This window comes from Dermacentor variabilis, chromosome 3, assembly GCF_050947875.1.
Source record: "Dermacentor variabilis isolate Ectoservices chromosome 3, ASM5094787v1, whole genome shotgun sequence".
In the NCBI taxonomy this organism is placed as follows: Eukaryota; Metazoa; Arthropoda; class Arachnida; order Ixodida; family Ixodidae; genus Dermacentor; species Dermacentor variabilis.
The window spans coordinates 111298811-111442989 of NC_134570.1; the positions used below are offsets into that span (position 1 = coordinate 111298811).

At 46.1% G+C, this 144179-nt stretch overlaps 2 protein-coding genes across 4 annotated transcripts; both read right to left on the reverse strand.

Moving 5' to 3' along the window:
- Positions 1-31379: 31379 nt before the first annotated feature.
- On the reverse strand, positions 31380-75677 carry LOC142576178 (clotting factor C-like). Of its 3 annotated transcripts, XM_075686177.1 has the most exons (18): positions 75625-75677; positions 75249-75517; positions 74105-74265; positions 70675-70835; positions 69184-69279; positions 67201-67365; positions 64584-64796; positions 63521-63590; positions 62363-62557; positions 61000-61061; positions 60362-60529; positions 49795-50004; positions 48748-48939; positions 48030-48105; positions 45876-46075; positions 42855-43144; positions 36308-36475; positions 31380-34762 (listed from the first exon to the last, which is right to left on the reverse strand). In XM_075686177.1, exons 3-18 carry the CDS (start codon positions 74254-74256, stop codon positions 34409-34411), a joined length of 2772 nt encoding a protein of 923 aa, XP_075542292.1. In that variant the 5' UTR covers positions 74257-74265; positions 75249-75517; positions 75625-75677; the 3' UTR covers positions 31380-34408. The 3 variants fall into 3 exon arrangements, with proteins under 3 accessions (XP_075542292.1, XP_075542293.1, XP_075542291.1); XM_075686178.1 differs by having other exon boundaries at positions 75261-75670; XM_075686176.1 differs by having other exon boundaries at positions 75249-75670.
- Positions 75678-77670: 1993 nt separating this feature from the next.
- LOC142574684 (calpain-A-like) lies at positions 77671-103234 on the reverse strand. The gene is made up of 11 exons (XM_075683717.1): positions 102922-103234; positions 96756-96899; positions 95641-95772; positions 93773-93966; positions 92182-92350; positions 91477-91649; positions 89311-89488; positions 88178-88301; positions 86776-86906; positions 81326-81534; positions 77671-77782 (listed from the first exon to the last, which is right to left on the reverse strand). Exons 1-11 carry the CDS (start codon positions 103204-103206, stop codon positions 77770-77772), a joined length of 1752 nt encoding a protein of 583 aa, XP_075539832.1. The 5' UTR covers positions 103207-103234; the 3' UTR covers positions 77671-77769.
- Between the last annotated feature and the right edge of the window lie 40945 nt (positions 103235-144179).

Below are 144179 nucleotides of genomic sequence, written 5' to 3' on the forward strand. Positions count from 1 at the left end.
GAGCTTTAGTTTTGCTTGGCACATGATACGTTTCAACGACACGTGATATGCTAGGACATTTGAGCATGCGCGTCGTCTACCGCGAAATTATTTGGCGGTGAGCAGACCACGCGGCGCGGATGACCACATCTCGACGGGCACTCAACCTTCCTATTCTATTGGCTATGAAGTTCCGCAGCTTCTACAGTGCTGCAAACTCTCTGATGAAATACTGCCTCACCTACAGTTCTAGCGCTTCGGCTTTCCACATCGCCGCAGGATCACGTGGTCGAATGCCAGCACGTGCGCTCTCAGAGACAAGCCTCGCGTCAGTATTCGTTCGGCGCACGGATGCCGGGCGTCGACCCCTCAAAGCCCAGGAACATGTCCCTGCCGCAGCCGGAAATCAGGCGCACCATTTTCAAAAAGCTCAGACCCAAGCACCGAGGTGAGAGGATTGAGCAATTGTGGCCCAATGCTGCTGTGCCCGACGTAACTGTTGGAATCCTTTACTTACTCGTGCAACCGGCAACGAAAACGTACGACTCTATAGGTCGCGCGCGAATAGCTCGAACGCTGTCGGTCATATGAGGATGCGCAAGATCACGAGGGATGCGCGAATACTATGTTAAGAGATCGAATGAAACACTAATCGAATAGTGACAGAAGCAAACAGAATTGTGTATTCCGTGCTTTTTGAATGCGTTTCTAGTAACGGAGGGTAACTTTCTACGTTGTGCGAAATTATCGCCGCGTCCGAGCATACTGCCAAACGTTACAAAGCTTTCGCAATTATTTTGCGCAGTATGAAGCGTCGTTTATTAAAAGCCCAAATGGAGCGTTAGGTGCAGACAACCGGTTCACTCGCATACTCACTGGTGGCTGCACATGGTAGTGGTTTAGCCGGAAAAGTCTGGCTTCTTTAGTGAGGTAGCGTGCTCCACGACGTACAACTTCTCTCGAGGTTTCCTGTCCTCTATGGCTGCTGGGATGAAATCTTTATCACACTTTAAGTGGCTCCAGTTTGACTGCTCGATCGCGCACAGTTGGCGTTGATAGATTCAAAAACTATTCGACAAATATTTGTAATTACAAATAGCGACACTTCGATTCTGAGACCGAGCTGAATAGGGCGATGTCCCATTTGTTATTCTAAGGTTTCAAATATTCGCACACTTGAACAATATATACGCCTTCGGAAAACGAACTAATAAAAGGCATGAGGCGAAACAGGCGTATTTGCTCAACTATAACGCGCACTTTTCTTCCCCGCAATAATTAGCTTAAAAAGAGACATGGGCGTCGAAACCGAGTATGAAACGGAAAGCGCAGAAGTGCCAAGTTATGATTGGTATTAAACATTGCAATACAAATCGCAAGTAGGCTGCCGCTGTGAGATATTGAGCCCGTTACGCAAATTCGCTTGGTTGTCGTGGTCTCCAAGGCTCTTAGGAAAAGCGGTGCCCTAATTTTAACGGACGGCACCAAAAGTGAGATGCTGCTGTGGGCTGTCAATGGTGAGGATGAGGCCCTATGGCGAATGATGCTTGGCTCACAATGGCTCGAATGTAATTTTCTTTTCAAATGACCAAGATTGCTATTTCTATCTTAGAATGAACGGTTGATTCATTTGCACTTGCGCATGTTGCAATCAAAGTTATTACGTTTTCTTTGAATGTTTAGAGCAAAAGTCGTGTACTCATTACAGTACAGGGCGGGTTAGAAATTAATGAAAGTCGCTGGTTCATGCAACAGGACTACTTGAATCACGTGTGAAATAAGTAACAACGTAAAAGTAAGACAAGAGCGGCACTAAGTCATATTCATGCTATTTGCGTTCGTGGTATGGCCAAGGCATTTCACAGCAATTCCCAACGTCGTTTCTTTTTTGTTTTTCTTTTCGTTTTTTTTTTCCGTGAGCAGCCTTCATGCAATGTAGGCAACTGTTCTAATAGGATCACACCTAATGAATCACTCGCCATCATCACTTGTATTATCCTGTCTTGGTACCCTTTCTCTTGCTGTATATATATATATATACATGATGGACCACGGGTTATCTATTATAAGCCTAACCTGACTTGTACATCTTCATTTCTTCCTTATAACTTCTGCTGTAATAGGAGTTACTCGCGTTTACCATTTACTTCATACGGCTGCCTTACTATTTCTTTACGTCAGCAATCCTGCATATAAAAATTGATAAGCAATTAAGAGCAATCATGAGGCAAGCGTTACATTACCCGCTTCTTATTTGGGAAAGGCAAAGTTATAATGTCACAGTGGTGCCGACTTATAGCCTGAAATAAAAGCAAATATTGAAGATTAAGCCGGCCGTAGAACACATGGTTTAAACAAATTCAAAGGCGTCTCACATGTCTAGGTAGTCCCGCTAGGTACCGTGGCTTGTTTCTCAAGTCATAGCTTAAGCAAAAAAAAAGAAAACATATTTATGCGTCCGCGTAGGTTGTCCCACAAATGATGATAAATATGCTTACTACTATTTCTACATGTGCGTGAGCTTCCTCCTTTTTGTGCAAAGATGACCAAACTGACGTTGTACACATTTCTCTACAAAAACACGTCTAAGATAACAAATGCGCTGACGACGCTGACGCAGAGGGCTCGGCACCCTCGCTGCTGGAACACTCGCTGATAGCCCCTCTGACAATCCTGCCCGAGATGGCGAGTGCCCCTCCTCCAATGGCGGCGACGATACGAGACGCTGGCAGTACCGTGTCGCCCAGAAGCGGGGCACCTACTGGCAGTGGGCCCACAAGCACTTCGCCCACGAGTGGTGCGTCTACGGACGGCGCCCCTACGAGCGGTGCACCTACAAGCAGCAGTCCGACTACGAGAAGTACGGCTACTAGCGGTGGGCCTGCCGGCAGTGCCCATCCAAGCGATGCACCTGCAAGCGCTTGGCTTACAAGGGTCGGGCGTACTGACGGTGCCTCTACTAGCGCTGCCCCTACTGCCGGTGCACCTACCAGCGGTGCGTCGGAAGCAGAATATTTTTTTTTTATTGCGAGGAAGGGATAAACAAAAATTTCCCGTTGATTCACGGGCCACGGATACTGTTGTGCGTAAAGTCGCGACGTCTCGACTCCAGGGCTTCCTGCACATTCGCACAAGAAAGAAAACAGAAAAATAAAAGAAAATGAAAAAGAAAATTTTTGCATGGAGTTCGGCCTAAAGCGTGAAGTAGAGAGTATAATTGTTTGCACATTCGCTGAAAACCACTGTCTTGTATCGCGAAACTGTGTTCAAACTAGCTGGTTGGTAAAGACTGAACGTTGTAGAGCTGAACAATTTGCACTGTTTGGGGTGTATCTCTATCCCGCAGCGATAATCCTGATCTGCCTTGCTAGCGTTTCTTTTGATGCGCAGCTCTTGGGCGCCCATTCCTGCTGCGAGCATCGGCGTCGGCGCTGTAACTGAGTGAACAACCACAGCGAAAGAAGAAAGAGCGAACGCGGAGCGGGACATGAAATACGCAAGCCGCGAACGGGGAGACCGATGAGAGCGGCCCCTTCAGTGACGTGCGCGCGGGGAACTGCTGTCACGCATACCGCCCGACAACTCGATGCGTACTAGTATCTGGTCTCAGACACCACCGCTCGTTTTCTATTGTCGTCTGCTCGCGTCAGATCTCGATCCCGCTTGTTTGGTTTGCTAGGTTTGGTCCCGTTCCCGCTTGTTCCGATTGTCATGTTTTGCATTGTTTATTATTTGATTGCATGCGAGACACGAATAGCGTAGCACTTTCTGGAAGCCACGTGGCACCATCGATCACAATGGAAAGTTCGACGAGTCACGTGTGAAATTCGGCGCGCTTGACCCGCAGATCAGATTTTCAACGATCGCCGACTCTGATACATGTCCCTCTCAAATTATTTGCCACAATATATCGCGTAATGAAAATACGTATAGAGTTGCGCTTAAATTTCGCGTTACGGAGTATCGTAATCACCGGGTTTTTTTTTTTCTTCTGAAAGCTCACCACTTGCTACTTTCCTTTCAAGGCTGTCATGTCACGCGAATAACGCGCACGCTGTTCATGCCCTCGAGATACCGTGTGTGGCGTTAAAAAAAGAAATCGCTCGCAAGGCAGATGACCAGTATCGTTGCAGGAAAAATGCGCCCGAAATGTTGTAAACTTTTCTTAGAGTGTATGCGTGCAATTTCAAAGATCCCGGGCTGACTTCGAGAGGTCGCGTGGCGAACTCTCAGTGCAGAAGTACTTTTCGAATGCGTTGGTGAGTGAGTGAAAACTTCATTCGAGAACAAGCCGAAGGTGGCGGTTGGCCACGCTACGCAGCCAGGAGCCCTTGGGCCCTGGCGGCCGCCTCAGCCCTGTGGATGACGCGGACCTGGAGGTCTGGGTCGGAGCTGAGCAACGCGGCTTCCCGCCGCTCAGGATTAGATATTGGAATCCCCGAAGAAGTATCCTTAGGGCAAGCTCATAACATATGAAAAAAGATCAGCTTTCTTCTCACAGTGATCACACTTGTTGGAGCATGGTTCGTGATACTAATGGGAAAAGTCTATGAGGTTCGGATAGGTATTCATTTGGAGTTTATTCCAATCTACTTCTGGTTTTTGCAGAGGGATGTATGCGATGATGGGTAGGGGGCCCAGTCTAGGCAGTAGTTTCACGTTATTTTCGGGTAGGAGACCATATGGTCCCTTGCCTGTCGTATAGTGTCTGCTGAGCCGTGACTTGTTTCACGAACCTCTTAATAAATAATTATCTTGTTGTGATTACATTACATTAGCCAAAGGTCCGGTGTAGAGTTATTTTATCTGCGTGTCCTTGTTACACTGCATTGACACAGTGGGTGCAGCAGACCCCGAGCGCCAACATTCGACACCATCGGCGCCGATGCCATCGTCCGTGCAACAGGCCACGCCCATGACCTCCCCGCCTACGGTCACGCCCGTGATCGTGCCCATGAACGCTCCGTCGCCCTTCAGCGAGAATTCGCGGGTGACTCCGAGACCCTCGGCGGTGCTCCTCAGCGACACCTCTCTGCCCACGTCACCGCTAAAAACGGTCTTCAAGCCGTTCGGCTCTAAATCACGCATTGATGGTGGCATCGTCTCGGAGATCGACGTGCATTTGGCCGGTGCGTGGCGCCCGCTTCGTCGGGGCATTTATGTTTCCCGAACTGCGTATCGCAAACACTGTGGGATATCTGCTACAGATTCATCTGCAGATCAAGTTTAGCAGAGCACGATGATGGGCTGGATGGTGCACAGCTGTAGATGTTTGCGTCACGGAGAATTAGGGGAGAAAGAAGACAAAGGCAGAGAGAGCGCCAACTCGCCACTCCAGCATTGTCAGCTGAAGTTCACGATGTTTTTCGAAATGAATAAAGGGAGAAACAGCAAGCGCCAGCGCAACGAACACATAGCACCAGGCTCCAACTTACTATCGCGCTTCCATTTTGACAAAACCTCTCTTTGCAGCAAGTGATAGGTTTGGCTCACTTAGAGCAGTTATAAAGCTGTCATTAATAAAGGCAAAATGAGACATCCACCCAAACGTAGCTAAGTGCTACAAAGGAAACCCACACGGGTTCTTCGAAAGAAAAGCTTCGCAGTTGAAGAAAACTCGTCCTGGTCCGGGACTTTGCTACAAAGAAATTCGTCCTGGTCCCGGACCCAGAAGAATTTTTCTTCAACTGCGAAGCGTTTCTTTCGAGGGACCTGTATGGGCTTCCTTTATAGCACTTAGCTACGTTTTGGTGGATGTCTACTTTTCCCTTTAATTACTTTTCTCCACCTACCGGGTTTCCGCAGAACTATTGCGTCAAAGCTATTAGTTTGTCTCAAGTTTAGCAGTACCCTGGGAGAACTTGAAAACGTGAAGTCGCCTTTCATTGCAGAAATGCAGGAAAGAAATACAAACGACGTTCCTAAATTAAATGTGAACTGATTCAGTGCTTTAGGTAACTGGCTGTCCCGCTGGCAACCGGTAGGTGGAGAACCGCAGACCCCCGACAAGAAAGCGTGATTCCTGTCCACAGCCTTGCGGGGTACTTGAGAAGTCCTTGAGGGGCCTTGCGCTAATAAAGATGTGTCGCTTCAGTGATGCCACCAAGTTACCTTTGTGGGCATCGTAACCGATCTGGGAGAACCTTAAAATACCTATCTAAACGTTCGTGACCATGTTGGAAGATCCACGACTACGTGCTATAGCGTATATTACATGGGACGCCACACAATTAAAACGTTACAGAAGATCCAGAAAACTAATTGAACCACCACTTCTTTTATCCGGTAGACGAAGGGATACATTTCAGAGTGGCAAAGGGTGTCAACTACTTCTTTCTCACACAAAATGAAGGAGGTCTTAGATTGAAACAATACAAATTTTACGATGATTTCTTACTTTATCGAATTTGCAGACATCGAGCCTGGAAAGCCGAGCAAGCCCATTTCGGCAAAAAGGTGAGTTATTGGGAAACGTGTATACGACCCCTGCTCATCTTACCATATATAAAGCTGATTGCATTAGTTAAAACCCTCTGAGGCCCAGATCATTTTTGTGAACAGGCGTAATAATAACAGTTCTGACTTCCTTCATATATGTCAACATCTGCCGTAAGGAATCCCGCTTTGAACTTGCCCGGAAGGCACTACTAATGTACAGCTCCACCAGGCTCTGTATATTTAAGGCAAAAAAATATTATTGTAAGCATTGTAGCATTCCTCGTGGCCAATCTAGGGCACTTCAATAAATACTTCTCAACATGTTTCCACACCCATACATGCACGAATAGTACTTAATCTCTCAAATCAAGCAGCTCCTTAGTCAGGGAATAACAGCTTGTCACACATTGAACGTGATCTTTGAAAGCTTACGCGTTCCTCCATAAAGGGCGCTTTCATGGCTTTTGCCTGAAACCTGCCATGAGTAACTACTTAAGAGGAAAAAACGAAATCAGAAAAGAAACAATTTACGATAACTCCAAGGGGAGCTCATTTTCGAAGCGAAATCAGGAGAAGAAGCATGTGCTTGCTGCGGTAAAGCTAGCAAAACGATAGAGCATGTTGAATTAGAATGTGAAGATATCTGCCCAGCGATCGATTTAGGAACCACTGGCCTCCTTGAAGCCCTTGGGCACAGTGAGAGCAAGGGGTAAGTAAACATGTCCGCAATAGAGATTAGTATGAGGCTATTGGAAGATTGGTGGAAGAAAAGTGGGGAAACGACAAACAACGGAGGCGTACAATAACAGTTCACAGAAACTTTGGTTATGAGAATTGATCGTGTTTTCTTTTTTAACATAGGTAGGACATTAGGCAATAAAACAAGAGATTGATGACGCAACCCACCACCCCGCTCCAAAGCGGACGCTCATAACGTCCATCCATCCATGCATCCATCCATCCACCCATCCTTTTAAAGGTATGCCAAGGATGAAACATGTGCTTGGGGCGATAAAGCTAGGGAATTAAACGACGGAACATGCTTTATTAGAATGTGAAAATATCTATACCGCTGTCGGTTTAGGCTACGCTGGCCTCCTTAAAGTCATTGGGTACAGGGAAAACAGGGGAAAGTAAACACGTCCGCAACCGAGACCAGTAAAGGATGGTGGGAGGTTTGGTGGCAGGAAAGTTGGGAGATCACGAACAACGAAGGCGTAGAAAATCGAAGTTCACAACAATGGTCGAGAAAGCCTGATGCTCGGAATTTTTCATCTGTCAAAAAATACACAGGCACGACATCCGGCAAAATAAGAAACGGAGCTTGGCGGCGCCAGGCGCCGCCGCGTTTCAAAGAGGATCCTCCATAGCATCCATCCATCCTGCTTAGTGTCAACCTATCGTCGCAAGCAGATTTCCCGAAAATGTAGCAACGCGGGACAACGAATAACTACCAAAGGAAGAGGCGCCAGCACATTATTTTGAGAATGTATAGTTGCGATGCCGGTGATTATCAGTCAAGAAGACAGAGTGCGTACGAACGTACACAGCACGCGTACTGCCCACGTTCTTGCTGCTTTGTCGTTGAATGTGCTCGGAGATACGTATATGACTCCTGGTTGCAACTGCAGCGCGTTCACCGCACTGCACAAGGCGCTGATCGTTGGCGTCGTCTACACCAGCATCGTGGCGAGCGAGTGCAGCTACATCACCGGCCGCACCACGCGCATTCTCGACGACGAGTTCAGAAGGTACGCATTCGAATGACGCGGGCATTGTGCCTCTCTTACATTCTTTCAGAGCGAAAGCTCTTAGTGCGAATCGACTATGTCAACCAGTTCCGCTAAAAGGCGTCCAACTAAGAAAGTCCGCGTTGATAAATGGAAAAGCCGTAGCGGGTCCGAACATGAGAGGGGAAGGGGCAGTGTATATAGGCAAAGTCGGTGCGGCTCATATGTGGACAAGAAAATGTGAATACTTTCGTTTATCGAGTGATTTGTGCGAAAATCGGTGTCATGGACGGCTTCCTGCGCCAAGTTGAAGGCTTCAAAGCTATTCGGCAAAACGACGAGACAAAATAATATCATTACCCCACAACCAGCACATTCAGGTGGTTGGCATGTGCATTCATTTCGCATAGCAAGGATTTCCTTTGCTTGCGCGAGAACGCGCCTGTCTCTCCCCTTCTTGCGTCGTCGTAGCGGGCGCTTTCATACGCTTTATCGTACAGCCTTCGGGATCGGCTCAGGTGGTAACGAACACGTTGTGACGTTTCATCCCCTGAGTACAATAAATGACTCTTCCTGCATCGTGATAGCTGTCGTCGTAAAGTCATGATCGTGACGATGCTTCATTGTCGCCCGCACGGCTGGCAAATCAGACACACAATCGCTCGCATTGAAAGGACATATTGCGCCATCCTGTAACACGCTGCGGAAACCCAAACCCTTCTTTATATGCAGGTAAAACAATGCCAAAATACTTTGAGTAAGGTCGATTCCCGCAATTTATGGCACCTGGATAAAGTTTTGTATCGGTTTTGTACGACGTGTTCTAGTGCGACGGTGAGACAGTTGTCAAACTGCGTATTGTATACAAGGTGATCATTTTTAATTTCTCTGGAATTTTTAAAAATCGCCTTTGGGAGATCACATCATTCATGTTGCTGAGCTGGATTATTCGAAAAACCCTACATTACTAGCACGAGAAATCGAAACATATATTCAACTAATTAACGAAAACTGGCTGATCAACTTTATAATTATTTGCTTTACCACACATATTCCAATTTACTCATTTGCAGCCGGTGAGTTTGCAAGATGCATCCACTTGGAATGAATGTTTAGGATGACAGCAGTTTAGGATGACTCGAAGTGTGGGACGAAATACATGGGTGTTTCAGTTGCTTTTGTGCTTTGCTTCAATGCATAAAAGAATATCCTGTTGAAAAAGTAAGTGGACCAACCATGCATTGTTACAGAGTGTTTGATGGCGCATATCTCCAGCCTGGTGTCATTCTGGGAAATCATTCCAAGCCTCACGATCACTCACACTCTACAACTCGTATATAACAATATGTGCCGTTAGATAATTAAAAAGTGAATCAGTAAACATTTGCTAATTATTTGAATATGTATTTTGATTTTCCGTGCAAGCTATGTCCACCTCTTTGAACAATCCTTCTCAAGGACTAGAGTTATGTTATCTGCAATACGTGATTTTTAATATTTCCATAAATCCTATGATCACCGCTTATATGTGTAGCTTAATTCCTTCAAGTCGTAATTTGTGCATTGTTTAAATTTTGTGGACTTGTGCTTCAACCAGATAGTTACAAACATTGCTTTTCCTATGAATTGACATTTTTTGTGTCGATTCTAACGAATTTCGTGTCTCATAGTTTAATACGTGTTACGCTCCCAAATGCTAACTGAAATCACTGCCCCCCAACGTTGTCCTGTGAGGGAACACGGAAGTCGTCAAGCATTTGCATGACGAACTTTCTCTCCCTGCTGCGTTTTTTTCTTTTGTATGAAATGCAGAAATAAAAATAATTAATTAGAACCTTTCGATCTTGTAGGTCGATCCATAGTAACGAGAATGATCGAAGGCGTGCTAATCGCAGCAGGCTTCAGAGGTTAGAGCCCATTAGAACGGTATCAATACACTTTATCATTTCGAGTTCAGAACTGAAATCTCTGGTGACGCCAGGGGAGGGGCTCATTAAACGGCATCGCCACATTGCATTCCAATATACAATATGTTGTGAAATTGCTCAGAACCGACCTTAAACCTGAGGTGCCTAAATTATACAACAAATCTTTTTCTGAACTTATAGGCACAGTCATCATTTCACAGATAGCGCTTGCCTCATATGTTGGATGTCATTTATTCACTTGTCATTATTGCGCTGATGTATGCTGTGTTTCATGTTGTAGATCATTAACGCTCGTTGGAGGTCATGGTGGAGATGACAGTCATCTGCTTGTAATTCATGAAACGGGCATGTTTGAGTTTGAGTCTGAGTTCTTTTCGCAGATGCGTGGAAATTTAACAGATCAAGTTATCGCAACATTTGTCGTGACAGAAAATTTTGATGAGACCTAGCCAACTCCAGTGCTTCGAATTGCTGCCCACAAGCACGGAAAATAGTTAAATAACAGGTGTCATAATACAGTCCTAATTTTGCTGTTCTGAACCTCAACATTTAAGTCTTCCTTCATTGGTTTAAACAAGAACAACTTTTTGACGGGTGGTTGTGTGTTGAATTAGACACTAACTCTGAGGAAGGCCCTAGTCCGATTCACTTGGAAATAAAAATTTCGAACTATGCAGCCGGGATAAAGAGAGCCCCATGACGACCATGGTGTTCCTGTTCTTCATGTTTCCCATGTCCGCGGTCACCATTGTCATCTTCTGGGCCTACATTTACCGCCTCTATCTCCGGCCGATGTAAGTACACTGGCAAGTTCAGGGCACTTTAAAAACAGGCCAAATGAGCGGCCCGGCTGGTCAAAAAATACACATTCACGTATAAACATATTAACCAGCGGATTCATGTACCCAAATACCTTATAAAAAGCTTACTGATGAGAACTGAAAGTTGTCAAATTGTTACAACAGGTTTTTAGAGATAGCTCGAGAATAAAAAAAGTTGCTCGACAAAACGTCTATCATCGCCTTTTGTACTAGACTTCTTTCGCAAACCATGAGTGCTACCTTACGCCTACTAAAGCTGGTGATATCTTTATCAGTTGTAGCCACGGACCTAGACGAACTCTCTACTCTATGCGCTACGTGGAGATTCGATGACTGGAATGCATTCGTTTGTGCGACAGTGTACGTCTAACTGCTATTTCCAGGGACAGACGAAGTTTGGACGCCAATAAGCCAAAAATATTTACATGCGGTAGAATTTTTTTACAAGTAATCTCACCACATAAAAAGTTAAAATATGCTCAAGCTAATCTCATTACATTACGAAATTCCGCAGTTATCCCGCAGGTTAAACATGCTCTAATTGTGCTACATTGGCACGTTATGTTTTGCAAGGACCTTGCTGAATACCTCTTCTCACGATAGATAACTGCAAGTGCAGATTAGGGCATTGCGTTCATACAAATTTGTGTGAATGCTTAAAATTAGCCTTAAGCGCAATTTCAATGTCTTCGTAGGATTCAGAAAGTAGTAGAATAAGACGTCCTCCAGTTGGATTTGGACGCTTTGAATGTCCAACAAGAGCCACGATTGGATCACAGGTATTTTTAGATAACAAGTATGAATACATTTCGCGAACAACAGCGAGCTACACATTTTCAATTAATTTGTTGAATAAAATCTGCAATTTCAAGCAAGGGTTAAATATTTCAACTAATTGGTTCTTCGTGCCGCTCCAAACTCGAAGCTCTCAAAAGGTAATGCGAGGAGTAATTAATCCTAATTGCATTGGCAGTTATCTTGACTTTCTTCTGCTAACTTGCATATCTTCAGCGGCGTAGAGACAAAACATTCGTCCGTCTAGCGGACGCTGCAAGCAACCTACATTTCAGTTTTATTATAGCTACACGGCACTGATTTTAAACAGGTCGTGACCATGCAATTTACATTTACCTTGTTGTCACCGATAGTTCATTAACAAATCGTTCGTTCTGTCAAGATTAGGCCTTATAACTTATGTTTCCTTTATGTGTACAGAATATTGTGTAAAACATTACACTTCGTTGTGATGCATACTGACCATTGCTGGGGGAATTCGAAAGGACCATGTTTGACATCCTTAAGCTAGGCCCTTCCAGTTCTTCCTTGCGATCGACGTGCTGCGCCAGCGCTTCATGCGTCGCTCACTGCGCGCGACATGGACATGACTTGATCAACATCCGTATTAATCTGCTTTCCTCCTCTCAGTGACAAACAACTGGACCAAGAATACAATCTCGCCATGAGAGACATCTTCCTCAAGAAACGCAAGGCCATGGGCGCTGTCACGTAAGGCGTGCAAACCATCGTGAACGAGTTTCACGAGTTGTGCCTAACACCTGTAGACATAAATTCTACGTAATTCAAAATTATTCTACCTTTTTCTTTAATTACGCGGGGTACCACCGATCGCCATCATCAACTCTGCTTTTCTTGAAATATATAGTACAGGCAGTCGCAAGGAAAAGGAGTTCACAAAAGTTAAGATATATGTATATGTTCACTTGCAAACGACCGCGCATCTTGTTCATCTCTGCTTTCCTGCACTGTCTGCTTTACTGTAAAGCAAACTTGGTAAACAAGCTGTTTTAAATTTTCCTTGCTCATGGTGCGGTTGTGGATAACGTTGGCCGTGGCAACATTTGATTGGTCGCCCTAAATCACGTTTTCAAATGGGCTTTCGCCTTCAATCGTCTTTTGTCTGCTTAAATGACATCTCCGTTTAAAATGGTACGCGCTAGTTTGCTTTACGTCCGCAATATTATTTCAGTAACGCAACTAAGGCCCTTATAAGGTAGAACTATTCCAATATGTTTTTATTCCAATCTCCTGACATCAAATTTAAGTAACCGCCGACGCAATCATCGGGCGCTGACCCGCAGCGTTGTCTGAACAGCCAAATGAAATGCTCTCCTCATTCGTAGGCGATCACTTTTGTTCGCTTTCAAAACGAATAACATTGCATAAATTGAGTGGTTTTCCTTACCTACTTGGCTGACAAGAGGCGAGGAGCACACTCAAGTGGAGAGGGTTTGGATGGGGCCGAGCCAGCGCACTGGAAAAAGGTAACCGGATGAAGAGGGAGGTGCCGGCGTCTGCGATTGGTCCGCTTTCCCTTACTTAGCTTACGATGGATTATCTAAAATCACGGCGGCGTGCTACGGGAAGGTAAAAATGCCGCTAAAATAGATCCTCAGCAAAGAAGAGGTAGCAAAGCGATGTTGTGTACGTGCCGAAAGGACTCGATAACGCCATACGGCCACGCAAAAAGTTTTGTTATTCGAAAATAAACCCATGCTCTCCTGCAGCTGCGAGTAGCCAGTGCCTGAGCGATCAACGGCAGCCATTTTCTATTCCTTTCAGAACGGGGCAGTCTCCGGCTATTCAGAAAAAAAAAACAATTTTGTTCGGCATATTGATGCATTTTTAACGCGTACACGTCACTTTGACGCAATGAATTTTCGCGGTATTGTGACGTCGAGCAACAGACGAGCGAAGTGGGTGCACCCTAGAACCTTTTGACCAATTGCTGAGGGTTAATGGCCAAAAGGCGTCGAATCATAAATAATTATTATGCGAAGCATATTAACGTAGGTTTCGGGCCTTCGCGCGACGCCCGGCGGTGGCCACCATTGACCCTGAAGTGGGGTCACGTGACATGACGTCACGTGATGACGTCACACAGGCTGCAGATGGGGCCTCATATCGCGCCGTCGGTAGCCTCCCGGCGGTGGCCACCATTGACCTTCAAGTGACCTTCAAGTAGGTCACGTGACATGACGTCACGTGATGACGTCACACCGGCTGCAGATGGGGCCTCATATCGCGCCGTCGGTCGCCTCCCGGCGGTGGCCACCATTGACCCTGAAGTGAGATCACATGATGTGACGTCACGTGATGACGTCACACCGGCTGCAGATGGGGCCTCATATCGCGCCGTCGGACGTCGCCCGGCGTAGGCCTCCACGCTTCGGTTCACGCCGTCGCGTGCGACGCGGCGGCGGCGCCACCATCGCTGCATCATGTGATATGTGACGTCACGCCAGGGATGAAGCGGCGCGCGCCCGCCGTCGCGTCAGTCTCTGTGCCCGCAACCGCGCCAGCGTCTTTGCGCCGGGCGTGTATGCGGTCAAGATGCCTCCAAACGCTAAGGATACGCTAAGGTTAAGCCCAGTGGATGCGAAGCATCCACTGGGCTTAACCTTGATAAGCCTCCAATTTTTTTTCTCTTGTTCGGTGGAAACATGCATAATCAGTCTCTACACGTCATGTGCAATTGGGAGCTATCCCGATTTTCGCGGCGTAGCGTGACAAGTGAAGGGGGGTAGTCCAAACAGTTTTCGACCAATCACGGAGGGCTGATTGCAGAATTGTAATAGAAAAGTTTATAATAGCTTTACGTTATATCGCCCTACGTTTAAAAGCCTGACAGTCGGAAAAACAAGAAATCTTTGTTTATATGACTATATGGTTAATGAAAAAAACGACCTGGTTATGTGATAAATACTTCGCCTAAAGGTGAAAAAAATGACTTTTTTTTTTCTCAGAAACGCAGATCTAGCGCACATGTTAAAATTGATGTGAAGTGAAACTTTAGTGAAGCGGGTAATTGTATGCTTTACAACTAACGATGATGCGAAGAATTTTGGGGCCCTATAACGTAAAACTATTGCAATATGTTTTATTCCAATCTCCGGACTCAAATTTGGTTAACCCCCGACGCAAGCTTCGGTCGTTGACCCGCAGCGTTGCCTGAACAGTCCAATCAATCGCTCTCCTAGTTTATAGGAGGTGACTCTTACTTCCTTTCAAAGTGACTAGTATTGCTACGTTGTACTGTTTCTCGTTTGTAATTGGCTGCCAGAAGGCGTGGTGCACGCTCAAGTGGACAGAGTTTTGATGGGGCCGAGCCTGGGCACTAAAAATTGATAACCAGATGAAGAAGGTGGTGCCGGCGTCTGCGATTGGTCCGCTTTCCCTTACTTATCTTACGATGGATTGTCTGAAATCGCGGCGGCGTGCAACGGAAGGTTAAGAATGCCGCTAAAACGGATCCTCAGCCAAGAAGAGTTGGCAGAGCCAGGTAGTAAACGTGCCGAAAGTGCTCAATACATACGGCCACGCAAAAAGTTTAATTATACGCAAATAAACCCGTGGTCTCCGGCAACTGCGTGTAGCCAGTGCCTGAGCGATCAGCAGCAGCAATCTTTTATTCCTTTTGGAACGGGGCAGCCTGAGGCTATTCATAAAAGAAATTCAGTTTATTTCGGCATGTTCGTAATTTTTGCCGCTTTCGCCGTTTGATGACGTCACGTGACAGGCAGGTGAAGTGAGTGCAGCGCGAAAACGGGCTGGCGAAAAGCTGACGAAAATGACGAAAAGCTGTCGAATCAAAAAGAACTATACTTCTTTTGTGCACTCCAGTCACGCATAATCAGTATGTACACGTCATGTCACAAGGGGAACTATTATGGTTTTCGTGATGTCGCGTGACACGCAGGTGAAGTAGGGGGAAACCAACAGAATTTTCGACCATGACTTTTTGACCAAGTGTTAGAAACATCAAATCATCCCTCCACATCCAATCATTAGCACATTGTCGAAAAATGTCACGCTTATGCCTTTTTCAAAAGCTCTATTACACTTTCCCGCATTTACGCGACACACTTCTTTTGCCACCCAACCGTACTTCACGCCGTCTCTCAAACAACCTCAGTATTGAACGTCTTCACGGCTCTACTAAATCCTTCAACAGCTCTATTTTGCCGGTAGCTATTGCAGAATGGCATAGTTTACCGGACCGCGTAGTAATCGAACGTAACCCTACCAAGTGTCGAAACATACTAACGAACTTTCTGAGTATTGATGCTTAATGGATTTGACTTATTTTTGGTACATCACACATTTTTAGTGCATTGGTTATTACTTTTTGTGTTTGACATTCATTTGATTACACCTTCTTTGCCCCTTATGAATGTTACTGTTAATGTTTCTTACTTCAGTCATGACTGTTTGTACCTTTCTTTTTCTTTTGTATGCGCCCCCCTTATGTAATTCCTCAACAGGGGCCTTTAAGGGTCAATAAATTGTGATAATGATGATGATGATGATGATGATGACGATGATGATGATGATGATTTGCATATGACTTATTGCAGAACTGGAATAGAAAAGTTTGGAACAGCTCTACGTTATAGCGCCCTTGTTTACTTCGATCCTAAATCAAAGAATTGGTTAGGTATACTTCGACATTCTATTAAAGGATCGGTGTGCTTCAAAAATGCCTGTGAGCCGATATTCAACGTGCAGGCTTTATTAAGAGGTTCTTTTTTGTTACGCAGAACATAGCTGGAAATATGGGTTTAGCGTACAAGTTTTATGTCATTCACTTCATGGACACCTTTATAGCACTTTTTTTATTTATATTCATAAATATGTTCGGCGAGATAGCAACCGATCCAACAGCCAGGCCGCCAAGCAAGACCCGGTAAGGTAGTCAAAGAACGCTTCGCTTTAATAAAGTAAGTCGAACAATGCGAGAAGTAAATTTCACGATTCTGTTATCAAATTTGTGTGATTTAGAGACATATGAGAACCGACTGTATATGGTCAGGTTTTGCATGGAAATCGTAGTGGGACATGCCATTTTCAACAACTGTCCAAGAACGGGCAGGCATAAAGACGATGGCACATATTGAGTGACTAAATCAAGGAAAATAAGATACCTGAAAGTTTCGGTTAAATATAATTGGTCATTTCATTAACATATCGGCGTACTCTAGAGATGCATGTGAGCCGACATTATATGTTCAGGTTATATGTAGGAAGTACTATTTTTGTTACTCGTAACAGAGGTACGTGTACTTGGTCAATGTACAAGGGTTGTACAAGCCACTTCGCTGGTAGTTTGTATATAACATTTGTGTGTTAATTTACACCTGACCGCAATTATATTTCCGTATAGTCACATCTTCTACCATAATAGCACCTATGACAAATTTGAGCATTTTAAAGCTAAACTTAAATATTTCTTTGCCTACTGCCCCGGCTTTTGCATCGCTGCCTGGCTTCCTCGCTTACATGCTCTGAGGTACATCCAAGATATCGATCGATCCAACATCATACAGGATTCAGGCAGCGACGCAAAACCCGGGAAAGTAGGCAAAGATGCTCCGCTTTAACATTGATGAAATTTGTCATGGGTGCTATTATGGTAGGATATATGACATTACCTAAATATAACTGCGCTCAGGTGTAAATTCTATGAATTCGTAACACGTTTTCAATGAATAAATATATAATTTGCGGTGTGTATCAAAGTGTTACGTCTTCATGTTACTGTACTAATATACGTATACCTGACGAAACAAAGAACGACTGTGCACGGCTGCTTGCTAAAAACCAACGTGTCCACTAAAGAATTCTGCAGTAATTCAAGAGGCGGAGCTGGCTTCATGGAAAGAAAGCTTTCTCGCCCACCAAATTCTACCAGGACAAGAAAAATGAAATTTCATAGTAGGGCATAAAAAGGCAAATTTCTTATTGACAGCAAAAGAACTAAGAAGAGTTATTTCAAGAATAAATAGATTAAAAGGTAATCAAAGCACTTTTCTCAAATTCAAATTAAGCCTAAAAAGAGGCCTTAACAAAACTTAGTTTATATAGAATTAGTATGCATTACGTTTTCTTGTTGTTTCAGGAAGCCAGAAATGATTGCTGTGGTGATCTTCGTGGTGTTCGTCCTCACATTCGCCTTAAACGCGATTGGTCACTTCGGGTGAGTGCTCTTGTCCAGATGGCAATCATTCTGGTGTGGTTTGATTTTTATCAGTAAACACTCTAAGCAGCACAACAGAGAAGTTCTCCTGAAAGTTATGCATCGGCTACATCTCGCAAAAAGAGGTCCAGCAGACTCAACTCCACTTGACATCTGCACAATGCGTATCATTAGGTGGATGTCACTGCGCAGGCGTTCTTTGTTGTTTTTGCGATACCCCCAACTCAAGTTGGTGGCAAAGAGGTCCTTGAAAGCGCGGCAAACACCCAGTGGCACATAATAGGGTAGATAGCTTGGCTAATTGCCCGAAGTGCTGCATCATTTTCTATTTAGAAGAACTGCAGAATGTGTGCGAGTTGTCCGCTCATATATCGTTTAGAACGTGAAATCTCGCTCCTTGACGTCAGGGAAATTTCCCAATTTTTTCCCCACATGCTTTTGTACGCCGCCTATCTTTAAGATTTGCTCTTTTCTCTATATTTGTTCTTCGGTAAAGTAAACCAGCTTTAGTAGTGCTTGTGGTGTCTAGGTCTTCTGTGTACGCTTGTTTGCACTCATTTGCAATGAACCAAATGGCGTATACCCAGTAGCCCCAGTGGAACATACACACGTCGGCGTCGAAGGGAAGAATTGAATGGTGGCACATAACTCAGAGGCGCATACGCAGTGCCCCCAGTAGCACAAATTCAGTTGTACGCACCTAGTGGCCCCTGTGACACATACCGAGTGGCCCCAGTGGAAATAACCAGCAGTACATACCTACTAGCCCTAGTGTCAGACATTTTTAGACTGGGCCGCTATAACGTAACACTATTCCAAACTTTTTCTATTCCAATTTTGCAATCAGCCCTCCGCGATTGGTCAAAAACATTTTGGACCACCCCCGCTTCACCTGTCTACCACGCGACGTCACGAAAAGCGCGATACCTCCCCATCTGATATGACGTGCACGCACTGATTATGCATGATTTCACCGAACAAAAGTAAAATATTTATTTCTGATTCGATGTCCTTTCACCATTAGCCCTCGATTATTGGTCAAAAGTTTTCGGGCGGCACCCACTTCACCTGCCTCTCACGCGACGTCACAAAACCGCAAAGACTCACTGCGTCAAAGTGACGTGAACGCGATAAAGATGCATTAATATGCCGAACAAAACTTAATTTTCTTCGGAATAGCCGCAGGCTGCCCCGTTCCAAAAGGAATAAAAGATGGCTGCCGCCGATCGCTAAGGCACTCGCTACTCGCATCGACCGGAGAGCATGGGTTTATTTGGGTGCAATAAAAGTTTTTGCGTAGCCGTGCAATGTTTTCGAGCACATTCGGCACGTTTACAACCTCGTGCTGCCCACTTTTCTGCGCTGAATATCCGTTTTAGCGTCATTCTTAAGCTTCCGTTGCATGCCGCCGCGATTGTCGACGAGCTATCGCAAGCTAAGTAAAGGAAAGCGGACCAATCGCAGACGCCGGCACCACCACCTTCATCCGGTTATCGATTTTCAGTGCACTGGCTCGGCCCCATCGACTTCCTCTCTACTTGAACATGCTCCTGGCCTCTTGTCAGCCAATTAGATAAGACAAGCCGCTCAGTGTAGGCAATATTATTCGTTTTTCAAGCAAACAAAAGTGACCTCCTATGAACGAGGAGAGCGTTTGATTGGTCTGTCCAAATAACCCTGCCGGTGACCGCCCGATGCTTGCGTCGACGGTTGTGCAAATTTGACGTCAGGAGATTGTAATAAAAATATATTGGAATAGTTTTACGTTATAGGGCCCCTGCACCAGCTCCGGGATCAGCCCACGAAAACACCCGTATGCGTTAAGTGCGAGAGCCTGTTCTCCTAATACTGAACGCAGTTTCAAATTGTCGTGGAGTGGGTAGTTGCCCGCACGATTCAAGAGAGAACTATTATTTTCAATGCGGAAAAATTCCTTCTTTTACAGCACGCAAATGTGAGAAATATATTATATACGGCAACAAGGTTACTAAACACCAGGTAACGAAGCTATAGCTAGCCTGCAGTGCAGCTTCTTAAGTTTATGCATCCTGGGGCGGCTTGCACGAACATTTCATAACGAAAATAATAATGAATTTAAGAACGCGTTCTTGTGCGGGCTAGGCGTTAGTCTATGGAACATTTAGGAGCGCGCTTTCAAATTTGTTATTATTTTCGTTATTAAATGTTCGTGCAAGCCGACACTGGAACCGCTCTTAAGGCCGAGCTTCACGTCGGGAGCTCCTATTTAAATACATGAGAACGAATAAAGAGTTTTTCAGTGCGTCTACTTCACCATACTCTTAAAGCTTTATTGCATTAAAAACCAGTAGCACACTTGTGCGGCCTTGCAGAATCACAACCCAATTTCCAGCGAAGCTTTCATGTCGAGCAGTCAGTTGCATTGAGGAAACCAGTTGGCTCTAGTGAAATCGCATCATTTAATTATGTTAACCGAACGTAATTTATTAAAGCCATGTATTTTTACAAAGATATGTCAAAATCGGAAAATGTAGAAAGTGGTGCGTCAGATTTAACCGTTTATAAGCTCAAGAATTATAAACATTTTTTTTAACTGCGTCTGTTGGAACATCTGAAGGGCACAAAAGTGACGTGAATTTTATACCGCTGCGAAACGTATTCATTATTTGAAAACAGCGCTTTTACAAAACTCATGTATGCAACGTAACGATGTCATGGAAGCCTCAAGTAATTAATATTTTTCCGCTTCATACACCCTAACATATGCACTTTGCTGAATCATGTGAACAGGTTTTGCTGCGGAGTTGCAAAGTTGTAAACATGGCGCGCTCATTTTATTTGTTATTTTTTTGTAGACGGGGGTGTAGGTGTGGGAGGCGGGTCTCGGATATCTGTCTAGAAAGTTGAACACCTTATGCAAGTGTTCTCCTTTGCATTACTGGTGCAACTTTCCTTGCTCTCTCAGAGGCAACAAATATCAATGAAATTGTCTCAGAAGTATTGAAATGGGAGTATTTCTGCTTTTCACATGTACGCGAAAACGAATATCTGAGTCTAACCCGAGCTGAATCTTTTCCATTAAGTGTACAAGATATGGTTTCACAGTGCAGCCAAAGGATGGTGTCATGTTGCCCTGCAGCACTAGTCGAAGCTCTCGCGTTCTACGCGACCACGCCTTGCATTTTTTCTGATAAACAGGACGCGCACTAATACTGAGAAATGCAGCAACGGAAGTAAAATAGGAGCCCCACACGGGTATCAAATTTCGCTCAACCAGCACATCGATATAGGCTTAGATTTTTTCTAGGACACTGGGAGAAAGTTGTCATGGTGGGCAAGCTTTCATGGCAACATCCTCACACGCATTTCGGAGAGCGATTACTTAGGTGTCGCTAATGGTTTTGACAGAAAGTCGGTGGGAGATCTAGCCAATAAATTCTTTGTTCATAAAAATTTAGGATTAACAAAAAGGCCTTTCTTTTCTTTTGTTGGAACTTTACCATTCCTGAATCGTTAATGTATACTCTCCTCGTACCGTTGCTTCAAATTAAACGCTGCGATGGAATAATTTCGTGCTTGTCTGCTTTTTGTCCTTTCTTTTTCGGCGTCTGCCGCACTGCAGCATTACATATACGATGATGACGTACGTGCTGGTGGTGCTGGTGATCGGCGTTCCCAGGGAGTTTGGCAACCCGTTCTTGGCCGACATGAGCGTCACGTGGCCCCTCATCATGGCACACATGCCCTGGGACATGATCATCATGCGTATAGGAGGCATGGAGCTCGCGCACTTTTCCCGGGCGAGTGGTCTGCCCCTGTTTGGTCCATTTAGCCTCGTTATTACCACGTATTCTTCTTACAAGGGGGGTACGCGCAAGGTTAGCCGCACTTTCTGTCATGCCTGTCCGTCGTCTTGCTACACCAAGCGAAGTTTGGGCTAAAGCCAGGTTGATTATACCTTCCTGCAAGCAAGGGTCTACTCTAAGTGTCCTACAGCCGTCCACATGGGAATAAAGCTGCTTAGACTAGGCTAGACGCATCATATCGTCGACGTGCATTCCGATTTATAAGAACACACGGAGGCAAACAGCGGTACTGCTGATCATTTGTTACGATGCCTTTTATTAACCAGGTTCAGTGTAATGGCTCTCTTGAGCAACCGGCAGGATTCGCTAGTGACAAAATTTATCACGAATATATTTTGGCATCCCCATTTCTCTTTCATTAGGACGAGTCGTGGAACGCCGAACACTTCTAGCGTAGTATGGTTAATTGAATCGCAACGTCGCCATAGATTCGGCCGCTATATCACGGCATTTCTTGGATACCTCTTTCGGTAAAACAGCGTGCAGAAAGACAAAAAAAAACACAATCCGTGTTTATTATTCTAGATATGTCTAATGAAGCTAGTGAGCACCTATGCGATGAGGTCGTGGTGGAGCCTCGATCGTTGCGAATGCTACATTGTCACGAATGCTCAAGTCCGTTTTGCTGTTAGAAACGATTATCTCCGCTGTCCAGTTATCGGTCGGCACAAGACGCGTCTGCTGTATCTGATATCTCCCGAACGCTGTCGTCGACTCTAGAGCCGAGAAATCTACTTTGTAGTCAAATTGCGCGTGCCTCACGCTGTCATGCACACTCGCGCGTACGCGAGTGCAGCTGATTACGCCGGAAGGTACGATGAGTTGTGTATAAATGGCGGTCAGCGCTTGGCCCTCGGGATCCACAATCTGCGTCCCTACGACTGTGCTCGCCGCTATGGTTGTCACTCGAGTGTTGCTTTTCTTCGCGCAAGTTCACTGAATAAAGGGTTAGACTCTTAATCACGGTAATGAAGGCGTTGCATCCTCAACCGCGCATCCTGTACCTGCAGTTTCCAAGTTCAACAACCCTAAGAAGAACGAAGGTTCCTTTTCAGATCTATGTTCACCACTCCCACATTTCGACGTTCCTATATACCGTAGTACACTGTTATAAATGCAGCAGAGCTCACACTGCGCGACCCGGCCACATCATTCGTACTACATCGAAGCGCTTTGCGCACTTCCGACAAAGTGATTAATTTTGGAACGCGAAATACATGTCAGCCCCGTGGGGCAAAGGTGTGATTGAAGCTCACTGCGACATGCTTAGCGGGAAGAACGAAGAGAGGGTAAAAAAAAAACTTTCCCTCTTTTGCGAACACTAATGAATATCTTTAACTATCAGCGTCTGGTGCCATCGTATTTGTTAGCTCGAGAAACCCGCCACGAGCTGTTTTACATCCGACGGCGATGTACCGACGGTTCCCATGTGGCTACATGGCTCTCCGTACGTTCCGTGCAGATGTCTGGCGTGTCGACGTGGATCATCGACAAAGTGCTGGTGGGCAACTTGCGCATGATGTCGCCCTTTTGGTGCCAGCTCGTGTTGCTGGCCACCACTGCCGTGCTGGCGGAGTTGGACACGTCCTTCGGGTTCGGCAGTCGCGTGGTCCCCGATATGCTGCGACTGGTAAGAACGGACGAGGCGTCCACGCAATACCGCGAGCAGAGAGAGGTCTGGACAAGCAGAAACTCATCTGGCAACCATTTGCAACTCTGTATACAGAAGCTTTCCGAAAATCAATTCGATATTCCGCAAAAGATAGGGAATACACGACATATTTAGGTGATTGCCCCGGAATTGGTTTCGCCACCACGGCCGTTTTATTATTATTACTATTATTATTATTATTATTATTATTATTATTATTATTATTATTATTATTATTATTATTATTATTATTTAAAATGCCCTGAATTCCTGTTCGGGCATTAATTACATAAAGGTGGGGAGGGAGTTATATGGAATATTGTGGTCATAATTTATGTCGCAATGACAGTGCTATCAATCGCACATGTTACGAATTCCTTAGCGGCAAGAAGCACTCCAACGAAAAATGAAGACGCGACACAAAATTCATCGCTGTCCAGGCAAGAGAGAAGAAAAGTAAACGTATCTCGGTGTAAAAGTATCTCGGAGTCATTTTTGCGCATAACCTGTCATTTACGCATAACATGTCATGGTCTAATCACATTGAAAAAATTTGTAACAAAGCAATAAAAAAATTAGGTTACCTACGACGTGCACTATCCAACTCTCCGAAAGATACTAAGCTACTGTTATATAAATCGCTAATCCGTCCTGTTGTTGACTACGCATCTGTCGTTTGGAACCCTTATAAGCAGTCTGAGATTAACAGGCTTGAAGCAATCCAGGAATAAACTGCAAGATGTATATGCCACCCTTATGATCGTGACTTTTCGCCCTCCTCTTCACTCTATTCACGTCGCCGCATAGCATCGTTAGATTTCTTGCACAGCATCGTCAATTCTTCCGTTATACTTTCAAAAAAGGATACCAACCTCGCGCCAGAGTCATCGACGAGACGACATCACAACTTGAACTTAATACCCTACTTTGCACGCTCCAATATGTTTAAATTCTGCCTTTTGCCGCGTTCTACAGAAGACTGGAATTCCTTACCTTGGTCTATTCGCTCATGCTCTCCCCGAAGTTTTGCATCTGCCATCCAAGATGAATGGTCCTAGCAGATCAGCCTCATCGTTGTATCGTACTTTTCTCTCTATAATTTTCCTGTGTTAATCCAATCCTGCTATAGCGCTTATTGCGCTGCAGTATAAATAAATAAATAAATAAATACATAAATAAATAAATAAATAAATAGAAGAGTATTGTGCAATGCACATTAAAATATTTCGCAAGAGCATATAATAACAAAGTACCTTAGAAAAAACAAAACACAAGTGAGCATAATTAGATATATAAGAATCATAGTGTTCAAAGAATAATTTATTTCTTGTAGAAACACGGTGAGATGGGAATTGGCATTCTCTGCAGCCATCTTTCATAAAGCAATGTTCCCACTTTCGCACTTATGGGCGAGACTCGGAACTGCTGTCAACGCGGAGAGGAATAATAGTTTCTTGAGAATGAAATAGGCGTTGCCTATCGCAGTGTGCACGTATGTTTAATACGCGTCCATTGACATCCTTGTGACCAGGCGGACGAGCTCCATCAGAACGAGCTGTACTTGGCGCTGCCCGTGGTGATGCAGTCCTCGTACGTGCTGCTCATTCCCTACACACGGATCTCGCTCATCTTCATCCACCAGTACACCGATATCGAATACACCGAGCTGGTGAGTGGCACCATGGACAGGAGATCTAAACTTACTTTGAGTTACGGTCGCTCAAGGAAATATTCAGGTTTGAGAAAAAGATGAGGCGTAATATAGGCTTCCCATAATGGTTTGTTAACGATTCCTAGTGAGCAGCAAACCTATGGTGCATAGCGGACGTAGACAAAAGAAGTTACGGGACACATTTTACACCAAAGGTGCCCTGCAGTGTTTTCTATCCTAGTCTGCAATGCGCTATACGTCCACTTCTCGAAGTGTACACTCAAAAAAAAGTTTACACCCTTTCGGGTGTATATCTGCCACACAACAATAATTGTCGTCTGCCTTGCTTGCGTTTCCTTTCTTTAAAACGCCACGCGCGTTACTTTCCTGTCGGCAATGCTATGTCATGCTGATGACACGCATGCCGTTCGTTACTGGGAAGTACCGGGATCGCAGCGTTAAAGAAAGGAAATGCGGACAAGACAGATGACGTTTATCGTTGTGTGCGCTCTTAGGCAAAGTTACACCCTTTGGCTTGCCCCTTCCGCCACACAACAATAATCGTTATCTGCCTTGATGCGTTTTCTTTCTTTAACGCTACGAGCCTGATACTTTCCAGTAACGAACGGCACGCGCGTTATCAGCATAGAACAGTTTACACCCTTTGGAGTGCCCCTTCTGATAACGCGCGTTCCGTTCGTTACTGGAAAGTTCCGGGCTCGCAGCGTTAAAGAAAGGAAACGCATCAAGGCAGATAACGATTATTGTTGTGTGGCAGAAGGGGCAAGCCAAAGGGTGTAACTTTGTCTAAGAGTGTGGCAAGATACAACCCAAAGGGTGCTTTTTTGTTTTAGAGTGTAAAACACAATTACACCCTTTCGGTCGCATCTTGCCACACAGCAATAAACGTCATCTGTCCTGTGCGCATCTTTTATTTATTTATTCAGAAGAACCTTACAGGCCCTATGGCAGGGCATAAAGTAAGGGGGGCATATTAAACAGTAAAGGTATAAAAAGTACAAATTTCCAACAAGAACAGTGCTATGAAAGGATTACCGTGTTACATAATGTTGGAAAGCACAAGGAATACAAAGCAATATCTGAAGGCGCACGAACAGTTGTTACTGTTAACAGAGCAAAAGGAATATCGTTTATGAAAATGATATACAACATGGCAAAAATGCACGATAAAATACACTATATTTGCTGCTGCGAGGCCGGTACTTCCCAGTAATGAACGGCATGCGCGTCATCAGCATGACATAGCATTGCCGACAGGAATGTAGCGCGCGCGGCGTTTTCAAGAAAGGAAACGCAAGCAAGGCAGACGACAATTATTGTTGTGTGGCAGATATACACCCCAAAGGGTGTGCATTTGCTCTACCAGCAACGTGTTTTGTGAATCGCGCTTGTGCACCTCATGTTGACAAGTGCATGCCATGTAACGTAGAGTAGTTAGGGGCCACTTTACCGTGGTTCATGCTGTTTCATAATTATCGTCTACGTCGTCACTCTCTCTTGCGGTCAAATGTAACTCAATTTCTGCTAGCGAGAACATCAGCTGTTTAAAGAAAAAGAAAGAAAAACAAGGCAAGGCTCGGAGAGTGAGTTCTTCCCCGTCTTTGCTGCGTCCTTTCGCGCCACCCGAACTTCCGACGCTGCAAATGTCAGCAGCGAGGAAGAGAGCTCGCCTCCCTCTCGCGAGTTATCTACACGTCCGATAACATGCGCGGCGACTTCCTCTTTGACAAAAGACTGTAACAGCTATGGCAGACATTTTTTGCGGTCGCATATTGCAATCATTAGTGGCGTCACCGCGTATAGTGGAAGAAACGCGAACGTGCTAGTCACAAGGCTGTTTTCCAAGAACTGCAGAAACACCGCAAACAAACATGCAGCTAGATGAACTTCACGAAAAATGTTTCCCTCATCATCAACTTGCATTTCGGGGATTTCCGCCAAGATCAACGAGAATCGCAGTCTACTAACGCCACGTTGAAAACAAGGCCGATGTTTGTTCCTTTTATTATAGTCATATTAACCTATAGCCACAGGCTGCTACTCTTCGCGGGCAAGCAAAGTAAGAGCGCCAAAGAAAGCTTTAAGAGCCGCATGCTATTTTCCTTGAAGATTCATTATTCGACAACTTTAAATCTTACCGCACTTTCGTAATCTCCTGAGCGTATAATAAAACACAGCGCACCAGAGCAAGGAAGACTGACAGAATAGTGGCGCCGAAAAGAGACGTGTTCGTCTTTTATTTTATCTCTGTCTTCCGTCTGTTGGTGCGCTCTTACTATAGTTGATTGCGAATGCTATAATGGTACGTGATGCATCGGTGTTCAGTAGGGCGTCCCCGAAAGTTGGCCTCTGCCATCGCTTCCTTGCCTCTCACGGCTCCGGAAACTAACCGGCCGTTCGGGAGCTCGTGCATGCTTTCTCTGACGCGGCTGTGTGGAGCATCTATAATCCGACTCTGAGGACCGCAACGACCAACAGAATTTCCCATAAACCTTGACAAATCTCGTAGCCAGTTGTTACGGAAGCCATTGGTGTAAATCTTTGGCACTATCTGTTTTATACATTACGCCGGGCCTGGAGCGTGCCGGTCTGACCGTGTCTAAACATGCTGAAGGCTTGTTTTCAACAGGATAAAATTGTTTTAGGTCACGTTTCATGGCACCGCTTTTTATTAAGAGGAAGCTTTAGTTCGGGAGCGCTTCTCTAAATGTATAAAAAGAGAGACGCCATTTTGTTCGGATGCACTGACTCGAGTTTTATTAGGTTTGTTGCACATAAAAGAAAATTTTTTAATTCAGTGATTACAAGAATGTCATTTTTGTTACTTAGGCCGCCCTATTTATACAAAAATCGAATGTAGCTAAATTTAAAAAATAATTAGTATCTTATTTTATACCATTATAAATAATCAATAAATTTGTTGGAATTTTGTAAACTTGTACCTGTCAAGACTTCTAACGTGAACAAATTTGATGTAGCATACACCACCGTGTTATGTGCCGCTGATTACTAAAGAGGACTTTTGAACAACCCTCGTAAGCATTAATAATTTCACGCAAGCTGTAACTTCGTAATAAACTTCGTGCTTGGATGGGTGCAGTTTACAAAACTCCGATGCCTGTTTTGTGTGTAGAGTTATGGATCTGTAGACTTCTGCTTCAATTTTCTTGCCCCTGACCGATATTGGGAAATGTTTGTATTGAGGTACTAATCAAAAAATCTTTTTGCCTCTCCACTTGGTAGAATGGAACTTTGCTACATAAAATACACGAATTTCATTCACCGCAGTTGTTTAATGAGAGCGGTTGTTCGTTTTCATACATTTGAGAAGGGATTTGACCGCAGCGTTACTCTTAGCGAGGCCATCTTTTATATGTATGTATATATTTGCATAAAAATTCAAGGCGTAATCTACACGTTCTTATAAAACGTAACGTTTGGTAACATTTTAATAGCTCTTCTATCATTGACGATGTCAGCAGGCAGTCCTTGTCGCTAAGGCTGTCTTAAGAGGAAGGGCTTCAGGTTTGTAGAAGCTTGTCTCTCTTAATTTCGCAAATAAGAGAACGAACCTTGGACTCTGGAAACTAACAGGCAGTCACACTGCGTTTTTCATTATAAAAGGGAAAAGGGGATTGCCTACAGTATAGCGATATTTTTCTCGAAAGGATATTCTACTTGCATCATTTTCCTTTTGACCACTCTCCCTGCATGGAATAGAACATATACAACTTGTCACGTGTGTTGCTCTTTTACAGCTAGGGCTGTCCGTATTTGTCAAGGTGGTCTCCAGCATCTGCCTCATTTTCTTCAGCAATACCCTCAACCTGAGTCTTCCGGCCAGGACCGACCTTTTGACGGCCGCAAATGCGACCGCACTCTGAACCTCAATTTTATTTTTTTTTCTTTCCTCGCACGAGCCATCATTTCCTCCTGTTCTGTTCATCCGGACGCGCAATATTTATTATTTAATACGGCTCGTACATAATACTGTCGCATTCGAATCCTGCAGCTCCAGCGATTATTTTGGTAGCGGCCTGTCTGAAAGTGCACGAGACATCTGGACGATAGATACGCGCAATGTTGAGCAACGTGATTTTTAACGCTAAAGTGTGTTTTCTTCTTGACCTATTATTGCTTCGTAGTGCTATTGCAAAGCTCTGTTCACGTCATACCAGTGCCTTTGACGAGACTCTTGCAAGACACGAAACTTGTGATAAGTGCATGCATCGTCTTACCAAAACAGATCAGTCACCACGGCCTTGCGAAGCCGCTTCTTTTTCAGTAGCGGCGGCTTTGATTATCATGTCGCTCCTTTCACGCTGCCTTACGACGAATAGGTTCTATGATGCAAGTCTTCCACACACGCTAAGACATTGTAGACCTGTGATTTTTAACGACAAACAATTTCTTCGGTACATATTGCTGCAGGGCAGCTCCACACAGCCGCACCGCGTTACATAGTCCATCACTCAATTTCGTGTCGAAGATCGAGGACGCAGACGAAATGAAGTGAATATCTTTGTAGCTCGGTGGTACGTTACCCACCTATAAATACCATTGAACGTTCCGTTATTGGGGAAACCACTTTTTTTTTCTCGCTTTGCTCTGACGAGAATCAGGCGTGTGTGCGACAGTCAATTACACCACATCTAACCCTGGCGCGTGTGACATTCTACGAGTAAAGGATTTATGAATTGCTTCTGCAAGAATTTCGTGACAGCAATAAATTGGCAAAACAACTAGAGTGCTCTTACCTGTATTTCTCCTCGAAATATTCATAGTCAATATAAACCTCTGAAACTTAAGGTAGTCATACTTTAAATAACGCAGGAAGATCAGTCGCCGTAATAACGTTCCTAGATAAAATTAGTTCTAGCAAAATTTCAACAAATTGCGTAACTGGGTGAAGCCTCTTTACTACAAAAGCGAACCTGTCAATTTTCTTCAAAAACATTTTTTTACAGTACTCTTAAAGACCTTAGCAACAAATGTTTCTGAATTCGAGTTGTTCTATAACAAGCTAGAAAATTTTAAGAATGTATGCTTTTTTTGCAGGAAGTTCCTTACAGCCTTTTCTTGCTTTGTTCTGCTCAATTTTCATGGCCTGTTCTTTTTCGTGTGCTCTTCTCATGTGTCATGCTGGCCCTGCTGTTCTGGCCAAAATAACGTCCGTAGCATTTGAAAAGAAATGAATAAAACTTACTAAATAGAAGTATTCATCACTTTATAGGCGCCTCTTCACGTGGTGCCATTTTGTCTTAAGGCTTTTTTTTTTACCACTGGTATAAAAGTTAGGGGCGAGCGAGTCACCTGCTGTACAAGTTGCCGGTTGACAAAGGAGACGCGCTTCCGCGAACTTTCACTGCTTGTTAGCAGGCCGCTCTGTAGATATGTGGCTGTTGTCATTCGCGCGAAGTTTTGAGCATGCTGCAGTGTGCTTAGAAGCGGTAAAGCGCACTTCATTGTTTCTTTTTCTTTTTTTTTTCACTCACCTACTCACACCTTCTTTCCTTACTTACGTAGTTAGTTATTTAGTGACTCACTTTGCTTACTTTCATGTTTATCTACCTACCTACTTACTCAACCCCTCACTCAGTTACTTGACTTACATATTTACTTACTTACCTACTTGGTTACATCACTTACTTTTCTGACCTACTTACTTACCTACTTCTTCACATACTTAGTTACTTACCTACCTACTTACTTACCTACTTGCTTGCTTACCTACTTAGTTACTTTACTCACTCACTCACTCACTCACTCACTCACTCACTCACTCACTCACTCACTACTCACTCACTCACTCTACTTGCTTGCTTGCTTACTGCTCCCGTTCCTTTAGACCCAACGTCGGTGACTTCAATCTTTTGCAGATAGGCCTTTGCTGTATATATAGCCTGGGTAAATATAATGTATTCCCTCAAACCGAAGCACTATAGTCCAACGTTGTTCGACTCGAGGCTTTTGGGCGGCGAACAGTCAAATTCAGTATCAGTGAGTCGATGGTCCAGAGACTGCTCACTGACTTTTTACAAAAAGGCGCAAGCGGAACGGACAAACCTGAAATTTGCCGGGTGTCTTTGTATGTAGTAAGAATTGCGTCGAGTCGCACATTACCCTGGCGCGCCTTTCCGCACTCGCTCGTGGTGCAATTCAGCCAGGTTTGCCTTTACATTTCTGCGATCGAAATATGCGTGCACAATTGTCGCTAGAAGAGGAGTGGTCAAAGAAAATCGTGAATGCTCTAACCTCGATAGGGGACGAATATTGAACGCCGTTTTCACAAGTGTCGGCCAGTAAAGCAGCGACAAATCATTTCAAAGCAGTGTCGCAAAATTTATTGAACCCTTACAAACCACAACGTCCATTCGTCGCACTTCTCGCACTAATAAGTGGCAGTATTTTGTTTATCGTGCTCGTAGAAAAAGATCTAACCAACGGCATCGAAGTGAGGTGATCATGTTTCGATTATGGGATTGGGCAGTGTGTTACATAAGCTCCTGAATGGCTGCAGCAGGCTGTAGAGTGCCAATGCGATTATAGTTGTCCAGCGACTAAGGCTCACCCCAACGTACGGATTTGCCAAAGGGGGATCGCATAATAGCAACAGGGGGTAGAACGAAACTTCGAAGACATTACTTGCAACACAGATCCTAATATCTGCGCATATCGTTGCTTACGCTTTAAAATGAAAATCGCTTTCCTTCTCGCTGGAGCAAGCCGACTACTTCAATACAGGATAGCGCTGATGGCAAGATGCGACTGCGCTTTACTACTTCAAGACAGAAATTATGCTCCATTTTAATTTGGAATTATCCACCCATTTCTTGGCCGATCCTCTATCGTGGGTAGGAGCCACACGTGTCACAGGCTGCAACAACAACAACAATAGCGCTGGTGGCAAGATGCGGCTGCGCTTTACCTATATACATACCGCAAAATGAAGAAAAAGTGTATTATGGGCACTTGAGCAACATTTCATGATAGCACAAATAACAGTCTTCAGCTACGCAGTATATACGTATACGACAGCGGTATAGTCCTCCTTATGGTTATGTTAATTGCTCACCTGGCAGTGCAAAAACAGCACATGGCAGTTATAGCAGTGAGAAACATGCAGTTTCTAAGAGTTGAAACGGCAGTTGACGACGTCACTCGTGCAAAGATATGAAACGGAATTCACGCGGGTACCCTAGATAACCGTACTTTTTATGCTTCGAGCATCCAGACATTTTTTTCTTTTCGCATCGTTGTTTCAGTCATGAACACTTGCGCTGCACTAGACGATGTCGAATAAATCGAAATCGATCCCATTTCTCGCATGTTGCTGCTCATAGTTTGTCTACTTCGCTCATAGTACATGCAATGCTGCAGTGTTTTGGACATGTTGGCTGAAGGCAAGAGCCACCCACTCCACCAAAGAAACAAGCCCGCCCGAACACTACGCGCAAGCCCGTCATTTCTAGGTATCGAGCCCGAGAACTAAATGTATCAAATGCGGCGGGCGCAAAGCGAAATGCACGGACTGAAAGAAAAAAAAAACAGCGGCAACTCCGGCGGCCAGCGGCAATCGAATCTGCTAAGAACCAAGCTACGCCTGCTGTGCGTGTTTCCAGCGATTCGCTAAGCCGGGAGAGAATGGTGCGAGAAGTGCTCACCTCACGAATAAAGGCTTAGTGCTCCGCGTCGTACTCTCTCCTAGTCTTTTCTTTTTTTTTTTCTGAGCTCCGCGGTTTCGATTTTAATTTGAGCTCAAAATTCCCACCCCATCTCCTGCCAACGTGAACTTGTACTGAACAGAATGAACTAATTCGAGTGAGAACTTCATTCATTGTTAAAACGGACGTTTGTGCGAGTTGGTAAGCGGTATTTGAAACAGAACGCCGTGGCTCTGACGGGGACAGCAGGGAGAACGACACGGTTGTGTCGTTCTTCCTGCTGTCCCCGTCAGAACCGTGGTGTTCTGTTTCGTATTCATTCCTTGACCTCTCCTAAAGCCTCCACACGTATAATTTTATGCACCATTCGAGATGTGCACTGATTGCCTCAGCCAAAAAGAAATAAAATGCACACGTGTGTATCAACATGGAGTTGATATTTGTATAGATTTTGTATCAGGAATATGTTTCGAAAAATGGTAAAAATGACGACCGCGCCGAATGTTGTGCATAGATTCTACATAGCAGGTGTAGTTTAATTTTCGCAAAAATGTGTTGGTGTGTCAAATTTTTCTTATAGCAAAGTTACTAAAGTGGAAAGAAACTGATTGGTAATTAACGAAAGCACATATAGCCCAAAGAGCGCTTCTCAAAAACGGACTGCTTCTCAAACAAAGCGGGCATTATCTCAAACCGAACATGCGCCGGCACGAACGTGTCATTACGCATTAAGAAAACGTACCTTAACATCAACCTCAAATGAACCGTTCATTAAATCATGCAACTCTTCTCAATATACAGCGATCAGAACAGCTTGAGATGTCATCCTAATCTTAAGGCCCCCCGCACACCAATGCAGACAAGTCTCTACAATTTATCAGAAAACTTCCCGTGGTATACTTTGACTAGAAACAACGCGTGTTCGAACTGAACGTTATTAATGTTAGCGCATGTATTAACCCTTTCAGGGCGAGACTCACAAATACGCAGAAAAACGTATAATTTCAGGACCGCTTCATTCAAATGTATTCGCGTAGGTGTGACGACACACGATAGGGATTTCTCTGTGGATTGGGGATTTTGTCTTCAGGATCCGCCCTTTTGACGCAGTAAGCAACTACGATTAATAGGTTTTAACGTCTCAAAGCAACAATTTGGTCTAAACGAGAAGCTGTATAGCAAGACCCTTTGGCTTTGATTTTGGACACCCTGTGGTTCTCCAAATACATATAAATTTAAGTACGCTAGAATTTCTGCCCTTTGAGCACCCTTGTCGGAATGGGCTCATCCCAGAGACCGGCTGTCAAGCTCCCGCTAGTAGGTGCTCAGAGATAGTATGCCACATCCCTTGAGCCACAGCGGCTTGGAGTGGCGTGTCCACAGAGTGCAATTCTGTGTGATCATCCCGCAAAAAAATATATTGAATCCATATGAAATAAAAAATAGAGAAGAAGCTACCAGCAGGCGAAAAACGTCCCTTCAAATCAATTTCTGCCTGTATGTACCGCTAGCTATGAATATTCTAAGAAAATCCAAACATAGGGTCTTGTGAGCAATGCCGTCAACGTGTCGGTGCCGGTCTGCCGCCCGTCAGCAGACGTGCCAAGCACGCTGTGGTCTTTGCTGCGAACGAGGTCCTCAGTCGATCCGCGACGGTCGGCCCCTCGCGCGACTGACGCAGACGCGTTACAGGAACTGGCGTATCCATTCGATGAACGCTGCGACCTTGGTGTACCCGCCGAAGTGGTTCGGCGCTCCGCAGCCTCGGGGCCCTCCCCAGCTGACGATCCCTTCCAGCACCCACACCCGTCGGTCGGCCACCGACTCGTCGACGAAGGCGAACGGGCCGCCGCTGTCGCCCGTGCAGGCGTCCACCCGCCCCTTGACGTAGCCGCCGCAGAACATGTTGGACGTGACCGTCAGGGGAAAGCGGCCCTCGCGGTAGGCGCGCTCGCACTCTTGCGCTGACACCACGGGGATCACGGCCTGTCGCAGGACGTCCGCGTAGCTCCTGTTCTCGGTCTGGCCCCATCCGGTCGCCTGGGAAAGGAGGAGCCAAGTATGACGATTACGCGACTACGCGTCCGAATGCGCGACTGAAAAGGCTTTCGCCTTTTTGCAGCCCGTAGTCCAAGCCATTGAGCACTTCCTCTATCGCCCGTTGCTCCCGCTTCGACGTCGAACGTCGGTGTCTTCGAAAACTGTTAAGGCAGCTATACGCCTGGCCTTACACAGAGGGGGGAAAAAACATGGGTGTATGTCCTCGCCAATTATCAGCTGAAAACGAATCGCGTGTTTAAATTCCTCAAATCGGCACACCTGAAAGACAGCTTGTATGGTTGACGCTTAAGTGTGCTGCATACTCTGTTTTGCGTATTAATTTTCGGCTACCTTGCATGTTGTTTCTCCTTCAACCCCCGCTCCCGATTCCCCGTGTTGGATAGCCAACCAGAAGTCCGGCTGGCTAACCTCCTTACTTTGAACTCTTTTTACCCGTTTTATCTCGATCTGTTTCGAACGTTTCTGTTTGGTTCTCCACTTGCTATATATCTTACATTTATCTGCCCTCGATAGTCTTCCCCTACACTCTGAAGGCTGTTTTCCGTGTTAAAACGTGTTACCTTAATTGACTAGTTTTCTTCGGTCGCTTGAGAAATTGACGGTTTTTTTTCATGTGAGGCTGCAATAAACATAGCTTCCTCCCCCCACCCCCTTCAGGTCGAACTCTCTGTCTTTCTGTCGATAAATTCTATTCCCCCACCCCTTGAAAAGCAAGCCCTTTATAGCTGTTCAGTGCTGTTTCCCTAGCCATGTTTCCCACACTGGGTTTCAGCCAAAGAATTACAATGTAGTTCCCATTTACGACGCGAATAAAATAATCATGTCAGCCAGATGTTTTCACAATGTGTGTCAAACTTTACCCAAAGCAGTTGACTCCGCTTCACAAGGTCTCATAGTAACTTACACGTCTTCCAACTTTTGTTACATCGTTGTACTACACCGTTTCCAGCGCCATCGCATTGTTTCACCACCGCATTCTCAGCTCTGCTGCGTGTGGGGTCGTAAGCGTTCGTGTCAGCTTCATGTGAAACGTAATACAAACGCCATAAACACACTTCTCACAGTTTGTAAGGTGCCAACACGTTCTACTTCGTCACGCTCGATGTCTCACAACGGTGCCAACGTCTCGTGTCCCTCACCCCATTTGTGTTGCATTCGATGTCTGTAAACTCCACCAGACGTGTCGCATAATTTTAAGGTAGCCTGTCGACTCGTATATTGAGAAAAATATGCATAGGAAGGTTAATGACGCTTAGATATGAAGAAAGTGGTGATAATTAATTTATCAGCTTAGGAATACCACAGCATAAATGGTAGTGCTTTAAGCTCTCGAATTATTACGTCCTTGTGGGTTTTGACTTTGATTTGAGACATCGCAGAGGGCTGAACGTATAACCAGGCTTTCAATGCATACTCAATGTTCAGCGTTTCACAAATGGCACGTAAATATACAAACAAGGTGGAACAGCCTACGCGCTGGAAGTTGAGGTGCAATAATGAACTGGTTCATATGCATATACTGACCACGCCCAGTCGGCCGTCGACGATGTTTGACTGCGAGGTCCTCTCGCTGGGCAGGCATATGGGTTGCACCCGACTGCTCAGCTCCACTGGCCTATCGAGCAGCACCATTGCGATGTCGGAGTCATACTTTACCGGATCATAGTCATCGTGCACGTGGATCTCCTGAGGCTGCAAAACATGAGAGCGAGCGGTGGAGACAAGTTTAACGGGGTTCCGAGTGTTGCCAGTACAACTGCCTTTTTGCTAGTACCCCTGACGCAAATAACACAAGATAATTCAATAGGGCTATTAGCTAGTGTTGATCACTTGTATTTGTATAGCAACTATTGATCACAAAAAGTTCCAGAAAGTAAATCAGTTATAGGAAACCAAGAAAATCACAGCAGAAGTTAACTTTTTTTTTCGTACTTGAACTCGACAATAAACGTCTGGATAACAGTGAAACAGAAAACTATTAACTAAAACACTGAAAACTGTTTATCCCTATATTTCCGATCAACACACTGGCCCACGTTCGCAAAAATATTCCTACGCTAGAACTGCTAATAAGCATCGTGCATGTGAACTTCCTGAGGCTGCGAAATACGAGAGCCTGCGGTGGAGACAAAGCTACAGGGTGTCAAGATAGTTTTATGTACCCACTGCACAATTTTATTTTTTTCTTTGGCAAGACAGGGAACAGCGGTATTTCCAAGTTTATCGGAAGCAGACGGGTTCAATTTGCTTTCAAAAGTGTCTGCTTACGCTAACACATCTAGCGCAGCGAGATGCCACCAGATCGCAATGTAAAAATAAATTGCCGAAATGCCTGCTTAGTGTAACATACAAAGGATTGATATTCAGTGCGGCGCCATTAACACAACCTGCGGCTCGGTGATGTCAACATGGATCCTTCGAGTGCGTGATAGAATAAGCATGTGCGTCGGCAACTTAAATTTCGTTGCTGTCTGGTGCTATCCCATTCCGCACTTATGCGTTACCGTGCGGTAGCACATTGCTTGAATAAATGCAAACATGTCTGCTGGGAATATACTAAGTGACGAGTGATGTTCTTTCCTGTCCTGTAATTTTTATTCGTTTGTATGCGTAGCAAGATTTCGATGCAGATTTAGTTATCTACAGTGTTCGGAGCCGCCCGCTGCAGCGTCTAATAACCCGTGATAAGCGTTGAGATGTTAAACACCATAACTCTATTTACCATAGGCCTGAAGCGAACTGATATTGCTGTGGCAGATAGCGTTGCTTCACATATTCAAATGAATTGCCTGCACAAGGAAACATTACTGGTATAATAAATTGCAATGTTCAGGTAACAAATAACAAATATTCACTATTGCCTCATGACACTGGCTCATGACACTAAACTCTACAAAGTACGAGGTGATGTGCTTCGACCGAAAATCTGTAAATTCTAAATTTCCGTATCATCTTAATAACACTATGCTTTCCCACACTTCATCATATGCTCATCTTGGTGTTTTTCTTACCGAGAATCTTTCATGGGTCCGATACATCACTTCTACATGCGCCAAAGCATCACGTTCTCTTGGCTATCTACGACGCAACTTGCGAAATGCCCCGCCAAACATTGGAAAACTCGCTTTTCGAACATCATTTTGCCACAATTCGAATTCGCCTCCCCAATTAGGTCCCCTCATCAATATTACGTAATAATTATGACGGAAATGGTACAAAATAGAGCAGCCCGGTTCATATCCCGTAACTACGGCATAAACTCAAGCGTTACACAAATTAAACTGGACCTTCTGTTGCCGCCATTAGATATCCGCCGCAACATCGCTCTTCTGTGCTTATTCCACAAATATATTTACACTAATAAACGAACCCGGTTACACTTGCAAATACCCCACTCTTTTTCACGCAGATTACATAATCAGTTCAGTTTCATGCGCATATACGGTAAAACAAATGCATTTAATTCATCTGCACTACCTCGTGCCATTCGCCTCTGGAATGACCTCCCTGGTAACATAGCCTCCATATCTAATCCCGACACGTTCCGCTCTCAGTTACTCATGCTTTTCCCATTTAATACCGTTCACGAGGGCCCAATCTAGTGTATTTTGTCGCGCATTTTTGCCATGTATGTCATTTTCATAAACGATATTCCTCTGTTAAGAGTAACAAGTGTTCGTGTGCCTTCAGATGTTGCTTTGTATTCCTTGGGGCTTCAATATTGTGTAACACGGTAATCTTTTTATAGCACTGTTCCTCTTGGAAAGGTGTACTTTCTATAATTTTACTATTTAATATGTCCCCCTTACTTTATGCCCTGCCATAGGGCCTGTAAGCTTCTTTTGAATAAATAAATGATTAAATTGGTCTGTTTATTTATTTGCATTAGGGCATACGTTGCAGCTGTGGAGATGAAGCTGTGCAACATTAAAGTCATATCCAGTTAGCCTCAAATTATGACACTATAATACCAGGTTAGAGATACCGTTGCCCAAACCTTTTGAAGAATGCAAGGTTGTTTCCTTTTGTTCAGTTCACAAATGTGTGTGGCATGATAATGAACCACGTAGTACATTTTGTGGAAGGATATGTCAAAACTGTCACAAATCTCGTGACTTCCGCTAAGCCGCAGATGTGGCTTCACGACTGACCGGCTTAAATTTCGGACTTGCAATGTATGCACTAAGGTGAGAATTAATTGGTTATAAATGGTAATATTCGGACAGAAAATCTGGCCTTTAAAACTCTGGTCTTTAAAATATCATGCCCGTACACAGGTAGCCTACCTGCAGAGGCTGAATCGCACTGCAGGCGCGATTCAGCTCGCATCTTTTTCTAAAGTCAGGTCTAAATAACAAAATACGGTATTCTAAAGCTGGAAAACGCATGCAACGATTTTCTTCCTGTAAGAACTGTTACGTTAAGTGAACTTGAAGTAAGTTTCTTTCGGCTGTTCTATAGCTGATTGTCACAATGTGTTAGCACTGCGTCTCATGACTCTGCCAGCTATCCTGCGCGCACCACTTTCCTGCTAAACCGAAATCATTTTAAACTCAATCAATGCTTAGAAAATACGCATATCTCCGTTCTAAATGGCGGTAAGGATATTAGTTTGCGTTTTCATATGTCTAGCGCGCTCTCCTCTACGTTTCATGGCACACCCCATCTCGCGTGTGTTGAAAAAAAAAACCTATTCCAAATAACCGTTATCTTCCTGGTCAGCGCCTCTCCCTTGAGTCCACGCTCGTATGACGCTCGCCGCAGTCAGGTGAGGTTTCAATATCAGCTAATACGACAGCGCGGTCGCTGTGGTATTAGCTGATGGTTTACGAGGTGCCCACACCGTGCACCTCGTAAAGTTTAGCTGTTAGCTGACGCTTCGTTTACCAATGCGTACAGGGAAGAACAGGCGTACACCAGCTAGCTCATGTTTTATTGCAGCGCCAGCTCGATGTCTTATTCAATGTGATCATGCATTTGCATTCACAGATTTCCTTTACTCCATGACCTCACGCAAGCCAACTTAAACGAAAACCCAGAAGAAATACCACCCCCCTGCCCCACCTCCTTGCTCAATTTCGATCGTCGTACGTATATATGCTCGAGAAGTGAGCGCCTTGTGGAACATGTGCCTAAAACTTACTGCCTTCCCTACCTCGCACATATCCATTGGGCCCCACCGTTTCCCTTCAAAAAATATGCGTGGCATATGTGCGATGCCAGCGCCTTTGTTACCTTAATACTCTGTCCCGTTGTTGCCCTGTTTTGCGTATTACTTAAGCGAACGTGGGTTTCCGTGCACATATTTATCCCACAATAGAGAAACTTATTAACCATGACTATTTCGAAATAATTAAACATTTGAAGGACGCATCTAAAAGAACCTTCATACAAAGTTATTGCACTAATCAAGGCTATTGCCAAGGCACTGGCTCTGTACGAGGAGCCAATTCCATGTGACTATCGGCCACTTTGTAAACGCTTCTTGAACAGGTTGTTGCCGTCAACACCGTTCCGCTAGCAAGGGAAGTAACGTCTGAGAGTGCGCAGGTACATTACTACAAAGTGCGCGTTCTGAAATAAAGTAGTAGTGAGCGCAGCGAGTATCGTGTACTCTTGCGTGTCTTCGCCTTGTCCTTGGCAGTGCGCTGCTTCACCGCTGAAGTATGATGATGAAACGGTTCATTGAGCTACAAAAGTCGGCCACATCTGTAGAAGTCAAACGCCCCCGCAGTCCCCATTCACTGCGAAGCCCACGCCACGAGCGCGCCTCGACGGAGCAGAGCGGGCAAATCAGAACGCCTGGGAAACTATAACGTAAAGCTATTCAAAACTTTTATATTCCAATTCTCCAATCAGTCCGCCACGATTGGTCAAAAAATTTTGGAGTCACCACCCACTGCGCCCGTCTGTCACGCGACATCACGAAAACCGCGAAAACGCTCCACCTGATATTATATGTGCACACTGATTATCTATGACTAGATCAAGGGAAAGAAAAATTATTTCTGGTTCGATGTATTTTTAGCCATTACCAAAAAAAGGCGTCGTTTGACCAATTGCTATTGGTCAAACGTTATCGGTCTACGCCCACTTTACCTGTAGGTCACGCGACGTCACAAAACCACGAAAACTCACCATGTCAAAGTGACGTGTACGGGATAAAGCCGCAATAATATGATGAACAAAATTGGAAGTTTTTGTGAATAGCCACAGATTGTCCCGTTCCAAAAGGAATAGAAGATGACTGCCCGCCGATCGCAGTGGTACTGGCTACTGGGAGCTGCCGGGCAGCATGGATTTATTTGCATATAATATAAAAGATGTTGCGTGGCAGTATAATGTTATCGAGACCTTTAGGCACGTAAGCGACATTGCTCTGCCAATTCTGCTGAGGATCTGTTTTAAGAGGAAGCTTTAGCTCGGGTGCTCCTATCTAAATACATGTAAAAGGAGAATTCGTTTTTCTCGGCAACCATTGCACCAAATTTGACAAGGTTTCTTGCATTTAAAAGAAACCCTTAAAATCTAGTGACGGCTGGTGCCGAATTTTCGAGTTAGGTTGTCAATTCTTTATTAAAAATTGGCAAACATCAAAAATTTTCAAAAACGAAACTATCAAGTTTGCAACTCTGTAATTCAACAACGAATAATGATAATACAATTATGTGAATTCCATGTAATAATACATCTAAAGCAGACAAAATTTATATGTTACACATGAATATAAAAATATTAGTAACATGGAAATACAAATTTCGCAGAAACCTTGTAACCAACGTAACGAATTCATAAAGTGTAAAATGACATATCGAATTTGCCCGCTATGAATGATCTAATGGTTGCCGTTTACAGTACCGCGATATCTGTTCTTGATGCAGAGCTATGAGTTTGTAAATTTCGTGCTTCTATTTTTCTAAAACGGTCAAATATTTGAAAATCCTTTTAACAATATTCAAGCCCTAAATCGAAATTCCGCTTCCAACAGTCACTAGAATTGAACTTTCTCTCTCAGATCCAATAAATTTCATTAATATCGGTCCAGGGGTCATCTCAGAAAAACGTTTTCGCGTTTTACACGAATTTCAATAGGCCCCATCGACGCTACGTCACCATCGCGCCTAGACGGAGCACATGCCGCGACCTGGAGCCGCGTGCAAACCTTCTCTAATTCCTTGAGTCATTCGCGCCTTCCTTGTCTGCGGAAGCTATCGCCTGCGTTCTAACTGCTCCTGGGTAAGGCGAAATCAAAACGCACCAAGCGTTTCACGCGCTCGCTTTTCCGCGAGGAGTTCATAAATCGACGGACCACTCAGCGGCGTTCACTTGGACATTATTGCTTTCCTAGTCACACCTCATAAGCGCTTAGGTATCCTCCTATTCTTTTTTTCTAAAATCCATCTATAGAACCGCATCTTCGACATAGAGCTGCTGGTCGACAGTCTTTGTGTACGGCCAGCACGTGTAGCATCGGTGTGATATCGATGTGATATCCAAAGAGAGCGGCGCGATTCCCGCCAAAGTGAAGCACATCGCTGTGACGTGTAGCGAGTGCTAACGCGACGTGCCCTTAAAGAAACATGGGCCTCCGGGAGCTCCGTTAAGGACCAACCATGGACGTGCAGCGCAGATCTCAGAGGCGATGCCGCAATTATACTCGACGACAGCCGAAAGATCTTCAGCCCGCAAAACCACACCACTGTTGTTCGCTCTCCCTAAGTGCTTCAAAACATAGTACTAGGCGCTCGTATTGAAAGCTCGCTTCAACCTCGATGTCACGGAAATGAGCAAAGCTTAATCGGCTGGCTCATTTACACGCGTTCTCCTTGAGTTGGCCAGCATTGTACTTACCGCATCACTATATAAACCAGTAAGTGCTCGTTTGCCGAGCTAGCGCAGTTAGCGTTATTACTTTAGAATACTCGTTCTTTACGCGACGGACTCACTTTCCATTTGCGAGGTATGCCTAATGTTTTCTTTTGTTCTTTCAGCGTGCGGCCAGCAACGTGCGTGTGATGCGTGTGCACCTTGGGAAAAAAGAAACGCAGTAAGAAACGAAGTCCATACTCACAGTGCGTACTTGCACGAAGGCGTCGTCGAGGGCGTCGTCTCGGTGGTACTTCCCCACGTAGAGGCGCAAGTCCTTGGGCGCGTGCAAATTCCCGCGCCGGTCCCTGGCGACGCAGTGCGCCGCCGTGACCACCCAGCTCTCGGAGAGCAGCGTGCCGCCGCACTGCAGGTCCCAGGCCTTCTCCCCCGCGGACCACATGGAAAGACCCACTTGCCACGGCCACTGACCGGCCTCACTCACGTTCCCGTGGTAGATGAACGGCGACCGCGGAGAGTCCGAGCGACCGCACACTGCGCTTCAACAGTTCACGAGGTGCCTTACGTCAGACTCGTCTTGACTATACGTCAGATGTCTTATATAACTCTTTAAAGAGCCAATGGAAGTTGTTGTGCGATGAGCATCATAAATAATATTCGTGATGTTTTTCGATGAATCATCAAAACCGAGATTAGAAACTTTGCAATACAAAGCAAAACAATAGATGGAGAGAATTTGAATATTTCCGAAAATTCGCCGGTTTCGATTGGAGAAAGTTGGAAATGCAGGCACGTGTTGTGTGCGTTGTGAAACGAGTGAGCTTTAAATTCGAAGTGAACGCAGCAGCAGGACCAGCAGAACGAAGCGGTATTTTCTGTCTGGTAACTACAGATGTTAAGTGCTAGCAGACTTTTGTCAGATCAAGCAAAGGGTACAGACACTTACAGAGTTAGCAAAACATAAACCAGAAGCAAATCCACCACTAAAGTATATCGAAAGCGGATCGCGTAAGGTACCTGTCGTAACGCCGCGAATTAATGAGGCTATTAGCGCCATTTACGCGTTCGGACGAAATAACAACAAAAACACCGTGCTCATGCGCACCTCACCCAAATTTTTATCAATCATTTTTCTTCGTTACGACGTTTTATGAGATAAACGAAAAATCACCGCCCAGGCACTCCTTAAAGATGGTTAACCAGCGAAGCTGAAACGTGCGGCCCCGGTGTTTACCACAGGGCTAAACCCAACGGTATATTAAACGACGGCTCGGTAGGCTGCCGAATCCTCGGTACGCAGTTCCTGCTTGCGTTCGGCGGCACGAGCCTGTTCTTGTGCCCGGACTGCCGAATCGAAAGCTGCCTGCTCCTAAGGAGTACGTATGACGCGGGGCCTACCCATTTCAGAGCCGGACAGAAACTGTTGCGCGCGCGCGCTCGGCTGCGACGGAGAGCAACAACGACACTACTGGCGCAGCTAAACCGAAACCACCTAGATAGCACAACGCCTTTTCACTCCGATCCATGATGTCATGTTACCTGGCCCGACCGCCATAGAATCTAATGGGGTTAGTCCCGTGTAGGCAACAGTGATTTTGACGTTATCGCTTTCATCATGCCAGCCTTGTCAATGGAAATTTCGGGCCAGGTAGCGTGACATTGTTGATCGGCGTAAAGAGGCCTTGTGCTACCTCTAGGTGGTGCTGGCTAATCGCGCGCCTCTCTTTCTGTCTTTTCTTTTTTGCCGCATGGGCATGCGGCTGCACGAGAGGAGTTTTCGGCGTACTGGTGACCGACAGACGGACCGACGGACGGACGAATCGCCTAGCCATAGACAGCTTCGCTGTAAAACCTGTTGTTGCACTGTCCTCATTGCTGCTGTACTTATCGTGGCTGTTCTCAGTGGTGCCCGCACTGTTGCGGCTGCTACTGTTGCACACGTGCCGTTGACAGTCATCTGTTCAGGTTATTTGGTCGATTTTCATGTACTTCTTGACAGAAATGTCATTCGTTCATAGTTGCATATTTCTCGCGATACAGAGCAGTCTTGGTTCAAATGTTTTCGTTTTGGTGCATGGTTGCCAGTGCTTGCCACTGATTTATGTTGAAAGTTATTTCGACAGGTAATGTAGCATTTACTGCAGTGATGTTGGGTCAGATGTTTGGGCAGTGGGGGGCAAGAGGGCTGACACTCTGTTAGGCATTATTTGCCTTTATTTCTGCCTTCTAGGCAACCGTTCTGATGCCTAAATAGAATACTTTGACGTTGACTTCATGAGTGGTCAATGCGGTGAACAACGGAAGATGCCAGCCGAGGGCGAATAAAAAGAAATTCTTCGCGACGCACGCGCCATTGATATACCGCCCCATGTGTCCCTGTTCCATTTGCCCCGCTGACTCAAAACGAAATATCTACGCATTTGCATAAGTTTAGGTCAAATACGCCACTTAGTTGAAGCGTGCTTCAAGTGTATCTTTTCGCAAGGCTTCAAATCAGCAAGGTGACAAATGCCGTAGGCACATTTTCCCTTCTTAAAGGTCGCAAGCATTCGCGTTGCAGCGCCGCAAGTTTTGTTTCTCAAAGGTTTAGTCCGCCTCTATACTAATAACAAACGCACGTAAGCACACACTAAGCGAAAACGGTGCTCCCTGGCCCTTTGATATGATCATGTAGATTCCAAATCACATCTCATATCTGAGATGCCGCAAAATGGTCTCTCCGTTTGGGCCATAATATCCTTGCGTAAAGATGATGCTAGCTTCTCGTGTCGTGACAACACAGCCTGGCACTGCATCATGCGGCCGAGTTCGTCCACATCGCCTATTAGCTGATCAATGAACAACGTGGAGTCGCGACATACTGGCTGTCAAAAAGAGATATAGGACTTGAGATGGGAGAAAGAAGTTCCTGCACCCGCCGTGGTTGCTCAGTGGCTATGGTGTTGGGCTGCTGAGCACGAGGTCGCGGGATCGAATCCCGGCCACGGCGGCCGCATTTCGATGGGGGCGAAATGCGAAAACACCCATGTGCTTAGATTTAGGTGCACGTTAAAGAACCCCAGGTGGTCAAAATTTCCGGAGTCCTTCACTACGGCGTGCCTCATAATCAGAAAGTGGTTTTGGCACGTAAAACCCCAAATATTATTATTATTAGAAGTTCCTGCCTGGTTACAGTCCATTCTACGCACATGCATCAACTTCGCCTCCACAGTGACGGAAGTAGGACGTGCTTATCATATGATCATTGCGCAGCTCTCAAACTCGCCTGGTATGCAGGTGGCGGTCCTCCCAGTCCAGGTTCCGTCAGGCAGGCACCGACGCACTCCGGATCCCACCAGCGAGTAGAATTGGTTCACGCACGAGAAAGTGGCGCGGGTGCCCACTCGGTAGTGACCCTTGGGAAGTTGCGCCGCTGAAGATGGGTCCAGCGTCACCAGCGAGAGCCGAAGTCTTTGTCGACCCGTCCTGGCGGAACAGATAATAGAGGTTATGAATCGAAACTGCGCGTCAGTTTTCGAGCACGAGATAGTTTCTCACGCGCACCCCGTTCGATAAAACAGGCGGTGTGTGAAGCGAGAGCTTTGGTGCTAAAATTGCGGGAAATGTAAAACATATCTCGCCCTTAACGCTCGCAGACGCATCATTTGGTGCCTCTCCTGTTGAAGAGCGAATGGAAACTGCTGTTTGCTGTCACATTTGTCTATAGCAGGTGTTCTGAGTTAATATAAATGCACAGGCATTACTTGCGCACATTACCACATGTGAAGCCTGAAACTAGGAGTACATGTGAAATTGCGATCAGTTACTAGAAACTTTCCGTGTTAGTGGCGAACACATCTGTCACACTGGTGTGTTCGATGCTAAGCTTCTTCAATTATCTGTAGCGATACCATATAGTTACCAAACAGGTGACCATCCTGCTCTTTTTCCGCGCTGCAGTCACCTTTCACACTTGCACCCACAAAAGATCCAGTGGCATTTCCCTCTAGACAGGAGTTCTCTTCCTAAACGAAAACGTTAGATATTTAAGCAGGTGAGTGCGTGGGTTATTTTTCTTGCAATCTCCAACAAATTGTTATCATAAACAGAGGTGCCGTATAAAAAGCCGCAGGTGTTTCTTCCTTTGAATTTCCTCTTAAGACTAGCAATCACGAGTACTTTCTGCCTCACTGTTGAAGCACATTATGGAGCATACATTTCAAATTGACACCACACCTCTAGATTTTTAAAAACCCGCAGAGTCTTCATACAGTCCAATGAAAGAAAGTAACCGCCTTTCGCGTCCAAATTATTAAGATTTATATTTAGCAGGTTATACCAAACAGGACACTTGGCGTCATCGTCGTCATAATCATCCCATTTGATCTCCACTACATGATGAAGGCCTCTCCCAGCAATCTCCAGTTATCTTCTGTCTTGTGCCAGTTGTTGTATCCTATCCTATCCTATCCTATCCTATCCTATCCTATCCTATCCTATGCCTGCAGATTTTCTGATTTTATCCCACTATCTACACAACTGCCGTACTCGACTGCGCTTCCCCGATATTGACATCGATATTGTAACTCTGGTAGACCACCGGTTATCTGCTCTACGCATAGTATGGCCTCTCAAATTTCGTCTCTGCTCTTAATGTCAATTAGAATATCGGCCACCCTCATTTGCTGTCTAATCGACACCGCTACATTCCTGTCCCCTAACGATATGTCAATCTTTTTTGTTCTTGTTGTTCTATCGGCCGTTGCAACATAATTAACTACTCAAGTTTCTTTTATAACCTCCATGGTTTTGCTTATGTTAGTAGCGGAATAATGTAATGAGTGTGCACTTTTATTCTCAACGATTGCGCTAAGCTGGCGGTCATGATTTCGGAATGCCTTCCGGATGCCTTACAACTCGCTTTCACAGATGAGACGAGTAACACGTGTTATGGATTTGCAAAGACAACTACCCTTTGGAAAGAATTATTCGTATACCACTGTACTTCTAGCGGCCTGCTAACGCCATCGCTTCATAGTCTGTTCGCTCCTGTTGGCTCCACCAACAGTCAATAAAAAAAGATTTAGCAAGCTCTCCTCACTTATTTCAGGCAGAACTGCCCCCACTTGAAGCAGATACACCCATTTAGTATACCCATTCAGTATAAAGGCAAATAATGCGCAAGAATTTTCAGCGCCCGCATCAGTTTCAAGATTACAAAACGTTCCGAGGTCATCATCAGTGGCATATATTGCTGTCAACACCACCCTTCACCTTATTTTATTCATAACTCCTTTTTGCTTGACGCCAATATGATTTTGTTTGTTGGGATACATGGACGCCCATTGTCTTTTTACAAAGGATGCCCAAGAATGCCCACTATACTTTCTAAAAGTATGAAAGCGGTGCTCTCATAAGTTACGCAACGTAGGCCACTTACTTGAGCCCACTGCCACCTTCGTAAACGTATTCCACTTCACCATATGGAGGCACCGGTGGCTCCAGACACGTTGTCACTGCCAACAAAAATTGTTTCCATGGCAATGCTGTATCAAAGCATAATAGGTCGAAATAGGACACAATTGCTTTCAACTTCACAAACGTGTTTTGCACGTGGAAAGTTTAACAGCTTGTGTATTAGTAAAAAAACATCTTGAACTATATAGTGCAGGAGAGCCTGGCCTGAGCAGTCCCACTCTAACCGACTGCACGACGACATCAATGAAGGTAAATGTAGAAGCAATGAACCGCTGAAGAACCTCCTTGAGAACAAAAACAAAGGGCTGCCCACATGGGCATACAAAATAGTTGACTCGGCTAGCCACTATGCACCCCTGGTCGAACAAACCGCGCACGGGCCGGCGGCGTCCTGGTGTCATATATACTACGGCAGTTATGTTAAGGGGTGCTTAAGAGAGCGCGTGATCTTAAAGGGCGGCAGTGTCCAGATAGTGCTTGTCCGCGGCTACATTTTATTACAAGCATGGCCTACGAGATCTAACAGCTACCCGCGTGCCCCGCCCAATCTCGGAGGCTACTCTAAAGTGCGGATAGTTTCAGTACAAGTTGTGTGAACGTGAAAGTTTGATGCTCCGCGTGCGCGTATACATTGCTGTTTTGCGCAGGGGCATTCTCGCGCGCATGTGGAGCGTTCTTACGTTTCATGCAGCGCGGCTTCGCTGCTGTCCACGTCCTGTTCCGGAGGCAGGTGATGAGGCTCTCACCAACCAGGTAGTGCAGCTCGTAGCAGCGGTACGCAATCTGCGTCCCCTCGACCATTCTTCCGGCGACTACTTGGTTCATCACCTCAGCAGTGCCGTTCTCCAGAGGTCCAGGGTCGTCGCAAAATGCTGTTGGATTCAGGTGTGCGAGAAAGATTAAGTGAATCAGGGACAAGTGCTTTGGCTGCGTCTAGAACAGTGCCGCAATTGACGAGTACAACGAGACCAGCTTATATGTGAATCGGTGGCACGGTAGCAAAGAGGGAGATCTTGATGTACTGCCACTATTGTCTGCTGCAGGAACGCAAGCGAATAGGAGAAAAACTGGAGATTGCGGCAACGTGTCGACTAGTAGCTGCAGCCTGTCAGGAATCCTGCACTAACGCGAAAGTCTCGTAGTTGACCACGACACTCTCCAAAATGTCTATTTAGTCATGCAGTGCCGCAATTGACGGGTACAACGAGACCAGCTTATATGTGAATCGGTGGCACGGTAGCAAAGAGGGAGATCTTGATGTACTGCCACTATTGTCTGCTGCAGGAACGCAAGCGAATAGGAGAAAAACTGGAGATTGCGGCAACGTGTCGATTAGTAGCTGCAGCCTGTCAGGAATCCTGCACTAACGCGAAAGTCTCGTAGTTGACCACGACACTCTCCAAAATGTCTATTTAGTCATGCAGTACCAAGCATTGGATTGTACTTCAGAGGTCCTTACAGTCTAGTTCCCTCCCACGTCACGTAGCAGGTGAGCCGAGATCGCAGCGCATACACTCAGAGGAGGCTATAAAATGTGCGTTATGCGTTAAACTAAACAAGCCGCCTTCCTACCTTCCCCCAGCCGCCTGCAGGCTACTCCGCAACTCGCGACAAAACCAATGAGGGTAAGAATACGCCAAAATTTGCCCTTCCTTACCCCGTACCCTACACCTCAGGGCCGGCGGCGCCACTCCCGCTGCGAAATGAGAGCGATGGCAAACACTCACCCTGAAACTGACCCATGTCCATCTCGCAGACGACACCGTGCGTCCCCTCGCAGGGATTCCAGCGCACGGCATTCGCTCGCATCTCGGAAGCCGGATCGACTATGAAACACTCGCCGCTGTCTCCTCCCGACCGACGACTGTGGCGCTGCTCGGCGAGTCTCCGATCGTGGTCCTCGTCCGGGATGTCCTGCACCCAGGACAGGCCGACATCTGCGTCAGGACAACAAGCGAACATTACTAAGGGCGCCATTCAATCCGCATACCGTTCTGATTCTTTCTCATCGAATAAATAATATTATCGGCACCTCAGGTAATTTATCCGCATTCCTATCAGGGTGGAATGCAAGAATGTTCGTGTACTTGGATGCGCGGTAATTATTCCGCGATGGTAGAAATTAACCCTGGGCACTCCCAGTGCGAATCTTTCGAAATCACGGACATTGAAGCCAAAGAGTTCTATCGCGTGCAGAGTTCTATCACTTAAGCAGGGGTGGGCGACTATTCGATGTTTCCAATACGAATAAAATATGACACCTTAACCATTAGTGCCCGAATTCAAAGAGGAACTATTCGGTATTTTCAAATATTTTAATGTAACCAAATATTTCCCAGTAAACGACTGTTAAAGTTGTGTTACTGTTCTCAGCATGCCAAAAGAAGTGTCACAAAATATCAGAAGTGAAACAACAACCAACTGTTTGAATGAATTCAGAAACAAAAAGGATTAATGCTGGTATTGTTCTCAGTTTCACGGCTTTAGTGCACCTGACAACGTCAAGGCATTGTTTCTAGTCAATCATGTATTTTTTTCAGCCTAGTGATGGAGCATTTCAATATTTCACGCTACGACGAGTGATGTTTTGTTTGCAGCGGATTTTTTAGAGCGCAGCTCTTAGGCGCCTGTTCCTGCATTGAGCGTCGGCGTGCTTCGGCGTCGTACCTCGTAACCGAGGGAACGAGCGCAAAGAAAGTAGAAAGCGAACGCGGAGCGTAACGGCGAAATTAGGCATACTCCTAGGGGTGGGCAGCGCAACCCGGACGAAGGACAAAAGGAAGTACACGATACGAGCGCTACGAGGGAGAATAAAGAAGAGAGCGCGAGGAGGAAAGTTGAATAGAAGCGGAGGGGAAACGGCCTGCGCATGCGCTGAGTTGCCGGCGACTACGGAACCCGCAGCCAGATGGACAATCTCATCTGCGCTCCCTAGGGGGTCCAGGGTGGCGTGTGGTGTGGAGGGCTACGCTCGTCCGCGGTGTTACCTGCTGAGTTCAGTCCGCGGTACCAGCGTCTGTAAAGGGGATCATTGCACCTGCAAGGAATGATGGGGAGCGTCTACGAGTGAGGTGCGATGTGGCGTTCCCGTGGATGTCGTCGCCGCTAACACTAGTGGCACGATTCCTCTGCGACGAAGCGCCGCTCTCGTCGTTGATGGGACGAAAGCGTAAGAAAAAAAGCGTAGTGCCGCGCAAGACGGGCTGTGTGGCGACAATGGCTACGATATGGCGCCAGACTAACACGCGTCACCACTGCGGAAACAAAGCACTGCATGAGCGGAGGTCTGTCTGCAACGGCCACGCATCGCGCCCACGCGTCATCCGCGCGCTGCCTACCGCGATCTCCCAATTACCGAGGCAGTCGCGCCACACTTCGCTCCGTTTGCCATTTGCCGCACGATACAGATTGTTCGCGCAAGCTACGCGACTCACAGCGTTCTCTTCCTAATATAAACCGTGTACTTATATAATTATGATACAAAATATTGACATGCGAAATGAAAACAAGTGTAGAGCTGTGCTCAAATTTCGCATTAGGGAGTATCGTCGGTGAATTTTTTAGGCGTCTTTACAGAAAACACGTCCTCGAGCAGTTCTTTTTTTTATTTTGCCACAAAGTTTGATAGGTAAGCTTCTTTACAACAAGGACCTAAGGTTGTTGAGAGACTGTTCGTGCTCTTTTTTTTACAGCAGAGCTGTCTATGGCTAGGTTCTGGAAAAAAATTGCGTCCGTTTATGGAGCCGTGCAATCGAGAATTTTTCCCCATACCTGAGCCGATCCCGAAGATTGTGCAATACTGGGCCGACCCGCGGCATATCTAAAGACTCTTAAAATCTTAAAATCATGTAGATGGATGGCTACCGTCCTGTCATGGTGAGCGAAAAACAAATCGCTAAGAACTGGCGCTTTAGCTCACCGTGACAGGGTTTTTGATCTGTTGATGATTTTGTGATTGCAATAGACAACAGCATAGCTAGCGTTGGACCGGACCTTACATACCTTTTAAGACTTTGTAGGCACTGTTCTAAGCCACTTGATTTGACCTATGAACTACCGGCTGACACCAAATTCCAATCTTTAGATTTATTGTTAATTTTCGCAGAAACCCACATAACCTGGTATTACCGCCCTAGGGCTAACAAACGACTGCTTTAGTATTCATCCTCCCACTCGAAGCCTGTTAAACGGGCAATTGTGTAGGCGTGCTTCACCAATGCCATGAAAAAATGATGTCCTGTCATGATACCCGTCAGGCTGAGCGAGCAAGCCAGTCGGCTTTCTGCGGCTGGTTCTACCAAAGATGTGCTTGTTTCCGTGACGGAAGGCCTGTTGAAGAAGCGCAAGAAGAGCCGCAGCGAACAATCCACAGAAAGGAAAAAGACGGCGGTAATTTCGTACATGCACGGTATCCCCCATAGTATGAAGGGGGTTGCCACTAAGGCGAATGTGACGTTGACATTCTCTGCCCCAGACAAGCTATGAAAACTGTGTAAGTTGACGGACCATTTTCCCAAACGATCAAGGGGATGTAAAGTGAAGCATAGAAATAAGTTTGCGTAGCGCTTGCAAGGTGTGGTTTACAGTATTGCGCTAACTTGTGGTGGGGTATACATAGGACAAACTGGCAGATTCCTCAATGAAAGGCTTGCACAACACAAGCGAAATGTTACAAAACCAAGGGACGGAAACCTTTTTCAACATCGCCATGATTGTACCAGTAAATCGTGCAAGCCAATGCTCGGCGCATGCACAGTGGAGGCCAGAAGCAAAGACCACTGCAAGCGTGAAATAATCGAAGCCCGGATGACTCGAAAAAAGGAAGCAGACTGTGTTAGTGCAGCGTCAGTTAATCTTACTGACAAGGAAATCGCGTTTCTGAACGGTAATTACGTGCGCATGCGTAGAGTGTGATTTATATTTTGTATTTTTGTATCTTTTGTATCTTTCTATACCTGCTTCGCTATATCTGCGTCCGTGTTTCAATAAACGTCGGTTGAAAGCTAGCGCTGTCCTGTGTCTCTGTCACGTCCTTGTCTTCTTTAGTTGCGCTAAAGGCTTTGCCATTATTCATTCATTCAAATAACTGTTACAGACCAGATCCTATCCGAGTCCAGCTATCATGCTTTGCCATTATGACAAAATGAAATCTTAGATGTCGGCGATATCACTACAGAAGGCACAGAACGAGGCAGCGCATCATCCAGTCTTGAATAACCAAGCCGGAGTGTACGTGGAGTTCGCTCGGATGCGGTAACATGCTTTGCTTCTTCCCGAGTAAGTCCATGGGTCACATAGGCTGAGTGTGGAGTCGGGTTGAACGCCCTAAAGCGAATGCGAATTGCATTCTTAGGGTTCTGAAATATATTTGGTGCTCTTACTTTTGGGACACATGTCAGTGCCAGGCGTACAAGAGCGTCAGCTTTTTCATTTCCTTCAATTCCTACGTGGGAAGGGAAACATTGAAATTTTACGTTAAATCCCTTCCATATTGGAACTTTGATCAGTGCAACAGAATGCCTTGTCAACTTGTCTCGAGGTAAGCCGCGGTGTAACCGCTGTAACGACGATTTTGAGTCGGTCACCACCACGACGTCACGTGCGGAATAAGTTCGTAGTTTTCGCAAAGCCACGGTAATGGCAGCACATTCTGCTGCTGCAGACGAAACTACGCGATCTAAGTGGCCCGACCATGACACATCAAGGAAGTGTATGCAGAATGGCGCTGCACGGTTGACTGTCTGTACACACACCGACCCATCTGCGTACACTTGTAGGTGGCTTTGGAAAGCTGCACTCAAGTGGTCTAGAACAAGAAACTTTGCTTCGGCAGTTGAAATGGCGCGTTTCGCCGGCATGTGGCGTACGCTGAAGCTGCACGTAACGTCCGAAAAACACCATGGCGGGTCGAGGCGACTCCGTTTAGGTTACTACAATCCCAAAAAATTAAAGGTGTTCAGCGTCGCATAGAAAAGGGAGCGAGTTCTTGCTCTTAGCCGCCGGAGAAGCGCCGCGTCTGCCGGGGACTCTCTCAGCCTTAAAAGTTGCATCAACAAAGCCTGAGATGTCAAAAGGTGGAGTGGAAGAGACTCCGCTTCATTATTATCCTTCTTGTTTGAAGCTGCCTAAGGAACTCCCATCGCCAAGTGAAGTCCCTTTCTGTGCACTGCCTCCAAGCGCTCGAATTCACTCATTGATGGTGACATCAGCGGCAGCTGATAAAGAACGCGACTTATTATCAGTCCAGTGCTTAGTTTAAACATAGATACAGGATTGTGTCCCCGACGTACACCTGCCATGCGACAAATTGCGTTGACTCTTTGCACTGATGCAGCCACAACACTTTCAACTGGGCATGGTGATGCCCATGAATCGAACACTAGCTGCATGGCCAATTGCATGGCCTCTAATATTCATGGACCGTCGAGTTGACGTGCGCCTCATTCACGGGAAAAGCACGAAGGCTGAGTTTTCCACTCATAAAAATAGGCCAAGCGTCGATAAGTGACTATCGATGACGGAGACTGCACCCTGGCCTAGCTGGGCCAAACGTTTGTGTTGGTACCCTGAGATTCAAATGCAGATGCCATCTGGGTAAACGGCATCTTAACAGCCGTCTAACCTACCTTCAGTGCGTCTGGAATGGAGGCCATGGCAAGGTTAAAAAGCAAGGGAGTTAGGACACTTCCTTGTGGGAGGCCGAGGGGAATGCGTCGCTCTTTGCTGGTTACATTTGCGAGCTTAACCTCAACATGTCGCTCTCTAAGAAATTCATGGACGAATCGAAGAGCATTTCCAGAGACACCCAGGGCTTGGAGTCCGTTGATGATGCCAGTATGAAGCACACAGTCATATGCTTCAATATGCCTATCAAGAAAAAGACCGCATCGTGAATCTGCCGCTTCATTAAGATAACTTCCTACGTTACGTTGACCCAGAAATGAGACCAAAAATTCCACGACCACTTCCTCGACACTTAGAGACATTGTACCATCGTCTTCGACTGAACGTGGCATACACGAACAATTATCTGTACAGCATAGGACTTACCACTAACCCATACTGTGATAACTGTCGCAACTTAGAGACAATTGAGCACATATTACTTGAATGCCCCGCGTACCGCGACGAGAGACAATTTTTTGAGCACCAAATGGACATGATTTGCCACGAACCGTTAACGTTACCGAGCATCTTAGGTCCAATGCCCGGCCCTTTAAAACAGCGACGGGTTTTGGATTTATTGTTCAATTACCTGACAGAAATTGGTCAAATAGGAAAGCTTTAAAAATTGCATCCTTCCTATACAAAAGCTTAAATTTACCCGCCATGTCACCTGTAAATATTAGTATCAGGTCCACTCGGACATTTCATATTTACTTTTATCCTTTTTTTCTCGAACTCTTTTCTGGAATCTTTTAATCCCATTCCCCATCCCTATACAGAGTAGCATGCCAGCAGTTATATACGCGCCGGCAAAATTCTCTGTTTTTCCAATAAAGAGCCCTCTCTCTCTCTCTCTCGGCAACGTCCATAAATATGGCGAATGTCGAAATGCCTTCGACGCGAAGGTGCTCGAAGTGGCTTAGTAAGTCCAAGACGCTGTCCTGGGTACACAACCATGGGCGAAATCCGGTCATTCACGATATCACTCTACTTCCTTGCTCAAGATACCAAGTTAACCTCGTGCATATTAGTCTTTCCGCTTCGCTATCCTATGCGTTGCGCAGTGACTCTTTAGTTTTTAGTCAGGAGTAGGGAAATGACCTAGCAGTTTCAACACTGAAATAGCCACTCTCTTGCTCCGCAAAATATCTACGAACAGCTCACCAGGGAATTCGTAGAACGCTTCTCTGTATGTGTTCCAGCGCGTCACAGTACAGAATTGTCGACCAGCAGTCTGAAATTCAATGACATTTGTGAAGACCGGGAAATTTTCACTGCCCATCCTGTCCGGGGTCCTTGTCGATGGTACCAAAAGGTTTGTAGAGTAATACGAGGTCTATAGCACTCCATAAATCTGGTGTCCTGAAGAAAGTCAGTTTGTCATCGTTCGCCACACATAAGACAGCAGCATCCGCGGCAGCGACAAGTTCTTGTACAGTCTTATAGTCCAAAGCGAATGATGTGCGTTAAAGTCCCCACACATTATTCTAGGCGAAGGGCAACGGATGCAAATATCCTTGACAAACGCCTCCGTGGAGAACTTCTTTAGTGGACTTACATACACCGACACCACACTGAGTTTTGGGTTTTCTAGGTACCCTTGCACAGTGACGACTTCCAGGGGGTAGAACAGAGGTCTTGCACTGGTAAGGTGACGGGAGGTATTTAGCCCCTGATGTATATCATTGCACTGCCACTTGCAGATGAAGCTATGCTCGGATTGCCATGTCTGATGTACCCTGGGATCGTCCTTCCATTTGGGAGACCAGCTTCCGAGAGGCCTAGATTTGGTATAGGCATGCCTCGAAGGAAAGGTCTAAATTCGCACAGGTGCTGTAAGATATCGGCGCAGTTCCATTGCATTATTAAGGGCACTTTTGAACGGTGGAATGCACAAGGTGGGCGAGAAATTTCCAGTATGCTACTAAGCGTATGCGGAAGTAGAGCAGAGTATTACTCACTCAAGGGCCAGCACTGCTTCCAGCATATCCTGCGTTGAACTCGCAAGCGTATTCGCGACGTTTGAGCGTAGTGCCGTGAGCAAAGCACGTATCACATGCTGGCAGTTTTTCTGCTGAGTGCTTCCAACTGGTACTTGAGGTCGGTTCACTACGGCTGTATAGATGCGCTTTTCAGACTCTTTTGGGACATGTTCTCCAGCAGCGTTGACCAGTTGAGTTGGCTCAATAAATGCTTTTGACGGTGTGAGACGCGGGAAACTAGATGCGTATTCTGTTTCCGAACCACTTAGTTGCGGTGCGCTGGACGTCTTGCTCTTGTTCGATGCTGCGCTTACATGACGCATATAGATGCTACTCACATTACAGACGGCGACTGTCGGGTCACACGACAACACTGTGCATCATCGCGAAATCTTCCCACGCTGACGCTGAAGCTCTCACCATAACAGAAGCCATATTTGCCTCGGTAATGTGGAAAGTTGGGTTAGTTGGGGATATCTTGCTGGTGGAGCAGCGCACTGACACGGACACGGTGAAGACACACAAGAAAAGACGACACTCGCTGCTAGCAGCACGACACTAGCAGCGAGTGTCGTCTTTTCTTGTGTGTCTTCACCGTGTCCGTGTCAGTGCGCTGCTTCACCATCTGCCTCCTCTCCCGCGACACATAGACAATAACTGTACGCAGCGATAGCCAAACTTTCCTCTAGGCTTTTGAATCGGACAGTGTGTCACCTCATATCGGAGCAACATTAGCTCCTCACATGCAGACCCGTCCTTCCCTACACGTCCTGATAGAGTGGGTACCTGGCCGCGAAGGGGTTTGAAGTACTGATCAAGCTCACACCTTCTTTTGTGAAGCCTCTACACCGAGTACCCTCATATCATGGCTTGACACTCAGTACCCGCAGGCGCAGAAGGCCGAGCACCGAAGACAGCTCCACGCACACCTGAAAGCCTTGCGTCAGGATGCGCGTACCCTCTCTTGCCCCCCCCCAGCCTTTTATGTCCCGCCGTGATGCGTCAATCGTCAGGAATGCCGAGACACAGACCCTCCGCAATGATGCCATCGGCCTCGTGGCCGTCCACCCTGCCAGATGTGTGGGGGTTGCTCTTACGCTCTTCGCACATACAAGACCTGCCCCCGAGCCCGTTCATCAGTATTCTACCACACCTCCCACACCCCTACTTGGGAAATTAGAACCTAAATCCCACGGGACAATGAGGCAACACTCTGGTCTCGCCTAGTTTCTCACATGCTCCATGTCCATGGGACCAACCACGTACCTCACTATCCGCACCTTCATAATAACCGGTTGTAAATAGAACGCCAGTGCGGGCAATGCACCACAACAAACAAATGCTTTCTTCTGGTCTTCTTCCTCTTCGCTTACGCGTCAGAAAAAGCCAGCGAAAGTCTGAATCAACAAAGGAAAGTTGTAGCTTGTCCAAACAGCTATTTGGCTAGCAGCACTTGCGCGATGCTCATCGTTTTCATTAATGTCCATCGGTATGGCTTATTTGCAGTATTCCAGAGCATTAGCAAATTCCACAGTGCGCAAATGTAATTAATAAATCACTACGATTGTTGCGCAGCTTTTTTTTTTAAAGTGATAGCTTGATAAGTTAAAAGGCGATCCCCACGTTGCTAGAATAAATGTCTTAAAGGCCCACCGCAACGAAGTTTACCCTTGGTTTAAACTGCTTATAGAAGAGCCTAATATATACACTATCGAACAAATATTGGCTACACTGTGATGGCGCAGTGGTTATAGCGTTGCGCTACGAAGCCCGAAGCCGCGGTATCGAATCCCGGCCGCGTCGGCCGCATTTCGATGGGGCCGACGCGTGTGCCCCATCGAAATCCCGTGTGCCATGGATAGGGTGCGCGTTAAAGAGCCCCAGTTGGTCAAAATCAGTCTGGAGTCCCTCACTATGGCGTAGCTCACAATCAAGTCGTGGTTCTGGCACGTAAAACACCAGAATTTTAAACAACATAATATTGGGTATACTGCAAGGCTAGTGATTACGTAACTTTCTTATTAACAGCTTTCAAATACCACTTAAGCAGGTCACGCGTGCATCCGGACATAAAAAAATATGGCATCCTTTCTGGTGTGTCGCTTCGGAGATTTCCTGACGCCGCTCGAGCGGCGCGCAGTCATGGGATGAGTCATTCGTTCGAGTTGCGCGCCACGTTCATTGTACCCTTCGCACCCCTTAGGAAGCCCACATGCAAGCTCCATTCAAGGTTTGAATTAGCATGAAGGCTCCCCAGCTGATGATCGTGATTTAATGGCACCCTCTTTGCTACGAGGTGGGCAACAAATAGTCACTTAGCGCTAATGCTTGAGTTAATCAGCTAAGCTGTACGTGTTTTTCATTCTAGCATTTTTGCAGACATCTCCTTACTCTTTTTTTTCATCTAAATCTCTCTGACTACAGTGTACAGCTACATATGCTTGTAACGAATCCTGTCGCATTATTCTCTTCCCTGACCGAACACTCTAAACGTATCTTGCTTATCTTGACTGCTGGCCGGTTGATGCTTCCCTGCACTTTAAATCCAAGCGTTTCTCGAAGCTGTGCGCTACCTATGGGTCTCACTCGGCGAATTCATTCGCATTCAAATAGGATGATCTGAGCGGTCTCCGGATTTTCGCTTCAGCAAAAAAAGTGAGTAGTGGAGCTAGGCGAGCGTCCCTACTCACTGATTTCGGACCTGCTTTCTCCCTTAACACGAAGTCAATGGCGTTGCAGACTTCCTCTGCGCTTTGTCTCACTTCAGCAGTAAAGCTCGGGTGTATATCTGCGGTATTCTTGAGATTTCTTCTCGATGTCTAGGGATGGAGGCCTAACTTATAGTCACACGGGCAGTTCGGGATGTTACTAGAACAGAACGATGGCGCCATTTGTCACCGCTACGGCAATGCAGGGCGAAACACACCGAGCGGTGACAGGTGATGTCAATGCTCCGCTACAGAGAAATGGCCATCTTTTGAGCCGTGTCTCCGGACACGCCTTTCCCATTTCCTTAGATTGGCGGTGCTGTTTTGGCAGCATATGCCAGCATATATACTCCTGTCGCTCATGTGTATCAACTATCGAACGCGTCAAATCTCCTTTATAAGTACTTCATGACTTCTTAGCAAGCTGAATTCGTGAGCTTTTCGCGGATACAATTCACTTTATGCTTCAGTCACCTATGCGACAACTCTGCAAGCATCCGTCACATGTGATGGCTGCACCGATGGAAAAACATTCATTGGAACCTGGAGCTTCTGCGCTAACCTAATTGAGTTAAGAAATGAAATGGTCCTATTATTTTCTGTTTTCATACAATAAAACGTTTCCTTCTCAGCTACTTGCAGTTTTTACGATGCATTCGCTATGGACAAACGGGTACATAGCATGTGCACGTTGAATAATCCTCGCCTCTCGAGATTCGTTGTGCAGACAAGCACGGCATCTCTGACAGCCCGCAGTGCAGCTCGGAGCTGCACATACCCCGTTAGTCACACATAAAACGCATCAGCATCTTCAACTTCCGTTTAAGCCTTCGAAAACATTGTTTGTTCGACTGCACGAGACGTTAGCATAGACTAAATGAGCTCTTGCCCTTCACAATACGTTCCCGAAAAAAATAAAATATTGGGTTTGCACTCACTGGAAGCCTTGAGGAAAGTGAGCAAGGAATCCGGAAACCCGTCCTCACGAAACTGCAGCAGCCTGGACCCGGAGTTTATGCAGTAGTGTTTGGCCCGGGAATAGCTGAGCTTGTGACGGGTGGCAAGAATGCAAGTGTCACCCATGGGTTTCCAACCTTTCCGGCAACCTAGCAGAAAATCAAAAAGGGTTTGTGGTCGGCAAGAACTATCTTTTTTTCGGCATGTTCTTTTCTTCTTTCTTTTTATCTCCTTAACCTTACCCCATACTAATTTGCTGACCTTCTCTAATGTAAGACCTTTACTACCCTACAATATAATAACTGACAGGTCGTTTCAAAAGCTAATAGTTGCATGCCTATTTAATAAAACACGCATGTCCCGCATCATAATTCTAAATGGTCATATGGGTTTATATGGAAACGTGGTTTTCCATACAGGATCCCATATGACCACTTGGCATTATGCGTATAAGACGTATGGGGCATGCGGAGCTCTTGAAAAGAGATGTAACACGAAAGTTTAATTAGCAAAAATAATCATTATGACAAATCAGCCTTTGAGGTCACGGTAACTGTACTTTAAAGTACCAGCACTAACCCTCCAAACATAATAAACGCCATGAAATAATTCCAGGCACCTTTTTCAACTTTAGATGTTCTATCTTCGACAAAAGTGAAACCGGGAGCTGGTTCTTGCGACCTGCAAATTGAAAAAAGAAGACCGTGTAAGCCACCGTCAGGAAGTACATCGGCATTCTGCAAGTCACTTGCAAAGAGCATCGTGCTTTCATTATCATTGGTATGAACTTTGTATTGCCGTTATCGTTTCTCCCATTATCCTTTTCTTGCTCCCCTTTGATGAAAGGAGAGAAGCGTTGCCTGGTACGTATAAAACAGGGTATCGCTCTTTGAGACGACTGGCGCATTCGTGCTTCACATCACACAACACGAAGCTAGAGCGCATGTGCACGCGCCAGTTTCTATTCGGCCATAGACCTTCGGATCTCTTTCACTTGCGTCACGAGCGGGAACGTGTCATTTCTTCGATGTTTGCCTCGTAGCAGCCAACACTTTGAGACGCTGTGCTAAACTGCACCGCCTAAGGGATCGGCCGACATCTCAGTTACTTCGTCGTGGCAGACTATAGGCTGCGAAAATGGCCCAAGACAGTGTGCCACACTTCGGATTGGCCCAGGTTGTAGCAAAAAAGGTTGTAATGTTTATTCGCCCGAATACGAAAAATCAGACTTCGTATCATCGCTATCACACTATAGTCTATGCCAACATGTTCATGCTGCTGCGGTCGTCAGACTTACAATTCCTAGCCTTGTGCATGCATGTTTGTCTATCGGGCAACGCTTTCCAGAAGATTTAACAAAGCGGAGTAGCCAGATACGTTTCAAATTATCCGCCTAATACGCGCTAACATTGATGCCCCCAGTGCTGAGATAGACATAATTTTTATTTATTGAGAATTTTTCCTCGATGAGATAGATGACGATGACGACACGCCAAAACCACAGCGAAGTATTCAAAAAGAGCTTCGCTTTGAAAGGGCTTCTTACTCTCGATATTATTCTTTTAGTATCAACCGCAATTTGCGACCACCCATCGGAGTTATATAATAAGGGAGGCGATACACACGCACCAGTGAAAAAGCGCGGAGAACACTAACACGGGAATCGAAACGTTATGGTACATCCCGGCCCTGTAGTGTTCTTTCTACGCATATTATACACTACCATGGGTGCCTTGAAAGTTTCGTGGACTACAATGTCTCTGAAGTGCACAAAAGAATGTTTTCGAAGTGTCTTCAACAGCTACAGACCACCAAAATGAACAAGAATGTTAGTAACTGTTGCTGAAAGACAGCGCTATGATTTCCACTGAGAAAAGTGAAAGCCTATGTTAAGGAAAAGGAGCCATTGAGAGGCCAATGACATTCTGCGTACTCTATAAACTTGTATCTACATCACTTCCATTTCCCAGAGTCCGTCTCACCTGACGCTGTTGACACCATTGGCCAGGGAGGCACCGAAGTCGGCGAAGTTACCGCTGGACACCAGTGCCACTATTCCGCCGGCGTTGTTAAGCCGGCCCGCGTGCACAGCCGCCCGGCAAAGCGCCGACAGCTGGTGGTAGACCACGCTGCCGATCACCGTGCCGCTCTGCGCACACCCTGGTGGACAGTATACCCTGCGGAGGTAGCAATAAAAAGGTAACGGTACCACGGCGGTCATGCTGAACAAGACACGCTAATGCGCCTCGCAACCCGCAGATCAGGCAATTCTTTAACGACGAACTATTCCCTTACTGCTCTATGTTGAAAGACGATGGACATTTTCGCAATGTCACCATACGAAGAATGGGCTACGATCAACAAAAGCTTTGTCAGTACGGTAGGGACAAGTGATGCTCTCATGCTTGCAACTCGTAGTGTGTATATACAGGCACACTGAGTCTGTGCATACTGTAGTCTGTATACGGGGTGTCCCAGCCAATTTTAGCCAGAGTTTAAAAATCTGCCGATGCACTCTAAGACGACGCGTCCAAATGCACAATACTGACTATTCTATGTAGTAAGTCGCTATTTTTCATATTCTACGTAATTGCATAGTTAGCCAGGAATAATTAACCAACTTCCGAAGCACCAAAGTTAGCCAAAAAATTCCAACAAGAAAATTGTAGAGCGTTTCGCAAAACGTCCGAGTACACAGTTTCTAACTTTCTACCTGTTATGCATTAGTGTTTTTCCTCCACTTATTGCAGACGCCCGCGAAATACAGAAAAAAATACAACGTGACATTCCCGCTTGCACGTCGTGATTGCAGCGCTCTCAAACGTTACTCGTGCAAACGAACATCTAACAGGGTGTGCTGCGGTTTAAAAGGCGACAGGGCAGTGACGCTGGCGTCGGCTGTGCGATTTACGTCACCGAGGTACTTCCCTCGCGGCGGTTCATGATAGCGATAAACAGGCGCAGCGGCAGAACACCCGGCTAGATTTCGTTTGTACGCGGAGCGTTCGGCAGCGTTGCAATCACGGCGCGCAAGCGGACATCTCTAGCTTGAGAAGGACACTGAAAGAGGAAGCCTCATAGACGCAGAACATTCACAGCATTTTCACAAGTGGCAAGAAGGCAGGCAAGTCATGTTTTACCTGACTGGTGAGGTGAACGATGAAACAATGTCCAGTGCTTTTGTCTCGCAGTTGACATGGTTCTCGGAGACTGGAACGAGAGCAGAGCACATAAAATATATCAGTTGAAAGAAAAAAGGCCCAAGCGCTAATTAACGTATCGGAAGCCAGCCAGAGACGAAAGTTATCAATAAGCGTAGGTATTATTCATGCCAGGAACAACAAACAGGTGGCAAAGGACAGGTAAGATGGCGTATCATATCGCTTATACATGACGCCACCTGCCACAGGTCCAGCAGACTTATAGAAGGCGAGTTTGAATGCGCGCAGCAATTTTCCCTTGTTTCGGAGCATGCAGCTAACTTGGTGGGTCCGAATGAATACGTGTCTCTCAGTAAACACCATTTTAATGAACTTTCCCTTTCGTTTATGATCTGCAATTTTCAAAAATAAAGATCATCGTTGCAATGCCACCTGTGACTCAGGTCCACGCTGTGTCACCCTGACAGAGTCACGTAATGCCGAATACACGAATAAAAGAACTAGCTGCACACCTATGTATGAACCTTAATAAGGGTGGGTTCGTTCGCATGGACAAGTTTGCAACTGCTCTGAGAACTTGTCTGAGGATTTTAACGCAACAAATCTGCGTTTCTGTATAATTTAGTAGACGACAAAAACTCCTACTTTCTCGGCACAGTTGGTCGTTAAAGACATGGTGCTGGAACTTTTCTGTTATACCCCCAGTTCAATTAATCCCATTTTCGAGCCGCTGCGGCCGCATTTTGCTATAACCAAAATGAAAAAGCGATTGTGCATAAAGAAATATAGATTTTCTGCATCTTGAGTTATATCTGGCGCTGAACACTTACAGAGGTCCGCATAGCAACGTCCCTCATAGCCTGGTGGATTCTTGGAGACTCTAAACACGGTCATTGACGTAGTCGATCAGTGGCTCAACCATCCACCCAATTAATCAATGAATCGATCGATCATTCAATCAATACATATTCTATGCATCAATCAAGTTCTATGTCGTAACCACACTGGGTCCAAGGCAAGGCGAAAAGATCTTTTAAAGGACCTTTGACGCAGGTGGGAATGCTGGCCGACCACGTCCCGTCGTCTCTGCACTCGAGCACGGACTCCCCGACCAGGTCGTAACGATCGTCGCACACCACCTCGACAGCGCTGCCGTTGGCGTAAGCATTGTCGCCGCCCGCCAGGAAGGAAATGCGCTGCTCCTTGAGACGGCCGTTAACCACGCGGCCCAGGTCAGGACAGAAGGATAGTCGTTCTGCGGAAAGTGCGCGAAAAAATATCGGCTGTTCTTGCACCAGTGCTACAACTAACGAGCCAGAGAAGGATCACGCAGAATAAAGTGTGTATGAGGTACAACTACTGTTTATAAGAACAGCATTGTCAAGATTGCAAGCTTATTCACATTCAACCAGCTGCCCGATTCCATATGCAGTGATTGACACTATCCATGCCGAATCGTCTCCAGTGTGGTTTTAAGGAGCGTTGATCTGTTTATGCCATAGACGTGAATGAGAAATACTAGCTAGCTTGTGCCAATGAGTTTCAACATGCACTTCGTCCACCCTACAGGTGCATAATTTTTATTCTGTTAGCAATTATATGGACACTTTAGGAGTATTTACGCCATCGTCGTCGCCCTCTGCGTCGTCGTCGGCGTCGGCGTGATGTTTCGCATAAAGCCCAAATGCGATAACGACGTGGCCGCACGCCGTATGCTGTGAGTGCGAGCGAAAGCGTGCGAGGGTGAGCCGATGATTGTAGCTTGTTCTCTCGCGCGCAAGGGAGGAAGGCAAGGAGGAAGCACGCCGTCTTCCTCACCCCTCTCAACGCAAAGCACTGAGGGGGGGGGAGAAGTTCTACTCCGGTGGCAGCTGCGTATGACGCGGCTGCCGCCGCATATAGGGCTCCGGCTTGAAAGCAGCCTGCGATGAGGACAGAGCCTAGGTACGTTGAAGGCTCATAGCTTCGTATGCGCTATGTTCTTGCCGCTTAGTTTGCGTCGAAGCGAAAGGCAGTGCGAAGGCCAATTCGCTCGCTGCTGCTGCAGCTGTTCCTCGCGCCAGCATTTTGACAGCGAGTGTCCACGCTCATCGAGTGAGCTGTGTTTCCGTGTGCCTCTGTGCGCGTCACACCACGTTTGTTAATTTAGCTTGTAAGCGAATTTCTACGAGTTTACATGGCCCATAAGACTGCGATCCTTACTTCGTATAGCTGTCTACTAATTTGCTATCGCAACTGACCCTCCGGCTTTTGAGCGAAACTGCGGCTTCTTTTCTTTTTATATGCGCAGCCAATTTTCATGTCGTCTCAGCGTGTTTCGCATATTATATGCTGCATGAACGGATCTGCTTCGAGGTATTCCTGTGGCACGTAAACCAGGCGTTCTAGATTTGGTTTGGTGCGCAAGGTTATTAAAGTATTGCTGTTGGATTTCTGCACATAAAACAATCTCAGAAACAAGACAAAAAGAGGTGAGCAGTTTTTTGCGTGAGACATGCAGCTTGCGCGTGCGACCATGTTCAGTTGGCTCCAGACCATGTTGGAGGAATCAAGCACTGTGCGCGTTCCGATGTCTACGAAAACGGCGGGGGGGGGGGCTCGTCGTCCTCTAGCGTGAATTCGGTGTGCCATAACGTTGGCGTTTTGGCTAGTTGGTGATTGTTCCTCACAGGAAGCACGTTCAGAAACTTCGCGGCGTGTCATCTGATTCATTTCTCGTAGGGGTGTGTTGTCTATCCGCCGCGATGACTCAGTGACTATGGCCTTTTTTTGCACTGAATACGAGGTCACGGATTCGATTCAAGGCGGTGAAGACGGTGAAGACGGTGCACCGATGGCAGCAGAATTCCAAATTACGGCAGAACCCATCTCACGCTGACTGTCGACTTTAGTGCGATTAGCATTATGTTCATGTAGGAACATACCGCAACGCAGAATAAACCTTTATTTACAATTTTTAGTGGGAGAAGTGGGCTAATAATGCCAATCGCATCGATAAGCCGACGCGCCACTGCGCCTAGACTTTCGAACGCCACGAAGAAAGCTTAATTCAACGCTTTTGTCGCTGGTAGATTTGGGTTTCAGTATCTGTGAATTCCAATGAACTATGGTGTCATTACATAGGTACCTAGATCAGGTGTAAATCTTTCACTTTTATTGTCAGCTAGAAGAGCCCCTGATGTAACTTTTATCAGCCGCGCCTTTAAAGTCGCGCCGTGTAAAGTCCGTGTAAATACGCCGCCTGTGCCGCGAAACAGGCACCGATAGAACGAAAAGTGCCTAGGTGTCGAGAGAATTCTAATGACACAAAAACGCTTCTGTACTTAGGTTTCGGTAGATACCCAAGGAACCCAGATTGGGGGTCAAAAGTAATCTTAATGCACAGTCCTGCAATACGGCGCCTCTCGTAGCGCAGGCGTCGTTTTCAGCCCGGCAATCATGACAAATACACATAGAAACAGGTTCAAACTTGCTAGGAAGACGTGTTTGAGAACATCGATGCGCTATGCAGAACACCAGGGAAGCCAGTACACACGCAGAAGCACTGACCTTCGTGCTATAGCATTTCCGCGCGTCCGCCTGCTTCGTCCGCGTGACCTAAAGCGCTTGAGCATCCTCGCACTTAACAATCACTCGGAAGCGGTGACGTATCCCTTTACCGCATTTAGGGCTCGGTTCGCTCCACACTCCGTTCCCGAGGCAGGTGGCGGTGGTGGCGCCCATAAGGTAGAAACCGCGCTCGCAGGCGAAGTAGGACACCGTCGGCGTCTGGGGGTGGTCCAGAGTCACCTGTACGTTGGCACCTATCTGAGGCGGCATGCACCCTGCAACGGAAGAAGCGGCCACGGGTGGCCTGGACCCAGTTAACGCAATTCCAGCAGAGGCATCTTCAGGCGCTGACAGAGATACGTCATCTTGATGATCAAGGTGAATAAGACCAGGAAAGATTGTAGGCTTAATGGGCTGCACAGGGAGATAAAGCGAAAAGCGCAAATAAGTGTGGAGGTCAGTCAGACAAATGTATGGTTTAGCTTTCTGAGAACGTCTGCTTGGCGAGAGCGGCTTTAACACAAGTGCCGTGCGTACACGTATCTACACCTTCTCTCTCCTTTCTCTCTCTTTCCCTTCTCCCTTCCCCAAGCGTAGGGTAGCCAACCAGACCCTTGACTAGTTAACATCCCTGCCTTCCTATATTCCTCTCTCTCTCTCTCTCTCTCTCTCTCTCTCTCTCTCTCTCTCTCTCTCTCTCTCTCTCTCTCTCTCTCTCTCTCTCTTGTAGCAATACGAGGTGTTCATGGTAAATAGGATAGAAAGAGGAAAAGAGGGGGAGGGTAAACACCGTGTGTACAGAAGAGGACGCACTGAAAGAATACAGACAGTCACTCAACCCGTCGTGGTTGCTCAGTGGCTATGGTGTTGGGCTGCTGAGCACGAGGTCGCGGGATCGAATCCCGGCTACGGCGGCCGCATTTAGATGGGGGCGAAATGCGAAAACATCCGTGTACTTAGATTTAGGTGCACGTTAAAGAACCCCAGGTGGTCAAAATTTCCGGAGTCCTCCACTACGGCGTGCCTCATAATCAGAAAGTGGTTTTGGCACGTAAAACCCCATAATCGATATATAGACTGTCACTCAGTCCGGTGCATTTCAACAACACCGATACGGTACGCGAACTGGCCTTTGAGCTTGACGGATGTGGTCGCGGTTTCATAACATTCGCCGTAACTCAAGAGAAAATACGTAGGTGACGCTGAAACTGCCGTCGCACTCCTCACAACTCCCCAAACAGACAAATAGAGCATATCACGGTCAAGCGCGCACAAACAAGGACAAAGTGAGGAGGAGAAAGCAAAAGCGCTTACTTTCAGCTGATAGTGTGCTTACAAAATTGCATCATTTGAACACTTTCGTTCATGACGTCACAAGACCGAAATGCCCGCATCAGGTGGCCATGCTCAGAAACTTAGTTCCTGAGCATGACTGTGGAATATAGAACAAAAAGCCGTGTAAACCCTTGTTCAACATGCGTAGGATAGTAGCCAAGAATAAAAATCAGGATGTTAGGGAGATAATTGAAGCATATTGCATTAGAAAGGCGGGTGTGTCGTGTGTCAGCGCACCTTCTGTTTTACTGTCGTCCAAAGAAACTAAGTTTCTGAGCATGACCACCTGATGTCGGTATTTCGGTATTGGGACGTCATGAAGGAAAGTGTTCAAATGATGCAACTTTGTAAGCACACGATCAGTTGGAAGTAAGCGCTTGTGTTGTCTCCTCCTCACTTTGCCCTTGTTTGTGCGCACTTGACGTGATCTGCTATGCGTAATCAACTAGCCCAAAAGTGGGTGCTCCTGAAGTAGACCGGACTCTTCAGTGCGAGGTTACTCTGAAAATATGCTGTATCTCCACATCTTTAATATTTGGCGTTTATTTCATCCTTGTCATATACATATCTCAATATCTTTTGACTTCTTGTAATCAGACGCATCAACAGCCGCAAGAACCTAACATAGCTAGCGCTGCAAAGGGCGACGTCCATGGCAACAAAAAGTATGGAGTTGTTATAAATTAATCACTTCACTGAGGTTGAGTTTGCTGTAGGATAACTTTTAAAGAACCAATCGCTACATTGTATGGACGAACCTGAAAACTGCTCGCAGTGGGTCCCGATGAAGGAGGGCGGGCAGGTGCAGGCTCCTGTCTTAGAGTCGCAGGTTCCCCCGTTCTGGCACTGGCAGCCTGAAATCAAACGAAAGCATTCTTCTATTACATGGCACGATGCTGCAGGCCGCAGCACCAGTACTGCAGCTAAGGCCCATTCGTGCTGCGTGCCAGTTTAGCAGGCAGTTGCAGTCACTGTTTTTTTTCTCCAAAGTGTACTGCTGATCTCTACTGTACTGTTCAGTTGCTGTGCCCGATTGGCCACTCTAAACGCGGCACGCGGAAAAGCGACTCGGCATCGTGCAAGGAAAATGGCGCGTCGTGACAGAAATGCAAACGTGACAACGCCGTTGACACAGTAAAGACGTAACACAAGAACGAGAGAAAAATTACTAAAACGACACATGGCCAATCTCCAAGAGTGGGTATAAACCAACAACAGAGTTGCCGGCAAACTCACTAACTAACTAACGAACTTACTTACTATCATGCCATGACCAGGCAGCTGAGTTGGCTAAGGTGCATTCTAAAGGGATCGGAAAGAGCGTAAACAAGGTACATAAGTCTAGTGTGTTTTTTTTTTCGTTTATTTGGCTCTCGCTTTGTATGCCAGTTATTTTTATGGACCGTTTAGTTGAGAGGCAGCGCTAATCTGTCTTTCCGTCCTTTCTCATTGCTTTCCTTGGCATATCCTTTTAAATATGTGCATAGTTATTTCTGGCTGCACTAGATTGTCTCCCTGGTTTCGCAAATTTTTCTTTATTGAAACTAACGAGTCCCATTGTGTAGACTATATTCTTGGTGTTGCTTTTGTTTAGTTTGTATGAGAAATGTTATTGTTACGGCTTGTGTTTTGATTACATCTTTTTCGCCCTCGTGTTTCTAACAGTTGCGATACCGGTATGCCTATCATTGCTTTTTGTCATTGGTTGGAGATGTTTTTTTACTATGCCCTGTTGTTAGAGCACATTTTGTTTTTCATTTGCTTCGCATTGTTCGCAATGCTCCATTTTATATATACGGCATTTCTAAACAATGATGTACTGCCTTTGGGTTTGCTAACGCCGCGTAAATGCCAATGCGGGGGCCCGAGGCTTCGTCAAGCTGTCCATGTGGCATCTTTTTCTGCGTGCCCCTCACGTCATGTACTGATGCAAATAAACATCATTGCCATTGTCATTGTCATTGTCCACTTTATAATCCTCATTGTCATTGTCATTGTCATTGCTCACTTCATAATCCTCTAACGCAGTCACAAATTACACGTGACAAAAATTGGTTCCTTTCTTTCTTTCTTTTTTTTAACGTATGTTCGTTCTGTCATATGCCGTACAAACTGCGTTCAAAGGTATCCGCAAATGCGTGACTGGAGATGTACGCGTCAGTTTCCCGCCATTGCATGATGCACCAAGTTGTCGTCTCAGATCACAGCGGATCCACCCGTGGCATCTTGAAAGTGCGTGTGCCACTCACGTTCCTCGCACCACTGGCCGTAGCGGCCGGGAGGACACGTGGCGCAGCTCTTGGCGTCGTCCTCACACTCCTTGCAATTTTTGAGCATTGGGCAAACTTCCTCGGGCTTGCGATTGCTGCACGGCCGGCACTTGAATTGCCACCGGTGAACGTAGGTGCACCTGCGGGTGGAAGTGGAATAAGCGGCGCTCCTGCAACCACAGCAGATCCCCAACCTGCTTGGAAAGGAATCCGACAGTTCCCGCCTCAACTGTTTAGCAATGTTCGTGAGATTCCTCCAAGATGCAAGTTCTCGGAGCAAACTGTATAAAAAACTTCCAGCAACCTCTCTTTACCAGTGCTCCTCAAGGGAATCTAAATGGATTTGAAATATACAATATCTACTGGCGATTTAAACTGCATAATGGAATAAATGCGCAAAAATATAGCTTGTTAGTATGATGTTGCCTGGAAACATAGATGCGGTGTCGTCAAATGTCATTCCTGAAAAATGAAAGCGAAGCGTGTGTGGCTCATGCGATACATGCGACAGCATTGTGGCTACTATTGACAGGATTAGAATTTTGGGAAAGTCTCCCATATATCTCTTCATGGGGCGTTGAGGAAAAGGCGTGCGGCTAGCCTTTCCCCTTGTCTGGATTCTGCTAGCCGGCGTACAGCGCTGGTTTAATGTATTGCCGTGGCGAGCTGCGGAACCATTTGGAGATGTTCTAGCTCGTTGTGCATGTAATTTACGTGATAGGAATTCATACGAGTTCATACGAGTTCATATCAGTTCATATGAGGTCATCGAAAGACCCCTGCGTAGCCTTTAGGAGCAGCATTAGCTACAGTGCGCGGAAATTTCACTTGATTTGCGCAGAAATGCGACGCCCGCATCGTCAGCCGCCGTGTGTGCATGTGTTGTGAACTGTTTCGAGCGTATCGTTTTTCACTCGACGAATACAAATGGCGTCTGTGTATAGCCAGCGTGCATTGTAAAACCTTCTCAGTCTGATTGCATGGCGTGGGAGCTAAAACAACCTACTGCTCGTGTATGGTCAACCCAAGGAAACCCCGAAACATCTAAGCGCAAATCGTCACAAAACTTTTGCGTCAGCCACGGGCATCGTTCTGACGCATTTTAGGTCTAGTAGACTTGCAATCACTATACACTACGTCCCCGTTAGCCTCCTTTATGAGGCCGATGACCTTGCTCAACACAGCGAGCATTGAGGTTGGTAAACCAGTATGATACATAAAAGCATGGCGCTTTTATGTATCTATTTATTTATATATTTCTGAGGACACAATTTCCGTAAGACGGGTGAGTGGGGCTTAGACGACGGGACCAACAACACTGAAAAAAACAAAGGTTCGTATTTTTTTAATTTTTTTTGATAGCGCGGAAAAAGCTACAGAACACGGGCTAACACAGCAATAAGCCTTCGCATGGTCATGCCGCATGCTCGGGCCATGCGCTATATAAAACAAACAGACCTACACCTCGAACGCTCGCGCAGTCTGCAGCTGGTCACTCGTCCACTCGACCAGTATGGTTCACACTGTACGGCATGCAGTTATTACTAACCAAAACTGCTTTACTCGAGGAGAGAAACCTCGTCCAGCAAACAAGGCACTCACGCAATGTGTCTACAAGTAACAATTCGAAGGCTCGCCAAAGTAAACTGCGCAACTTATTCTGCAGCAGAATGATAGCGACATTGTTACGATAATTACATGTTCGTAGTGCCGCTAAACTAGAGCTTATAATAACAGTGACAATGCTGCAGTAAGGCAACATTCCTCAAATAAATTTTCAGAAATACACAACCGATCTCGGAGGCTGTTCAAACACGCGTGCACACAACGCACTGGATGCTCCGTCCACTAGAATAGCATAAGAAGCACCAGCCATGCCGACTTAAATTACTTCAGCACGCCCCGCAGAACCGTTTCCCAAGTAGAAGACGCCATGTCACGCGCAATATACTGCCCTAGCGCGAAAAAAATCACCGGTAACTTCCGCCGAGCATATACCACAGCATACAAAACAAAGCACTCGCCCAAGCCAGCACTGCGACTGCCCATAGATGGCTTCACTGCCTACGAAATATGGCGGGACCCACGTAAAAACAGTCTATATGCAGATTTTCTTTTCCTGTAGTCGAAAGCGTCAGGCTCTAGAAAAGAAATGACATCACAATCTTCACCCTTAAGTAGGATGATGAGTCGAGATTTCAGATCTCGTTTGTTTCTGTCTTAACAAATATCATGTGTATTTGTTTCTCTGTTATTAGACAAATCCTGCTGCATGACAAAGGTTTCATAAGATAAAGCCAAAACAGCATTCATCGCGGAGATTAGCTGTTAAGTCTGGTATAGTTTCTTCTTTCTTTTCTTTTCTTTTCTTTTATGGTAAGTGAGTACACAGTCACCTTCATCCGTCCTTCCCTCAATGTCCAATATGCAAGTGGCCTGCACGCGTACATTCTTTCAGGTGCACAATAATTACACGTCGAAAAAACGATACGCCTAAACCCTAATCACCATCACAGCTTAGCACACGCTTCCACAGTAATCAGTCACGCAGCCCATCTGCGGAACAGTATCCTCACCAATTTTGTATTATTTCATGCCGGCTGCTAAAAGTTGCTAATATGAGCGATGTAAATACCCTGTTAAAAGATTACGGATGTTTGCAAACACCATTTGGTGCAATATCCATATTGCTTTTAGCTAGGGGTGTTCAAAGAGCAAAATTTTCGGGTTCAGTCGGATACAAATATTTGAAGAAGAAAAAAACATCTTCCCAATATCAAATCGAATAAGATTTCCACTTTCTAAACAAAGTGAAACTTAAGGTTAAGTGGAATACATTTGTGAAGAACTAACAGGCGTATTTACGGTATTTAATACATGTAATGCTGTTAACAACTAGTTGGCCGGCCAAATGAGCAGCTTGTAAATCAGGAACAAATGAAAGATTATTGTATGTGGTGCACCAGGATAATAAAAGTAATGAACAAAGAAATAGAGTATTGCACAGATGCATGAGTAGCACTACAGAACAGCAAATCGTTGTAAAAAAATTTAAACGCAATGAGACTGGTCAAACGGAAAGTTGATTAACCTAAATCAAAGCTACCAATTTGTAACCTGCCTAAAGTCTTAATCTGCCTAAGCTTAAGAAATGACGTGAAGATATGATCTCATTCATGCGCCAGTTTTTGAAACCGGTTGTCTGCGCAAGAACTACGCTTTTTCTGCAAATGAACCGTTCGGAAAAGTATCCACTCCCGTCGATCGTGCTCCATGACGGCTCCAAACATCTTGTTATCAGGGTTGTCGGCGCATGATTTGGAGTATGTTTGTTTGACAGGAGTGAACGCCACTTGGCCAGAACTCGTCTGGCAACCTCGTTCCCAACTCCTCGCGTTCTGGAACTCACTGTTTGACGGTCACGTGCAGCGTGTAACCAGGTGTGCCGCACTGGCAGCTGAAGAAGGTCTTGCTGCAGAGACCAATGTTGTAGTCCTTGCTGGCTTCGGCACCGAGGCACAGAGCTGCCAGTAAAATTGACGAGAGCTGCACTTTCGTCATGGCTCGAGTCTGGAGGGAGAAGCCATTGGTGAACTATTAGTTTTGTTAATCACTCGCATCTCCTCGCACAAGCCACGAAGAAGCAGCGATTTGAGTGGGCTAACGAAGGCAGTGCTGTATATACGTGGTGGAGCTTTTTAATAGTAAAGCGCTGAATTACCGCACCATAAGATATGTTTCTTGCCTGTCACGCACAAGATAAACAGAGTGCTGAAAAAAAAAGAAAACAGTTGGCCACTGAAACTACACCAGCAAAAAAAAAATATAGGAGAAGTGCGAAGCGTTAACTATGCCAGGAGTGTGCACTGCATTAGGAGAATCGCCCGTCTCATACTTTCCTTCTGCCTCACATTGAGGGAGTTCCTTGCATAAATTTACAGATTTTTCACCTTCCTTTATAATTACCGCTGTTTCGATTAGGTCCCTGAGAGCTTAATCACGCTACTGAACGTTGCTGTCTGTACCTGCTGACACATGTCAATTGATTCAAAACATGGGCCTAAAATTGGGTCATAGGGGACAAAATGCTTTCCCGTTCAATACTGCAAACCTCCTCAAATACTTCACTGCATGAAAAACCGTCATGGCGAACAAGCGCCCAGTTGAATACGTTTAGCTGCGACAGAAAGCTGAGTGAATCGGTGTGGATTCCTGATTTGAAAGGTTTGAGTGTAGAAGACACGGAAACGAAAGGAGGGAAAAAAACAATTCTTGCAATGTCTTTTTTTTTCGGTGTTACTGCGTTCGTGTATCGTACGTCTAACCTTTCAAATAATGAGCTCGTTAGCTTCGCCAACAAGCAGTCAGCCGATGGTCGATGACACACTTCGGTTTTGAGTGACGGCATCTGAAGCACACGTTTTACTACACAACGCCGAGTTTTTCTCTGATCTACACGCGAAGCAAAACAGCGCCGCAGCGAAAGAAGCACCCAGCAAGCTGTCGCGCGTCACACAAACTGGCTAGGCAGAAAGACGGTGCGAAGGACTCGCCTTGAGACGCACCTCCGGGCGCCGGAGATAGATCGAGCCCCAGGCGAGAGCGATCGTGCCGGGCCAGGCACACCGACGAGGAAACCGGACTTGACTGCGCGGGGGAGGAGCCGGATAGCGAGGCTTCGCCACCTTCCTCGGCGAAGGCGCGATGGACGCCGTCTAATCGAGCCTTGCCTCCTTCGCGCTTTGCATGGGTACGTCACAGCTCAACCGACGTTTGCCATCCCGAGGAGAGGCGGGCTTTTCCCGCGCCGCTTTCAAGCATTCTGTAAAGAGAGAGAAAGCCGGGAAGCAACCAGTGACAGTTAAAAAAAAAACTTCCTGGTCTTGCCGCGCTGGGCGAGAGCGGCAATACACCGAACGAGCCGCTTACTACAGGCTTTACTGTACGCGCGTTTCGGTATTCGCGCAGGACGTTCGGGGGCTCGCGCGCGAGGGTGAACGGCTTTATCGTCGCCTCGCACTCCTCTTTCGACGATACCGACGCGAAAGCCAACACCGGCGCAATCAGCGCGCACGTGCTCGTCGTCAGCGTTGTTCCGCCGCTGGGCGGATTTCAGCGCTAGATCTCAGGACGGATCCGGAAAGCGATCGTGCGCGGAGCGCCGAATATGTGCCCTTCGTAAGTGCGAGCTTTCGTCGACCGTCTAACTCCAAAGGGCTGCATTCCCGAAGCCGTCGCGAAAGAAATGGCATTGCTTGTTAGTAAGAAAGGCGGCATATAGGCATTATTTCCCTGCTCAAACTTATGAAAAAATGTTTGTGTTTGAGAAAATTGCTTCCCGTTGAGCTAACACGCACGCTGTCAAAGTAGTTCTTGAAGCTTTGCGAACTAAGAAGAGCACGGAATGTTGACCTACATTTGCGGTCCACGGGCTACATAATGTGTCGGAACGAAGTTACGACTGTCTTGTGCTTGCGTAACAGACATCGGGGTGACAGCAACAAGAAACGTAAGATTATCGAGGTCGATGCACAACTGTGTTTCTCAGATGGCCGCACTTCTACATTGCCAGATAGGTCACCTTACCGCAAGCGGCGTCGTGGCTGGCCAGAAGCGCGGCCAGGGCCGCTATTTTGTAGCGACGCCTTACGCCTTATTCTATGCTATTCTTATCATCCACCACACACAGCCACCTGATCCCGTTGATAATGTGGGCAGACCGTCGCTCTGACCACTGGCCAAGTGCGAAAAGCGTGAAAAGGCATAGAATCGGAAAAGGCATCGCTACAAAATACCGGCCCAGAGCCACGCAAAGCGCATCGCGATGCCGCCTTGAAGTGCGCCCACTCGGCGCCGCCTAAAGCCGAGCTCATCATGACGTGTCGGTATGTGACAGCGTCTGATCGTGGCTTTGGGAATGTTTTGCAGCAAAGATTGTATTGCATTGGCTTTCCCTTTCCTGTTAACTGTATATATGCGTTCAAAACAAATAATAAAATAATTGCATTAAAGAATGAGTAGCGTCTAGAGTAGGGGCTGCAGGGTATATTTACTACATAGTAGTGTCTTTGCATGCGGAAATACCCTAATGTCCTTTACCTCGCAGTTCATAATTGATTGACACACCGACTCGGACGAAACATTTAGGCAGGTATGTTTCCGCTTCATATTATTTGCTAATAATACAAAGTCAAGTCGATTTCGCTAAATAAACGCGGACAGAGCTTTGAAAGAAAATTCTACTAGTCTGTATTGAAAAAAATGTTTTGTATTCAGTGTCCCTTTAATTTAATCAATGTGTTCCAATAAGTAAACCGTGGAGCGGGCAGGAGACGCATTGCACAAGCATCGTAATCATCTTGTCTGCTACCCTCTAAGCAATACGGGCTTGTACTTGAAATATCACTTCTCCTTCGAACGTGTGCGCCGAAACCAATGATGGCTAGTGTAAGGAGCGAGTACAAATACTGATAAATAGACGTAAGCAAAAGCTGAGATCCAAGAGTATTGCTAGGAAGGATGAGCCCAGCAACGTCACGTAGAAAAAATAGCGACGTTTCCCACTAAAGTCGCGTGCAACCAATTATTTTTGAAAGTAGAGCACTACGAGTTTTCGCCCTAAGTGAATATGTATCATTTCATACGGGACCTTTTTTTCGCTCTATTTTACGCAGTTCCCTCGAAGCGATGACACACACTTGTGGTGGCAGACGTGCTTCCTACAAGATCTCAAGGACAGCCGTTTTGTACAAGGCAGTCATTCCCGTAGCCATATCCTGCGCTAAAATAACAAACCGTGACAAAATCATTTTTTTTTTCTCTCGTTCCTAATTAAATCGCGGCCACGCGAGGAAGCATCGTGGCGCGCATGCTACAAATACCTCCTGCGACGCCATACGCAGGTCTAACATTTGAATACGTGTTCTTCAGTATACTTGCTATCAATACTCACTTTTCAGCACAATGTCATGCTTGTGCTGCAGTCAGGTCTCTTCACTAGGCACAGGTCTCTGGAGTGCTTTGTTCTTCGGAAGTTAGAGCATCGGTGACATGGATGAGCAGACTTCTTTTGGCTCAGTGAAGCTCCCTTCGAGAGAAAATAATGACAATAATTGTCTTCGGTGAACTTGAAACTATAAGAGAAGTCCCCTTCACCGCCAGCACCACTAGGTTTCCGTTTCTATGCTCGCCTATCGCGGCGAAACGGATAAATAAAGCAATGTCTCCGTATCACGGCAAACGTCGCAAATGCATATCTGCCAGCACCCCAGAATGTCTCGTAATGTATACGCATTTGGGCTCCTTTGTCAATTTTACGAACGTTGCGTCAACCTTTATGAAAAATAAATTCTGTTGGGGAAAATGGCTCGTTCGTTGACTGCCGGGCCTTTCATTGGAAATCTCATGGCGAATGTAGCCAGTACTTGAAGTTTATACACGCGAAAAGATACAGAGAAGTTTCTAAAGTTGGCAAAATTCGGAAAAAAGAAATTCGACGAAAGAGTCCATTTCATCTACTACAAACACTGTGTTGCCCATCAGTGTCTGCTATTCCAAGCTTGATGCGGCTTGTATGCTGCGTATAAAGGTAAACGATCGTTAATGAAGCGAATATGTACTGGTATCCGTTCCTCAAAAGGCAGACTCAAGAAGTGAGCTCACAGTTGGAGTAGCACACTGTAATATAAAAGTCACAGACAGGGATAAAGTACGTCAGAAAGGCCAGCCTACGTTTCTATAAGTGGACCTATCTTTGTGAAAAGTCACGTACCTATAACAAAGGACATACGTTTTACAAAGTTAGCTCCACCTATCGAAACATAGGCTATCCTTTCTGACGCACTTTATCCCTGTCTGCGACTTTTATTCGTCAAAACGCATGTGTTCAGAACAAGGTTTAACGAAAAGAAAAAAAAAATTCCGCGCAGCGCCCCCCGCCCTTTTTCATTCGGTGTCCTGTCCGCGGAATTTTACTAATTTTAACGTTCGTGGAATGGCAGGTATGCGAATGTGTGACATCCTATTATGTTCAGCGAGACTTTCGCGGTACTTAACATGGCATAAAAAGGCTACTGCTACCCTAGACGCCTTTATGCAAATGTTGCTTATCATTTCCAGAACGAAGGCAAGGCACTCTCTACCTCAATCTCTTCAAGACAATTTATGTACAACGGAACATATGTATATACAGCATATATTCTGTATTCTGTACAGCATAATTCTGTAACCACGCTAAGGGAAAGAAAGGAGGCCATAAAGAAGCATAACGAGTCGTCACTTGTCACAATGTGTGCAGCAGTAGGTAGAACACCAACAGGTGAAACTACACTGCCTGTGGCAGAAGATGCCGGGAACACAGCTGTCTGAAATTAGTCCATACAGGAAAAATGTGCAACTCAGAAGAGTCCAAATATATAACCGGCGAAACTGTGGGTTCCATGTAATTGGAACGTTGATTTGAAGATGACTTTATAGATATAGGTAACAACAGAAAATCTATACATTTTCAATTCTGGCGAGTATCATGATCCTTCACAAATAGGCAGAAGTCCACGCTCCAAATCTGTCACACGTGCGAAAACAACAACATAAATAGTACAGACTATATCGCCACAGATTGCGTACAGCCGTAAGGAGCACGTTTATAATCCCTCGGTAAAGTCCATGACAATCAAAATGAGCAAACAAATAAAACAGTAAGTGGCATTGCTACATTCGTTTTGAGGGATCCACTGCAATTTTCGTTGCCATGCATAGTCATGAGCAGAAAAAGAAATGAAGCCACCACGAGCTTCAGCGTAGCTAATCGGAATGGCTGATTATGTAATCATTGTTTCTGTTTTTTCGTTGCTTCCACCATATGTCGTCGGCACGCACGTCGCTCGGCCACCGCTGCTGGAGAGTTTAAAATTTTACGTATGTGCGTTAGCCTTCATGGAATACCAGGATACCAGAGACGACGTGGACTGCAACAACCGCGCCGGCAGAGACAGCTTGTGAGGCTTCGTCCAACCCCCAGTACTGCAGACACGTTTCCGTGATACGCATGTGTGCTCGTGGAAGAAGAATAAAGATATTCCGGCAGAACCCACCTCACGGTGGATGTCGACGTTAATGCGATGAGCATTCAGGCACTGCAGCGACACAAAGGAATGCCACCGCCGAGTCGCGTCATTTATTAGCTGTGGAAGTGCATCCTGCCTCCGCTATTGCGCCTGCCCTCTAGCGGCACCGCCGCGAAGTCCGCGCGTGGTGCGTGCGTGAGTGTACACGCAGACAAGCTTGCATGAATATACGCGAAGCGGGTTCGATTCAGCCCAACGCCGGATACGATTTAAATACTTTTTTTTTATCATTGAAGAATGGCACGTACCCAGTGACACACACCTAGTGACCCATATTGGAGTCAAGGAGGTTTATTGAAATGTGGAAAATGTCCAGTGAGCCGAAGCTTGGGTGAAAGGTTCCTTGAATAATGAGACGTACGCAATGGCACATATCCAGCGACACAACCTCAGTGACACAAATTGACGTCAAAAGCGTTCATTGAAGAGTGACACGTGCCAAATGTCCCGTAACGAGTGAGCCAAGTTGGTCCGTTGGTTGGTTTTGAAAAAGGCTTACTCGGCACAGCACCCCGACGCGCTACCCATTAAACCACGGAACCCAAAGTTACCCAGCGTCCAAGTTGACAGTCAAATATTTAGAGACCCAGGACAACAGTCCCTGAAGAATGTTTAAAGTACCTCAAGAATGCTCATCTCAATAAGAGATCGCATGGTAATGATTACGTCGCTGCCGACTCCTCACTCCGGCACCTAAGTAGAATATGGCTGTTTAAATTCTGGGCCATAAAGCCGGTCACTCTAATTTGCGCATAGAAGAAGGCAAGCATTATAAGAAAGCATTGCGCAACACGATTAAAGACAAACGTATTGGCCCAACACGTAATCGTTACATCAGAGCGCGCGCTAGGTTTTAGTACTCCCGCTCTGCAAGCAGAGCCACATCAGGGCAGCCAAACATGAGCGCGTCGATTAAAAAACTTCCGGGAACGAAACATTCCCGGCCAATATATTGAGTATCAGACGCCACGTGTTGAGCTGATGCTGCGAAGAAAAAAGCGAAGCGAATGGTTTCACTGAGAGTTCGCTTGCCAAGGCGTGACGTCATGCTCTCTCCGGGTCCTTTTCCTTCCTCTTCGCGTATACGTCTCCGGTAAACCAGTATTCAGCAAAGGGCAGCTAAAAGTCCATATTGGCCAGATGAGTGCCTCCACGTTACAGATAACAGTAACAGAATAGAATCAAAGAGAAAACAAATTATTACAAAATTGGGCTTCAGCCTGCTCCATGTCAAACCCGTAAAAATCGTAGCGCTAGAAAGCTCCAGATGGGTAGGACGGCCGTGCAGCTACCTCTCCAAAAATTTGGAGTGTGACAGATACAACCGGCGATCATCTAATCACCCCAGAGCCAGAGTCAGTCTTATGCACAACAGTGGCTTTGTTCCTCTTGAAAAAGTTGTACGCGCAATGTTCGCTAATGTACATTCAGTGTTGTGGCTTCCGACATTCGTAAGGTACTGCCACGCCGTTCACTGCTCAAAAGTAAGGCGACATTCTGTTCACCTCAGTTGGAAGGGACTGCTGGCGTACACCCGTATCATGAACGCTCCGGGACAGTGTGGGTCGAAGGTGGCCGGTATGATGACGTAGTGACCCGGCCGCAGCTCGAAGCGACCGAACACCTCGCGGTAGTTGATGTACGCCCCGGAGTTGGCCACGTCCGGTGTGCGTGCAAAGTGGTCGAGCGATAAGCGCCGGAAATGGTCCAATGCCTGCGTCAGGATAAGAATAAAGAAAACCCTTACCGCTCTGCTGACTTTCCACGCGGGTGGGTCGTTTCTGTCAAGCTGTAGAGATACCATGCAGTAAAAGTCGTCTCTTAGCTAACTTCATTCGTTGACTTGGAGTTTATGAAACGTTAAAACTACTCACAACAAAATATTACAAGTGCAGGACGGCAAGAATAGCGACAAAAATAAGTGTTTAATAGTGCAGTCCTTATTCTGCAGCATTCCAAGTCTCCAACATAAAGAAGGCTGCATAAATAGCATAACGTGAAAGGGAACACTAATGAGGGCAATAACGAAACTCACAGGACGGTTTAAGCGTTAGGTGCGGTGCGTATTAGGAGTTCTCACTCGCGATCTCTATCGCACCGAACCGCGTGGGGGTCTGAAGTTCGTGCTTCCATCGTGACATTTCGGAATAAAAGATGTTTCATGGCGTTATGGTTTAAAACCACTGTGCCCTTCTCCGATGCTCGAGTGCTCGAAGGCTTTCTAAGTATGCGGTGGAAAACGCTGTGGTGTCAATCACGCCGTTTGCGACGTTTGCGGCGTTTGCTACGCGACGACAAACGCCCACGCCATCACCAAATCACGATAGGAAAGGCAAGGCGCGACCTCGCCGTGGCAAAAGTTCCACGATACGGCAGGTGCAATCAGTGGGTTCCAGCACGCGTGAGCATGATGACGATGATGATTTTATTTATTTATTTATTTATTTATTTATTTATTTATTTATTTATTTATTTGTACATACTGTAGCCTCAATGAGGCTATTGGAGGAGTGGGATAAATAATAAACATACAAACATTTATAAACAAACTTGCATGAATTGTTTGAGTGGTAGTGAACGGATGTTACCCGGTAACGAATTGCAGACTTCATTTGTTGATGGGGAAAAAAACTGTTTAAAGGAACCAGTGCGGACAAAAAGGTTGAGATATTTAGAGCTTGGTGACATGAGTGTTTGGAAAAAGTCAAATAGTTATCTACAGAGGAGAGGCGAGGAGAAATGATTAACATGCGAAGGAAATTTAGGCATTCAAGTTTGCGACGCTCTGCAAGAGGAGTGAGATCAAATAGGGGAAAAGCGTTAGACGGGGCGAAAATTCCTTGTCATATCTTCTACAAACAAAACGCACTGCCTTTATTTCTTGCACTGATTCTAGTTTTTTGACGTCACAGTGTTTGTATGGATTCCGTACAACGCAGCCATACTCGAGGATGGGGCGGATGAGGGTTTTATATGTAAGAAGTTTGGTTTCTTGAGGAGGAAGACGCAGCGTACGATGTAAGTAACGTAGTCTTTAGGGGCTCTGTTACAGGTGACATCAATGTGTTTCGACCATGACAAATCGCGTGTTAGTAGGATATCTAAGTATTTGAATGACGTTTTATTTGCACCCCCTTTGAAACTGGGCGGGGTCGACTATAGTCACCTAGCCTGCTTGATTTAATCCAGGTTTTACTACATCGATCACTATCTAGGATTTTGCCTAACTGCTCTCGACCTTGCCCATTTAAAACCTCTCTCACTATATTGTACCATTACCTACGCTTGCAATGACATTCATTCTATCAATCTCTTCCCTGACGTTTTCATCAATTTACTAATCGTCTCTCACATATCTTGACTGCTGAATAGTTCATCCTTACACTTTATTTGAACCCCAACGCTTCAATAAGCTGGATACTTCCCTGCGGGTCATGCTGAGTTAATATCTTGATTTTCTATTACTAGTCATTTCCGGGGCGTTTTTTTTTTTACACCCCACACATAACTTGTACTGTGGCGCATATTTTCTCCGATATGATTTTGCCTGCAGGCAGCCAACTCAAGCCTAAAATAACAAGGCACTCCATTTTACGTTATCATAAGAACTTTCTATCCTGATTTCTTTCTTTCCATGTTGATAAATCACTGTGGTCGTTTTAGTTACCATTTTTTTTATGCAATTTACTGTCCGCGTTGCTCTCACTTTCTTTTTTATGACGACTGCTTCATCTACTTAGATATTCAGTTATTCTGTATCTGGTTGCGAATTTTCTTGGCATCTTCATTCCATCTGCGCGCTTTTGAGATAGACTGCTATTTTTGCACTTTAGCTAGCCATTTATTTTCATCAATGTTCCTTACTCTTTATTAAAAACTAACCTTGCTCTACGCTTCTCTGACTTCATAAAAAGAAAGAGGTCAAGAAAAAGCACAGGGAGCAACGCCATCTGGTGGCGTTGCAGGGAACCAAGCTTCGCGTCCTGTAACCTAACTCTCCTATCTCATTGGTGGAAACGCGTGTGCCATCGCGAGTGCTTCTACCAATGAGATAGGACAATAGAAGATATCTGAGAGATGAGAGGATGTCTGCGGACAACACCGACAACACGAAACAGTCTAAGAAAAGCTAAAGCTTTATCACAATCGCTAAGATTGGGATATTTAATCAAGCGTTTGACGAAAACTTGTCTGCTCGGGTAGCCTACTTGAAAAAACGCAAGGGTCATTGACCAAGTCAAAAGATAATTGCCATTACGGAGCCCGGCATTTGTTTTGCGTGCAATGTCACACAGTGCTTCCAATCGCATTCTGAAGAAGGAATTCGTAAGGGTTCCGAGACATCAAATAACTTTTGACTGATTTATCAGAAACCTTCGCGTTTTGTTTTTCTAACTAGTATACTTGCATATTTCGACACACAATGCAAGTGGAAATGAAAAAGAAGAATGAATTTTTTTTAAGGAAAGAGCCATTAGTTCTTCAATATAAGCGGAGTAGTCCGTCTGACTACCTTTTTTTCTATTTTATTTCTTATAGGCTGAGGAACAGGTCAAGGTTCAATTTACAGATGAGACGCTTCCTACTTTTGAACAATAGAACAACATTCCTTGCAATACGATTCATCCCGAGCAGGTTTGCAGTATCTATTGAAGCCCACGACAGCAATCCTCACAAGCTAAGTCGCGAGTTATAAAATGCGGAATGAAGTGGGAAAAAACGGACCGATGAGTTCTGGACCTCCAGGTGCCATGTATCCCACAGCCACGAAGTACCACGAAACGAATATGGTGCTACCGCTGCCCTGTGAGGGCAGATACTAAAGTGAGGATATGTTGACCCTAAAATCCGCTAGCTCTAAGCCATGTAGTATGTTCTCGGTTTTATATAACTGGGAGTTGTGAGGTACAAAAAAACAATATGCGAGTCTCGAGTCAACGCGTCCGCCACGCTCGGAAGTGTTGCCAATTGAACCAGACTCACCTGGCGTTGAACTTGAGGTGCGAGAATCGCCATGACTCGCCGCTTTTTATTGATGCGAGAGCGTCAAATGGCTCATTGAGCGAAAAATCCGGCGTCCTGCTTACGTAACGGCACTTAAGTTCCTATTGGCTGCGAAGCCGCATTACGAGGACTCCTCCACGCAGCAGAGCGGGGGAAAAGGAACCCCAACAGTAGCGCGCCACGTGCTGCGTGAGTGGAGAGGGCATCGCCGCGAAGTCAAATCACCCTCGCTCTCGCTGTCGGCATCATGTGTTATCCGCGCCTTCCTCATTTAAGCAAAATCTCGCCTTCGTTCTAACTGCGCCTCGGTAAGGCCAAATCAAAACACTCCAAGAGTCTCAACGTGCTCGCTCGCGTGGGAGGAATTGAAAACTCGACGGACTGCTCGGCGGCGTTCACTTCGACAATAATGATTTCGCATTCGCAACTCACAAGTCCTTAGGGATCCTACTATTATTAAAGCGAAGCTTTCTATGTCTCACTGATTCGTCCGTGAGTGCCGAAAACGCACTGCAGGAAAGCCAAGTTACACATCTGCGTAGAAGACTGCAGTTTACATTCGTGGTCGTATCCATAAAAACAATGGGAACAACGTCAAGCTCTCGACCAACGGAAACACGCCACGGTACCTAGACTAACTGCATATATATATGCATTGCATTACGCGCGTCACGCAACGTATTCCCGGCCGTCGCCATGGGTAGGCCGTGGGGGTACAGCACGGCATAAGAAGAGGCTGTCGTACGCGAACCTAAGCGCGAGCGCGGTCGTACCCGTAAAGCCGATCCCGTGTATCGGCAAAGGCACGCACCAGCCATGTGTATCCGTCGACAATCAGATCCGAACGTGCGCATCAACGAGACGGAAGCCAGACGTTGTCGCTGCGCTGATACCGATCGGAATGTTCACGATCTGCCCCTTGATGCCGTATTGACAGCGACTGTGAGTCAGGCGCCGGATGCACATGAACGGTAGTCGAGGCGCAACCAGTCGCTCCTTCATGTCGTTCAGCATGGGTAGGCATTCGGGCATATGAGGATACACGTAACCGTTCGCGATACTGAAGGGAGGTAGCTTGATTCAGTTTGAATTAAGGGAAAGCTTCGCATTCAGCCATCTTTCTTTTAGAAATGGGCTTAGATTCTTTTTCATCATCACTAGCCATCCTACGTCTCTGATATGCACTCGGCGAACTAAGCCTCAAGTTCTTAAAGCGCTCACTAAATGTCGTAACGATCTTCAGCGACAGAACGATTATGCGATAATCAAGAATCGAACTGTCGGCAATCCACTGTCTACTCACTACACTAGAGAGACTGATAACCGAATATGAAATAAAGCTATCCTGATGAGGTTGTCAACGAAGTTTCTTGAAAACTGACATACATCATTTGTGAGCGAACTACCGGTCAAAGAATGGCACTGTACGTACTTAAGTGTGCCGTTATCTCAATTGTGGCTGAGCAATGTTCATCTCGTCGGCTTTAATCCCCGTTGCCGAGACCTCGAAACTGCACTTTAATTAGCGCGGTGATCTATTCGTGTTCTCAGACTTTCTTTCCATAGTAAAGCACGCTGCATATGACATTGAAGGTCGCGGACCAAGAACACGTAAACTTATAAAAAGAACAGATGGAACGAAGTGCGAGAACGTTTCTTCCGCTTATTCTTTACGTTCATTCGTTACGTGTATCCAGATCCTTAGCTGTGTGCGACATGCACTACACTTTATCTTGAAGCGTCGCGAGCTAGCCAAGTTCGTAGCCTCGTTAACTTGATACAAATGAGAGCATACAATATTTTACTTTAAATATTTCAATAAGAAAATGTGGGGCGCCTAGATTTCTGATTTTGTCTCTGTTTTCTTTTTTGCGGTACATGGGACGACGAACACATCGGCGAGAACAGAATCCGAGCTCAGGCAGCATTGCCACTACACGAGATGACTCACTTGGTAGATGACGAATCCTATCTGATGCATGCGCAAGCGGCTGCGGGTGATGAACGCGTTGTGTGGTGGGTGCACCTGCATCAGTGCGACTACGACGCTCGCCGTAGCGTCCTCAGCCACTGCTGCGTCACCTGCGCCCATGACACAGTGGAAGTAATAAATTTGCACCCATAGAAACCTCGCGTAGCACCAGAGCTAATCAGTCATACGTGCATATATACGTATGCCAATTGCGAAACTACGCCCGCGCGGTCTGTGTTTGAAAACCTTAACATAATGACTTGGGGAACAACGCACGGGTTTGCTGACCGTCGCGTCATAGATTAACATCAAAGATAATTATAAAATGCCGCATTTTGAGCAGAATACCAAAACAAGATATAGGCACGAACTGTAAGCAAAGCCTTTCTTTGTATAGCCTACCACGGTTTCGCGTCTGCCGGTCAGTTGGCACTTCGCTTCGATAGGACACAGAAAAATTGTATATATATCACGGGATTGACTCAATAACTAGTAACAGTGAGTCCCCTTGTGTTCTGCGCAGAAAGATCAAATGACCACAAAAAATTTTTGTATACTATGTCGGCTCGTAGTAATTTCTAGAACACAGAGATGTACTAATAGAATGGTGCATGATATTCAACGCAATCTTACATTCTTCCTTTGTATTTAATTTCTCCTATTTGGCCTTCCACATTTTGGTGCTGTTGGACATGCGCCACTCGATGGCCCGGCTTTTAGAGCAGCCAATTTTACCAATGACGTAGCCCCAGTGAGCACACTTTCTTTTCCGCGTAAGTAAAATAATAAATCACGACATAACAACATTAAATACGACATGATATTCCCACGAAAATGGAATAGCACATGTTATTCAACAGCTTCACAGATCTCTTTATTTATTTATGTTTTCGCATTCTTGGGAAACACAGGACCCAACAATGGCGTAGTCTCCTTTTTTTTTAACAAGTTTACTTTCCCTTGCTGTGCACATCGGCCTATTCCCCTCCTCCTTCCTCACTGGGGATGGGGGAGAGTGAGCTACGCGTAGGTAAACGCTGTTAAGAAAAGCAGACTGTCCTGACGAAAACAAGTCTCCTTGTCGAAACCTTGACTTCAGCGACATCCCTCATTCTACCAGTGTTAATAACATCAAGCCTCCATCTTCGTTCGAACCTCTCTCATGTTGTGCGTCACAAGGGTCACTATTGGGCGATATGGGAGGCCGACGCATTGTGCAGGCTTCTCCCCAACTTTGCGCGAACTAATCGCGGACTTTCTTTTTTTTTTCGCACAGACAGATTGTTATTGATGTTAGAATAGCACGACCTTTGGCCGGTGCCTCCCATCACAAAAGCCTGAATTTGCTCAATTTAACAAATACTGAAAGCAGGTAACTCACCTCGGTCCCCTGGTGAAGGCCTGATAGACAACAGGTACTGCGGATTACTGCTGAACGAGCTCAGGTTGTTTCTTGATCCGCCCGAGTTGATGCCGTCAACCCACACGCCACGGATTGCACGCACCTGATAGTGCCATCCAAAGGTAAAAGGATATATATATATATCTATATATATATATATATATATATATATATATATATATATATATATATATATATATATATATATATATATATATATATATACGGACAGTGCCCCCAGCCTGTACCACGGGTTGTGAGCTGCCGCAGTGAAGACCACCGGATTAATCTTGACCACCTGAGGAACACCTTATACGCTCCTCTAAGCCTTAGTATGCGAGTCCCCCCCCCTCCCCCCTCCCCACGTTTTTCCCACAAGATCATCCTCATTTACTCAGAACTGCTCAAAGATCCGTTTACAAAACCTTAGCGGCTTTCCGCGAAAATCTGTTTCCAGTGACGTGACCTTGTCTGTGTTGCGATCTGTCCCTTTGTACTTGTGACTACAAGATTTTGGAGTGGCAGATCCGCGAAAAAAGAAAAAGCGAAATTTGCCCGCAGCCAGAAGCCCCTGCCACGGAATTCAAAGATACAATTCAACGGAGCCGCAACCCTGACATTCTCGCCTTCGCTGCGGTTTCGAAGAAACATTTTAAACCAGCCGCGGTAGCCCGGTGGCTGTAACGTTGCCCTGCTCAACTCCAGGACGCGGGGTCACTTTCGGCCGCGGCGACTCTATTTTGATGGAGTTGTAATGCATAAACAATTTTGCGCTTCGATTTACGTGCACGTCAAAGAGCTCCAGGTGGGCAAAATTTATCTAGAGTCCCCACCACAGCGTCTCTCATAATAAGATCGCGGTTTTCGCACATAAAGCCCCAGAAATTCATTTTAGTTTTGCCAACTGCGTGGTTCAGTATCTTTGCGGTCGATCCTGCATAAACAGACAGTGTCGTCCTGTCTTCTCTCTTTGTTCTCGTCTTTGTGGGCTTTTACAGTTTCCAGACAGTCTGCGTTAATGGATGGAGTGTCAACTTGCTCTGCCTGAACATTTTTTTTCCTCCAGTAGTATCCCCGACTTTGTAGACAGAGCGCGTCGCTGCGGGAAGTACCTCTCCTGGTTTCTCGGGTATGCCGTCGCCGTCGAAGTCGGGCCCGAGGGTGCAGATGGAGACCTCCTCGAACTCGCGGCAGAAGTCCTCGTACTTCATCCAGAACTCGCCGTCGCCGTGTTGGCGCCACTCCATCTGCTTCTTCGTCTCCGCGTCCACCAACGACCACTGAGGATCTCTGCACAGGCACGCGCAGAATGCGATGTGGTTGTGGTAACGCTCGCATTGACCATAATCTAGCTTGTGGGCTTGTTGAAAGGGAGCGTTTACATGGAATGAGCGTTTCCATGGAAGCATCTGTTATCGTATTCCTAGCCTTGAACCTTTTCCTCTGTTCGTCACCTTAGTAACCTTCCTTTAAATGACCTGCGCACACTCTCTTTTATGGCATTGAGAAATTGTACGGCTTCTTGCTTACCTCAAACATTACCCTGCACAATGGCTTACTTTCTCAACGCTATAGCTAATTGACACTAAGCAAGCAAGCAACTGTAACTGGTATCTTCTTAATTGCGCCAGTGTTTAGGGTGAGAAATTATTGAAGTTGTTTAGCGCAATAGCTTTGAACACACGGCGCGTTCAAATAAATAGCATTAGTAACATTGACCTATAATGTAGATGCTTACCCTTCGCCAATCAAATGTCCTAACTCTTTCTCAATATAATATTGCTCGCTCTGTTTTAAACGACTTCTTGCTCCCTGAGAAAATGTCTTTTATTGATTGATATGTAATTTTCTGTGTTGGACTAGGTGCTTTGTTATGCCTTTTTATCAGCTGTTTAAATGAAAATTTGATTCATTCATTCATTCATTCATTCATTCATTCATTCATTCATTCATTCATTGATTGATTGATTGATTGATTGATTGATTGATTGATTGATTGATTGATTGATTGATTGATTGATTGATTGATTGATTGATTGATTGATTGATAAAGGCGATATAAGAAACTCATAACCGCTATACACATATACACATAACCATACACATATAAGTCCCGTCGCTCCGAATCTTGGTCGGAAGCTTCGGGCAAGGCCCATACCTCACACATATGCAATGTTTTGATTTTGTTTCTACACCTATCAATCCAATAGTTCTAGCCCCCGTGGATGCGTTTCATTTTTGGAAGACCAAATATGTTCCCACAACATCGATATTCAAATTTTAATGGCTGCGTTTTCATCTCCCGCTGCCGTACAGATCCAAAGTGGTGATGCGATCAGTCCAGTTTAGTCAACGCTTTTAGTAAATTATTTTCGTGATTCTGCTATAAGGTACGCTGGGGCCATGTGAATTATCAGAACGCAGAGCACAAGGTGGGCTCAGTCGCGCAGGCAAGTAAAGAAAGACAGGAAAAAAAACAAAAGGAAAGGGAGGAGGCGAGAATGTTCATGAGAGTAGTGACTGGTTTACTATCCTGGGCTGGGGAGGGGAACGGGAGAAATTGGCAGGAATAATTGAAATCTTTAGGAGAAGTCACATTTTGCGTTGAATTTAATTCACTCATTAGATGCTTACAACTACACGTACGGCGTCTTTATTAAAGCGACAGTGTTACCGGGCCCGTATTACAGAAAATTCGGTGTCGGCGTCCGGTGACGGCGTCCCCGTGAGTGAAAATTCCCGTATATATTTAGGCATATGTATATGGCACGCTTTGCTATATGGCATGTGGTACATGCCGATTATATTGCCACTACATTCTATCACTACAGTTGCTTACACTTTGGCTTGGATTTTTTATAAAGTTTCTTTCTAGGAAATTTAAGAATGACAGCCCACAAGTAAAGCTTATGCAAGAAAACGCCGACGGCTCACGCCTTTTATGTTAAATCTTAGACTGAAATATTAAAAGGGCGAAACAATAACAGAAACCTCAAAATGATGTAATTTTTTTTTTTTAGCGCGCCTGTGCACTTCCTTCAGGGTCGGCCCACGCAAGAGGCCGCGTTTCTACCAGAAAGCTCGCCTCCGTGCATAGCGTTTGCCGCCGGCGTTTACCGGTAAACATTACGGTTACATAAGCTGCAGTTGTGAGAAATCGTGAAACAGAAGCGCTAGAAACAAGTCAGGCATCTTTGAATTCTTCCGCGTTCTCCTCCTAAAGGCGAAGCTTTAGCGTCCTCCAATTTTTTTTTTCTTTATGAAGAAATGACACGTACGCGTCGCTCCAGTCACCGGTCCACTCGATTCCATTGCCCCAAGGGTTACGCACACGCAGCAAGCAGGCGTCGTCTCCGTTGCTGAGCGCCACCCGGCGCACTGCGCTCACTGTGTACGCGTGGCCCGACACCAGGCCGTTAGGGTCAGCTGCCGTGGCCAGCCACCAGTCACCCTGCACAGTTGGGCGACTCCGTTAACTGTTGCCCTAGGGGTGTGCCGTGTAGGTGGCTCATTGCGGGAAATGGCCCGTCTCACGGTGGCGACCGAAACCGAATCGTCAATCCTAGACGTTGCACAAGGAAGCTGTTGTGGTTGCAAAGAAACGATAAAGTCTTATTCGGTCATATGCTGATGAACGAGAAACCGAAAAGTTTGCGGAGGGATGCCTACAAGCGTAATAAATATGAGCATATTTAAAATTCTCCTTGTGAAATAACAAAATGCAAAATGATGTGACTAGCATCGTGATACATGAGCCATTTTAACTGTACCTTTACTTGGGGAACTATGGCCTTGAACGGCTACATTTGAGGCTTTCTTTTTCCCCAAGTCGTCGAGTTAATTATGACTTTTTGGACCTGATGCGGCTGCGCATATGTAACAAGTCTTCGTTTTACGGCTGAATGATGCTTAGAACATGCGCTGTTCTTTAGCCGGTTTCTGTCACTTTAGGTAAAAGAAGAATGCGACGCTTTACCACTCGCCTTGCGCGAGCAAGTGATGAAGGCACCGTGTTCAGAGGCCTTGAGCAGGAAACCGAACAGGTTCTCCGGAGCGTCCTGCAAGTCGTACCGCTCGGCCAGACCGCTGGTCAGGTCCACCATGGCATCCATGGCCTGGCCGCCTTCCAGGGCCTCATAGCTACCATGTAGCCTGCACATGCACCAGACGAATGAAGTTAATGGGTTGTAATACCGATACTCCTTACTGTGTTGTGCCTCTCTTCGTCTGCACTTTCACGGCGAAAAGGGGAGAGAAAACAAGCAAAGGCAGAGAAGTACACCGGATGGATGTCCGGTTAGCTAGCTTGCACGTGGGAGAGAGAATGAGGGGAGGAATTGAAAGAGCGAAGGAAAAGGCAATTACGAAATAATTCCCATGCCCTGTAAGAGACACAGTGTGTGCGTGCGTTTTATTTTTTAGGTCAGTTGATTTTCCTCTTCCTGTAAAGTGTCGACCGTCCATGCAGCCGGCTCAGCGCATTGCAGAAAGACCGACGGTGGACGCCGAAGCGGGTGCACAGGCAGTGTAAGTACTCGATGCCCGCTTCATAGTTTCAGGGGTTGAACAAAAAATACATAAGGCCTATGACACTTCTGTCCATAACCTTGTGCGTGTAGCGTGCCCCGAGCGCAATGACAAATTGTTGCAAATACGGAATTAGCGCTAGATTGGTCTCTGGCCAAATCAAAGCGGAAATGACAGTGTCGCAGCTTGCGGCACATCGGGTCGCAATTCGACCCGATGGTCAATTTCGACGCCGTGCAATGTGGAGTTCCCGCAAGAAGCCCACGAGGTGTTGCGCAAAAATTTGTTATAACTGCTCACGTTCTCATTACGTTAAATATGAATCACTAGTGTTTTTGCCTGCACTTGATGCTGACTGCAGTAAAAAACAATCGGAACTTTTTATCTTTCTTCCCTTTTATATACATAACACATCCAAGTCGCGCGCGTCTCTTATTCTATGAGAAGTAAATGTCAGGGTTGCTTGCCTTAAGATATCGTATATAATGGGTTTTAGCCATGGTGATGAAACCACGCAATAGTAATAATCTTCTTGCGCATACTCCGAATTATGAGCCTTCTATATAGGGTATAAAATATGACACCTTCTAGGCATCACGCAAAGCATCTACGCTTTCTCGTGACGCTGATAATTCGAGACGGCACGTGTCCAAATTACGTTTCAGTTGCTGGCGACCATAGAATCACCAACTAATGAAAGACCACCCCAAAAGTGAGCAAATTCCTGTGCGGTATCCGACAGGAAAATTTCTACCTTTGTGTATTGTATACACCGCGGCATGTTTAAGAGTGAGCGCAGTTTTTTTCCCTTTATTTAAGAATTCTCAAGGTCCAGTACATGTTATACTTGATGACTCATTGCGTTTCGTGTCCAGCCAGAAATGAAATAGACTTGCAGGGAACAAGCGTTTTCAACTTCTCCATTTGAACCCACCGAGAAGCAGAACGCAGCGAATATAGGTCACGCGAACGATGTGTCGGATTTCCTTCGTCGAGCGCCACGCGTACACACAGTAGCCCCAAAAGTGGAGAAGCGGGGGCCCTTACTTGGCGTATGCCTTCTCGAGCAGGGCGACCCAGAACTCTCGTGGGTCACTGCACCGCGAGTAGATGAGCCGGTCCTCGCTGGTGGGCAGCAGGTCGTCCACGTACACCACCACCCAGCGACCGAAGCGCCATAGGTTGAAGCGCACCGCACCCTTGTACTCTGAGCCGTACAGTTGCTGCTCTTGGGGAACCACCTGCGAATGAGCGGGTACCGCATCGGTGATCACAGCAGCCCAACATACCAACAGTAAATGCAACGATTTCACTCGCGTCTACGTTATTCAGGGCACTGCGTTTGCCCTTTAATACTTATACCATATAATAATAATTTAATACTTTAAACATATAATCAGGAGGAAAGATAACCGATGGTCATTAAGGGTTACAGACTGGATTCCAAGGGAAGAGAAGCGTAGCAGGGGACGGCAGAAAGTTAGGTGGGCGGATAATAAGTTTGCAGGGACAACATGGCCACAATTAGTGCATGATCGGGGTAGTTAAAGAAGTATGGGAGATGCCTTTGCCCTGCAGTGGGTGTAACCAGGATGATGATGATGATGATGATGATGATGATGATGATGATGATGATGATGATGATGATGATTGACCTATAGTGGACTTTAGGCGCATTCTCGCTTATCCGTTAAGTTTAGCGATTGCCCATGTGATGACGTGATGCTATGTCATGACACCCATTCGTTTTAATACGTCTACGAATGCACACTCTACACAGAAGAGCGGTTGAAAGACCCTGCAGACCTATTCTGCTGTTTACAAGATTTTTTTTTCTTTTTTTACAATGACATCGGTATTCATAAATAGCCCAATAATACCATTGTGTTGGCTGCACTGATGCCAGTGGACTGTCTATCATTCAGCTCGCGTTTCCCAAATCTTCTTTCATTTCCTTGTTATCGTTTTTTTATGCGCTTATTTCGCACTCATCAGCCTAACACCTTCTCTTTCTTTAAAATATACTTAACAGTTTTCTTTGTTTTCCATTTTCACTGTAGTGCCTCCGACATGACACAAAACTTATTTATTTTTTAACTGGCAATTTTACCGTCGTACCTCTGTTGTAAGGGTGAGTCACAATATTCTTACTGCTTAAAAAGCCGCGTTCTCTTTCTCTTGCCTTATCGTTTACGACCTCTGAGGCCACACGCTAAGAGTGAACACACGTTGCACAATAGTGACGGCGTCATTAAATTTTTTTTTTTGTGCTCGTCATTTTCTTGCCCGAATACTAAGTACAAATTACGTGGGGCCGAATTAGACAAGGATTTATATCGTAAGTGTTATTTTCCGTTGGCTAGCCGCCTTCGCTAATAAAATGTTCGGCGTCAGCGTTAGCCGCAATCTCCTACTGCTAACACTTGTAGCGTGAGAACGTTTTGCGAATACGGGCCTTGGTTTCTTCTGGCCCCCGAGTCAGAAACGACAAATTTTGAATCAGTCTTTTCGTGGCAAGGAAAATGTTTTCACACTGAACCGCATGATGTTTCTTAACCTGGTGTTATATCAAGCTGCTGGTAGTTGTGAGCGCTGTAGCGCTGTTTAGCGGTGGTAAAATGCTTGGTTTGGAGCGAAAGCCGCATTTCGCTCACAGATTAATTTAGCGATCGTTCTCCGTACTAAAGTTGCTCAAGATGAGCTCTGTTCAGTGAATACCATTACAATATCTTTAACAATGTTAAACGGGAGGATCAGCGCTGGTCCATGAGCGTCGTGGTGAAGTTTGGGCTTTCGTACAAATGTGGGTGGACGTATCGAAGAAAAAAAAAACACCGATAACTCGTATAGCTCGGCGCAACTAGGTCATGCCTGCATGCTTAACGAGCACTGCACCGAACTATACTAAAACTCACCCTGTGCATGAGGTCAGGCCTTTGCGCCACAGCTGCGCACGATGAAAGGAACCAGCAGTCTCCGAGGGCGCCCTGGACGATGTCGTTGCGGCTCACTCCATTGACAAGCAGCTGCGGTTCTGAGACCATCTCCTGCAAGGGGGTCAGAAGGTGGCCATTCGAAGCACAGTGTAGGTGCCACGAATTAAAATAAAGTGTCTCTCTGGAGTTTCTCAAAGCCGTTCAAGTAAATTATGTTTATCAGCGACTCCTGCAACCCAGACTGTATTGGGCAGTATTAGAGAATTTGCGACACATAAAGTGTACTTGCAGTTTTGACTACTTTAGAGGGTAGGTCTTAGGCGCCCGTTCCTGCGTTGAGCGTGGGACTCGGCCTCGGCGTTAACGGCAGAACGAACGAGCGGAGCCAGCGGAGCCAGCAGAGAGCGCGAGGAGGAAAGCGGAGAAGGACGGTACATCGGTAGCATGAGGAAGAAATCGGAGGAGGAGAGCATAGCAAAATAATGGGAACGAAAGCGGAGTGCCGCCCTAAATATGCTCCAAGGCGGCGACCCGATACGAGATGGTACCGTAGTAGCGTGCGCCGTCAGCCGGCAGTAGATGACGTCATTACATGCCATTCCGCAAGCGCGTGCACCATTACCATATATGGAAACAAAGCGCCAGCGTGGGCTTCGTACCAATGTGGATGCGGTACTTCGCCTGCTCCGCCACGGGTAGATATTGCCCTCCGCGCGAGCCACGCGTTCCCTTGTTGATGTTTTTCTCTCGAACAATGAGCGACCCAACCGGTGGAATTCTAGACACCTAAAGAGCTGCGCTCAAATTTCGCATTAGGGAGTATCGTAATACTCGATAACTTTTTTTTTTTTACCATCTCGTGACATTCTTGATCTTTCACTTTCACTTCATCTGTGTCGCAAAAACATACATGCCGTCTCGAATATACCGAAGATCTGAGACCATATAACCAAAAAAGGACCTCCTATCGAAGAACGTTAAAATAAGAAAATATGCAGCACGACAAAAACCGCTACGCCATTGACTGTCTTCGATGGGAGCATTGAGGTAGCACCGATTATGTTAGAGATTAGAGAGGCTTTTCGCATACGTACGTGTGGCCTGAGCCAGGTGATCCTGCCAGGCACGGGCCTGCGGTGCGCGAAGAGCGACGACTCGGCCGGAGGGAAGTGGCTGTCCACGAACAGTTCCGTCAGAGGGAGGTTGCGAATCGCCTCCTCGTCCTCCAGCGCGGTCTTCTGCGCTCGCAAGAGACGCGCATTCAGGGTTCGGAAAGGCAGCCGCGGCCGCAGCTATGACCGTTACTTGACATGCACAAAGTGCAATTTCGTGCCCACATCCTTGCCGGTAAGTATGTGACAAATTGATAAGTCAATCCGACAGTAATAACTATTAGTCACTTGCGCGTCACCTTTCCTGTTACCTACTACGGCTGAACGGCGATAAGTCTTAAAAAGCGCGACCGCGTTCTAATTGCCTTGTGGATGAATACAGGTACTGGTATCCAACACCGCTATAGAAGCAAGAACGAAAAAAAAAAAACGTTTGTTATAGAAGTTTGGCAACAGCAAGATTCGAGCTGCTGACCTGGCGGCATGCGACCACCTCCCAAATCCATGGCCACCAAGTTTCATGTTAAACTTTAGTTGAACTTACGAAATAAAACATACTTAGCTAAGCGCAAGTGCGTCGCTGAGCTACAATGACGCGAGAGAAAATGATGTTTCAAAGTCCGCTTCTTATACAAGGCAGCAAGGAGACAAAGCGAAGCGATAGTCCCGTACGAAATACCTATAGAGAAGTTTTAGTGCCTCGACAGAAATAGCTGAATCCTAATAACAAGAGCCATGCCATGGATTGCCACACGCAACTTGTCCCCCTTTTATACCTTCTTACGCACTTTTAAGGTCACCAGCAAGCTTAATGAGCAAGAATAGCTGCAGACAGTACACATACACGCACCCGCAATAGACCTACTAGCCCATCGCACTGCCACGTAGTGTGCTTTTTTCTTCCCCACAGAGGATAAAAGGCCAACATTTCCGGATTAATGCCAGTGAGAAACGACAAGCGAGGAAAGGGGGAATCGGGTCACTGATGCCGCCAGTGGCCGGAGGAAGTCGGCTGTCCTCGTCACCGTCCCGCATATAGGTGCACCGCAGTGCTGATGAGAGCTGTCATACGCGGCTGACCAGCTGCTGCCCCAAAAGTAATGGACGCCCTTGGAGGAGCCGCGCCAGCGGGCAGTGCGAACGTGATCGGCAGGCGAACGTCGTCGATTCGGTGCCACCACTGGCCCGCAGAGCCTCGAGCTGCTCCGGTTTTTGCTTTTTACCGTTTGTTTTCTTTTGCATTTTGCTTTTCGGCACCCACACACATACTCGCAGCCTGTGCGTGACCAGGGGTGATCGCAGGACCGTGACACTTTCCTGACATAGTATATTGGGGCCGCATAGCAAAACCTGTTTCAGGGGCATTCCGCCGCCGAGGTGTACGGCGCCATGCTTGACATGTTCCGGCAAAATGCGAAACAATGTAGGTTTCTGCGCCACTATTATAGGTCGGCTGCATAAAAACACGCTTCGATATTCTCCAGGCATCACAACACAATTTTCACTGGCATCGAAGCGTAGTTCACGCGGTTTCACTGAAGCCGATGCCTTGGGTTTGCACCTAAATGTCTTCAAGGAGATATATTTTGGCCAAATCACCACCATTTGATCTCAAAAAAGGTTTAGTGGTGCTACATTGGTAATGCAGAACAAAACTAATAATTTTTTTCTTATTAGCCCAATTTTCTTTTTCTATGATACAAGCTCCCGCTTGAGTTCGGTTTTTAGGTGGCGTTTCCTCGATACGGTAACGTGCGGTGCTTTCCAATCCCTTCACACGCTCGTGATTCGTGTCTATCGTTTGTTCAGCGGCGATGAGACGTCGACCGCAAAGCCTAACGCCAGCGACCCTTGTACTTGTATCGTCAGGACAAATTGAAAAGGGAAGAGAACGAAGGGAACTACGACGTACGCTTAGGTTTCCACGTTGAGCAATGTGGCACATTTCTTAATTTTTAATGCGTAAGCATACTAGGGCTACTTCCTTCGCAAATCTGTCCGTCAGTCTGTCCGTAACGCGTGACACGATGCGCTCCATAAGTGTACATGGGGTCCTATGGGCGTATATATGAGATTGCCTTATGACTACGTATGACTGCTGAGCTTTATGATTATGAGTATATATATATATATATATATATATATATATATATTGACTATACATGAGGAACTCGAACAAATGCTTACCCACTATGTGACAAGTCCCACTCGAGAGTTTCTGCAGTAATTTTTAGTTAGTCTATGACAGTACCGTAAAACTTACATACACATAAGTGTGAACCCCTGTTCTCTTAATAACTTCTCCCCCCGGCCCAAAAAAAAAACTTCACGGTAATGTAGTCCATGAATCCAGTTGCCCAAGTACGAGGGTAGTTCAAGTCCACCCGGGACTTTTTTTAAAAACAAACAGAAAAACTAATTTCTAAGTGCGGCAAGTAAATTTATTCTTCCACATAACCTCCAGATACAGTCATACACTTATCCCAGCATTTAACTAACACTTGGAATGCTTCGGCATAGAAAGATTTATTATTACGACGGAACCATTGTAGGACACCATTTTTCACTTCATCATCAGTGTTGAAATGTTTTCCTCCAAAGAATTCCTTCAGGGGCCCAAGCAGGTGGAAATCCCTTCGTGCTAAGTCAGGACTATAGGGAGGGGGGGGGAGGGGTAATATCTTCCAGCCAAGTTCCTGGATTGCTTGGAATGAGCGTTGAGCGGTATGTGGTCGTGCATTGTCTTGCAAAAAGACCACACCCTTTGTTATCAAACCCGGACGTTTCTTCCGTAAACTCTTGTGCACATTACGCAGAACACGGCAGTAAAACTCACTGTTGATAGTGACACCATGGGGTAAAAAATCAACGTGAATAATTCCCTGCTTACACCAGAATGCACTTCCCATCACTTTACCAGCAGACGCAGCTGTTCAAAATTTCTTGGGAGGTGGTGATGCTGTATGCTTCCACTGCATTGATGCTCTTTCAGATTCTGGGGTGAAATGATGAACCCATGTTTGGTCACATGTCATGATACGATTCAGAAAATCCTGACCTTCCCTTTCATAGCGTTCCTTTCGTTCCTACAGACTTCAACTCTTCTCTGTCTGTAAAAAGCAGACAGCTGCTTTGGGACCCAGCGTGCACTCACTTTTCGGAACAACGAATGATTATGAATTATTGTGTTCGCTGTTCCTAACGACAGATTACACACCCTTGCAATTTCACGACAGGTTATGCGACGATTGCCCACGAACAGCTGCTCCACGCGCTGAATGTTCTCAGGAATCAATATTGTGGGCTCTGATCCACTACGTTCGGGATCGTCAGTAATAGAAATACGGCCATCTTTGAAGCGCTTACACCATTCAAATGTCTTACTGCTACGGATTGTCACATCATCGTATTGAACCTGTAGCCTTCTGTAAATTTCAGCAGGCTTTATGCGATCGTTCACTAAAAACTTCATCACAACACGCTGTTCCACGTAGACGTTCACACTGTTGTCCGCCATCTTGAATAACAGCCTATCGGAAATGAGCGCCGTCTACCAGCAACAGGACACAGGTGCCAGTTTCTACTGCATACAAAAGCTCCAGCCTAGGCGTCGATCTAAACCAGGAAAGAAAGTAAGTCCCGGATTGACTTGAACGACCCTAGTATATATGGCGATCGGTTTGCGTGAAGGCTCCCTTGTCACAGATTACGTCAACAGATCGTTTGCAGTCCGAGTCCTTCAGATTTTGTATAGTAGTGCTCAGAAACTTCGTTTTCGTATTTACGAAATTCCCTTTGCCATCCTCGCAGCATTCGTCTCACTGTCGCGGTGATATCTCACAGAAGTGACAGATGCCGCAAACACAGGCCAACGAGAAAACTGTTACACGAGAAATGCGTTGTGAATACCGGCCAAATGGTGCCGCTATTGCATATCGTGCTACAAGTATTCACTCGTGAGAATACTTAGTTTAGTTGGTTTGGTGAACTAACAAATTTTTTCTTCTCGAGTTTCAATTCATAGTGAACGTTCATGGAGATCACCCACTCTTGTTTAGCTCAACATGAGAGTCCACGTGCGACGTCCGTACTTTTGTTGGTTAACGTGGGTCCACCCAATTTTTTGACGCCTGCCTGCTTTGGCAGTTTGAATCGTCCTGAACAGCACTTTGCAACAAACACTGACGACTTCCTATAGAGATTCCTGTTTAAAATGAAACTGACGCAAGAAAGTGTTCACTGACAAGCTCCCTCGTGTGATAACAAAAAAATGCGTTCGCTTCGTTGACACGAAATCATGTCATTGCAGAACTGGGCACGCATTCATAAGAACGTTCTTACACTAAAAGCATTGGTAAGACGTTATTCCAGTCAATCGTGATGTTGGACGTATTGCTAGCCAAGACGCCGAGCCACTGCAAAGGCACTTACAAAGGAAAAGGTTCGTGAAGTCTGCCTTAGGTGAGTGACTATGGATGAGTTTCGCAGCGAGGCATAACAAGTTCTCATATAGGGAAGGTCTACCAGTTCACAACGATCAAATGCTAGTGATTCATCAAACTCAGGTTTGTACAATGGGGAGCGGGTGCCTGAGCGGCGTGAACTGATAACGTTATTCTGTGACGATCGTCGCTGACCATATAAAGAGGAGAGGCAGATTCCCCTCAGTCAAATTCGGACAAATTGAATTAATGCGCCATTCAATTACATCCGCTCACGTCTTTTACGTCACGGCGGAAATGAGCTTCTTTCGATGTCATCCTTAAGAGGAAGCTTTAGCTCGGGCCCAACTCCGACGCGGCCTATTCAAATACATGTAAAACGCAAAAACGTTTTTATGAGATAACCCCAGGACCGATTTTGATGAAATTTGTCGCATTTGAAAGAGAAAGTTAAATTCTAGTGACTGCTGGAAGCGGAATTTCGATTTAGGGCTTGCATTTTCTTAAAACGATTTTCAAATATTTGACCGTTTGAAAAAAATAGAAGCACGAAGTTTATAAATTCATAGCTCTGCATCAAGAACCGATATCGCGGTTCTGTAAACGGCATCCATTAGATCATTCAAAGCGAATTTGTTACGTTGGTTACAACGGTTTTGCAAAAGTTGTATTTCTCTATTATTAAATTTTTTTATATTCATGTGTAACATATCAATTTTGTCCGCTATAGATGTACTATTAGATGCAATTCACAGAATTGTATTATCATTTTTTGTGGTTAAGTTACAGAGTTGTAAACTTGATAGTTTCGTTTTTTGAAAATTTTCGATTTTTGCCAATTTTTAACAAAAAATTGACAATCTAACTCAAAAATTCGAAACCAACAGTCACTAGATTTTAAGTTTGTCTTTTAAATGCAACAAACCTTGTCAAATTTGGTGCAGTGGTTGCCGAGAAAAACGAATTCTCCTTTTACATGTATTTAGATAGGAGCACTTGAGCTAAAGCTTCCTCTTAATTCCTCCGGAACTATGTTTCGGATCGCGGAGGCAGAGTCAGCAGTTGCAGTGTAGTTTTGCAGGTGGAGCTTGTACTGAATTATAACGTTATCGCCTAGTGTATTTGGTTATTCTTCGTACGAGCCTGGCTATATTAGTGTCGGTCACCAAGGTAAAATTAAGTAAGAGCACATAAATACAGAGGATACATCTATGATAAGAAGTGACCAAGTTAAGGAACTGTCGTCAATCACATCTTACGTGCATTCCCAATAACGGCACTTATTGCTGCTACTTCGGCTATTTTCTTTTTTATTTCTGTCTTTCTTTCTCTTTTTCCTTTGCAAGGAATACCAGTGTTCTACGTCGGCATATTGCTCCCACAAGATGAAGCGCTGTTGCTTACAACCTGATCGTTTTGGGGGGAGTGGTTTGCTCGCGACGCAGAACGCCGTCTGGAGAAGTGTTTAGAACATACTGTCGGGGAAAACGGTGGTTGAAAGGTTGGCTAGTCGGACTTCCTTGATGTTCAAAGCCCTTCTTGCCCGCTGTTTTCGCCCGTCCCATCCTTTGACTTAAACTAAGATCACGATGGTGAACGCCGCGTTAAGTATCAACAACATGACAGCACAGGCCATCGACGACCACAGCAATCCACATCCTGCCTGTCGCACGCGAAGGCGCCTTCGGGCCGTCGCTGTCGCTCACCGTGACTCTGAGCGGGTGGAGCGAGTGGACGTCGGGGAGCTCGAAGGCCACGGAGCTCGCCTCGTACGCGGAGTCGGGCCTGGCCGCAGTGTCGTCGGCGTGGCAGCAGCTGTCCTGGGCCAGGCCCTGCGACGACCGGTAGCCCGAGGCGTCGGGACCCACTCGCGCCGCCGGGCGGACGGGCCACACGCGCACTGCGCGTGGGCTGCGACCGCCCGCCGCGCGGTCGTTCGCCGAGCTCTCGGGGTGCCACACCGTCACCGAGCACGACGGCCCGCAGCCCATCTTCCGCCGGCGTCGCCTCCTCCTCCCCGCCGTAAAGTCAGTCTGAGGGAAAAAAAGAATCCCCCGCATCAGCACAAACTCTTTCTAAGCAGTGAGCATTGCAAAGAGCCGTTTCTCCTTGCATTTCTGCAGCAACGCCTTGGCTTCTGCCCCGGTCTATTATTTCCTAAAAGTCATCGCTAAACTTTCACCGGGAATGGAATGTGCGGCTTTGGCGGTATGCTTGACCGTCGCACGTGTACCGTCACTGTGGCATATAGCTGAGCGCTGTGCAACACACGCACGCACAAGCAGGCATGGGCCCACGAGATAACCGTTATATATTGAGCAACTAAGGTCGCTACGAGCAATGCGACCAGCGCCACGCCGGAAATTCCGCAGGCGATGCAGCATCTAGCTATACCAATACATAACATGTGCGGCGCTTTATGTGAGAGATGCGGAATCCGATTGACAATGGAAGCCGGGTCTATCGCGCAACAGACTCACGCTTCAGTCTTCAACAGGGCACACGCGTTTTTCTTTTTTTGTATTTTTTACCGTGAAGCTGTATTTTGTCCCACGTTGCGAAAAAAAGCGGGCACCTTCGTAAAGAATGCTATTCTTATTAAAAGGGTGACTCAGATCAAATTACGCCTAATGTCCATCTGTCTCCTCCGTACAAGGTAAATGAATCCCCCTATGGGCTACGGCGATAAGAAATGTAATTAACATCTGGGGTTTTATGTGTCAAAACCAGCATATGATTATGAGGCACGCCTTAGCGTGGAACCTAATTAATTTGGCTACCTGGGGTTCTTTAACGTTCGCCCATTGCACGTCGCATGGGCTTTTTTAAATTTTGCCCCTATCTGAATGCTGCCGCTGTGGCCCCGATTCGATCCCGCGCCCTCGGGCTTAGCGGCGCAACGCCTTAGCGACTACGCCATCAAGGCGGGTGAGCTGCAAGAAAGAAGTCCACGTGCCACACCACTGCAGCATACACTCGCCAGACAAGGTAATGCTTTTCATCAGCCTCGTACTATTTCTCAGCCCTGAAGCTCTTCTCCACAACCACAGCGTCATACCCCGAGCTGCGATGTCTTCAGACACGTGCCGCGCATGTAACTTGAGCGCATTGGCCAGGACTATGCCAGGATTACTATTACTTACTATTTGCCAGGATTACCAATAACCAGAAGCTTCTTTTCAAAAGAACAATGCTACATTCTATTTGAGATTAGATTAATGAGCACATCCTATGTGTACGAACAGTTGAAAGGATCTCAGTGATCCTAAACAACAGAACAAAGAGGAACGTATCAGGACGATGTCTCTGCCTTGCTTTCATTAGCCCTTTCTTTCACAAAAACATGTTTTTTTATCTTTATTAGCTTGAGTTCATGGATTTATGTTCTTTTGTTTTCTTCCGCCGTTCTTTTTTTTTTTTTACTATCGCCAGTTGAGAAATAACTCGGACACAATAGCCCGACGATTCGTGTATCTGCTCGTTGGCTAAATATTCCACTACCGGTTTGGGTCGGGTGCACCGTTCTGAAGTCCCCCATCAATCCTTAAAACGTACGAATAGCCGCGTATCAGAAGGGACATTAATTTCGGGCTCCCGTTTCGGCCGCCGCGGTATAAAAGCCGCGCGCTCGAAAGCGTCTCGCTCGGGGCCTGCATTCGGGGAACCGTCCTGAGTGGTGCAGCGTTGACCCATCGAGCGGCTGTCACGACATCGCCAAACAAACGCTCCTCTTTCTCCCGACTCGCATACCCTCCCCTGGAGGCCCCGCCGATCCTCCTCGCGCTGGCCAACAGCCGCCGAAAGCCAGGCCGCACTTCTTGCCTTCTCTCGCCCGCCCTCCAAACGCCGCTGCACGCGCGTGCGCCCCGCAACGGACGCAATCGCGTGACTGCAACCACCTCTGCGCACACACAGCGCGCCTTGTTTTTTTCTTTCTTGTTTTTTTTGTCTAGTACTTTTCTGCCCTGTGCAACATGCACCCCGCTTTATGCAGACGGCAAAGCCTCGACCGAACAAAGCCTTAAGTGGTTGCCTCGCCGCAATTGTCTTCCATATGCAGCTTATGGTAGCATTTCCCATAAGCTCCCCACACGCCAAAAACGATTTCTCGAGCGCGCTGTGATAGAAAAACCGTTAACGAACTTTTTTTTTTTTTGCCAGTGGTCTACAATGTATGATTGCCGTGAGCTTGACCCTAGAGCACGAAGTCCTGTTCGGCTGGTCCAGGCACAAAGCGGTCCAGAAAAGTTTTAACCGATCGCCGATTTCGTCTAGTGTTTCTCCTTCTCATTGCACCAAGAGTTCAGCGTATCCTGCAGCTAACACGGACTTGTGACGGCGATGAGCAGAAAGAAAACGTATTTTACAAAGACATTCTGTTAACGGGCTTTGTCATTCGCTTCTCGAAACTGTTCAGTGCAGCATCGCGTATTGCTGCGGATGTGTATTTGCGTCCCTCTGACGCGGCGGTTGTTGGGTGTGTTGCAAATGGAACCTTAGCGACGGTGATCGCGATCTAGAGAGAGACAAAAGGGGTGGAAAGACAGGGAGGCTAGCCAGTATAAGTACCGACTGGTACCCTATGCTGGATAAAGGGGTAAAGGGAATAAAAGAAGAAGAAAGGAAAATGAGAAAAATTCACACTACGCGCTGCAGCATTCAAAAACGGTCGCACAATTCACAGGTCCTTAAAAACTTCAGCAGAGCCCTTAAGGTCTTGAGTGCCGAAACCCGTTCAATCTAACCTAATCGTGATCTAGGTGCTGAGCATTACAAAGCAGCACATGTGCTATAGGAAATGCCTCGCTAGAAGACTATAAGGATTAATTTTGACCACATCATGGTTCTTCGTACTACCTAAGTGCGTGGTTGTATAAATACAAGAATGTGTGAGTGCATGGATGAGGATATTCTGCTCCGAGCTCAATTAGCCGTCACTGCCGAATATAAAAAAAGTCAATACCAGCTATTAAACACGAGCTTTCGTGTAAGCGGCCGGGTCCTACCTGGTTGCTTATATTCCAACTCCCTGACGCCAAACTTACGTAGCCACCGATGCAAGCATCGGGTGGTAACCCGCAGCGCTGTTTGGAAAGCCCAATCAAACGCGCTTATCGTTTATGGGATGTTGCTTTCTTTTGCTTTCAAAGCGAATAGCATTGCCTACATTGAACAGTTTTTCTTATCTAGTTGGCTGAGAAGAGGCGAGGAGCAGGCTCAAATGGAGATAGTTTCGATGGAGCCGAGCCAGCCCAGTGAAAGTAGATAACCAGATGAGGAAGGTCCTGCCGATGTCTGCGATTGGTGCGCTTCCCCTTACTTAGCTTGCGGTGGCTGGTCGAGAATCGCGGCGGCGTGCAACAGAAGGTTAAAAATGCCACTAAAACAGATTCTCAACAAAGTAGACTTGGCAAAGCAATGTCGCATACGTGCCGAAAGGTCTCGATAACGTTATACTTCCACGCAAAATCTTTTATTATACGCAAATGAATTTATGCTGCCGGGCAGCTTTCAGTAGTTGTTATCTCAATGCATAATGTAACCGCGCAAACGACAACCGAGGAGGAAGGAAACACAATGGACAAGCGCAGACAAGCGCCTTTCTCTGTTGCATAAGCTCTTTGTAGCCAGTGCCACAGCGATCGGCGGGCAACCAGCTTCTATTACTTTCTGAACGGGGCGGTTTCCGGCTATTCAGAGAACATTTCAGTTTTGTTCTGCATATTAGTGCGTCTTTAACGCGCACAAGTCACTTTGACTCAGTAAGTTATCGCGGTTTTGTGACGCTGCGTGACAGACAAGCAAGGTGGGCGCAGCCCGAAAAAGTTTGACCAGTAGCGATTGGTCAAACTTTCCCCAACGTCGCAAGAGAACTCTGCGTTTCAAACATTTTATACTTTGAAGGAATAGGCAGTATTTTAAACGTAATGTGTCGCGTAGTTTTAACGTTTCTGGCTTCTTTAGAAGCGTTACAAATAACTATTGGACCCTTATGTTTTTCTTTTGCTTTTGATGCGTGATGTTTCAGTTTCGCCTGGTGTCCTCAGTGAACTAAAGGAGGCAGCTTCATTATGTTTGGTGATTGAAAGGACAAGTTAATGGGTGATGTGTAGGTGAAGTTCAACATAGATGGGTAACTGGGGTTTTCGTAGTAAATTACGTATGCAAGCACTCTCGTGTCTTATGAGCGTGTCTATGGAAGTAAAAACAATTGAGCTCGCTGCCGTCACAGAACAGCAAAAGCCACCATGACTAAATTTTGCGAAAATGGCTGGTACGCTATGGAAACCGCCTATTTGAAGTTAAATGCAGTTTTATCAAACACGTAATTTGTAAAAAAATATTATGCAAGTGTTAAAGCGTGTGATATGGCCGCAATCAGCTAATGGTTTCCAGTGTGCCGAGTGTGGAACGGGGAAGGGGACATGCTAACTGCAATGTGCAACAAAATTATTGCATTCCTGGTCCAGTTTGAAGCGTTGCAAATCATTACTGAGCCGTGGGTTTTCTTTCCCTATTTTAAGGCGTCATAACACGTTGTGACTTGGTTTCAGCGATGTGCTTGTTGAACTAAGCGAGGCACTTTGTTTATATTTGGAAAATCCGTTGTGCTCTTCCTCGATGTGAAAGGCGCATATGACAACGTAGCACATGACGCCATCATCAACTTCCTGGAGAATATAGGAAATGGCGGCTGCATGCTCCGCTGGTTATCCAACTATATAACTCGCAGGTCTTTTGTTGTACAAACAGAAGATGGCCCCACAGCTGAATATTACATGTACTTCGGCGTGCCTCAAGCAGGAGTATTGAGTCCCACGTTGTTCAATGGCACTCATTGGACTTGCTGAAGTTTTACCTAAAACAATCTACCTCTCGATATACGCAGATGACACCTGCCTTTGGACGTCTACGGTAACTCGCCTTCAGGTTTGCGCGCGATTGCAGCGGGCGGACATATTGACATCAGCATACCTTCAAACACAAGACTTGACTGCATCAACTGAGAAATGTGCATTGATTACATTCACACATAATAAACCTAAGACACCATACCCAGTCTCCATTAAAAGACACACTATGACCTATGCAAAGATACATCGATTCTTGGGTGTAATAATCGATCGAAATCTTTCCTGGAGCCCTCATTGCACGTACCTGAAGAAAAAACTGTTGTCGACTGCTCAGGTACTGATATTCATCTGCGGGAAAACATGGGACACATCTGTACGCTCCAGGCTTAAGTTGTACGGAGCTGTATTCCTAGGCTATTTACACTACAGCCTTCCAGTGTTGTCCAGTACGTGCAAGTGAAATATTAGCTCATTGTACAGCTTACAGGGCCAACCAGTGCGCACGTGTTTAGGACGTCCTCGCTGTGCATCAACAGCTGCAACAATCGTGCTCGCCAAAGATCATTCCATCCAAACGTACGTTGCTGTGGATTGTCTCAGGACGCATATCCGTCATCTTTCCCGCGTCCCTGATGTTCATTTGCCGTTCTTGCCATCGCAGAGACAGCGTGCAACGTTTTCTGAAGTTATAATCACCCATACAGATTGTCTTCTATTAGGATACGTACCAGCAGCAAGGCTTTCATTACCCATCTAGTGTCTCCAACAGCCTCAGGTGTGAAGTTTTCCGGGTGTAAAGAAGAAGGTCAATCACCCAACAATAGCTCTGAAACAGATGACGCTGCTATTAATCAATGATACATACGGGGACTGAATACACATCTATACTGATGGTTGGGTCTCACCTACCCGCTTTTCAGGTGCCGTTGTCATTCCGGCTACGAAAACTACAATCAAATTCAAACTGTCCCACATGACAACATCAACAGCGGCAGAGCTTGCTGCCCTGCGTGCTGCTCTCAAATATCTCCTGCAAGAGACACCTCAGCAATGGGTCATCTTTTGCGGCTCTAAGGTAGCACTTCAGAGTGTGCATTTTGCCCTATATCATAGGACTCATGAGCAGCTGACATATGAAATAGGAGAAGATCACCATCAAGCTGTCGCTAAAGAGCACGAAATTACATTCCAGTGGCTACCTGGACATACCGGCATTGCTGGTAATGACCTCGCCGACGAAGCTGCCCAGTCTGCCAATCTGGAAGCCCAACCAGTTCCAATCCCTATGTCCAGAGTCGATGCTGCAAGAATGCTTGATATCGTGGCTAAAGTTATGACACACAAATACTGGTTTTCTCCCAACCTCCCGAAGTGTCATCTTCATAGGCTGGATCCATCCTTAAAGCTACAAGTGCCATCAAAAGTTTCCCGTTCTGAGGTAACAGTATTGAGCTGCCTCTGGCTCGGGGTGGCATTTATGAAAGCCCACTCGTTCCGCATTGTAATGGGGGTTACGCCCGTGTGCGACTCTTGCGGAACCACAGAAACGATTGGACACATCCTATGTATATGTCCCCAATACGACTTCGAGCGTGAAGCTCTCCGGACAACACTGAAGCAGCTCGACTCTAGACAGTTTTCTATAATGAAGGTCCTTGGACCCTGGCCGTACGCGTCGATGGCACAGAATGCCACGAAAGCGCTCTTGAAATACGTCAAGTCGACAGGTCTCGGGAACCGTGTGCAGACTCGGTGCGAACCATCAAATGTGCGCAGAACTGTGCTCTCTCTCTCCTCTCTCTCTTCATCCCCATACCCCCTTCCCCTAGTGCAGGGTAGCAAACCGGAGGTGCATCTGGTTAACCTCCCTGCCTTTCATGGTATGGGTTGTAACAGCGCACACAAGACAGGGACAACAGAAGAATAAAACGACGACACAGCGCTGACTCTCAACTGATTTTTATTGAAGATATGTCTAACATATATATATATATGTAGGAGCCATTTGATAAAAACCATGACATGCACAAGATACAGATATGCGTCGAGGCAACTGCGACAAACTGACACAATCAAAATTTACATAGGTAATGCAGTTCCTTGTCATAAAGAGCGATAGAAGGTTCACTGATACACGCTTTGTCCCTAATCTTTATATTGTGAGCTTCGGCGATCTCCCTTGTCATTTGGTTTGCGTGTTTAAAAATGACAGTAGTTTTCTCAAATTCCGGGCGACACCCGCACGACTTGCAATGCTCCGGGAGATGAAGTGGCGCAACCCCTTGCAGAGATAGCTCATGCTCTCGAAGTCGAACATTCACACATCGCTTCGTTTGTCCCACGTACTCTCGACCGCAAGATAATGGGATGGCATATACGACCTGCTTTGCACAATTGATGTATCTGTTCACATGAACTCCTTTCCTTTTACTTGAGATCTACCTTTGTTTCATGGAAAGGGGGTCTGTATATACAAAAATCGGGGGTATGCATTGGCTCCTGCGTAGCTCCTATCATTAGTGACATTTTTCTAGGTTATATTGATAGGCAATTAGAGGGCCACCTTGCTAAACTTTCCAATAGGGTTTTTCGCTATGTTGATGATTTCGTTTTATTTTTTACCAGAGACATTCACGCTGAAGGTGTTGATGAAATTTTAACGTTATTCAGGCAGCACGGCATGGGCCTTGATTTTACTTTCGAAGTGCCTAAGGACCATCAACTGCAGTTTCTTGACCTGAGAATAATTTTTGGTAAATTTCATGCGTGCTGGAAATATGGTCCCAGGTCGGTTAAGCCCATATTGAACTATAAATCTGGTCATTCCAAATTAGTGAAGCGGGCTATAGCGAAGTCTATCCTAAATGCTGCTTTAAAAAAGTCGTGTTTTCATATGACGAAGGCTGCTTTTTCTGATCAAGTAACTCGTTTATTGGACGCTGATTACCCCGAAGCGATCATTTCATCTGCGAGTGAAAGTATGGTTCGCGGCGTCAAGAGCACAAATGACCAAGGTATTCAAGCCAAATTAGAAGAAAAAAGAAAAAACGCAGTTGTACCGTATGTACACAAGCTAGCGCACGGGCTTAAGAACATTGGGTCAAGGTACAACATTGATGTTCGTTTTTCCGCGAAACAAAAGATAGGTCGCATATGCCCGTTACTTGATAATTTTCTGAAGGAAAAGCGAGGGAAGGGAAAATGCACTGTAAAACATGTGAACAGATACATCAATTGTGCAAAGCAGGTCGTATATGCCATCCCATTATCTTGCGGTCGAGAGTACGTGGGACAAACGAAGCGATGTGTGAATGTTCGACTTCGAGAGCATGAGCTATCTCTGCAAGGGGTTGCGCCACTTCATCTCCCGGAGCATTGCAAGTCGTGCGGGTGTCGCCCGGAATTTAAGAAAACTACTGTCATTTTTAAACACGCAAACCAAATGACAAGGGAGATCGCCGAAGCTCACAATATAAAGATTAGGGACAAAGCGTGTATCAGTGAACCTTCTATCGCTCTTTATGACAAGGAACTGCATTACCTATGTAAATTTTGATTGTGTCAGTTTGTCGCAGTTGCCTCGACGCATATCTGTATCTTGTGCATGTCATGGTTTTTATCAAATGGCTCCTACATATATATATGTTAGACATATCTTCAATAAAAACCAGTTGAGAGTCAGCGCTGTGTCGTCGTTTTATTCTTCTGTTGTCCCTGTCTTGTGTGCGCTGTTACAACCCATACCATGAATCCCAACCAACTGGCCCAACTTGCCGTTCAGATGCTCCCTGCCTTTCCTGTCTTCTATTTCTCTTTCTCTCAGTTGTCCTTTCTTTTTTGTTGTCTTTTTTTGTCTTCCTGTTGTCTTTTTCTTTGTTCCATTTTTGAGGGAGAATAAACATATTGTCTTAGATCTATGCATCGTGCTGAGCCCTATTGACAAAGCGTTTTCGTGCGCGGCCAGCCCTTTTTTAACTTTAGCCGCTCTATACTAATGACATCTGACGAAGGTCATGTAATAATGATGCTTACGTGTTTGTGTATAGCACGTTTGGTTAAAAGCAATATGCCATGGTAGAAATGCAAAAAGCATTCTCGTTTTGTAACAATATCCAAAGTGTTCAATAATAGTGTTGATGCGAAAGCCAAATAGGTGAGCAGAGAAAATTAGCAGGTTCAGCGGCATAGCAAGCGTGTTGCGTAAGAGTGCATGGGTGTATAAGTGTGAAACGCTGGACATTGATGAAAAATTGTTAAACGCAGCGCGTTTTGATCAATGAGGTTGAACAAAAAAAGGCGAAAACAGCGCATGAAAGTTACAGTGACGTTTCACTACGTGAACTTGGGTGACGCGCAAGCGTATAGGTGCTATAGCGCACACGACGCTATCGACCCTTGGTGCGCCTAGAAGCCTACACTGCCCGCATCACAGATCGTATTCAAAATAGGGTTCGCGCGGCCGCGCCATACGCAGAAGCCGCCGGAATAGAACACTCCGTTCGAAACATTCGCTTACTATGTAAATTGCCTAGCATGATGTCAGCGTGCACAGCCAAACACTTCATACGCGACAACCGCGGACACTCGCTGTCAGTAGGCTGGCACGAGGGATCACGGCAGCAGCAGCGAGCGTATTGACCTGCGGGCGGCTTAGAGCTTCAATGCAAACTGAGTGGTAGGAACACAACGCACCGGCAACATGCGCGTGACGGCATACGGCGCGCTTCCTGCCGTGCCCACGCGACATTGGGTGATCGTCATCGGCTCACCGTCTCACGCTTTCACTGCACATACAGCGTACGGCGTGTGAGACCGATGTTATCGCGAGACGAACGGGATACGTATGCATCGCAAAGCAAAGCTGTATACGAGCACATCATAATTGGATTTCTCCGCTCTTACTGCGCATGCGCGAGGAGCAGTGGTTGCGAGAGCGAAATGTGGGGACTTTCGGTCCTTGAAATTTCTCTTCGCCTAGGTACTACGGGGAAGAAAGTTGTTAGCTCCGTTTGTCTCTAGCCGAGCTGGCAGACAATGCGTGGCCGGCAAGGCGATGAAGCCGTGTCCTAGGCGAGTTTGTTGCTTTTTTTTTTTTTTTTGCGGCGGTAGCATATTAAAATCTGATAGTCGCAGGGGGATACGTTTGGACGTGAGGCGTTTTCTCGGATGACTTTAATGGCAAAGCATTAGGTCTTGCCGATACATTGTTCATTAGTGTCGTTGAGCATACCAGATATTTCAGGGGAATCGCGGGAACGGAAACAGTTTATGATTTCAACTGCCGTGCCGATGCGATAGTTCCTAATGTAACTGAGGATACAACACACTAGGAGATTCGTGGGAATGGAACATTTTGTACTCTGTATTTGAAAGTACTAAAACTTGCATCGCCACGCAATCTGAGACGTAGATCGTTGTGAGAGCTGTACAGCCACAGTGGCAGAACACTACGCCCTGCTGATGAATACGGAACAAACTGTTTAGTGCAATGCGTTTGTCACTGGCTGACCACAAATTAATCGCTGTCAATGTCGCATAATGAGCATTAAGAAGTTCTTCTAAGCTCCTACTTTGTGACTGATGAGCCAGCTCTGTTTACATAGGTGCGGATCCACCTCCAGAGGGTCATCCCGGAATTCCATTTTTTTTTTTTTTTTACAGGAGCGTGGACACCTTCATAAATAGTGTTTTTTAACTGACTGCACATAGGTTACTAGGCTTTTTATCAATCTTTTAAATCACCCACACAGGCGTATGTTATCCTCTTTATTTAGTAAAGAGGGGTAAACATCGACAAAATTATGCAGCTCAAATAGCTTGAACGCGTATGCGTTTCCTATCCGCAGTGACGGACGAGATGGCTCGAGCGTTGCATAATGCCGTTCGCCTAAAGTCAGCTTCGCCGCAGCGAACCAGTGTCGCGCAATCAAACACGCATAGTGTATTGCAGCGAAGTATATCAAGAGTGGAAAGCGGCCACTGGAAGGATATATATTGTGATACACGTGCGCGCCTGCCGTCACGTCTCCTGTCGCTGTACAAGCACGGAGACGCCGAACAAGTGTACTGGCAGGCCTTCAGAGCTATTTCGCGCGCGGTTGTAGCAATCTGAGCCCATGTTTCGCCCACATAGAGCGCCCCGTATATGAGCTAGACATCGTAACAGCCGGGATTAGTAATACGCGCTCCTTCATTCATTACCCTTGCACACAAGAAATACGCGCTCCTTCATTAATTACCCTTGCGCACAAGCACCTCAGAATCGCTACGAATCTGCACCACGTAGCCAATATCAGCGTTACTGTACAGCTTTCACAGGGGTCTACTGCTATGAAATTGCATGACGACCGTTTTCTTTAGCATACATTCGTTCCGTATTCACCAGCAGGGCGTAGTGTTTTGCTAGTGTGGCTGTACAGCTCTCACAACGATCTACGGCTCGGATTGCATGGCGACGCAAGTTTTAGTACTTTCACATACAGAGTACAAAATTTTCCGTTCCCACGAATCTCCAAGGGTGTTGTATCCTCAGTTACATCAAGAAGTAATGCATCGGCACGGCAGTTGAATTGATAAAGTGTTTCCGTTCCCGCGATTGCCCTGAAGTGTATGGTATGGTCAACGACACTAATGAACAATGCATCGACATGACGTAATGCTTTGCAATTAAAGTCATCCGAGAAAACGTCTCACGTTCAAAGGTTTCCCCCTGCGACTATCAGAATTTAATATGCTACCGCCGCTAAAAAAGAATGCAACAACCTTGCATCGGCACGTCAGTGGAATTCATAAACTGTTTCCGTCCCTGCGAATCTCCTAAAGTGTGCGGTATGCTGAGCTTGCTCTACGATACTAATGAACAATGCATCGGCGCGATGTAATGCTTTGCCACTAAAGTCATCCGAGAAGAGACCTCATTTCCAAACGTATCTCCCTGCAACTATAAAAATTTAATATGCGACCGCCGCAACAGAACAGCACTAAACTTACGTCGGACACGGCTTATTCGCCTTGCCGGCCACGCATTCTGCCTGCCAGCTCGGCTAAGGACAAACGGAGCTAACAACTTTCTTCACCGTAGTACCTACCTATGGGCGTCTTGCGCTGGAGTTTGAGGTATAGTAGCGGTGCCTGGTGGCGGCGCGCGAAACGTTATCTGGGTAGTACCGGCTTGGGTAGTATTGAGCCCTGGCTGTGGCGAAGCACATTTCTAGCCTGAGTTTTGCGTCGATTCGCACTTTTTTCTGCTCTGTTGCGAGTGTGAAAAGGCTCGTCACTTCACACAGACCACGCCGACCACGCTGCGAGCTAGCCGCAGCCTATAGTTTAACGAAAACGTACTCTCCGTGAGACGTAATGCTGGAAGGAGAAGGAATCGGCGACGTCGATCCGGAGAGACCTAGCTCAGCCTCGAAAAAGCGTCACCGTCGTTACTTCTGCGTCGTGAGCTGCCATGAACGAGAAGGCCTGAATCCCAACATCAGATTCTGCAATTTTCCTTCAAGGCCTCACGAAGCGGAGCGTCGGGCGCGCTGGATAGCTGCAGTTCGTCGCGCTGGGTAAGCGAAACTTCGCGCCATGCTGACTGCTTCGCCTGTCTTGAAGCTTGCTTGATTATCTGCGTTCTAGAATTCGGTCTTTTGCACCTACAGTCCCGACGGCAGACCGCGGCATAGCAGCAGGCATGGCTCGTGATTCACGATTTGAGATCCAGCCACAGCGACAATTAACAATTCGACTAGTGCGAAGTGGTGAAGTGACCAGGTGTGCGCAAATGACCACAAATTGTCGGGCTGCTTCGGTGAGAATTCACTACCCCACTACGAGCAGCACAGGTTAGAGAGTTAACTGTGCTCATCCTTGAGCTCAAGCCAGCAAGTTGAGGCAGCGCAGCAAGGTAGTATTGATTGCAGCACATCGACGTTAGAGCGCTGTCATTAAAAGCTACATCAAGCGAGCAGCGCACGAGCTCGCGCTGCAGCGCGATTCGCACGTACATTACTGCGAGCTCATATGCATTGCATCAGTTATTTATCAGTTGCTAAAGGGACCGATGGCCGCTACTACATTGCAGGAGGCCCGCCGTTTCGCAGCATGCTGAAAATCGCTGACGTCGCGGCGCGTACCGTCGTGCGCTCGAGCAGTTCCGTACACATGATGTCTGCTTATCGCTGCTGTGAATTCATTTATAGCAAGCATTTCCTCCTGTTTGTGCGCCTGAATCTAGCAGCGTGTAAACCTTACCTGAAGTTCAACTTCGCACGTGACTCGCTTCACTTGCGATTGACACCGCGCTAAAACTTCGCCGCTTATTTCTTCAACGGCGTACACGTATTCGGCGTTGCATAATTTATTGCCTCTACGCAGCGTGCCACCCCCGAAAAAATCTTCGGCCCCCGATATTCGCTGCAAACCATGGTACAAGAAAACCGAAAGTGGCGGATCCATATTGTAAACGTGCTTTCCGAAGCAGACGACAGAGCTTGGTACTACCCAGTTCAGGACAGAGGGCGCTTTTTAACTCCCTTTTCGCAGCGCCCCCTGGGCAATGCAAGGGCCCCATGCGAAGAGAAATCTCAAAGACCGAAAGTCTCCACATTTCGCACTCGCAACTACTGCTCCTCGCGCATGCGCAGAAAGAGCGGAGAAATCCAATTATGATGTGCTCGTAAGCTGTAGCAACTGCCAGTAAAGTCCCTTTAACTGCCAGAGGAGATCAACCCCAGCGTGCCTCCACCTAAAGTCCCTTAAACTTCGTAAAGTGGTGCTACGCTTTGAAAAATGCCGCCTCCTCCTCGCGCGCTGTGGCCGACGCCGCGTCGCTATTGGCCTAATAGCGTCACGTGGGCCCTCGCGCCGTGCATCAGCGCCATTTTTGCTCTAGAAGCACCTACATAGTGGCGAAGAGCGCATGTTGGCGCCGTTGCTACGCTCGAGCACTGTAGGCGGCGCCACGGTCGAGGAGGGACCGTAAAAGAGAGGAGAAACGAGGAGGAGGGATGGCGGAGGAGGAGAGTGTCACTACTTTACGAAGTTTAAAGGGCCCCTGAAACGGTTCGGACAAATTTTGTAGACGCATAGGGTACAGCTTAAGTGGAACATTCGCACCACAATGTAAGTGAAGCATTACATATTAATGGAGCTACAAGCGATTAGAAGCTACCCTCCTCCCTAGCCATGCTTTTCCTCCTCAACTCGCTCGCCCAGCGAGTGGGGCTAAGCTCCACCTTCACTGGTTCAGCGTCACGATGCGACGTCACATCGTCCACTTCCGGTTGTTTTGGAGCCCGCCCTCGCCCGCGCGAGACCGCTCCGCTAGCCGCTTGGCAGCGACCCCAAGCGAGAGCTATCGAAGGAGTGTGCGTTGCGAGCATTCTGTCGTAGCGCCGAACGTGTCTTGTATTCCGGTAACCACAGGCAAGCTGGTCATTTCGGCAAATGACTGCAGGCATAAACTCAAGCTGATGAAGGAACTTAAGCGTAGACGTACGTGAGCGGCCTGAACGGTCTGCACGGTCCATACACTTGTTGGTGCAGCGCTTAACCAGCCAAACAAAGCGCTAATATTGCTCTAACCAAGTGTAAAACATTTTAAACATTTATAAAAACAAGCGTTCATGATTACACTCCTGCGAAAAATACACACCAGCAGCAAAGAATACACTTCGTTGCTGCTACTGTGTATGGTTGAGCTCTGTGCCACCAGGTGGCTGCACCGTGCAGAGCATTCGCATTTGCCCTTCTGCTCATCTCATGGCTCATCCCGTTACGGCAAAGTCAAGCGGCCAGACTCTGTCCCCTTGCGCTTGCGTTTTCCCTAATACCGGACTCGGGAAACGCTGTTGCGTTAGTAATCTTCCGGTGTAAAGTGACGGCCACAAACGCGCAAATCCTGGCGCCGATCGGATAGCGGTAGTCCGATGCGCAGCAGCCAGTTCGCTCGTACGCTGCCTTGCAGAGGGACACGATGTCGCAGCTTGACATATTGCCAGTCGCTACGTCTGCAGTCCACAAGGCAACAAAGTCGAATCATAGTGCTCGCGAAAAGACTGGGACCGACTCTGACCACGGAGCTCTCTTCAAAATGGAGTACGTTGTAACACAAGCAGACGACACATACTGTGTGCCGGAAGTGCTTAAGTGTACTGAAAAATTATTCTTTTGCATTCTCTTTATGTTACTTTCTTTTCATAAAAACAAATTAACTAACATTCCAACTATTACGAAGATCATTTGTTTACCATAAAGTTGGAAAAATTATCAATCACGCGCCCTTGTCAGCCAATCGGATAGTTCGCCCCACTGACGTCGTATGGGTGATTTCGGTCATATGGGTAGGGGCGGCTTAAAATTCCGCCGAGCAGTGCGCTGCGATCGGCAGCGATGTGCATATTTAAAACCTTATAATAAATTACACGCTTTACGCGGAGCACTTAGATGTGTCAATTAATGATCAGAAGGACCTACTTTAACGACTCAATACGTTTGTAGAAAATCGTCAAAAGCGTTTCAGGGTCCCTTTAAGGGGTTTCACCTCCACCTACTTCCTTCTCTGCGGCGCTTCGCCTTGTTTTTACGTTACCTACACATTCCTCTAGGTGGCGTTACTTTGCCGCGCGCTCAGCGCGCTCCTTCGTACTTTCTACGGCGCGCGATTCTCTTCACCTCTAGACGCCTTTTTCCGTCGCTTGCGTCGCGGATTCAGACAGGCATCGCCGATGTCATCAGCTGGTCAATCACACTTGCGCCTAAATTGACCGCGTCTATCTTGTTACCCGGAAGCTATATATATATAGGCAAGAATAGGACGCTTAAGTTTCGCATATAAAAGTGAAACGCGATAGCATTCAAAGATCCCTAACAGCTTCTCACGTTTCCCGGCAAATGCAGCTTACGAAACCGTAATGATTACCGGGAAATGCTGGCGGCGAACGCTAGGCACGAAGGCGAGCTTTCTGGTAAAAACGCGGCCGCTTGAGTAGGCCGATCTTTTGTTATTGTTTCGCGCTTTTAATATTTCATTCTTAGAAAATTTAACATAAAAATACGTTACCGGTCTTTCGTGCCACGACATTTGTTTGTGTGGTGTCATTCGAAAATTCCCAGGAATAACATTGTAAATAATGTAAGACAAAGTATGAGCAACTGCAGTGATAGAAGAACAACTTTAGTGCCGCATATAGTGCGTAGCGGCCTCAGACAAACACCGCCAATTGGTACAGCTGGCCAGTTACGCCTGCGCGGAAAGCGATGACACACCGAAAAAACACTCGCCGTATGCGTTGAACGATGAGGCTTGAGAGCATAGAAACCTTGTTAACGCGACAGCGTGAAGAGCCCCGTGTCTCAGGAAATCAGGCGTCCAGCATTGAACGTCGTTTCGGGAATAATCATTCCGAAACACTCAGGCCCTCCGAGCCACACAACCTACAGACACTATGGCGTCGGATTGTAATTTGAAGATACGAGAAAACACAATTCTGTTACGTGTAAATTCAAACACAAACCCCTTTTAACGGGACAGTATTTTCCAGCTGCCGTTTGAGGTCTGTCTTAGTATGAGCGGCGCGGCCCCCTCAGTTCTTTGCACACCATCAAGAAAAGAACACAAAGCTCGCCTTCGTGCATAGCGTTCGCCACCAGCGTTTCCCGGTAAAGATTACGGTTACATAAGCTACAGTTGCCGGGAAGCGTGAGCACTCAGATGTACTTGAATACTATAGCTTTCCGCGCTTACAGGCGAAGCTTAAGCGTCTTCCTACTTTTCAGGATGCTCTCGACGTCTCGAAGCACGTCTGTGTCTCCATGCCCGAAGCTGATAAAATGAAGGACATCATCGAAGGCATTGACGACGACGTCTTTCGGATGCCGCTTGCAAAAACCCCGAGCCACCTAAGTTTGCTTAGCAGAAGCCCCAGCCGCGTCCTGCTCCTTACCTACAACACAATATTCTGCAGGCGATGGAGCAAGGAATTGCCGACGCTAGAATAATGGCGATGCAACGACTATAACGGTATGAAGCCCATACCTGTTGATGTAGTGGACAGAAATAAATCCAGATGTAGAAAAAAATGAATTGCTGAATTGCGCAATGCTGAGCCAGTTGTTTAGGAATGCTGAAAAAGGCTAAAAACAGGGCAAGAACGACGACACACAGGAGAAGAAAAACAACACAGGTAATGTGAGAGGTGATTTCGCTGCAGTAGCTGTGCATATTATGCATTCAGTTTTCATGCAGAGAACTCGGTAAGCTTTTTAATCGTATATGTGTTTCGCTGACATTCAAGATCATCGTCGCTGGTGTCCTTCACGATTTTTTATACGCTTCACTATATGACAGCTTCACACAGAGATCTGCATTCCTCTTATCATCCCAAAAAGATTACTCTAAAATAAAAAAAAGAAATACGCAGATCCCACGTACTGTGGGAATCGATGTAAGCGAAGCTTTGTCTGCTGTTTGCGTTCATTGACATTATTTGGCGGTGATGTATTGACGGCATTCGACAGTTGTGATGTGATTTGAAATGTTACCTTGCCTGCTCCGCTCATGTTTGTTGTTGTTGCTCCGCTCGACGCTTTATGCAAGCCTTCGTCTCCTCGGCACTAAGTGCACGCTTCGGCGCCATTCTGGGTTGTAGCGTTGTAGCTCACAAAACTGCCTCATCTCCCTCTCTCTCTCTATCTCTCTCTCTTTCTCTCTCTCTATTCCCTCGCTAACATTGTCCCCACCTCTTCCCTCTACTCTCGTTGCTGTTGCGGGTGAGCACAGAGACATGAGCGGCAGCTCCAGTGCTCCATTTGTGAGGAATCCCGCCTAATTACGGCGTCAAGAGGACATTGTGCACATGCGACGCGGCGTAAATGTTTACGTGAGCTTGTCGGGTCGTCTCCCCTTTGTGTCACACTCCTGTCATGTACTAACGCGATAGCGTCAAGGACCCCGCGTCTCAGAAAATCCGGTGTCGACGCCGCGGGCGTCGCTTGGCGTACAATCATTCTGAACCACAACCGCGCACGCAAGCCCTCCTCGTGGCGCATACCTTGCCTTACATTCTTTAGAAAGTTATTCCTCGGAATTTTGAGAACGACAGCTCATATACAAATGTCACGAAACAAAGCACCGACAGCGCATGCCTTGTATGTTCTTGTGACATGGCCATGTCTCAACCACGTCCCGCGACGTGGCTGGCGTTAGCGGCATGCAAGACCGCAGCAGCAGCGGAAAGTCGAAGAAAGAGGCAAAGAAAGCTTCGCTCTAAAAAGCGCTAGGGCACGAATTTGCACTCGTTAACAAGTGCAAATGGTGTATTCCCCTGGTACGTCGGGAGCAAGCTTCTTCGCTTCGCGGTGAATAATCCGTATTCTACCGCTTTCGGCTCAACCCTCTCCACAGCGCAGCGCTCGCTCTTACTTCGCCCTCGGGACACGGGTATGGCCTTAACATCAAGGGCGCGTCGCACGACGCTTCCGACAGATGAGCGGAGCAGGAGGGGCTGGAAAAGTTTGCTTTTAGCGGCAGCGGCGGATCGCGCGGCAATTCCAAACCTGACCGTGACACGACATTCGGCGTGACCTCCGTGGGTAGCGTCCGCTTGGGTTGTCGCGAATCCAGCGCCAAAGTCGAGTCCATGCGATCAGAATCCACCCTCGGGTACAGCGACTTCGCTAACCACGGGAACGCGTCTAGCCAAAGTGAGACCCCCCTTTCCAGAACCGGTTGCATTCGATGGCGTTCAGTAGGATCCGGCGTGGAACACGTTTGTTTTACAGCGTATAAGCCGTTATGGGCTCATTCCAATGGACGTTTCGGTTGGCGATGGTGTCCGCCACCGCCTTCGCCGCCGGTATCCGCTGTTCGTAGCAACTATCACCGGGAATGAGAAAAAAAAATGAATCAGCTACTCTACCACTGAGCCACGCCAGCGCTTGCTAGCTTTCAACAGAAAAAAATGCCCTATGAACGCGTCCTAGCGTGCGAGGAGACACGCGATATGACATGAACGCCACGTAGCACCGATACGTGCGCATTTTGCACTCCAATCGCGTATTATTAAACCAAGTACAACGCCATGTAGCAGACGCACAGCTAGCGTACACGGTAGTTAAATAAAGTTTGAGGGATAAAACAAAGTTCAAATAGATGTATACAAGAATGCTACAAAATATACAGGGTGTTTCAGCGAACACGTTCCAATTTTTTTTTAATTTACTGTGGTAGGTAGCGCAATTATTGTACGTGAGCTAGTCTACTCGAAGAGGTGGGCATTACTTGCGCAAGAACTTGAAATGCATAATCGAATAATTAACGAACAGTACTAATTAACTTTAACTAATTACCTTATAGCACTTATTGCAATTTACAAATTCTCGCGGGTGAGACTGTAAGGCATACCCTTTTGAAAAATAATTGTGTGGATGACACCATTTTCGAGATATGCGCCGTCAAACTTCCAGAAAGAATGCAATGTCGTTCCATTTGTTTTCTTAACAAAACGTTGTTTTACGCATTGAAGTACAAAACTAACTGAAACGCCAATGCATTTTTCCACAAAGTTCTAGAATTAATATCTCGAAACTGGTGTTATCCTGATAATTCGTTCCACGGGGATGCGCCTTGCGAACACGCCCGGCTGGAATAGCGCGTACCCTAAAGAATTTAGAAGTGGGTTTCGTACTTATACACGCATCGTCCCCGAACTACGTCAAAATGATGGAGTGCGCGCCAAAGTTGCCAAAGTTTGGTCAGAAAATAAGGCAAACTGCAGCAGTCACCATGCTCATGACTGCACGACTCACGGCGTCGGTGGTTCTAACTGGATCGCGGACAGCGCAACTAAAGCAGTGGCCTGCTATTAGTTGGCGCAGGTTGCGATACAGTGGTGGTGGTAGCGTTGCCATACAGGCGGTGTTAACCCGGAAATTTGGGCTAATTCCGCCTGGTGATCTTTGAAGCAGACAGCCGAAAGGTAGGCGGCATTTGTAGTAGGACTGTACTTTTCTTACCCCTCTGGACCCCCCGAAAATGCGCTAAGTGTCAGAAGCTCGACCAGGAGAGGCTTCTTTGGGAGCGCGCACTGAAAGTTACGCCGCGTTCCTCAAGGAGCTGCAATTTCGCCATTATTATTCATCTCGTTCAGATCCATGCTATGTCATCATGAAGTGTATATACGTATGTCTACGCAAAGCACGTTGACTTTTTCGCCTCAGACAATGGAGTCCCTTCACATATCGCTTTCAAACATACCGGTGCGCCATAGAAACACAGTCGGACGATATTCACCTTGTTAACGTTAGAAAGCACTCGGTTTTAGTTTTCCCCTTTAATAATGCTATAACTATGCCGCTTTGTTACCGTATGAAAAATATACCTCAAGTGAATGCGATCAAGTATCTGGGTGCAACTTATGAAGGCTTCATTGACCATGCAACTAAAGAAGGAATACGGGCAGTTGGAATGTTATAAGGCACTTTCTTGATTCTCTGCCAAATTTATGCGCGCCCCATTTTAGAATTTGGTTGTGTATGATTTTCTGGTGTGCCAACTTACAATATACGCCCGCTTGATCTACTGGTGCGGGAGGCCCTGCGTCTATGCTGCAGCGTCGCCAAATTCGTGGCCAATAATGTGTTGCACTAGGAAGTGCGGTTATTATCTGTGTTTTCCAGAGGCTAGAAACCCCGGCTAGAAGTGCGGAAACTATATTCACTGCCTGCCCGCGTTATCTTTTGGACTTCACTGGCATCAGCTTCATAGGCCTCAAGCGATCTTACTACAGACTTTGATTAGCCGCTCCGATGTGCGCATCTAGGCGGTACCACATTTTGCGGTGTCCGAGAGCAAGTTCAGGTATTTTATGATAATTTCTACTCCAACAATGTGATATATTTTTCCTATCATACATTAAATATAATATGACAAGATCGTTGGCGCTCTTTGGCCATTATACTGGCCCTTGCGCTATAAAACCCTGTCCTCGTCATTCTCTATAGTCTATCGATAAACACTGTCATTACGACAGGCGTCTCACATTGCGACGAAAAATCTGGTGTTGTCATGTTATTTTCCGCACTGGACTGGTCATTTTTCATTGCGATTCTTGACTTCATACCCATATTTTGGTGGTGGTATTAGTTCTAAGGGAACTAAGTTACCCAACCTCGACAGTTAAGAAAGTAATAGATTCGTTACCCCCACGTTCGTCGCTCACGGCAACTAGTGGTCCTCACCCTGTGAGTATGTTTCATTTTCTATTGCCTGATTACCTATGCCCAATTAGCCGCATAGGGTTGACTGCCTGGTCAGCACAGCTTCTTTAGATGTGAAATGGCCGATAGTCTGGCGATTGCGGCCATCAATCGCCTTGTTATATCGATACCTGAAGGGTCCATTCCCACAAGTGCTGCTAGGTTAAGGAGGTGTGCAATATACTAGGCTTTTTAACCCCGCTGCACTTAATTTCACTAACGATTGACAGCTCCTATTCCCTTGATGCTGAAATTGCCTACACATTCGAAAAACGCCGACACATTCGAGTTATTTTAACTCCATTACGTTCTCGTGTGCCTCCCATAAAGTTTTATCGTCACGGGACTGTTCTGGCGCCGTCTCCTCTTTGACCATACTTGGTGAACGCAAAGAAGATTCATATGTTCTTTCCTTTTTTTCTGATTGCGTCGCCGTTGTTAATCTTTGAGCTTAAAACAATTTAAGTGTGCCGCTTCGATCACTTCGAGAAAGTGTTTTCATTCCTGACATTATTTCTCAGGGAGCATTAGAACTTGGGCATTGTCATGCGATTCTTCCTCGGCTATGGATAAATTTCTACTTGTTCCAAGATAACTTCTTTGTTGAATTCTTAAAATAGTGTGTTAGTTTCGTTTCATCGATTGTTTCCCAAAGCTTAGGTTTATTTTTTATTTATTTTTTTGCCCAGTATATTCATACATGTAAAGGTCAGTGCTTGTGGCGCTAAGGGTACGTGGATAAAAGAAGAAGCGAACAGACAGAATCCATTTTTTCTTTCTGCCCGTTTCTTACCACTTACCTTCTTACCACTGACCGCTATGCACCAGCCATACCAACATCGCACTTTGTTGTTCTCACTACAAAGCGCTCCCACTCGGATTTCTGGCAGATTGCGCAAACGCCCGCTGCCGTGCGCAGTTTACCGGTCCAAAAGCACGGTGTGCTGCGGGTACCGCAGTTACCTGGGCTACCTACACTACGCTCTCATCTTTGACGTCACACCTGTCCGCGGACTTTACGGTCGAAAAGCTCGGCCCGTTCTCGGCTGCGGCTCCGTTTGAAGGGCTCGCGCTGTCAATGAACGCGGGGAGTGCAGCGCCGATCGATGAGTCGTGCAACGACGAGAGCTTTCAGTTTTATGAAGCGCCGATACTCGCGGCCGCTAAAACGCCGTGCCTGGCAGCTACCGCTCCAAAACACCTTTCCTGCGAGCGAAGTTGACCACGGTGGCACCGCCGCGCCTTCTGCAAACCGAACGTGAATCAATAAAGCCCCCGACGAAGGCCTGTCAGTTTCCTGGTATTTTTTTTTTTATTTATTCAGCACGGCTCGGTGCGGCATCGCATGTTTATACGTGTCAGAGGGAGCCGGCATAATAAATTCAAATGTCGCCGCTCTGTGGAAGCCACGAAACTGGCGCATCTCGATTGTGAAGCGTGACGACCTAAAATGTTGTAGAGGGCCCCAGCGCCGCGAAAAACAGCAGTAGCTATATAGTTAAATTGTGGCACGTAACTTACAGAAACTGCGCAGTTGTTTATTGAAGTCAGCGTAGTGTGGGGCTCCGCATTAATTTTAATCACCTGGGATCTTTAGGTGCATCGAAACGAAACTACGCGCATTAAGAATATTGCATTTCGCCTCGCAATGTCAGCTCTCACATCGATCTGTGCCGCCGTCTGTGTCTAGGAAGGTACTCACCGTTATCTGGCTACTTGTTCTTCCTGCAAAATATTATAATAATGTTTCCGACATACCACATAACGTTTTACTTAGGTCGCTGTAAAGTTCATGAATATTTCACTATGCATGCAGCATGGTAGAGGACGTCGTGTAAGTAAGCGAGCTGAACAAACAACATAGCGGTACCACTAACTTTCCTTGAAAACGTGCCCATGTTTAGTGCGAAAGCATTATATGTACCATGAGGTGGAAAATCCGGCGTGATCAAGCGATGGCAGAAAAATTATGGCCGACGACGCAAGGAGTGAAAACACGTAAAAACACATGCTCGGATTGACGTCAAATTTCTGATGGAGGTTTCTATAAACAAAGTATATTGGGCGCTTGGAAAGATAATTTGGTGCCTGGGTCAGAATCAAACCCGGGCCGCCTCGGTGCAAGACAAGCACACTTCCCCGACGCCATGGCGGCTCCACGTTTCTGGCTGACTAAAGGTGTGCCTATGCGCACGTCATTGCACACGTCACAGAGAAGTGAGTGGACTAAGGTAGATTAAGGTTGGTACAGGTTAGATCAAGGTGGATAAAAGTGGTAGGTAGAGCTGTGAAGGACACGCGACGATGTGTGACGTCACGTATCGTGTACGTAATCAGTTAATGACATAAGTCAAAATGCTTTCGCATTCAAATCACTTGACCATAATTAGGTGATTGTCACCATTATTGCCGTTGTCAACTATTACTGCTCGAAATGACGTAGGCAGAACAAGCCGTCTCATTCCAGCGTTAAAGAACGCTCGGTAATTAAACAACTCGGCCGACCGAATAGTTCGTTCAATATCTTTATGCGTGGCCACCGCTGCCTCTCTCCTTTCAGACCCCGACCTATCTTTCAAGCCCAGAAATCCATTCTCCGACGGAACACCGGTGTACTTATAACCCTGTGGGTCTGCTTCCTCCCCGCAACATTTCCTGGGTGGAGGAAGTTTGTCTTCGGGGTGTTGGGCTGGCGTGACCCTGACATCTGTCGCCTAGGCCTGGAAACTTAAATTTGACAACCGACGATAAGTGACCGGCCCTTGAGCCTACGGGGTACTCTTCGCATCTGTTGTGAATGCGCCCTGGTACTCGGGAAATTATGCAGAATGTGCTCCATGAAAGGTCATGCGGGAGTATAAAAAACAGGCAGCTTGTCATTAGGATCACTACGACTTAAACACAAATAGCGTCATTATGTGGGCCTGTAACGTGACGCGGGACGTATGCTTGGTAACGAAATGGTCATTCCATTGCAGCAACCATGCACAGTGCGTTTCGTGCACCAATAGCCCACCGGTCGCACACTCCATGTAGTCAATAGTTCATCAGGTGTTCCCGGGGCTTGCATTTGTCGATTAATAAGTGCATTTTCTTCTTTATTCCCACCTGCTAGGCCCCTACACGGTTGGTTGGTAGAGTGACTGCCAGAAAAGGCGACGGTGCCAAGATCGACCATCTACCTGGAAATATTTTTTTCTGTGTGCTCTTTGCCGGCTTCCTTAGTACCTTCATGATCATTTCATCATCATCATCAGCCCATTTTATTACCTCTGTCCTGCGCCAACCGATTCCAACTAGCGCCCGCGAATTTCCTAATTTCATCGTCCAACCTAGTCTTCTGCCGCCTTCGACTGCGCTTCCCTTCTCTTGGTACCCATTCTGTACCCCTAACGGTCCAACGGTTATCTAACCTGAGCACTACATAACCTGCCCAGCTCCATTTTATTCTCTAAATGTTAATTAGAATATCGGCTATACCAGCTTTAACCGCTCTCTTTCTGTCTTTTAACGTTACGCCTGGCATTCTTCGTTCCATCGCTCTTTGCGCGATCCTTAATTTCTTCTCAAGCTTCTTTGTCAGTCTCCACGTCTCTGCCCCATATGACAGCACCAGTAAAATGCACTGATTGTACACTTTCCTTTTCAATAATAATCGTAAGGTTCCATTCAGGAGCTGACAATGCCCGCCGTATGCGATCCAACGCATTTTTATTCTATAAATTTTCGTCTAATGATAGCTGTTCCCTGTGATTCATTGACCTAGGTAAACGTACTCCTTCACAGGCTCTAAGTCTGACTGGCGATCCCGAACTCTGGTTCTCTCGCCCGGCCATTATCTTTGTCTTTTGCATATTAATCTTCAACCTCACTTTTGCACTCTCTCTGTTAAGGTCCTCAATCATTTGCGTAAATCGTCTGCAGTATTGCTGAATAGAACAATCGGCAAACCGAAGGTTGCAGAGATATTCGGCGTCGACCCATACTCCTAAGCCTTCCCAGTTGAATAGCTTGAATACTTCTTCCAAGCACGCAGTGAATAGCATAGGAGAGATTGTGTCTACTTGTCTGACCCCTTTCTTTATAGGTACCTTCCTACTGTTCTGTGCAGAATTAAGGTAGCTTCGGAATCTCTGTAGATATATTCCAACATATTTACGTAAGCGTTTTGTACTCTTTGATTACGTAATGCCTCTATGACTACTGGTATATCTACTGAATCAAATGCATTTTCGTAATCTATGAAAGCCATATAGAGAGGCTGGTTGTACTCTGCTTATTTCTCGATTACCCGATTAATGGCATGGATGTGATCCATTGTACAGTATCCCTTCCTGAAGCCAACCTGTTAGCGATAGTGAAGTGTTGCCCTTATTATATTGCAAATTATCTTGGTGAAAATTTTATATAATACTGGGAATCAGCTAATGGTCCTATAATTTTTGAATTCTGTAACGTCTCCCTTTTTGCGGATTAGTATATAGTATGCATTTTGCCCGTTTTCTGAGACCCTTGCAGTCAATAGACACTTTCTATAGAACGCTGCCAGTTTTCCAAGCAGTATGTCTCCTCCATCTTTGATTAAATCGACTGTTATTCCATCTTCTCTGGCCGCTCTTCCCCACTCTATGCCTTGCCAAGTCCCTTCTGACCTCATCACTAGTAACAGGGGGAGTTTCTGTATTCTAGTCATTACTGCTTTGAATGAAGTCATCCTGACTCCTCTGGGTGCTGTACACGTCAGTATAGAACTCTTCCGCTGCTGTTACTATACATTCGAGATTGGTGATGAGACTACCCTGCTTATCTTTCAGTGCACACATCTTGGTTTGTCCTATGCCAAGTTTTCTTCGCACTGATTTCGGGCGGTGTCCATTTTTTACGGCTTCACTTTTTCTCAAGTTATAATTTCGAATATCCCTTATTTTCGCCTTGTTGATCAGTTTTATTAGTTCCACGAATTCACTCTTATCTCTTGAGTTGGACACTTTCATTCTTCGCCGTTTCTTTATAGGTCCTTTGTTACTTGGGAGAGCTTGCCTACTCGTTGCCTTGGTGCCTTGCCCCCCACTTCAATTGCTTCCTCTGAAGACAGCCTAGTTACGGTTTCATTCATTACCTCTATGTCATCATCATCATCATCATCATCTCTCTATTCTAACGCTGCATATTTGTTTGCAAGTACCAGCCTTAATCTGTATGCTTTTACCCTTACTGCCTCAAGGTTGACCTGTTTCTTCTTGACCTAGTTTACTCTTTCTCGCTTCAAATTGGGGTTACTCCTAGCCCTCACTAACCTACAACCACTGCACTTTACCCTACCTATCACTTCTATATCCTGCACTATGCTGGGATCCGTAGAAAGTATGAAATCAATCTTATTTCTTGTTTCACTATTAGGGCTTTTCCAGGTCCACTTTCTGTTGCAACGCTTTCTGAAAAAGGTGTTCATTATTCGCAGCTTATTCTTTTCTGCGAATTCTACCAGCACCTCTCCTCTAGCGTTTCTACAACCGACACCGTATATAGCTGCCAATTGCTTGTCCACTAGCCTGCTTTTTTCCCACTTTTGCTTTGAAGTCACCCATTACAACAGTGTACTTAGTTTGCACTTTTCTCATCGCTAATTCAACATCTTCGTAAAACTGATTTACTTCATCATCATCGTGACCCGGATGTTGAAGCGGAGGCTTGTACTACCTTTTATCTATGCCTCTTGTTAAGTTTGATTACGACTACTGCTACCCTCTCATTAGTGCTGTAGAATTCGTCAATGTTCCCCGCTATGTCCTTATGAATTAGGAATCCTACCTCGTATTGCTTCTTATCTGGGCGACTTCTATAGCAGAGGACATGGCCGTTAGTCATCGCTGCATAAGCCTCACCAGTTCTTTTAATCTCAGTAAGGCCGATGATATCCCAAACAGTGCCTGAAAGCTGCTGAGAGAGTCCTGTTGAGCTAGCTAGCTTTTCAAATGTTTTTAAATCATTTGAAGTGGAGCCTAACTTACTCTTCCATGAAACTGCCTACATATTGCCGACCTCCATGATTAGTTTGCTCATCAGATTCTAAAGGACCCGCGCACACGGATGTCAAAGAAAAGTAACCGAAATATTGGTCCAGCAATTATATATATATATATATATATATATATATATATATATATATATATATATATATATATATATATATATATATATATATATATATATATATATATATATATATATATAATCTACGAGAGTAATTTAGGACGGCCGCAAAACCCGTCGTCGGTGTACTCAATTGGACATCATCAACTCCAGTACTGCTAGAGCGGGGCGCATCGATTACTTGATTACCACTTGTGTCAACTTACTTTTCCCTCAAATGAGCCGCCAGTCAATAACGCTAGCGTTGCGATGTTATGCATGGCCCTGCCTAGAGTTGCAGAAGGTTCCGGCGAGGGCAGAAACATGGCGACGCTCGCGGCCTCCGCCTGGCAGCTGTGCATGTATGTTGCGTGCACTCACGGATCATTTATCATGATGGGGCACTTCGCATGTTCTGTTTGCAAGTGCACCTCTCCGTGTCGGGCCAAACAGACTGTGTCTGCAAACGACACGATGAAGTGCACTTTTCTTTTTTGTAAAGAAACATTAACTTAATTGTATTGTTGTCATCGTTTGTGCTAATTTTTGTTTGGTGTTTTCGGTCAATAACCACGTTCTTTCAAAAATGACCACGTCCGTTCAAGGCAGTGTTCATATCGTTACCGCTATTCGTCTAAAAAATAGCATCGCGGGCCACAACTATAGGTCAGTTCAGGTTATTCTCTCCAAGGCCCCTTTATCAAGGGGCTTACATAAACGGTGGAGTTTCAAAGATTGTTCACTTTAAGATAATATTATATGCAGACGAGAGAAGAGGAAGGTACAACCATCATAAATTCAAACGCGAACAATTCCTAAACAACTGCAGTGCATTGTTTCGTTTCTAGGTTCGCCAGCATTATGACGGTGGCTTAATTCGAACGTTTATGGCCGGTCGCTTAATATGGACCCTTAATTCAGATATGTTGGAATGTATGTGACGCAAACGTTATTGGTGCATTTAGGTAAATCATAATCATCATCAGCATTCTCATCAGCCTGATTATCTCCTCTGCAGGACGAAGGCCTCTTCTAGCGATATCCTTATTACTCCGGTTTCTTCAGCAGACCTCATCTTATGCCTGTAAGCATAGAGTTTCTTGCTATATTAACTAGAAGGAAAACTGGTGGCAGCGGCGCTGCTGTATGCATGAGATTGCTGGGATCATGGTGGCTTCGGATTGGCATGGTTCTCGGAGAGCCTGGGCACATTGAAGACGCGCCTAGCCACCCCCGTTCAGTCTGTCATTATGTTCAGTTCCGACTAAAACAGAAATCACAGAGCTGTTTTAACTTTATTATTACACAAAAACATGTTTTATTTTGTCACGAGGACTTGTGCTCGAATGTGCCATTGCATGAAACATAAAGGTATCGGTGAGATGAGACGCTGCAAGTGAGCAAACTTCATTGAAAGATGTAATGCAGGTGAATGGACACTTTTTTATGAATTTTTTATGAAGCGAGCTTTTTAGGCTTGCTCAACGCCAGCGAACACAAGTGTCGCACAACTATATACCGTCGCTCACATGAGCGCACCGCGCCCATTAGTAAACCCGCATAGACGGTGCGCCAGATTTCCCTTGAAGGCGTTTCAAGGTTTCGTCACACCTCCTAATCCTCTGCTCTCCTTTACTGAGCGTCCTTCCTCTTGGCTCCCATTATACGTAATGCTTTATTGTATCATTAGCAGATTTTTTTCATCGCCCGTGGGGACAAGCAGCACAATTCTACTTTTCGAGCTACATTACTTTCAAAGGAAGGCATTCTTTTCACAAAGAAAAGTGAAAGTAAATATTTGAGTAATTCACGAAATTTTGCTAATTCAGTTTTAAATTAATTGATTTACGCCTCATATTGAAATTTACTAATTGTAGCCGGCGACTTTTAAAATCACATTCTCTTGGGAAGGATTAAACCACGTTCGAGTTATGCGTTCCCAAAGTGTGCGGCGAAATGCATTGATGTTCTAGTAACATTACAGCTGCAGTTCACAGCCCTAGGGTATTCTTAAAAAATTATGTTATTGCAAAAATAAAACACCCGGTATAGCTCTATTAGACCACCAATTCGTCCTACGTATTACATGGCCTGCCGAGCTATATTTTCTTACCTTTCTTCAACTACAATATCCGATATTCAAAAGAGCGCAGTGCTGGACTAGTTGGTACTGATAGCTTGAGGTACAGCGCAAAAGGGCACGCAGGGCGACATGCGTTTCTTTGTTTTAACTGTCGTCCTGCATACCATTTTGTGCTATAGCTCAAGTTAGAATATCGGCTACCTCAGTTTGGTCTCTAATCCAATGTGCTGTCTCCCTTTCAATTAACGTTACACCTAACAATTCTCGATCCATTGCTCTTCACGCGGTCGTTAGCTTCTTCTCAAGCACCTTTGTTAAGCTACAAGTCTCAGCCAGCTGTGTTCGTGTTGGCAGAAAGCAACGCTCTTACAATTTTCTTTTCAAGGATAACGGTAACCGGCCTGTCATGACTTGGTAATGTCCGCCGCATGCGTTCAAACCTGACATCCACCCCACTGCTCCCCTCCCGACTGGAGTCAGCAGTCGTCTGGTCATCAAACCCATGGCCAAGAATATGCTCCCAGCCGCCACGATAGGCGCCGCCAACTAAAGGCACAAGCCTTAGATGTCACCTACTCCGCCGATGAACATGCCATGTACGTGGACGCGGCGAAATGCGACTCTAACACATACGTATAGCCTGCGTAGCGACGCCAACCACCACTCTCATCAGCGCCGCTACAGTGTGCACACACTCCTCCACCGCTGCTGAAGAGGTCGCGATCGCGCTAGCCATCGCGGAACCCCGGACACGCACGGTTCTCAGTGACTCTAAACAAGCCATCCAAAATTTCTCAACAGCTCACTCTGTCTCCCCGCCGCACACATCCTTCGCGGTTGCGCTCTCGACAGGACTGCAAGCTTAGTGTGGGTACCTGCTCCCGCGGGGAACTCTGGGAACGAAGGGGTCGACCGTTTATCCCAAGGCCTAACTAATTGGGAGGCCGGCCCCTCGAACCCGGATGCTCTCGCAGAGGCCCCCAAATCCTATGCTGACATTACCAACGTCTACAAGGAGACTAGACGCGTGTACCCACCTCCCCACCCGACCTCGACCGAGCGCAAGCGACCATGCTTCGCAGACTGCAGACCGATTCGATTCTCAGTCATTTTAGGCTTTATTTAATCACTGGAGGGGATTACGACCCCGTCTGTACTAAGTGCGACCATGGAGTGTTCGCCACTCGGGCATACATTATCTGGGGATGCGAGGGTAACCCCCCCCCCCACTATCATTACTGCCAGCTCCTTCCGAGGAGGGTTGAAACAAGCTTCTGACAAGAGCCGACAAGAAAACGCAACTCGCACTCGTCTCGTGGGCTCAAGGCGTCGCCCCCACCTGGAAGCCATACTAGGCCTACCTGCCCTAACTTCCAACCCTGCAGTGGCAAATAAAGTTGTTTCTCTCTTCTCTCTCTGTGTTTATTCCGTAAATTCATTTCCAATGATCAGTGTCCTCTGTGAGTAACTGGCCTAGAGAAACGTACTGTTCCATGTATTTTAGAGCATGAGTGCCATTCACGAATTCTTGCTCCCTTGCCAGGCTATTGAATATTACCTTTTCATTTTGCATATAATGTTTCAGCCTACTCCTATTCTTTAGAGGATAAGGTCTTCGATACTTTGGTTGCAAGTCATCGACAGCGATGCTGAATAGGACAATGTCATCGACAAACTCATCTCACCGCTCCTCTTTAACTTCGCAATGGTCGACCTCTCAAGGTACCTAGGCAAGGTCCAGGGCATCGGTCACACGATCTAAGCAGACGACATCACTGTCTGGTGCGCGGGTGGCAGTGACGGACAAGTCGAAGCCGCTCTCCAGGAAGCTGTAGACACTACAGAGCGCTTTCTAACCGACACGGGACTCCGGTGCTCCCCAAAGAAATCGGAGCTCCTTCTCTACAGCCCAACTAGAAAGGGCCGCAAGCCACAGAACTGGAAACCCCCCACTGAAATTGACATTAATCTCTACACCAAGTGCGGAGATCCCATTCCCAAAGTCGCGTCCATTCGAATCTAGGGAATGACACTCGAAGGGGCGGGCACGAATAGCATCACCATTCATAAACTAGCAAAGAAGACGGATAGCGTCATCGTTCTCATCAGGCGAGCAGCTAAACGAAGGAGAGGCCTGAGCGAAGAGAATCTAATAAGGCTAGTCCGCGCTTTCTTGTTATGCCATTTCACGTACGCAGTGGCCATGCACGTCTGGAAGACGGCCGAGCGAGACAAGCTAAATGCCATGATAAGGAGGGGGATCAAGAGCACGCTCAGACTACCAAACTACACACGCACCGACCGACTCCTGCAGTTGGGTATTCATAATACCCTGGAAGAAATTGCAGAAGCACAAGAAAGGGCACGGATTCTCAGGCTCTCCAGCACCAGCGCAGGCAGACGCATCCTAACAGAGGTGGGCGTCCCCCCGGTCACTGTCTAAGACGCCTACCAGGGCCTTCCGAAAGAGCAGAAAGAAAGCATCATCATATCGCCCGCCCCGCGCAATATGCATCCCCAGCGGAACGTAGAAAGAAGGAAGGCCAGGGCGGTGGCGCTCCTACGCCGCGCGACAGAACTCCCAGGCGGCAGCTGCTTCGTTCACGCGGCCCAGTGTGGCAACAGCAACAATTTCACGGTAGTGTCGATCAACCACAAGGGTTCGACCGTTCGACCTCAAGTACGTCGTCGCATGCGGCCGAGCAAGTGGCCATTGCCTTGGCCTTCCTGGACGAAAAACATGCCAATATCTTCAGCGACTCCAGGGAAGCCATCCGCGCCTTCAGCGTTGGCGCTGTGTGTAAGGAAGCCTGTCGCATCCTCGACGGCAAAAGCATCGCCACCCACACTCTCACGTGGTTCCCCGCTCACATGGGATCCATCATGGGAGGCCCCACAAACTTCAACGAGCTGGCCCACTCCAAGGCGCGAGGTCTCGCTTTCCGCGACCATGGAGAACTCCAACGCCGGCCCGCAGTGGTGGAGAACAGAGATCAACCATGAAAGATGAAATTGCGCAGCACTTTTATCTTGGCAGGAGAGACTTTCCCCTTCCACACAAGAAGTTAAATAGAGCGCAGGCATTGACTCTCAGATTATTGCAAACAGGCTCATATCCCAGCCCGGCTTTATTCCACAAGCTTTATCCCGACACCTATTCCACTAGTTCTTGCAGGCACTGCAATGATATCGCTAGCCTAGACCATATGCTCTCGCGTTGTCCCTCGTTACAAGGCACAGAACAAATCAATGAGGACAAGTGGCTCTCCGCTATCAAGAGCCCCGATGCCGGGGCGCAACTATGGGCTGTCCAGAGGGCCCACGATGCGCCGGTCGGGCATGGCCTGACTGTCCCAACGTGGGACTGGCCCGCAGCGCGCTGAGTCGCGTACCTCAGGACCTTCATTAAAGTTTTGCATCCATCTGTGCACACATAACTGCAAGACACATGCTTAAATATATTTCAGAATTCGATGTCCCTTCTGTCAAAAGTGGGACATACACTTCCTGGAGAATAGGCCGAGAATGGGCACATACTCAGTGGGCACATACCCAGCTGTCTAAGAATGTCGAAGTCCAAATGCAGGCAATTTATGAAAATCAAAGAAGATGAATAATACGAGACGCTTTTCGATTAAGAGATCTGTGTGTTTTAAAGGTTGCTATGAGTCGGAATTATAAGCGAAGATTTCATGAGGCGATTTATTGTTTTACAACGCAGAACACAAGTAGCCTTACTGGCGCTGTTTTGTGGGTAAATTCCGTGCTATGTAGGAGCGTGAGCCGTGTCCTACTAGACGAGATACTGGCTGACATGCAACCGAGGCGGTCTAGGCAAAGAAAGCTTAACTTTAAAAACAAACGCCATTACAAAGAATTGCGTAGCTTTTTATGATACAGTAGGAGCACAAGTATGCTTGCTTATGCGAAGCAAACATGAAGTTTTTCAAATGAGCACGTTGTTTTGTTTGTGTCTGTGTGCACATGTGTTTTCTTGATAATGGCTCAAAAACCGGAGGACGGCGTCTGGGGAAGCTGCTCCCGTGTCAGTTCTTTCTCTTTTTGAGCAACTTAACTAATATATATTTATTGAGATGCCATTGTAACATAAAAGAGCAGCTACAAGTGGGCAAGGATAGCTCGCTAACATCCTTTCCCGAGTTTTTCATAGGCAGGGTGTAGCTGGAGACTGTTATTTATTAAATTACTTATTATTATTTAATAATAAATGAACGTTAAACGAAACGCGTGAAGGCTATTCATTATTATATATATATATAAGAAAAACCAAAGGGGCGACGACTGAGCCCTAACATATACCAGTGTGTACACCAGAGGACTGAGAATTAGTGTCGCTTGCAGACACAAACTGGGAGAGATTAGTAAGGGTAGGTTATCATGAGAAAGGACAAAGCACGAAAGTGTCTAATTAAGCGATCAGATGAAATTCTCTGAACTTTCAAATCTGCCTTACTAGAAAAAAGTAAGCGATAATTGACATTATAACGTCGACAATATTCAGCAAGCACTGAAAAATGGCCTCGGCATGATATCAGTGAGAATAAAATTTGCCATAGGCAATATGTATGCCGTGAAAGATAAGCAGAGTAATGCCACCAGCAATTTCGATCATATAGCAAAAGCAGCAGAATTCTACACTGACTTGTACAGTTCCCAGAGTAGCCACGCAACATTCATTAGAAGTAGAACCTTCTATAACCAGCAAGGGCATTGCAAGTCATATCCCGAGGAAAAGCGGCAGAGGAAGACGGAAAAACTGTTGATTTAATGAAAGATGGAGGAGATATTATGTTTGAAAAGCTTGGGGTCCTGTATACGCAATGCCTCAGACCTAGAATAATACCCCCATTATACTAATCCATAAGAACGGAGACGTTAAAGAGGTCAATTAAAAGCCCATTAGCTTGCTTTCAGTATTGTGTGAAATATACACCAAAGTAATTTCCAACACTTGTCGTCAATCAATCAAAAGAACAAGCTGGTTTCAGAAAGGGATATTCTAAAATGGATCACAACCATGCCATCGGTCAGGTAACTGAGAAATCTGCGGAATACAGTGAACCTCACTACATGGCTTTCATTGTGAAAATGCACTTAATTCAGTAGAGGCACCCGCACTGATGGAGGCATTGCCTAATCAAGGTGTACAGGAGGCATACTCGAATACCTTGAAAAGTATCTACAAAGATCCCACAGCAGTATTGGTTTTCCAAAGTAAAATAGAAAACTAATAGAACACTACTTGCCAAGACTAGGGGTCAGGCAAGGAGGCACCGTCTCAACAATGCTATTCACTGCATGCTTAGAAGACGTATTCAAGCTATTAGACTGAGAAGACTTAAGAGTGAGGATAAACTGCGAAACGCGTGAAGGCTATTCATTAATATATATATATATATATATATATATATATATATATATATATATATATATATATATATATATATATATATATATATATATATATATATATATATATAAGAAAAACCAAAGGGGCGACGACTGAGCCCTAACATATACCAGTGTGTACACCAGAGGACTGAGAATTAGTGTCGCTTGCAGACGAGATTGTCTTGTTCAGCAATAATGGGGATTAATTGAAACAAGTAATTGAAGACCTTAACCGAAAAAGTGTTAGAGTATGGCTGAAGATTAATATGCAGAAGATAAAAGTAACGTTCGATACCCTCGCAAGGAAAGAATTCATGATCGCCAGTCAGCCTCTAGAGCCGATGCAGGAGTACGTTTATACCTAGATCAGTTACTCACAAGGCACCCTGATAATGAGAATAAAATTCACAGAAGCATAAAAATGGGTTCGAGCGCATACAGCAGGCGTTACCAAATTCTGACTGGAAGCTTACCACTGTCATTGAAAAAAAAAGGAGGGAACAATCATTGCATTTTGCCGGGGCTAACGTATGGGGCAGAAACTTAGAAGTTAACAAAGGAACTAAAGAACAAGTTAAGGACTGCGCAAACTGAGACGGAACGAACAACCTTAGGCGTAACGCTAAGAGTTGGGAAGAGAGAGTGGATCAGAAAGCAAACCGGGGATAGCCGATATCTTGGTCGACATTAAGAGAAAAAAATGGAGCTGGGAAGGGCCATGTAAGGCGTAGGACACATAACCAGTGGACCATTAGAGTTCCATTAAGGTGCCTAATGAAGGGCAGCGCAGTCGAGGATAGCAGTAGGTGGGGTGAACAAATTTTCAGGCAGAAATTGGAGTCAGTTAGCGCAAGACAGGGGTAATCGGAGATCGCTGGGAGAGGCCTTCATCCTGCAGGGGACGTAAAAATGGGCTGTTGATCATTATTATTATTATTATTATTATTATTATTATTATTATTATTATTATTATTATTATTATTATTATTATTATTATTATTAAGTTTACATTAGGGTAACAACGGCTCACAGCCTACAGGGAGAAAGGTAGACTGTTCCGAATTACTGGGATGCAGGAAAGCAGCGGTTATTTCGGAGAGACACCAGCTACTGAGCGAATGCAGCGGAGTAGTTAACTTGTCCTCAATAGCTTCAATTTATTCAATATGTATGCCTTGCCTTTAGGCAACCGAATGATTTGCTCATTAGATTTAGACCGAACAACTTGATATTTAAGAAATCTTGCCATATTCGGATCTCTTTAACCAAATGCGAAGTCCTGCAGTACTGCACTTTGTTCTCTCAAAACGTGTTCACGTGGTTTTCCTGTGTTTCATTACGGTTATTGCCACGGTGCGGCAAATGACGATGATTCAGACCTCCTCATTTACAAGCTCCAAAGCTGAACGAAATTCAAGTTGTGAACGGCATTACTGCTATCAAGCGGTGTAAATAGGTATTCTATTCCTATTCCATTCAATATTCGAAGGTAGTTTTCTTCCCGAACACTCTTATTCAAATAGATTCGGAAATTTCACTATTCGAATACCCCTACAATTAATCAATTAGTTTACCATTCATTCATGAACAGCCATCTTCAGTAGCAGCCATCAGAGTTCATAACGGCAGTTCCAATACAAATTGGGCTTTCAGTTCCTGCATTCCAACGACGGATATTTGGCAGCGGAGCATATTCTCACGTATACGCTACATAAGCCGGCTGGCTGCAGCATGTTCAAAGACTGCTCACATGTGTGAATTGCACGCTCCGCTGTACAGTTTAACCGTACTGTGTTGTTGGCTGGATTGATGAATAGGTGGGTTTAATGAGCATCCCGCTTGAAAACGAGGCAGTGACCAGTACCACAAAGCTCGTTCTTTTTTACCTTTCTCCAAGCTCTTGATTCCAAGCTCTTAAAATCCCCTGGTTCGTGCTAACAAAGAACCGGTTCTTATTATTGCCATAAGAAGTAGACCTCTCTTTCAGCCATGTTCACTATACTCCGTTTCAAACATATCAGGCAACTCTGCAGAAGCTACGCAAGCACTGTGGCTATAAAAGTATCACTCTGCGTGTTTCGCAGAGCACTTGTTCCATATCTGCAACATTTTATGCAAAATAACTACTTCCCACACTACAACTGCTACTTCTGGACGCAAGTTTGCGTCAAATCGCACGCTGCTAGGCAATATTTGTGCTCCTAGTAGGCGACGTGCTATGTTTCTTGTCGCGAGCACAAGTTATGCGCTATAGCAGCTGGTCGCAGAAACGTATTACTCCGATCGTTTGGTGGTAAATAGGTCTAGATCTTCGATCGCTTTTCATTCAATAAATGCGTCATAATTTGGAACGTAAAAGTACCAGGCTTATTTTCATATTTAATTAGATGGCGAGTACCTAATACCTTTATTTCATATGTGACGCGCTACCTTTTGGTCACGGGTACGAACAGCGAGAGGAGTCGCTCTAGCCTTCGTAGCGTTGCCTGCTGTATATGAAACAGAGTATGGTCTCCACCAACCCGCATGGCCATCGAAGCCATCTAGAGAAATTCCCTAGTGGATTGCTTTATGCAGCCGGAGCTGATATGGTGCCAGAAAACATGTCGTTGGTCCTGTTCGTATGTCACAGGGGAAACATCTAACGGCAAATAAAAGAAATCTTGCACAAATTGTTCTTACGTTTTCCCAATAAAGTAAGGCAACAATATTTCAGCGAGCTAAACGAACAGCGCCCTGGCTAAGAAAGTATTATTCAGGATTGAAAAGAGAACTGGGGGAGGAAAATAATTAAGGCGAGAAGGCGAAACACAGACTCCGTAACATTCTCAAAATTCCGCTGACACGGTTGCTGTGTCTCGCCTGAGCAAGGTCTTGTATCTGAAAGTCGTTGCAGAGAACGCTTTTATCGTTTTTCTGTTTCTTCTTTTGGTAGAAGTTAACTTGACAAACAGTGCTATCTCATGAGAGAAAAGTCCGACCTTCACACGTTGGTAAGGACGTCTAAATGATGATTCGTTTAGAAGAAGTGGGAGCGATGATTTCTACCGACTCGCCAAAGAAGGGTCTTGCCAATGCCACGCTTGCCAAACCTTGAACATACAAAGCAGCTGAAGCAAAAGACATCAAATAGCAGAGCAGCACGATGGGATTTGCACTGTCTGAGGAGACGCCACATGTATGTTTCTAAACGTTAAGCTATAAAACAAATCTCGCCTACGCAAACAAGGAATATCTAAAAGTGCTCAAGCCTGTTCATGTGCGTAGTTGGAAGTGCACAACAGACATTTCTATGCCATAAAGAAAGCAAGTTGCGTACATCACACGGAACTAAAAGTCAAAAGTGATTCATCTAATCTACACTATTGCTTCTGTTTTATCACAAAAAATGTGCTTTTAAATATTATACTGCATACTTATTTCTTTTTTTTTTCAAATCCTTTTTTTTAAACTAGTACATTTTATACAACCGCACTCGTCCTCACCCCCCCCCCCCCCGCACTAACTACCTATTACCGCTGCGTTCTTGTCTAGTTCCCCATAGCCGGTGAACGCAACTATTTGTGGAAAATGCAGGCAATCGAAGATAACATGGTGGTCTTCATTGTGGGAGAATGTGGCTGTTCCAGTAAGAAAGTTCCAATCCGAAAGAATCGCTGAACTTTGCTGTCTTTGTCTTAGTTGATGGTCTTTGACAGAAAGGCTATAGCCTATTCTTGCCAAGAACATCGAGATAGCGAGAGTTTCAAGACACGATGTGCGTTGTAGATAACACACAGTGCACGACTCAATAGCGAGGCATGTAAGATAACAAAAGGTAAGGTAATATATGACAAAGAAAATTCAAGAGTATAAGCCCAAATCCACTCGGTAGAGCTGCTGTCTCTCCCGTGCGCTCAAGCTAACGCTAGCATGGAATACACCGTGTCGCCAGTGGCGTAGCAACAGGGGGGGCCGGGGGGCCGTGGGCCCCGGGTGCAAGGGAGCAACGGGGGGGGGGGGGGGGGTGTCATATACGTCTGAAGACACCCTTTCCTCCGGCTATACCCGTGGGGGGGGGGGATGACAGAAGACCTATGGGCCCCGGGTGCCAGACGACCTAGCTACGCCACTGCGTGTCGCATCATCAGTATTCGTCGCCGCGTTTCTGACTGAGATGGAATACATAAGGGCTTTAGTGGTATTCTGTTTCCGCATACGACGTTCGCCTGCGGTCCCATACGTGCGATGAATATATAGCCTTCTCGTTCACTTTCTTCGCGAGTGTCCATTTCTCATGTTTCTCTCTCGCTCTCTCGTCCTCGCTTCAGTGATTTTAACTCTTGACTTCGAAGCCGGTGAGACCCTGCAAATACTCTGTCAGAGCTTTACCAGAAACTGGTTATCGCTGTCGCGTTTCCGGCCTGCCTAACAACCGGAACTCTCCATCATAGCGAGGGGTGCCAAAGTCGTGTGTATGTGCGATTCAGCCACGTGATGCTTACGATGTGCTACTTAAAAGCTGCAGGTGCAGTGACCCCCGGTGAAAAAAATGGTGCGCGCAGACATAGGAAAACGAAGTTCACTCTCTCACCGCGAGCGGCGTGTTGCACGTGGCTCCAGCGCGAAGCTACACCTGCTCGGCCGGGGCACAGACAGCCTGTCGCATCGGGGGTCCGAGACCGTTGTGACGCGCCGGTCGATCTTCGGGCGCCGCTTGGACGATTCTACCGCCGCGGTCGCGTGCGCACGGCAACTTGCCATTTGCTGCTGCCTGGACTTGACACCGGTGTTTGAAGAGGGCGCGGTCAACTAGACGGGCGGCCGCTGCGATGACGTCAGAGACGAGGGTGATGTGAGCGCACAGTTCGGAATCAAGCTGAAGTTTGGTTAGTGGCCGGAAGAGATTAGCGGCCGCTTTAGAGAGAGTGGCGGAAAATGAGAACACCAATATTGCTCGTAAAGTAGTCTGAGGAATTTTATTTTCTCACTTTCTTAGAGATGTTCTTTGTTCCTCTCTATCTCTATCTATTTCTGCTTCCTTCAGTATCAGGTCGTTTTCTGCTTCGCTACCATTTTGCTTATGCTATTTTTGTAACGTCTACAAGCCGCACTTCACTGGCCCTGAAGTTTCGAAGCAACTTGAGCCCTACGGATTAACTTTTCTTAATATGTGCCCGCAGAAATAGCACTAGTGTTCTGCTTACGTGCTTTGAAAAAAATGTATTCTTGAGAAATCTCTTCAAAAATATTATCACAATATTCTTCTGCAGGCGCTTCATAGTCGATAAACCTTATCGTTCATTGAAACAATAAATTCAGTCTTTTTCCCAGCCTGGTTCAGTGCGTAGCCGCTAAATGCGTACCGCATTAGAGAAACACGAGTATCAAGTTGTGTGCTTTTCTGCCCACGAGATTTCGTTCCGCGATTAAATCCCTAGTTAAGATGTCGATGAAAGGTCATGGCGTCAGAATTAGTGAATTGGAGGCAGCCTGACTAAAACAAAATGATAAAAAAAAAACTAATCTAACGAGTTGTCTGAGATTGACATATTGTGGTGCTCGAATATGTAATATTGATGTAAGGGGATGTGGAGGTGTCGTAATCCACAAAGGACGCAACAGTAGTACGCTAGTTGAGACGTCAGCGACGCCACCTTCAACTTTACACACCGGTTTTCTGCGATGTCATAGGTCTCGGCAACACCTGGTCGGTGCTCGTTACGACTGTGCATCAAGAAATGATTATTGTATCGACGTTATATAGCTCGAAAGAACAGCTTGGTAACTTGTGAGAGCTCTTCCTATGAGGAAACGGCGTAGGTGCACGAAATTACAGCGCAGTTTGAAATGTCACCTTCACCTAATGGACCTCTCTCTTTGGCGCGAAATTCAAATACTGAAGTTCGTCCATTTTCTCTACCTTTTCAGCCAGAGAAGAACAAAGAAAGTTTTGAGCGGCTACCTTACCAATGTAAACTGATTGAGTGTCTCTTAGTATTTCTTTCCGCTGCAAGTTCCCTGACGAGAACGTCGCTTGGCCAAACCCTGCCAATGTAGGTACTCTAATGGTCGGACGCGGGGCACCGGCGGCAGCATGTCTCGAAAGCGATCAATGGCCGCCATCGACTGTGTCACTCTTCCCACGTGCTACGGCCCGACCTCGAGCTTCGGGATCAATCATCCTCGGCCTCAGGAGTCGGTCGATCACTAGTTGCGGCGGCCGGGATGTGCGGGCTCGCTTTTAGAGTTCATG

Bases quoted from the DNA above. Each gene is read 5' to 3' on its own strand.
- LOC142576178 (XM_075686177.1), bottom strand. From the start codon at position 74,256: ATGACGAAAGTGCAGCTCTCGTCAATTTTACTGGCAGCTCTGTGCCTC. The intron at 70,836-74,104 runs GTGAGTTCCAGA...TTCCACCCGCAG, and splicing joins CTGCACGTGACCGTCAAACA to GTGCACCTACGTTCACCGGT. The intron at 46,076-48,029 runs GTAAGTGGCCTA...CTGTTCCGCCAG, and splicing joins GAAGGTGGCAGTGGGCTCAA to GACGGGTCGACAAAGACTTC.
- LOC142574684 (XM_075683717.1), bottom strand. From the start codon at position 103,206: ATGGGCTGCGGGCCGTCGTGCTCGGTGACGGTGTGGCACCCCGAGAGC. The intron at 88,302-89,310 runs GTACTTCCCGCA...TGGCACTATCAG, and splicing joins TACCCGAGAAACCAGGAGAG to GTGCGTGCAATCCGTGGCGT. The intron at 81,535-86,775 runs GTGAGTCATCTC...ATCCTGACGCAG, and splicing joins TAGGATTCGTCATCTACCAA to GCATTGGACCATTTCCGGCG.